Consider the following 144,179-nt stretch of genomic DNA (forward strand, 5'->3'; position numbering starts at 1 on the left):
ATCAATAGACCATAACGATACTTAATAAACAAAAACTTAACAAGTAGGTAATCATAGTTTAAAAAATGTGAAATGCCCATGTCCTTCTGACATGTTTCAGCACATTTTGGGACAAATGGTCTCACTTTTAACAATCAATAAAATATTTTCTCTAAAGTTTTGTCTCTTTTTTGCTCCAATTGTTTGCATCTCATAAAAAATAAAACTTGATGTAACATTATGCATGCAAATTGTGTTTTATGTGCGACCATGACCTATTCTAGAAGCACAGGGTCAGAATTATACTGGTGCATGGAGACAAACTGAAAATGTAAAAATTCAATGGCAAAATTGCTGTCTTTTTCTACTCATTCACAAATAGTTAATGAATGTTATTAAATATGTACAGCAAAATGGAAGGCGTTTCAAATAGAAATCATGCTTCAAAAAACAGTCAAATGAAAAATTATAATATATCCCTCCAGGTGTGACACTTGACATTTGCAGAGTGTCAAACCCCCCAGAAAATGTATAGATATGGCCGAAATAGCTCAGTTGGGAGAGCGTTAGACTGAAGATCTAATGGTCCCGGGTTTCGGCAAAATGCTTTTTCTTCACCGTTTACATTTTAAGGAGATATTAAACAAAGCACATTGGCTGATCATGATCAAAAGGCCTAAAAATCTTAACTATCTACAGAAAACAAAATGTTAAAAATTTGAGAAACGGTAACTTTTTCCTTTTGAACACATGAATGTTTTTTAGTAATTTTTCCTCTATTTTGTTTTATTTCAGATTGACTTAGCTGTAAGAGGATTAAAAGGTAACCTGATAGCTGAAACAGACAGCACTTATCAGACACTAGCTGAATGATTATAGTCAGCTTGTTTGACTTTGAAACACTGAGGCATTACTGAGACAAATGTCCTTAAAAAATATGCTGTGGACAAAGTCAAAAAGGCAAAAAACACAAGCTCCACACAGGTCCGTCATCTTTAATTTGAAATATAGGAGGTTTCTACTTTAATGGTGAGACAAAGCATCTACATATTTGACATTGCTCCAGTGAGTAGAGCCCACTTAAAAATGTATGGGTTGCTTGTCTCTGCAAGCAAAAGCTGGGCACTAAACTGGCATACTTGCAATGCTGGATGGTTCAGAGTGAAAACACCTATAGGCTGACAATAGTAATTGCAGGTGTTGATTAACTCATTGTGCAAAATAATTTCTAAAATGTGGTCACTTTGGGAGGTTTTCTGCTGTTTTGGTACTATGCAAATTTCATCTGCAAGGTATTCCTGCAAAATCCTGCATAAAATGTTGGGAGAGCGTTAGACTGAAGATCTAAAGGTCCCTGGTCCAATCCCGGGTTTCGGCAAAATGCTTTTTCTTCACCGTTTACATTTTAAGGAGATATTAAACAAAGCACATGGATTGATCATGATCAAAAGGCCTAAAAATCTTAACTATCTACAGAAAACAAAATGTTAAAAATTTGAGAAACGGTAACTTTTTCCTTTTGAACACATGAATGTTTTTTAGTAATTTTTCCTCTATTTTGTCGCAGTCTCAGGTCGCAGTCTCCCCTGGAGGCGTGGGTTCAAATCCCACTTCTGACATCAACATTTAATTTCAAGAAACTTTATCTTCATTTATTGATTAGATGAGGTCAAACAAAACTTAGTAATGTGGTTTTGAAAAATTTCCTGAGAGTCTTTGGAGTGAATCTGAATTTGTCCTCTCAAAAAAGAACTCTAGGAACATCAAACAGATTTTTTGTGCATATGTCTGTTGTTCTTTTGGCACTAGAAAAATCCTTTGGACAGTCAATGAGGAGGGACTATTTCACCTCTTTGTGTTCTCTGTCCCTATTAGGGTAGGGAATCAACCTTCTACAGTGCTGTCATGAAATATATCTAGAAACGGATTTGCTGGTAAGTCTACTTTCATAGTTTTCACCTCATACATCAATAGACCATAACGATACTTAATAAACAAAAACTTAACAAGTAGGTAATCATAGTTTAAAAAATGTGAAATGCCCATGTCATTCTGACATGTTTCAGCACATTTTGGGACAAATGGTCTCACTTTTAACAATCAATAATATATTTTCTCTAAATTTTTGTCTCTTTTTTGCTCCAATTGTTTGCATCTCATAAAAAATAAAACTTGATGTAACATTATGCATGCAAATTGTGTTTTATGTGCGACCATGACCTATTCTAGAAGCACAGGGTCAGAATTATACTGGTGCATGGAGACAAACTGAAAATGTAAAAATTCAATGGCAAAATTGCTGTCTTTTTCTACTCATTCACAAATAGTTAATGAATGTTATTAAATATGTACAGCAAAATGGAAGGCGTTTCAAATAGAAATCATGCTTCAAAAAACAGTCAAATGAAAAATTATAATATATCCCTCCAGGTGTGACACTTGACATTTGCAGAGTGTCAAACCCCCATAAAATGTTGGGAGAGCGTTAGACTGAAGATCTAAAGGTCCCTGGTCCAATCCCGGGTTTCGGCAAAATGCTTTTTCTTCACCGTTTACATTTTAAGGAGATATTAAACAAAGCACATGGATTGATCATGATCAAAAGGCCTAAAAATCTTAACTATCTACAGGAAACAAAATGTTAAAAATTTGAGAAACGGTAACTTTTTCCTTTTGAACACATGAATGTTTTTTAGTAATTTTTCCTCTATTTTGTCGCAGTCGCAGGTCGCAGTCTCCCCTGGAGGCGTGGGTTCAAATCCCACTTCTGACATCAACATTTAATTTCAAGAAACTTTATCTTCATTTGTTGATTAGATGAGGTCAAACAAGACTTAGTAATGTGGTTTTGAAAAATTTCCTGAGAGTCTTTGGAGTGAATCTGAATTTGTCCTCTCAAAAAAGAACTCTAGGAACATCAAACAGATTTTTTGTGCATATGTCTGTTGTTCTTTTGGCACTAGAAAAATCCTTTGGACAGTCAATGAGGAGGGACTATTTCACCTCTTTGTGTTCTCTGTCCCTATTAGGGTAGGGAATCAACCTTCTACAGTGCTGTCATGAAATATATCTAGAAACGGATTTGCTGGTAAGTCTACTTTCATAGTTTTCACCTCATACATCAATAGACCATAACGATACTTAATAAACAAAAACTTAACAAGTAGGTAATCATAGTTTAAAAAATGTGAAATGCCCATGTCCTTCTGACATGTTTCAGCACATTTTGGGACAAATGGTCTCACTTTTAACAGTCAATAAAATATTTTCTCTAAATTTTTGTCTCTTTTTTGCTCCAATTGTTTGCATCTCATAAAAAATAAAACTTGATGTAACATTATGCATGCAAATTGTGTTTTATGTGCGACCATGACCTATTCTAGAAGCACAGGGTCAGAATTATACTGGTGCATGGAGACAAACTGAAAATGTAAAAATTCAATGGCAAAATTGCTGTCTTTTTCTACTCATTCACAAATAGTTAATGAATGTTATTAAATATGTACAGCAAAATGGAAGGCGTTTCAAATAGAAATCATGCTTCAAAAAACAGTCAAATGAAAAATTATAATATATCCCTCCAGGTGTAACACTTGACATTTGCAGAGTGTCAAACCCCCCAGAAAATGTTGGGAGAGCGTTAGACTGAAGATCTAAAGGTCCCTGGTCCAATCCCGGGTTTCGGCAAAATGCGTTTTCTTCACCGTGTACATTTTAAGGAGATATTAACCAAAGCACATGGATTGATCATGATCAAAAGGCCTAAAAATCTTAACTATCTACAGAAAACAAAATGTTAAAAATTTGAGAAACGGTAACTTTTTCCTTTTGAACACATGAATGTTTTTTAGTAATTTTTCCTCTATTTTGTCGCAGTCGCAGGTCGCAGTCTCCCCTGGAGGCGTGGGTTCAAATCCCACTTCTGACATCAACATTTAATTTCAAGAAACTTTATCTTCATTTATTGATTAGATGAGGTCAAACAAAACTTAGTAATGTGGTTTTGAAAAATTTCCTGAGAGTCTTTGGAGTGAATCTGAATTTGTCCTCTCAAAAAAGAACTCTAGGAACATCAAACAGATTTTTTGTGCATATGTCTGTTGTTCTTTTGGCACTAGAAAAATCCTTTGGACAGTCAATGAGGAGGGACTATTTCACCTCTTTGTGTTCTCTGTCCCTATTAGGGTAGGGAATCAACCTTCTACAGTGCTGTCATGAAATATATCTAGAAACGGATTTGCTGGTAAGTCTACTTTCATAGTTTTCACCTCATACATCAATAGACCATAACGATACTTAATAAACAAAAACTTAACAAGTAGGTAATCATAGTTTAAAAAATGTGAAAAGCCCATGTCCTTCTGACATGTTTCAGCACATTTTGGGACAAATGGTCTCACTTTTAACATTAACAATCAATAAAATATTTTCTCTAAATTTTTGTCTCTTTTTTGCTCCAATTGTTTGCATCTCATAAAAAATAAAACTTGATGTAACATTATGCATGCAAATTGTGTTTTATGTGCGACCATGACCTATTCTAGAAGCACAGGGTCAGAATTATACTGGTGCATGGAGACAAACTGAAAATGTAAAAATTCAATGGCAAAATTGCTGTCTTTTTCTACTCATTCACAAATAGTTAATGAATGTTATTAAATATGTACAGCAAAATGGAAGGCGTTTCAAATAGAAATCATGCTTCAAAAAACAGTCAAATGAAAAATTATAATATATCCCTCCAGGTGTAACACTTGACATTTGCAGAGTGTCAAACCCCCCAGAAAATGTTGGGAGAGCGTTAGACTGAAGATCTAAAGGTCCCTGGTCCAATCCCGGGTTTCGGCAAAATGCTTTTTCTTCACCGTTTACATTTTAAGGAGATATTAAACAAAGCACATGGATTGATCATGATCAAAAGGCCTAAAAATCTTAACTATCTACAGAAAACAAAATGTTAAAAATTTGAGAAACGGTAACTTTTTCCTTTTGAACACATGAATGTTTTTTAGTAATTTTTCCTCTATTTTGTCGCAGTCGCAGGTCGCAGTCTCCCCTGGAGGCGTGGGTTCAAATCCCACTTCTGACATCAACATTTAATTTCAAGAAACTTTATCTTCATTTATTGATTAGATGAGGTCAAACAAGACTTAGTAATGTGGTTTTGAAAAATTTCCTGAGAGTCTTTGGAGTGAATCTGAATTTGTCCTCTCAAAAAAGAACTCTAGGAACATCAAACAGATTTTTTGTGCATATGTCTGTTGTTCTTTTGGCAATAGAAAAATCCTTTGGACAGTCAATGAGGAGGGACTATTTCACCTCTTTGTGTTCTCTGTCCCTATTAGGGTAGGGAATCAACCTTCTACAGTGCTGTCATGAAATATATCTAGAAACGGATTTGCTGGTAAGTCTACTTTCATAGTTTTCACCTCATACATCAATAGACCATAACGATACTTAATAAACAAAAACTTAACAAGTAGGTAATCATAGTTTAAAAAATGTGAAATGCCCATGTCCTTCTGACATGTTTCAGCACATTTTGGGACAAATGGTCTCACTTTTAACAGTCAATAAAATATTTTCTCTAAATTTTTGTCTCTTTTTTGCTCCAATTGTTTGCATCTCATAAAAAATAAAACTTGATGTAACATTATGCATGCAAATTGTGTTTTATGTGCGACCATGACCTATTCTAGAAGCACAGGGTCAGAATTATACTGGTGCATGGAGACAAACTGAAAATGTAAAAATTCAATGGCAAAATTGCTGTCTTTTTCTACTCATTCACAAATAGTTAATGAATGTTATTAAATATGTACAGCAAAATGGAAGGCGTTTCAAATAGAAATCATGCTTCAAAAAACAGTCAAATGAAAAATTATAATATATCCCTCCAGGTGTGACACTTGACATTTGCAGAGTGTCAAACCCCCCATAAAATGTTGGGAGAGCGTTAGACTGAAGATCTAAAGGTCCCTGGTCCAATCCCGGGTTTCGGCAAAATGCTTTTTCTTCACCGTTTACATTTCAAGGAGATATTAAACAAAGCACATGGATTGATCATGATCAAAAGGCCTAAAAATCTTAACTATCTACAGAAAACAAAATGTTAAAAATTTGAGAAACGGTAACTTTTTCCTTTTGAACACATGAATGTTTCTTAGTAATTTTTCCTCTATTTTGTCGCAGTCGCAGGTCGCAGTCTCCCCTGGAGGCGTGGGTTCAAATCCCACTTCTGACATCAACATTTAATTTCAAGAAACTTTATCTTCATTTATTGATTAGATGAGGTCAAACAAAACTTAGTAATGTGGTTTTGAAAAATTTCCTGAGAGTCTTTGGAGTGAATCTGAATTTGTCCTCTCAAAAAAGAACTCTAGGAACATCAAACAGATTTTTTGTGCATATGTCTGTTGTTCTTTTGGCACTAGAAAAATCCTTTGGACAGTCAATGAGGAGGGACTATTTCACCTCTTTGTGTTCTCTGTCCCTATTAGGGTAGGGAATCAACCTTCTACAGTGCTGTCATGAAATATATCTAGAAACGGATTTGCTGGTAAGTCTACTTTCATAGTTTTCACCTCATACATCAATAGACCATAACGATACTTAATAAACAAAAACTTAACAAGTAGGTAATCATAGTTTAAAAAATGTGAAATGCCCATGTCCTTCTGACATGTTTCAGCACATTTTGGGACAAATGGTCTCACTTTTAACAATCAATAAAATATTTTCTCTAAATTTTTGTCTCTTTTTTGCTCCAATTGTTTGCATCTCATAAAAAATAAAACTTGATGTAACATTATGCATGCAAATTGTGTTTTATGTGCGACCATGACCTATTCTAGAAGCACAGGGTCAGAATTATACTGGTGCATGGAGACAAACTGAAAATGTAAAAATTCAATGGCAAAATTGCTGTCTTTTTCTACTCATTCACAAATAGTTAATGAATGTTATTAAATATGTACAGCAAAATGGAAGGCGTTTCAAATAGAAATCATGCTTCAAAAAACAGTCAAATGAAAAATTATAATATATCCCTCCAGGTGTGACACTTGACATTTGCAGAGTGTCAAACCCCCCAGAAAACGTATAGATATGGCCGAAATAGCTCAGTTGGGAGAGCGTTAGACTGAAGATCTAAAGGTCCCGGGTTTCGGCAAAATGCTTTTTCTTCACCGTTTACATTTTAAGGAGATATTAAACAAAGCACATGGGCTGATCATGATCAAAAGGCCTAAAAATCTTAACTATCTACAGAAAACAAAATGTTAAAAATTTGAGAAACGGTAACTTTTTCCTTTTGAACACATGAATGTTTTTTAGTAATTTTTCCTCTATTTTGTTTTATTTCAGATTGACTTAGCTGTAAGAGGATTAAAAGGTAACCTGATAGCTGAAACAGACAGCACTTATCAGACACTAGCTGAATGATTATAGTCAGCTTGTTTGACTTTGAAACACTGAGGCATTACTGAGACAAATGTCCTTAAAAAATATGCTGTGGACAAAGTCAAAAAGGCAAAAAACACAAGCTCCACACAGGTCCGTCATCTTTAATTTGAAATATAGGAGGTTTCTACTTTAATGGTGAGACAAAGCATCTACATATTTGACATTGCTCCAGTGAGTAGAGCCCACTTAAAAATGTATGGGTTGCTTGTCTCTGCAAGCAAAAGCTGGGCACTAAACTGGCACACTTGCAATGCTGGATGGTTCAGAGTGAAAACACCTATAGGCTGACAATAGTAATTGCAGGTGTTGATTAACTCATTGTGCAAAATAATTTCTAAAATGTGGTCACTTTGGGAGGTTTTCTGCTGTTTTGGTACTCTGCAAATTTCATCTGCAAGGTATTCCTGCAAAATCTGCATTGCAAAACCCAAATAGGGCTCTTCCTTTCAAAGCCCTGCTGTGTGGCCAAACAGTAGTTTCTGAAGAAATGTGGTGCATCACCGCATTTGTGAGAAATCTAACATTTCTAATATCCAAACAAAATAAATGGAGGTTTAAAAATTAATGCAGACGAAAAGTACGCATATAAAAAATGTTATTTATTGACTTTTTTGGGGTGGTGTGACAAGTTTTTAATCACAAGGAATGGTAACATTTCTGCTGACTAGCATGGAAGGAGTTAAGTTCCAATTGCATATCGAAGTCAGGATGGCCGAGCGGTCTAAGGCGCTGTGTTCAGGTCGCAGTCTCCCCTGGAGGTGTGGGTGCAAATCCCACTTCTGACATCAACATTTATTTTCAAGAAACTTTATCTTCATTTATTGATTAGATGAGGTCAAACAAAACTTAGTAATGTGGTTTTGAAAAATTTCCTGAGAGTCTTTGGAGTGAATCTGAATTTGTCCTCTCAAAAAAGAACTCTAGGAACATCAAACAGATTTTTTGTGCATATGTCTGTTGTTCTTTTGGCACTAGAAAAATCCTTTGGACAGTCAATGAGGAGGGACTATTTCACCTCTTTGTGTTCTCTGTCCCTATTAGGGTAGGGAATCAACCTTCTACAGTGCTGTCATGAAATATATCTAGAAACGGATTTGCTGGTAAGTCTACTTTCATAGTTTTCACCTCATGCATCAATAGACCATAACGATACTTAATAAACAAAAACTTAACAAGTAGGTAATCATAGTTTAAAAAATGTGAAATGCCCATGTCCTTCTGACATGTTTCAGCACATTTTGGGACAAATGGTCTCACTTTTAACAATCAATAAAATATTTTCTCTAAATTTTTGTCTCTTTTTTGCTCCAATTGTTTGCATCTCATAAAAAATAAAACTTGATGTAACATTATGCATGCAAATTGTGTTTTATGTGCGACCATGACCTATTCTAGAAGCACAGGGTCAGAATTATACTGGTGCATGGAGACAAACTGAAAATGTAAAAATTCAATGGCAAAATTGCTGTCTTTTTCTACTCATTCACAAATAGTTAATGAATGTTATTAAATATGTACAGCAAAATGGAAGGCGTTTCAAATAGAAATCATGCTTCAAAAAACAGTCAAATGAAAAATTATAATATATCCCTCCAGGTGTGACACTTGACATTTGCAGAGTGTCAAACCCCCCAGAAAATGTATAGATATGGCCGAAATAGCTCAGTTGGGAGAGCGTTAGACTGAAGATCTAAAGGTCCCGGGTTTCGGCAAAATGCTTTTTCTTCACCGTTTACATTTTAAGGAGATATTAAACAAAGCACATGGGCTGATCATGATCAAAAGGCCTAAAAATCTTAACTATCTACAGAAAACAAAATGTTAAAAATTTGAGAAACGGTAACTTTTTCCTTTTGAACACATGAATGTTTTTTAGTAATTTTTCCTCTATTTTGTTTTATTTCAGATTGACTTAGCTGTAAGAGGATTAAAAGGTAACCTGATAGCTGAAACAGACAGCACTTATCAGACACTAGCTGAATGATTATAGTCAGCTTGTTTGACTTTGAAACACTGAGGCATTACTGAGACAAATGTCCTTAAAAAATATGCTGTGGACAAAGTCAAAAAGGCAAAAAACACAAGCTCCACACAGGTCCGTCATCTTTAATTTGAAATATAGGAGGTTTCTACTTTAATGGTGAGACAAAGCATCTACATATTTGACATTGCTCCAGTGAGTAGAGCCCACTTAAAAATGTATGGGTTGCTTGTCTCTGCAAGCAAAAGCTGGGCACTAAACTGGCACACTTGCAATGCTGGATGGTTCAGAGTGAAAACACCTATAGGCTGACAATAGTAATTGCAGGTGTTGATTAACTCATTGTGCAAAATAATTTCTAAAATGTGGTCACTTTGGGAGGTTTTCTGCTGTTTTGGTACTCTGCAAATTTCATCTGCAAGGTATTCCTGCAAAATCTGCATTGCAAAACCCAAATAGGGCTCTTCCTTTCAAAGCCCTGCTGTGTGGCCAAACAGTAGTTTCTGAAGAAATGTGGTGCATCACCGCATTTGTGAGAAATCTAACATTTCTAATATCCAAACAAAATAAATGGAGGTTTAAAAATTAATGCAGACGAAAAGTACGCATATAAAAAATGTTATTTATTGACTTTTTTGGGGTGGTGTGACAAGTTTTTAATCACAAGGAATGGTAACATTTCTGCTGACTAGCATGGAAGGAGTTAAGTTCCAATTGCATATCGAAGTCAGGATGGCCGAGCGGTCTAAGGCGCTGTGTTCAGGTCGCAGTCTCCCCTGGAGGTGTGGGTGCAAATCCCACTTCTGACATCAACATTTATTTTCAAGAAACTTTATCTTCATTTATTGATTAGATGAGGTCAAACAAAACTTAGTAATGTGGTTTTGAAAAATTTCCTGAGAGTCTTTGGAGTGAATCTGAATTTGTCCTCTCAAAAAAGAACTCTAGGAACATCAAACAGATTTTTTGTGCATATGTCTGTTGTTCTTTTGGCACTAGAAAAATCCTTTGGACAGTCAATGAGGAGGGACTATTTCACCTCTTTGTGTTCTCTGTCCCTATTAGGGTAGGGAATCAACCTTCTACAGTGCTGTCATGAAATATATCTAGAAACGGATTTGCTGGTAAGTCTACTTTCATAGTTTTCACCTCATGCATCAATAGACCATAACGATACTTAATAAACAAAAACTTAACAAGTAGGTAATCATAGTTTAAAAAATGTGAAATGCCCATGTCCTTCTGACATGTTTCAGCACATTTTGGGACAAATGGTCTCACTTTTAACAATCAATAAAATATTTTCTCTAAATTTTTGTCTCTTTTTTGCTCCAATTGTTTGCATCTCATAAAAAATAAAACTTGATGTAACATTATGCATGCAAATTGTGTTTTATGTGCGACCATGACCTATTCTAGAAGCACAGGGTCAGAATTATACTGGTGCATGGAGACAAACTGAAAATGTAAAAATTCAATGGCAAAATTGCTGTCTTTTTCTACTCATTCACAAATAGTTAATGAATGTTATTAAATATGTACAGCAAAATGGAAGGCGTTTCAAATAGAAATCATGCTTCAAAAAACAGTCAAATGAAAAATTATAATATATCCCTCCAGGTGTGACACTTGACATTTGCAGAGTGTCAAACCCCCCAGAAAATGTATAGATATGGCCGAAATAGCTCAGTTGGGAGAGCGTTAGACTGAAGATCTAATGGTCCCGGGTTTCGGCAAAATGCTTTTTATTCACCGTTTACATTTTAAGGAGATATTAAACAAAGCACATGGGCTGATCATGATCAAAAGGCCTAAAAATCTTAACTATCTACAGAAAACAAAATGTTAAAAATTTGAGAAACGGTAACTTTTTCCTTTTGAACACATGAATGTTTTTTAGTAATTTTTCCTCTATTTTGTTTTATTTCAGATTGACTTAGCTGTAAGAGGATTAAAAGGTAACCTGATAGCTGAAACAGACAGCACTTATCAGACACTAGCTGAATGATTATAGTCAGCTTGTTTGACTTTGAAACACTGAGGCATTACTGAGACAAATGTCCTTAAAAAATATGCTGTGGACAAAGTCAAAAAGGCAAAAAACACAAGCTCCACACAGGTCCGTCATCTTTAATTTGAAATATAGGAGGTTTCTACTTTAATGGTGAGACAAAGCATCTACATATTTGACATTGCTCCAGTGAGTAGAGCCCACTTAAAAATGTATGGGTTGCTTGTCTCTGCAAGCAAAAGCTGGGCACTAAACTGGCACACTTGCAATGCTGGATGGTTCAGAGTGAAAACACCTATAGGCTGACAATAGTAATTGCAGGTGTTGATTAACTCATTGTGCAAAATAATTTCTAAAATGTGGTCACTTTGGGAGGTTTTCTGCTGTTTTGGTACTCTGCAAATTTCATCTGCAAGGTATTCCTGCAAAATCTGCATTGCAAAACCCAAATAGGGCTCTTCCTTTCAAAGCCCTGCTGTGTGGCCAAACAGTAGTTTCTGAAGAAATGTGGTGCATCACCGCATTTGTGAGAAATCTAACATTTCTAATATCCAAACAAAATAAATGGAGGTTTAAAAATTAATGCAGACGAAAAGTACGCATATAAAAAATGTTATTTATTGACTTTTTTGGGGTGGTGTGACAAGTTTTTAATCACAAGGAATGGTAACATTTCTGCTGACTAGCATGGAAGGAGTTAAGTTCCAATTGCATATCGAAGTCAGGATGGCCGAGCGGTCTAAGGCGCTGTGTTCAGGTCGCAGTCTCCCCTGGAGGTGTGGGTGCAAATCCCACTTCTGACATCAACATTTATTTTCAAGAAACTTTATCTTCATTTATTGATTAGATGAGGTCAAACAAAACTTAGTAATGTGGTTTTGAAAAATTTCCTGAGAGTCTTTGGAGTGAATCTGAATTTGTCCTCTCAAAAAAGAACTCTAGGAACATCAAACAGATTTTTTGTGCATATGTCTGTTGTTCTTTTGGCACTAGAAAAATCCTTTGGACAGTCAATGAGGAGGGACTATTTCACCTCTTTGTGTTCTCTGTCCCTATTAGGGTAGGGAATCAACCTTCTACAGTGCTGTCATGAAATATATCTAGAAACGGATTTGCTGGTAAGTCTACTTTCATAGTTTTCACCTCATGCATCAATAGACCATAACGATACTTAATAAACAAAAACTTAACAAGTAGGTAATCATAGTTTAAAAAATGTGAAATGCCCATGTCCTTCTGACATGTTTCAGCACATTTTGGGACAAATGGTCTCACTTTTAACAATCAATAAAATATTTTCTCTAAATTTTTGTCTCTTTTTTGCTCCAATTGTTTGCATCTCATAAAAAATAAAACTTGATGTAACATTATGCATGCAAATTGTGTTTTATGTGCGACCATGACCTATTCTAGAAGCACAGGGTCAGAATTATACTGGTGCATGGAGACAAACTGAAAATGTAAAAATTCAATGGCAAAATTGCTGTCTTTTTCTACTCATTCACAAATAGTTAATGAATGTTATTAAATATGTACAGCAAAATGGAAGGCGTTTCAAATAGAAATCATGCTTCAAAAAACAGTCAAATGAAAAATTATAATATATCCCTCCAGGTGTGACACTTGACATTTGCAGAGTGTCAAACCCCCCAGAAAATGTATAGATATGGCCGAAATAGCTCAGTTGGGAGAGCGTTAGACTGAAGATCTAATGGTCCCGGGTTTCGGCAAAATGCTTTTTATTCACCGTTTACATTTTAAGGAGATATTAAACAAAGCACATGGGCTGATCATGATCAAAAGGCCTAAAAATCTTAACTATCTACAGAAAACAAAATGTTAAAAATTTGAGAAACGGTAACTTTTTCCTTTTGAACACATGAATGTTTTTTAGTAATTTTTCCTCTATTTTGTTTTATTTCAGATTGACTTAGCTGTAAGAGGATTAAAAGGTAACCTGATAGCTGAAACAGACAGCACTTATCAGACACTAGCTGAATGATTATAGTCAGCTTGTTTGACTTTGAAACACTGAGGCATTACTGAGACAAATGTCCTTAAAAATATGCTGTGGACAAAGTCAAAAAGGCAAAAAACACAAGCTCCACACAGGTCCGTCATCTTTAATTTGAAATATAGGAGGTTTCTACTTTAATGGTGAGACAAAGCATCTACATATTTGACATTGCTCCAGTGAGTAGAGCCCACTTAAAAATGTATGGGTTGCTTGTCTCTGCAAGCAAAAGCTGGGCACTAAACTGGCATACTTGCAATGCTGGATGGTTCAGAGTGAAAACACCTATAGGCTGACAATAGTAATTGCAGGTGTTGATTAACTCATTGTGCAAAATAATTTCTAAAATGTGGTCACTTTGGGAGGTTTTCTGCTGTTTTGGTACTCTGCAAATTTCATCTGCAAGGTATTCCTGCAAAATCTGCATTGCAAAACCCAAATAGGGCTCTTCCTTTCAAAGCCCTGCTGTGTGGCCAAACAGTAGTTTCTGAAGAAATGTGGTGCATCACCCCATTTGTGAGAAATCTAACATTTCTAATATCCAAACAAAATAAATGGAGGTTTAAAAATTAATGCAGACGAAAAGTACGCATATAAAAAATGTTATTTATTGACTTTTTTGGGGTGGTGTGACAAGTTTTTAATCACAAGGAATGGTAACATTTCTGCTGACTAGCATGGAAGGAGTTAAGTTCCAATTGCATATCGAAGTCAGGATGGCCGAGCGGTCTAAGGCGCTGTGTTCAGGTCGCAGTCTCCCCTGGAGGTGTGGGTGCAAATCCCATTTCTGACATCAACATTTATTTTCAAGAAACTTTATCTTCATTTATTGATTAGATGAGGTCAAACAAAACTTAGTAATGTGGTTTTGAAAAATTTCCTGAGAGTCTTTGGAGTGAATCTGAATTTGTCCTCTCAAAAAAGAACTCTAGGAAAATCAAACAGATTTTTTGTGCATATGTCTGTTGTTCTTTTGGCACTAGAAAAATCCTTTGGACAGTCAATGAGGAGGGACTATTTCACCTCTTTGTGTTCTCTGTCCCTATTAGGGTAGGGAATCAACCTTCTACAGTGCTGTCATGAAATATATCTAGAAACGGATTTGCTGGTAAGTCTACTTTCATAGTTTTCACCTCATGCATCAATAGACCATAACGATACTTAATAAACAAAAACTTAACAAGTAGGTAATCATAGTTTAAAAAATGTGAAATGCCCATGTCCTTCTGACATGTTTCAGCACATTTTGGGACAAATGGTCTCACTTTTAACAATCAATAAAATATTTTCTCTAAATTTTTGTCTCTTTTTTGCTCCAATTGTTTGCATCTCATAAAAAATAAAACTTGATGTAACATTATGCATGCAAATTGTGTTTTATGTGCGACCATGACCTATTCTAGAAGCACAGGGTCAGAATTATACTGGTGCATGGAGACAAACTGAAAATGTAAAAATTCAATGGCAAAATTGCTGTCTTTTTCTACTCATTCACAAATAGTTAATGAATGTTATTAAATATGTACAGCAAAATGGAAGGCGTTTCAAATAGAAATCATGCTTCAAAAAACAGTCAAATGAAAAATTATAATATATCCCTCCAGGTGTGACACTTGACATTTGCAGAGTGTCAAACCCCCCAGAAAATGTATAGATATGGCCGAAATAGCTCAGTTGGGAGAGCGTTAGACTGAAGATCTAATGGTCCCGGGTTTCGGCAAAATGCTTTTTCTTCACCGTTTACATTTTAAGGAGATATTAAACAAAGCACATGGGCTGATCATGATCAAAAGGCCTAAAAATCTTAACTATCTACAGAAAACAAAATGTTAAAAATTTGAGAAACGGTAACTTTTTCCTTTTGAACACATGAATGTTTTTTAGTAATTTTTCCTCTATTTTGTTTTATTTCAGTTTGACTTAGCTGTAAGAGGATTAAAAGGTAACCTGATAGCTGAAACAGACAGCACTTATCAGACACTAGCTGAATGATTATAGTCAGCTTGTTTGACTTTGAAACACTGAGGCATTACTGAGACAAATGTCCTTAAAAAATATGCTGTGGACAAAGTCAAAAAGGCAAAAAACACAAGCTCCACACAGGTCCGTCATCTTTAATTTGAAATATAGGAGGTTTCTACTTTAATGGTGAGACAAAGCATCTACATATTTGACATTGCTCCAGTGAGTAGAGCCCACTTAAAAATGTATGGGTTGCTTGTCTCTGCAAGCAAAAGCTGGGCACTAAACTGGCATACTTGCAATGCTGGATGGTTCAGAGTGAAAACACCTATAGGCTGACAATAGTAATTGCAGGTGTTGATTAACTCATTGTGCAAAATAATTTCTAAAATGTGGTCACTTTGGGAGGTTTTCTGCTGTTTTGGTACTATGCAAATTTCATCTGCAAGGTATTCCTGCAAAATCCTGCATAAAATATTGGGAGAGCGTTAGACTGAAGATCTAAAGGTCCCTGGTCCAATCCCGGGTTTCGGCAAAATGCTTTTTCTTCACCGTTTACATTTTAAGGAGATATTAAACAAAGCACATGGATTGATCATGATCAAAAGGCCTAAAAATCTTAACTATCTACAGAAAACAAAATGTTAAAAATTTGAGAAACGGTAACTTTTTCCTTTTGAACACATGAATGTTTTTTAGTAATTTTTCCTCTATTTTGTCGCAGTCGCAGGTCGCAGTCTCCCCTGGAGGCGAGGGTTCAAATCCCACTTCTGACATCAACATTTAATTTCAAGAAACTTTATCTTCATTTATTGATTAGATGAGGTCAAACAAAACTTAGTAATGTGGTTTTGAAAAATTTCCTGAGAGTCTTTGGAGTGAATCTGAATTTGTCCTCTCAAAAAAGAACTCTAGGAACATCAAACAGATTTTTTGTGCATATGTCTCTTGTTCTTTTGGCACTAGAAAAATCCTTTGGACAGTCAATGAGGAGGGACTATTTCACCTCTTTGTGTTCTCTGTCCCTATTAGGGTAGGGAATCAACCTTCTACAGTGCTGTCATGAAATATATCTAGAAACGGATTTGCTGGTAAGTCTACTTTCATAGTTTTCACCTCATACATCAATAGACCATAACGATACTTAATAAACAAAAACTTAACAAGTAGGTAATCATAGTTTAAAAAATGTGAAATGCCCATGTCATTCTGACATGTTTCAGCACATTTTGGGACAAATGGTCTCACTTTTAACAATCAATAAAATATTTTCTCTAAATTTTTGTCTCTTTTTTGCTCCAATTGTTTGCATCTCATAAAAAATAAAACTTGATGTAACATTATGCATGCAAATTGTGTTTTATGTGCGACCATGACCTATTCTAGAAGCACAGGGTCAGAATTATACTGGTGCATGGAGACAAACTGAAAATGTAAAAATTCAATGGCAAAATTGCTGTCTTTTTCTACTCATTCACAAATAGTTAATGAATGTTATTAAATATGTACAGCAAAATGGAAGGCGTTTCAAATAGAAATCATGCTTCAAAAAACAGTCAAATGAAAAATTATAATATATCCCTCCAGGTGTGACACTTGACATTTGCAGAGTGTCAAACCCCCATAAAATGTTGGGAGAGCGTTAGACTGAAGATCTAAAGGTCCCTGGTCCAATCCTGGGTTTCGGCAAATTCTTTTTCTTCACCGTTTACATTTTAAGGAGATATTAAACAAAGCACATGGATTGATCATGATCAAAAGGCCTAAAAATCTTAACTATCTACAGAAAACAAAATGTTAAAAATTTGAGAAACGGTAACTTTTTCCTTTTGAACACATGAATGTTTTTTAGTAATTTTTCCTCTATTTTGTCGCAGTCGCAGGTCGCAGTCTCCCCTGGAGGCGTGGGTTCAAATCCCACTTCTGACATCAACATTTAATTTCAAGAAACTTTATCTTCATTTATTGATTAGATGAGGTCAAACAAAACTTAGTAATGTGGTTTTGAAAAATTTCCTGAGAGTCTTTGGAGTGAATCTGAATATGTCCTCTCAAAAAAGAACTCTAGGAACATCAAACAGATTTTTTGTGCATATGTCTGTTGTTCTTTTGGCACTAGAAAAATCCTTTGGACAGTCAATGAGGAGGGACTATTTCACCTCTTTGTGTTCTCTGTCCCTATTAGGGTAGGGAATCAACCTTCTACAGTGCTGTCATGAAATATATCTAGAAACGGATTTGCTTGTAAGTCTACTTTCATAGTTTTCACCTCATACATCAATAGACCATAACGATACTTAATAAACAAAAACTTAACAAGTAGGTAATCATAGTTTAAAAAATGTGAAATGCCCATGTCATGCTGACATGTTTCAGCACATTTTGGGACAACTGGTCTCACTTTTAACAATCAATAAAATATTTTCTCTAAATTTTTGTTTCTTTTTTGCTCCAATTGTTTGCATCTCATAAAAAATAAAACTTGATGTAACATTATGCATGCAAATTGTGTTTTATGTGCGACCATGACCTATTCTAGAAGCACAGGGTCAGAATTATTCTGGTGCATGGAGACAAACTGAAAATGTAAAAATTCAATGGCAAAATTGCTGTCTTTTTCTACTCATTCACAAATAGTTAATGAATGTTATTAAATATGTACAGCAAAATGGAAGGCGTTTCAAATAGAAATCATGCTTCAAAAAACAGTCAAATGAAAAATTATAATATATCCCTCCAGGTGTGACACTTGACATTTGCAGAGTGTCAAACCCCCCATAAAATGTTGGGAGAGCGTTAGACTGAAGATCTAAAGGTCCCTGGTCCAATCCCGGGTTTCGGCAAAATGCTTTTTCTTCACCGTTTACATTTTAAGGAGATATTAAACAAAGCACATGGGCTGATCATGATCAAAAGGCCTAAAAATCTTAACTATCTACAGAAAACAAAATGTTAAAAATTTGAGAAACGGTAACTTTTTCCTTTTGAACACATGAATGTTTTTTAGTAATTTTTCCTCTATTTTGTTTTATTTCAGATTGACTTAGCTGTAAGAGGATTAAAAGGTAACCTGATAGCTGAAACAGACAGCACTTATCAGACACTAGCTGAATGATTATAGTCAGCTTGTTTGACTTTGAAACACTGAGGCATTACTGAGACAAATGTCCTTAAAAAATATGCTGTGGACAAAGTCAAAAAGGCAAAAAACACAAGCTCCACACAGGTCCGTCATCTTCAATTTGAAATATAGGAGGTTTCTACTTTAATGGTGAGACAAAGCATCTACATATTTGACATTGCTCCAGTGAGTAGAGCCCACTTAAAAATGTATGGGTTGCTTGTCTCTGCAAGCAAAAGCTGGGCACTAAACTGGCATACTTGCAATGCTGGATGGTTCAGAGTGAAAACACCTATAGGCTGACAATAGTAATTGCAGGTGTTGATTAACTCATTGTGCAAAATAATTTCTAAAATGTGGTCACTTTGGGAGGTTTTCTGCTGTTTTGGTACTATGCAAATTTCATCTGCAAGGTATTCCTGCAAAATCTGCATTGCAAAACCCAAATAGGGCTCTTCCTTTCAAAGCCCTGCTGTGTGGCCAAACAGTAGTTTCTGAAGTAATGTGGTGCATCACCGCATTTGTGAGAAATCTAACATTTCTAATATCCAAACAAAATAAATGGAGGTTTAAAAATTAATGCAGACGAAAAGTACGCTTCTAAAAAATGTTATTTATTGACTTTTTTGGGGTGGTGTGACAAGTTTTTAATCACAAGGAATGGTAACATTTCTGCTGACTAGCATGGAAGGAGTTAAGTTCCAATTGCATATTGAAATCAGGATGGCCGAGCGGTCTAAGGCGCTGCGTTCAGGTCGCAGACTACCCTGGAGGCGTGGGTTCAAATCCCACTTCTGACATCAACATTTAATTTCAAGAAACTTTATCTTCATTTATTGATTAGATGAGGTCAAACAAAACTTAGTAATGTGGTTTTGAAAAATTTCCTGAGAGTCTTTGGAGTGAATCTGAATTTGTCCTCTCAAAAAAGAACTCTAGGAACATCAAACAGATTTTTTGTGCATATGTCTGTTGTTCTTTTGGCACTAGAAAAATCCTTTGGACAGTCAATGAGGAGGGACTATTTCACCTCTTTGTGTTCTCTGTCCCTATTAGGGTAGGGAATCAACCTTCTACAGTGCTGTCATGAAATATATCTAGAAACGGATTTGCTGGTAAGTCTACTTTCATAGTTTTCACCTCATACATCAATAGACCATAACGATACTTAATAAACAAAAACTTAACAAGTAGGTAATCATAGTTTAAAAAATGTGAAATGCCCATGTCATTCTGACATGTTTCAGCACATTTTGGGACAAATGGTCTCACTTTTAACAATCAATAAAATATTTTCTCTAAATTTTTGTCTCTTTTTTGCTCCAATTGTTTGCTTCTCATAAAAAATAAAACTTGATGTAACATTATGCATGCAAATTGTGTTTTATGTGCGACCATGACGTATTCTAGAAGCACAGGGTCAGAATTATACTGGTGCATGGAGACAAACTGAAAATGTAAAAATTCAATGGCAAAATTGCTGTCTTTTTCTACTCATTCACAAATAGTTAATGAATGTTATTAAATATGTACAGCAAAATGGAAGGCGTTTCAAATAGAAATCATGCTTCAAAAAACAGTCAAATGAAAAATTATAATATATCCCTCCAGGTGTGACACTTGACATTTGCAGAGTGTCAAACCCCCATAAAATGTTGGGAGAGCGTTAGACTGAAGATCTAAAGGTCCCTGGTCCAATCCCGGGTTTCGGCAAATTCTTTTTCTTCACCGTTTACATTTTAAGGAGATATTAAACAAAGCACATGGATTGATCATGATCAAAAGGCCTAAAAATCTTAACTATCTACAGAAAACAAAATGTTAAAAATTTGAGAAACGGTAACTTTTTCCTTTTGAACACATGAATGTTTTTTAGTAATTTTTCCTCTATTTTGTCGCAGTCGCAGGTCGCAGTCTCCCCTGGAGGCGTGGGTTCAAATCCCACTTCTGACATCAACATTTAATTTCAAGAAACTTTATCTTCATTTATTGATTAGATGAGGTCAAACAAAACTTAGTAATGTGGTTTTGAAAAATTTCCTGAGAGTCTTTGGAGTGAATCTGAATTTGTCCTCTCAAAAAAGAACTCTAGGAACATCAAACAGATTTTTTGTGCATATGTCTGTTGTTCTTTTGGCACTAGAAAAATCCTTTGGACAGTCAATGAGGAGGGACTATTTCACCTCTTTGTGTTCTCTGTCCCTATTAGGGTAGGGAATCAACCTTCTACAGTGCTGTCATGAAATATATCTAGAAACGGATTTGCTGGTAAGTCTACTTTCATAGTTTTCACCTCATACATCAATAGACCATAACGATACTTAATAAACAAAAACTTAACAAGTAGGTAATCATAGTTTAAAAAATGTGAAATGCCCATGTCATTCTGACATGTTTCAGCACATTTTGGGACAAATGGTCTCACTTTTAACAATCAATAAAATATTTTCTCTAAATTTTTGTCTCTTTTTTGCTCCAATTGTTTGCATCTCATAAAAAATAAAACTTGATGTAACATTATGCATGCAAATTGTGTTTTATGTGCGACCATGACCTATTCTAGAAGCACAGGGTCAGAATTATACTGGTGCATGGAGACAAACTGAAAATGTAAAAATTCAATGGCAAAATTGCTGTCTTTTTATACTCATTCACAAATAGTTAATGAATGTTATTAAATATGTACAGCAAAATGGAAGGCGTTTCAAATAGAAATCATGCTTCAAAAAACAGTCAAATGAAAAATTATAATATATCCCTCCAGGTGTGACACTTGACATTTGCAGAGTGTCAAACCCCCCAGAAAATGTTGGGAGAGCGTTAGACTGAAGATCTAAAGGTCCCTGGTCCAATCCCGGGTTTTGGCAAAATGCTTTTTCTTCACCGTTTACATTTTAAGGAGATATTAAACAAAGCACATGGATTGATCATGATCAAAAGGCCTAAAAATCTTAACTATCTACAGAAAACAAAATGTTAAAAATTTGAGAAACGGTAACTTTTTCCTTTTGAACACATGAATGTTTTTTAGTAATTTTTCCTCTATTTTGTCGCAGTCGCAGGTCGCAGTCTCCCCTGGAGGCGTGGGTTCAAATCCCACTTCTGACATCAACATTTAATTTCAAGAAACTGTATCTTCATTTATTGATTAGATGAGGTCAAACAAAACTTAGTAATGTGGGTTTGAAAAATTTCCTGAGAGTCTTTGGAGTGAATCTGAATTTGTCCTCTCAAAAAAGAACTCTAGGAACATCAAACAGATTTTTTGTGCATATGTCTGTTGTTCTTTTGGCACTAGAAAAATCCTTTGGACAGTCAATGAGGAGGGACTATTTCACCTCTTTGTGTTCTCTGTCCCTATTAGGGTAGGGAATCAACCTTCTACAGTGCTGTCATGAAATATATCTAGAAACGGATTTGCTGGTAAGTCTACTTTCATAGTTTTCACCTCATACATCAATAGACCATAACGATACTTAATAAACAAAAACTTAACAAGTAGGTAATCATAGTTTAAAAAATGTGAAATGCCCATGTCATTCTGACATGTATCAGCACATTTTGGGACAAATGGTCTCACTTTTAACAATCAATAAAATATTTTCTCTAAATTTTTGTCTCTTTTTTGCTCCAATTGTTTGCATCTCATAAAAAATAAAACTTGATGTAACATTATGCATGCAAATTGTGTTTTATGTGCGACCATGACCTATTCTAGAAGCACAGGGTCAGAATTATACTGGTGCATGGAGACAAACTGAAAATGTAAAAATTCAATGGCAAAATTGCTGTCTTTTTCTACTCATTCACAAATAGTTAATGAATGTTATTAAATATGTACAGCAAAATGGAAGGTGTTTCAAATAGAAATCATGCTTCAAAAAACAGTCAAATGAAAAATTATAATATATCCCTCCAGGTGTGACACTTGACATTTGCAGAGTGTCAAACCCCCCAGAAAATGTATAGATATGGCCGAAATAGCTCAGTTGGGAGAGCGTTAGACTGAAGATCTAAAGGTCCCTTGTCCAATCCCGGGTTTCGGCAAAATGCTTTTTCTTCACCGTTTACATTTTAAGGAGATATTAAACAAAGCACATGGACTGATCATGATCAAAAGGCGTAAAAATTTTAACTATCTACAGAAAACAAAATGTTAAAAATTTGAGAAACGGTAACTTTTTCCTTTTGAACACATGAATGTTTTTTAGTAATTTTTCCTCTATTTTGTTTTATTTCAGATTGACTTAGCTGTAAGAGGATTAAAAGGTAACCTGATAGCTGAAACAGACAGCACTTATCAGACACTAGCTGAATGATTATAGTCAGCTTGTTTGACTTTGAAACACTGAGGCATTACTGAGACAAATGTCCTTAAAAAATATGCTGTGGACAAAGTCAAAAAGGCAAAAAACACAAGCTCCACACAGGTCCGTCATCTTTAATTTGAAATATAGGAGGTTTCTACTTTAATGGTGAGACAAAGCATCTACATATTTGACATTGCTCCAGTGAGTAGAGCCCACTTAAAAATGTATGGGTTGCTTGTCTCTGCAAGCAAAAGCTGGGCACTAAACTGGCATACTTGCAATGCTGGATGGTTCAGAGTGAAAACACCTATAGGCTGACAATAGTAATTGCAGGTGTTGATTAACTCATTGTGCAAAATAATTTCTAAAATGTGGTCACTTTGGGAGGTTTTCTGCTGTTTTGGTACTCTGCAAATTTCATCTGCAAGGTATTCCTGCAAAATCTGCATTGCAAAACCCAAATAGGGCTCTTCCTTTCAAAGCCCTGCTGTGTGGCCAAACAGTAGTTTCTGAAGAAATGTGGTGCATCACCGCATTTGTGAGAAATCTAACATTTCTAATATCCAAACAAAATAAATGGAGGTTTAAAAATTTATGCAGACGAAAAGTACGCATATAAAAAATGTTACTTATTGACTTTTTTTGGGTGGTGTGACAAGTTTTTAATCACAAGGAATGGTAACATTTCTGCTGACTAGCATGGAAGGAGTTAAGTTCCAATTGCATATCGAAGTCAAGATGGCCGAGCGGTCTAAGGCGCTGTGTTCAGGTGGCAGTCTCTGTTAAAAATTTGAGAAACGGTAACTTTTTCCTTTTGAACACATGAATGTTTTTTAGTAATTTTTCCTCTATTTTGTCGCAGTCGCAGGTCGCAGTCTCCCCTGGAGGCGTGGGTTCAAATCCCACTTCTGATATCAACATTTAATTTCAAGAAACTTTATCTTCATTTATTGATTAGATGAGGTCAAACAAAACTTAGTAATGTGGTTTTGAAAAATTTCCTGAGAGTCTTTGGAGTGAATCTGAATTTGTCCTCTCAAAAAAGAACTCTAGGAACATCAAACAGATTTTTTGTGCATATGTCTGTTGTTCTTTTGGCACTAGAAAAATCCTTTGGACAGTCAATGAGGAGGGACTATTTCACCTCTTTGTGTTCTCTGTCCCTATTAGGGTAGGGAATCAACCTTCTACAGTGCTGTCATGAAATATATCTAGAAACGGATTTGCTGGTAAGTCTACTTTCATAGTTTTCACCTCATACATCAATAGACCATAACGATACTTAATAAACAAAAACTTAACAAGTAGGTAATCATAGTTTAAAAAATGTGAAATGCCCATGTCCTTCTGACATGTTTCAGCACATTTTGGGACAAATGGTCTCACTTTTAACAATCAATAAAATATTTTCTCTAAATTTTTGTCTCTTTTTTGCTCCAATTGTTTTCATCTCATAAAAAATAAAACTTGATGTAACATTATGCATGCAAATTGTGTTTTATGTGCGACCATGACCTATTCTAGAAGCACAGGGTCAGAATTATACTGGTGCATGGAGACAAACTGAAAATGTAAAAATTCAATGGCAAAATTGCTGTCTTTTTCTACTCATTCACAAATAGTTAATGAATGTTATTAAATATGTACAGCAAAATGGAAGGCGTTTCAAATAGAAATCATGCTTCAAAAAACAGTCAAATGAAAAATTATAATATATCCCTCCAGGTGTGACACTTGACATTTGCAGAGTGTCAAACCCCCCAGAAAATGTACAGATATGGCCGAAATAGCTCAGTTGGGAGAGCGTTAGACTGAAGATCTAAAGGTCCCGGGATTCGGCAAAATGCTTTTTCTTCACCGTTTACATTTTAAGGAGATATTAAACAAAGCACATGGACTGATCATGATCAAAAGGCCTAAAAATCTTAACTATCTACAGAAAACAAAATGTTAAAAATTTGAGAAACGGTAACTTTTTCCTTTTGAGCACATGAATGTTTTTTAGTAATTTTTCCTCTATTTTGTTTTATTTCAGATTGACTTAGCTGTAAGAGGATTAAAAGGTAACCTGATAGCTGAAACAGACAGCACTTATCAGACACTAGCTGAATGATTATAGTCAGCTTGTTTGACTTTGAAACACTGAGGCATTACTGAGACAAATGTCCTTAAAAAATATGCTGTGGACAAAGTCAAAAAGGCAAAAAACACAAGCTCCACACAGGTCCGTCATCTTTAATTTGAAATATAGGAGGTTTCTGCTTTAATGGTGAGACAAAGCATCTACATATTTGACATTGCTCCAGTGAGTAGAGCCCACTTAAAAATGTATGGGTTGCTTGTCTCTGCAAGCAAAAGCTGGGCACTAAACTGGCATACTTGCAATGCTGGATGGTTCAGAGTGAAAACACCTATAGGCTGACAATAGTAATTGCAGGTGTTGATTAACTCATTGTGCAAAATAATTTCTAAAATGTGGTCACTTTGGGAGGTTTTCTGCTGTTTTGGTACTCTGCAAATTTCATCTGCAAGGTATTCCTGCAAAATCTGCATTGCAAAACCCAAATAGGGCTCTTCCTTTCAAAGCCCTGCTGTGTGGCCAAACAGTAGTTTCTGAAGAAATGTGGTGCATCACCGCATTTGTGAGAAATCTAACATTTCTAATATCCAAACAAAATAAATGGAGGTTTAAAAATTAATGCAGACGAAAAGTACGCATATAAAAAATGTTATTTATTGACTTTTTTGGGGTGGTGTGACAAGTTTTTAATCACAAGGAATGGTAACATTTCTGCTGACTAGCATGGAAGGAGTTAAGTTCCATTCGCATATTGAAGTCAGGATGGCCGAGCGGTCTAAGGCGCTGCGTTCAGGTCGCAGACTACCCTGGAGGCGTGGGTTCAAATCCCACTTCTGACATCAACATTTAATTTCAAGAAACTTTATCTTCATTTATTGATTAGATGAGGTCAAACAAAACTTAGTAATGTGGTTTTGAAAAATTTCCTGAGAGTCTTTGGAGTGAATCTGAATTTGTCCTCTCAAAAAAGAACTCTAGGAACATCAAACAGATTTTTTGTGCATATGTCTGTTGTTCTTTTGGCACTAGAAAAATCCTTTGGACAGTCAATGAGGAGGGACTATTTCACCTCTTTGTGTTCTCTGTCCCTATTAGGGTAGGGAATCAACCTTCTACAGTGCTGTCATGAAATATATCTAGAAACGGATTTGCTGGTAAGTCTACTTTCATAGTTTTCACCTCATACATCAAAAGACCATAATGATACTTAATAAACAAAAACTTAACAAGTAGGTAATCATAGTTTAAAAAATGTGAAATGCCCATGTCCTTCTGACATGTTTCAGCACATTTTGGGACAAATGGTCTCACTTTTAACAATCAATAAAATATTTTCTCAAAATTTTTGTCTCTTTTTTGCTCCAATTGTTTGCATCTCATAAAAAATAAAACTTGATGTAACATTATGCATGCAAATTGTGTTTTATGTGCGACCATGACCTATTCTAGAAGCACAGGGTCAGAATTATACTGGTGCATGGAGACAAACTGAAAATGTAAAAATTCAATGGCAAAATTGCTGTCTTTTTCTACTCATTCACAAATAGTTAATGAATGTTATTAAATATGTACAGCAAAATGGAAGGCGTTTCAAATAGAAATCATGCTTCAAAAAACAGTCAAATGAAAAATTATAATATATCCCTCCAGGTGTGACACTTGACATTTGCAGAGTGTCAAACCCCCCAGAAAATGTACAGATATGGCCGAAATAGCTCAGTTGGGAGAGCGTTAGACTGAAGATCTAAAGGTCCCGGGATTCGGCAAAATGCTTTTTCTTCACCGTTTACATTTTAAGGAGATATTAAACAAAGCACATGGACTGATCATGATCAAAAGGCCTAAAAATCTTAACTATCTACAGAAAACAAAATGTTAAAAATTTGAGAAACGGTAACTTTTTCCTTTTGAACACATGAATGTTTTTTAGTAATTTTTCCTCTATTTTGTTTTATTTCAGATTGACTTAGCTGTAAGAGGATTAAAAGGTAACCTGATAGCTGAAACAGACAGCACTTATCAGACACTAGCTGAATGATTATAGTCAGCTTGTTTGACTTTGAAACACTGAGGCATTACTGAGACAAATGTCCTTAAAAAATATGCTGTGGACAAAGTCAAAAAGGCAAAAAACACAAGCTCCACACAGGTCCGTCATCTTTAATTTGAAATATAGGAGGTTTCTGCTTTAATGGTGAGACAAAGCATCTACATATTTGACATTGCTCCAGTGAGTAGAGCCCACTTAAAAATGTATGGGTTGCTTGTCTCTGCAAGCAAAAGCTGGGCACTAAACTGGCATACTTGCAATGCTGGATGGTTCAGAGTGAAAACACCTATAGGCTGACAATAGTAATTGCAGGTGTTGATTAACTCATTGTGCAAAATAATTTCTAAAATGTGGTCACTTTGGGAGGTTTTCTGCTGTTTTGGTACTCTGCAAATTTCATCTGCAAGGTATTCCTGCAAAATCTGCATTGCAAAACCCAAATAGGGCTCTTCCTTTCAAAGCCCTGCTGTGTGGCCAAACAGTAGTTTCTGAAGAAATGTGGTGCATCACCGCATTTGTGAGAAATCTAACATTTCTAATATCCAAACAAAATAAATGGAGGTTTAAAAATTAATGCAGACGAAAAGTACGCATATAAAAAATGTTATTTATTGACTTTTTTGGGGTGGTGTGACAAGTTTTTAATCACAAGGAATGGTAACATTTCTGCTGACTAGCATGGAAGGAGTTAAGTTCCAATCGCATATTGAAGTCAGGATGGCCGAGCGGTCTAAGGCGCTGCGTTCAGGTCGCAATCTCCCCTGGAGACGTGGGTTCAAATCCCACTTCTGACATCAACATTTAATTTCAAGAAACTTTATCTTCATTGATTAGATGAGGTCAAACAAAACTTAGTAATGTGGTTTTGAAAAATTTCCTGAGAGTCTTTGGAGTGAATCTGAATTTGTCCTCTCAAAAAAGAACATCAAACAGATTTTTTGTGCATATGTCTGTTGTTCTTTTGGCACTAGAAAAATCCTTTGGACAGTCAATGAGGAGGGACTATTTCACCTCTTTGTGTTCTCTGTCCCTATTAGGGTAGGGAATCAACCTTCTACAGTGCTGTCATGAAATATATCTAGAAACGGATTTGCTGGTAAGTCTACTTTCATAGTTTTCACCTCATACATCAATAGACCATAACGATACTTAATAAACAAAAACTTAACAAGTAGGTAATCATAGTTTAAAAAATGTGAAATGCCCATGTCCTTCTGACATGTTTCAGCACATTTTGGGACAAATGGTCTCACTTTTAACATTAACAATCAATAAAATATTTTCTCTAAATTTTTGTCTCTTTTTTGCTCCAATTGTTTGCATCTCATAAAAAATAAAACTTGATGTAACATTATGCATGCAAATTGTGTTTTATGTGCGACCATGACCTATTCTAGAAGCACAGGGTCAGAATTATACTGGTGCATGGAGACAAACTGAAAATGTAAAAATTCAATGGCAAAATTGCTGTCTTTTTCTACTCATTCACAAATAGTTAATGAATGTTATTAAATATGTACAGCAAAATGGAAGGCGTTTCAAATAGAAATCATGCTTCAAAAAACAGTCAAATGAAAAATTATAATATATCCCTCCAGGTGTGACACTTGACATTTGCAGAGTGTCAAACCCCCCAGAAAATGTATAGATATGGCCGAAATAGCTCAGTTGGGAGAGCGTTAGACTGAAAATCTAAAGGTCCCGGGTTTCGGCAAAATGCTTTTTCTTCACCGTTTACATTTTAAGGAGATATTAAACAAAGCACATGGACTGATCATGATCAAAAGGCCTAAAAATCTTAACTATCTACAGAAAACAAAATGTTAAAAATTTGAGAAACGGTAACTTTTTCCTTTTGAACACATGAATGTTTTTTAGTAATTTTTCCTCTATTTTGTTTTATTTCAGATTGACTTAGCTGTAAGAGGATTAAAAGGTAACCTGATAGCTGAAACAGACAGCACTTATCAGACACTAGCTGAATGATTATAGTCAGCTTGTTTGACTTTGAAACACTGAGGCATTACTGAGACAAATGTCCTTAAAAAATATGCTGTGGACAAAGTCAAAAAGGCAACAAACACAAGCTCCACACAGGTCCGTCATCTTTAATTTGAAATATAGGAGGTTTCTACTTTAATGGTGAGACAAAGCATCTACATATTTGACATTGCTCCAGTGAGTAGAGCCCACTTAAAAATGTATGGGTTGCTTGTCTCTGCAAGCAAAAGCTGGGCACTAAACTGGCATACTTGCAATGCTGGATGGTTCAGAGTGAAAACACCTATAGGCTGACAATAGTAATTGCAGGTGTTGATTAACTCATTGTGCAAAATAATTTCTAAAATGTGGTCACTTTGGGAGGTTTTCTGCTGTTTTGGTACTCTGCAAATTTCATCTGCAAGGTATTCCTGCAAAATCTGCATTGCAAAACCCAAATAGGGCTCTTCCTTTCAAAGCCCTGCTGTGTGGCCAAACAGTAGTTTCTGAAGAAATGTGGTGCATCACCGCATTTGTGAGAAATCTAACATTTCTAATATCCAAACAAAATAAATGGAGGTTTAAAAATTAATGCAGACGAAAAGTACGCATATAAAAAATGTTATTTATTGACTTTTTTGGGGTGGTGTGACAAGTTTTTAATCACAAGGAATGGTAACATTTCTGCTGACTAGCATGGAAGGAGTTAAGTTCCAATTGCATATTGAAGTCAGGATGGCCGAGCGGTCTAAGGTGCTGCGTTCAGGTCGCAGTCTCCCCTGGAGGCGTGGGTTCAAATCCCACTTCTGACATCAACATTTAATTTCAAGAAACTTTATCTTCATGTAATGTGGTTTTGAAAAATTTCCTGAGAGTCTTTGGAGTGAATCTGAATTTGTCCTCTCAAAAAAGAACTCTAGGAACATCAAACAGATTTTTTGTGCATATGTCTGTTGTTCTTTTGGCACTAGAAAAATCCTTTGGACAGTCAATGAGGAGGGACTATTTCACCTCTTTGTGTTCTCTGTCCCTATTAGGATAGGGAATCAACCTTCTACGGTGCTGTCATGAAATATATCTATAAACGGATTTGCTGGTAAGTCTACTTTCATAGTTTTCACCTCATACATCAATAGACCATAACGATACTTAATAAACAAAAACTTAACAAGTAGGTAATCATAGTTTAAAAAATGTGAAATGCCCATGTCATTCTGACATGTTTCAGCACATTTTGGGACAAATGGTCTCACTTTTAACAATCAATAAAATATTTTCTCTAAATTTTTGTCTCTTTTTTGCTCCAATTGTTTGCATCTCATAAAAAATAAAACTTGATGTAACATTATGCATGCAAATTGTGTTTTATGTGCGACCATGACCTATTCTAGAAGCACAGGGTCAGAATTATACTGGTGCATGGAGACAAACTGAAAATGTAAAAATTCAATGGCAAAATTGCTGTCTTTTTCTACTCATTCACAAATAGTTAATGAATGTTATTAAATATGTACAGCAAAATGGAAGGCGTTTCAAATAGAAATCATGCTTCAAAAAACAGTCAAATGAAAAATTATAATATATCCCTCCAGGTGTGACACTTGACATTTGCAGAGTGTCAAACCCCCCAGAAAATGTATAGATATGGCCGAAATAGCTCAGTTGAGAGAGCGTTAGACTGAAGATCTAAAGGTCCTGGGTTTCGGCAAAATGCTTTTTCTTCACCGTTTACATTTTAAGGAGATATTAAACAAAGCACATGGACTGATCATGATCAAAAGGCCTAAAAATCTTAACTATCTACAGAAAACAAAATGTTAAAAATTTGAGAAACGGTAACTTTTTCCTTTTGAACACATGAATGTTTTTTAGTAATTTTTCCTCTATTTTGTTTTATTTCAGATTGACTTAGCTGTAAGAGGATTAAAAGGTAACCTGATAGCTGAAACAGACAGCACTTATCAGACACTAGCTGAATGATTATAGTCAGCTTGTTTGACTTTGAAACACTGAGGCATTACTGAGACAAATGTCCTTAAAAAATATGCTGTGGACAAAGTCAAAAAGGCAAAAAACACAAGCTCCACACAGGTCCGTCATCTTTAATTTGAAATATAGTAGGTTTCTACTTTAATGGTGAGACAAAGCATCTACATATTTGACATTGCTCCAGTGAGTAGATCCCACTTAAAAATGTATGGGTTGCTTGTCTCTGCAAGCAAAAGCTGGGCACTAAACTGGCATACTTGCAATGCTGGATGGTTCAGAGTGAAAACACCTATAGGCTGACAATAGTAATTGCAGGTGTTGATTAACTCATTATGCAAAATAATTTCTAAAATGTGGTCACTTTGGGAGGTTTTCTGCTGTTTTGGTACTCTGCAAATTTCATCTGCAAGGTATTCCTGCAAAATCTGCATTGCAAAACCCAAATAGGGCTCTTCCTTTCAAAGCCCTGCTGTGTGGCCAAACAGTAGTTTCTGAAGAAATGTGGTGCATCACCGCATTTGTGAGAAATCTAACATTTCTAATATCCAAACAAAATAAATGGAGGTTTAAAAATTAATGCAGACGAAAAGTACGCATATAAAAAATGTTATTTATTGACTTTTTTGGGGTGGTGTGACAAGTTTTTAATCACAAGGAATGGTAACATTTCTGCTGACTAGCATGGAAGGAGTTAAGTTCCAATTGCATATCGAAGTCAGGATGGCCGAGCGGTCTAAGGCGCTGCGTTCAGGTTGCAGTCTCCCCTGGAGGTGTGGGTTCAAATCCCACTTCTGACATCAACATTTATTTTCAAGAAACTTTATCTTCATTTATTGATGAGATGAGGTCAAACAAAACTTAGTAATGTGGTTTTGAAAAATTTCCTGAGAGTCTTTGGAGTGAATCTGAATTTGTCCTCTCAAAAAAGAACATCAAACAGATTTTTTGTGCATATGTCTGTTGTTCTTTTGGCACTAGAAAAATCCTTTGGACAGTCAATGAGGAGGGACTATTTCACCTCTTTGTGTTCTCTGTCCCTATTAGGGTAGGGAATCAACCTTCTACAGTGCTGTCATGAAATATATCTAGAAACGGATTTGCTGGTAAGTCTACTTTCATAGTTTTCACCTCATACATCAATAGACCATAACGATACTTAATAAACAAAAACTTAACAAGTAGGTAATCATAGTTTAAAAAATGTGAAATGCCCATGTCCTTCTGACATGTTTCAGCACATTTTGGGACAAATGGTCTCACTTTTAACATTAACAATCAATAAAATATTTTCTCTAAATTTTTGTCTCTTTTTTGCTCCAATTGTTTGCATCTCATAAAAAATAAAACTTGATGTAACATTATGCATGCAAATTGTGTTTTATGTGCGACCATGACCTATTCTAGAAGCACAGGGTCAGAATTTTACTGGTGCATGGAGACAAACTGAAAATGTAAAAATTCAATGGCAAAATTGCTGTCTTTTTCTACTCATTCACAAATAGTTAATGAATGTTATTAAATATGTACAGCAAAATGGAAGGCGTTTCAAATAGAAATCATGCTTCAAAAAACAGTCAAATGAAAAATTATAATATATCCCTCCAGGTGTGACACTTGACATTTGCAGAGTGTCAAACCCCCCAGAAAATGTATAGATATGGCCGAAATAGCTCAGTTGGGAGAGCGTTAGACTGAAGATCTAAAGGTCCTGGGTTTCGGCAAAATGCTTTTTCTTCACCGTTTACATTTTAAGGAGATATTAAACAAAGCACATGGACTGATCATGATCAAAAGGCCTAAAAATCTTAACTATCTACAGAAAACAAAATGTTAAAAATTTGAGAAACGGTAACTTTTTCCTTTTGAACACATGAATGTTTTTTAGTAATTTTTCCTCTATTTTGTTTTATTTCAGATTGACTTAGCTGTAAGAGGATTAAAAGGTAACCTGATAGCTGAAACAGACAGCACTTATCAGACACTAGCTGAATGATTATAGTCAGCTTGTTTGACTTTGAAACACTGAGGCATTACTGAGACAAATGTCCTTAAAAAATATGCTGTGGACAAAGTCAAAAAGGCAAAAAACACAAGCTCCACACAGGTCCGTCATCTTTAATTTGAAATATAGGAGGTTTCTACTTTAATGGTGAGACAAAGCATCTACATATTTGACATTGCTCCAGTGAGTAGAGCCCACTTAAAAATGTATGGGTTGCTTGTCTCTGCAAGCAAAAGCTGGGCACTAAACTGGCATACTTGCAATGCTGGATGGTTCAGAGTGAAAACACCTATAGGCTGACAATAGTAATTGCAGGTGTTGATTAACTCATTATGCAAAATAATTTCTAAAATGTGGTCACTTTGGGAGGTTTTCTGCTGTTTTGGTACTCTGCAAATTTCATCTGCAAGGTATTCCTGCAAAATCTGCATTGCAAAACCCAAATAGGGCTCTTCCTTTCAAAGCCCTGCTGTGTGGCCAAACAGTAGTTTCTGAAGAAATGTGGTGCATCACCGCATTTGTGAGAAATCTAACATTTCTAATATCCAAACAAAATAAATGGAGGTTTAAAAATTAATGCAGACGAAAAGTACGCATATAAAAAATGTTATTTATTGACTTTTTTGGGGTGGTGTGACAAGTTTTTAATCACAAGGAATGGTAACATTTCTGCTGACTAGCATGGAAGGAGTTAAGTTCCAATTGCATATCGAAGTCAGGATGGCCGAGCGGTCTAAGGCGCTGCGTTCAGGTTGCAGTCTCCCCTGGAGGTGTGGGTTCAAATCCCACTTCTGACATCAACATTTAATTTCAAGAAACTTTATCTTCATTTATTGATGAGATGAGGTCAAACAAAACTTAGTAATGTGGTTTTGAAAAATTTCCTGAGAGTCTTTGGAGTGAATCTGAATTTGTCCTCTCAAAAAAGAACATCAAACAGATTTTTTGTGCATATGTCTGTTGTTCTTTTGGCACTAGAAAAATCCTTTGGACAGTCAATGAGGAGGGACTATTTCACCTCTTTGTGTTCTCTGTCCCTATTAGGGTAGGGAATCAACCTTCTACAGTGCTGTCATGAAATATATCTAGAAACGGATTTGCTGGTAAGTCTACTTTCATAGTTTTCACCTCATACATCAATAGACCATAACGATACTTAATAAACAAAAACTTAACAAGTAGGTAATCATAGTTTAAAAAATGTGAAATGCCCATGTCCTTCTGACATGTTTCAGCACATTTTGGGACAAATGGTCTCACTTTTAACATTAACAATCAATAAAATATTTTCTCTAAATTTTTGTCTCTTTTTTGCTCCAATTGTTTGCATCTCATAAAAAATAAAACTTGATGTAACATTATGCATGCAAATTGTGTTTTATGTGCGACCATGACCTATTCTAGAAGCACAGGGTCAGAATTATACTGGTGCATGGAGACAAACTGAAAATGTAAAAATTCAATGGCAAAATTGCTGTCTTTTTCTACTCATTCACAAATAGTTAATGAATGTTATTAAATATGTACAGCAAAATGGAAGGCGTTTCAAATAGAAATCATGCTTCAAAAAACAGTCAAATGAAAAATTATATTATATCCCTCCAGGTGTGACACTTGACATTTGCAGAGTGTCAAACCCCCCAGAAAATGTATAGATATGGCCGAAATAGCTCAGTTGGGAGAGCGTTAGACTGAAGATCTAAAGGTCCCGTGTTTCGGCAAAATGCTTTTTCTTCACCGTTTACATTTTAAGGAGATATTAAACAAAGCACATGGACTGATCATGATCAAAAGGCCTAAAAATCTTAACTATCTACAGAAAACAAAATGTTAAAAATTTGAGAAACGGTAACTTTTTCCTTTTGAACACATGAATGTTTTTTAGTAATTTTTCCTCTATTTTGTTTTATTTCAGATTGACTTAGCTGTAAGAGGATTAAAAGGTAACCTGATAGCTGAAACAGACAGCACTTATCAGACACTAGCTGAATGATTATAGTCAGCTTGTTTGACTTTGAAACACTGAGGCATTACTGAGACAAATGTCCTTAAAAAATATGCTGTGGACAAAGTCAAAAAGGCAAAAAACACAAGCTCCACACAGGTCCGTCATCTTTAATTTGAAATATAGGAGGTTTCTACTTTAATGGTGAGACAAAGCATCTACATATTTGACATTGCTCCAGTGAGTAGAGCCCACTTAAAAATGTATGGGTTGCTTGTCTTTGCAAGCAAAAGCTGGGCACTAAACTGGCATACTTGCAATGCTGGATGGTTCAGAGTGAAAACACCTATAGGCTGACAATAGTAATTGCAGGTGTTGATTAACTCATTGTGCAAAATAATTTCTAAAATGTGGTCACTTTGGGAGGTTTTCTGCTGTTTTGGTACTCTGCAAATTTCACCTGCAAGGTATTCCTGCAAAATCTGCATTGCAAAACCCAAATAGGGCTCTTCCTTTCAAAGCCCTGCTGTGTGGCCAAACAGTAGTTTCTGAAGAAATGTGGTGCATCACCGCATTTGTGAGAAATCTAACATTTCTAATATCCAAACAAAATAAATGGAGGTTTAAAAATTAATGCAGACGAAAAGTACGCATATAAAAAATGTTATTTATTGACTTTTTTGGGGTGGTGTGACAAGTTTTTAATCACAAGGAATGGTAACATTTCTGCTGACTAGCATGGAAGGAGTTAAGTTCCAATTGCATATTGAAGTCAGGATGGCCGAGCGGTCTAAGGTGCTGTGTTCAGGTCGCAGTCTCCCCTGGAGGTGTGGGTTCAAATCCCACTTCTGACATCAACATTTAATTTCAAGAAACTTTATCTTCATGTAATGTGGTTTTGAAAAATTTCCTGACAGTCTTTGGAGTGAATCTGAATTTGTCCTCTCAAAAAAGAACTCTAGGAACATCAAACAGATTTTTTGTGCATATGTCTGTTGTTCTTTTGGCACTAGAAAAATCCTTTGGACAGTCAATGAGGAGGGACTATTTCACCTCTTTGTGTTCTCTGTCCCTATTAGGGTAGGGAATCAACCTTCTACAGTGCTGTCATGAAATATATCTAGAAACGGATTTGCTGGTAAGTCTACTTTCATAGTTTTCACCTCATACATCAATAGACCATAACGATACTTAATAAACAAAAACTTAACAAGTAGGTAATCATAGTTTAAAAAATGTGAAATGCCCATGTCCTTCTGACATGTTTCAGCACATTTTGGGACAAATGGTCTCACTTTTAACATTAACAATCAATAAAATATTTTCTCTAAATTTTTGTCTCTTTTTTGCTCCAATTGTTTGCATCTCATAAAAAATAAAACTTGATGTAACATTATGCATGCAAATTGTGTTTTATGTGCGACCATGACCTATTCTAGAAGCACAGGGTCAGAATTATACTGGTGCATGGAGACAAACTGAAAATGTAAAAATTCAATGGCAAAATTGCTGTCTTTTTCTACTCATTCACAAATAGTTAATGAATGTTATTAAATATGTACAGCAAAATGGAAGGCGTTTCAAATAGAAATCATGCTTCAAAAAACAGTCAAATGAAAAATTATATTATATCCCTCCAGGTGTGACACTTGACATTTGCAGAGTGTCAAACCCCCCAGAAAATGTATAGATATGGCCGAAATAGCTCAGTTGGGAGAGCGTTAGACTGAAGATCTAAAGGTCCCGTGTTTCGGCAAAATGCTTTTTCTTCACCGTTTACATTTTAAGGAGATATTAAACAAAGCACATGGACTGATCATGATCAAAAGGCCTAAAAATCTTAACTATCTACAGAAAACAAAATGTTAAAAATTTGAGAAACGGTAACTTTTTCCTTTTGAACACATGAATGTTTTTTAGTAATTTTTCCTCTATTTTGTTTTATTTCAGATTGACTTAGCTGTAAGAGGATTAAAAGGTAACCTGATAGCTGAAACAGACAGCACTTATCAGACACTAGCTGAATGATTATAGTCAGCTTGTTTGACTTTGAAACACTGAGGCATTACTGAGACAAATGTCCTTAAAAAATATGCTGTGGACAAAGTCAAAAAGGCAAAAAACACAAGCTCCACACAGGTCCGTCATCTTTAATTTGAAATATAGGAGGTTTCTACTTTAATGGTGAGACAAAGCATCTACATATTTGACATTGCTCCAGTGAGTAGAGCCCACTTAAAAATGTATGGGTTGCTTGTCTTTGCAAGCAAAAGCTGGGCACTAAACTGGCATACTTGCAATGCTGGATGGTTCAGAGTGAAAACACCTATAGGCTGACAATAGTAATTGCAGGTGTTGATTAACTCATTGTGCAAAATAATTTCTAAAATGTGGTCACTTTGGGAGGTTTTCTGCTGTTTTGGTACTCTGCAAATTTCACCTGCAAGGTATTCCTGCAAAATCTGCATTGCAAAACCCAAATAGGGCTCTTCCTTTCAAAGCCCTGCTGTGTGGCCAAACAGTAGTTTCTGAAGAAATGTGGTGCATCACCGCATTTGTGAGAAATCTAACATTTCTAATATCCAAACAAAATAAATGGAGGTTTAAAAATTAATGCAGACGAAAAGTACGCATATAAAAAATGTTATTTATTGACTTTTTTGGGGTGGTGTGACAAGTTTTTAATCACAAGGAATGGTAACATTTCTGCTGACTAGCATGGAAGGAGTTAAGTTCCAATTGCATATTGAAGTCAGGATGGCCGAGCGGTCTAAGGTGCTGTGTTCAGGTCGCAGTCTCCCCTGGAGGTGTGGGTTCAAATCCCACTTCTGACATCAACATTTAATTTCAAGAAACTTTATCTTCATGTAATGTGGTTTTGAAAAATTTCCTGACAGTCTTTGGAGTGAATCTGAATTTGTCCTCTCAAAAAAGAACTCTAGGAACATCAAACAGATTTTTTGTGCATATGTCTGTTGTTCTTTTGGCACTAGAAAAATCCTTTGGACAGTCAATGAGGAGGGACTATTTCACCTCTTTGTGTTCTCTGTCCCTATTAGGGTAGGGAATCAACCTTCTACAGTGCTGTCATGAAATATATCTAGAAACGGATTTGCTGGTAAGTCTACTTTCATAGTTTTCACCTCATACATCAATAGACCATAACGATACTTAATAAACAAAAACTTAACAAGTAGGTAATCATAGTTTAAAAAATGTGAAATGCCCATGTCCTTCTGACATGTTTCAGCACATTTTGGGACAAATGGTCTCACTTTTAACATTAACAATCAATAAAATATTTTCTCTAAATTTTTGTCTCTTTTTTGCTCCAATTGTTTGCATCTCATAAAAAATAAAACTTGATGTAACATTATGCATGCAAATTGTGTTTTATGTGCGACCATGACCTATTCTAGAAGCACAGGGTCAGAATTATACTGGTGCATGGAGACAAACTGAAAATGTAAAAATTCAATGGCAAAATTGCTGTCTTTTTCTACTCATTCACAAATAGTTAATGAATGTTATTAAATATGTACAGCAAAATGGAAGGCGTTTCAAATAGAAATCATGCTTCAAAAAACAGTCAAATGAAAAATTATAATATATCCCTCCAGGTGTGACACTTGACATTTGCAGAGTGTCAAACCCCCCAGAAAATGTATAGATATGGCCGAAATAGCTCAGTTGGGAGAGCGTTAGACTGAAGATCTAAAGGTCCTGGGTTTCGGCAAAATGCTTTTTCTTCACCGTTTACATTTTAAGGAGATATTAAACAAAGCACATGGACTGATCATGATCAAAAGGCCTAAAAATCTTAACTATCTACAGAAAAGAAAATGTTAAAAATTTGAGAAACGGTGACTTTTTCCTTTTGAACACATGAATGTTTTTTAGTAATTTTTCCTCTATTTTGTTTTATTTCAGATTGACTTAGCTGTAAGAGGATTAAAAGGTAACCTGATAGCTGAAACAGACAGCACTTATCAGACACTAGCTGAATGATTATAGTCAGCTTGTTTGACTTTGAAACACTGAGGCATTACTGAGACAAATGTCCTTAAAAAATATGCTGTGGACAAAGTCAAAAAGGCAAAAAACACAAGCTCCACACAGGTCCGTCATCTTTAATTTGAAATATAGGAGGTTTCTACTTTAATGGTGAGACAAAGCATCTACATATTTGACATTGCTCCAGTGAGTAGAGCCCACTTAAAAATGTATAGGTTGCTTGTCTCTGCAAGCAAAAGCTGGGCACTAAACTGGCATACTTGCAATGCTGGATGGTTCAGAGTGAAAACACCTATAGGCTGACAATAGTAATTGCAGGTGTTGATTAACTCATTGTGCAAAATAATTTCTAAAATGTGGTCACTTTGGGAGGTTTTCTGCTGTTTTGGTACTCTGCAAATTTCATCTGCAAGGTATTCCTGCAAAATCTGCATTGCAAAACCCAAATAGGGCTCTTCCTTTCAAAGCCCTGCTGTGTGGCCAAACAGTAGTTTCTGAAGAAATGTGGTGCATCACCGCATTTGTGAGAACTCTAACATTTCTAATATCCAAACAAAATAAATGGAGGTTTAAAAATTAATGCAGATGAAAAGTACGCATATAAAAAATGTTATTTATTGACTTTTTTGGGGTGGTGTGACAAGTTTTTAATCACAAGGAATGGTAACATTTCTGCTGACTAGCATGGAAGGAGTTAAGTTCCAATTGCATTTTGAAGTCAGGATGGCCGAGCGGTCTAAGGCGCTGTGTTCAGGTTGCAGTCTCCCCTGGAGGCGTGGGTTCAAATCCCACTTCTGACATCAACATTTAATTTCAAGAAACTTTATCTTCATTTATTGATTAGATGAGGTCAAACAAAACTTAGTAATGTGGTTTTGAAAAATTTCCTGAGAGTCTTTGGAGTGAATCTGAATTTGTCCTCTCAAAAAAGAACTCTAGTAACATCAAACAGATTTTTTGTGCATATGTCTGTTGTTCTTTTGGCACTAGAAAAATCCTTTGGACAGTCAATGAGGAGGGACTATTTCACCTCTTTGTGTTCTCTGTCCCTATTAGGGTAGGGAATCAACCTTCTACAGTGCTGTCATGAAATATATCTAGAAACGGATTTGCTGGTAAGTCTACTTTCATAGTTTTCACCTCATACATCAATAGACCATAACGATACTTAATAAACAAAAACTTAACAAGTAGGTAATCATAGTTTAAAAAATGTGAAATGCCCATGTCCTTCTGACATGTTTCAGCACATTTTGGGACAAATGGTCTCACTTTTAACATTAACAATCAATAAAATATTTTCTCTAAATTTTTGTCTCTTTTTTGCTCCAATTGTTTGCATCTCATAAAAAATAAAACTTGATGTAACATTATGCATGCAAATTGTGTTTTATGTGCGACCATGACCTATTCTAGAAGCACAGGGTCAGGATTATACTGGTGCATGGAGACAAACTGAAAATGTAAAAATTCAATGGCAAAATTGCTGTCTTTTTCTACTCATTCACAAATAGTTAATGAATGTTATTAAATATGTACAGCAAAATGGAAGGCGTTTCAAATAGAAATCATGCTTCAAAAAACAGTCAAATGAAAAATTATAATATATCCCTCCAGGTGTGACACTTGACATTTGCAGAGTGTCAAACCTCCAAGAAAATGTATAGATATGGCCGAAATAGCTCAGTTGGGAGAGCGTTACACTGAAGATCTAAAGGTCCCGGGTTTCGGCAAAATGCTTTTTCTTCACCGTTTACATTTTAAGGAGATATTAAACAAAGCACATGGACTGATCATGATCAAAAGGCCTAAAAATCTTAACTATCTACAGAAAAGAAAATGTTAAAAATTTGAGAAACGGTAACTTTTTCCTTTTGAACACATGAATGTTTTTTAGTAATTTTTCCTCTATTTTGTTTTATTTCAGATTGACTTAGCTGTAAGAGGATTAAAAGGTAACCTGATAGCTGAAACAGACAGCACTTATCAGACACTAGCTGAATGATTATAGTCAGATTGTTTGACTTTGAAACACTGAGGCATTACTGAGACAAATGTCCTTAAAAAATATGCTGTGGACAAAGTCAAAAAGGCAAAAAACACAAGCTCCACACAGGTCCGTCATCTTTAATTTGAAATATAGGAGGTTTCTACTTTAATGGTGAGACAAAGCATCTACATATTTGACATTGCTCCAGTGAGTAGAGCCCACTTAAAAATGTATAGGTTGCTTGTCTCTGCAAGCAAAAGCTGGGCACTAAACTGGCATACTTGCAATGCTGGATGGTTCAGAGTGAAAACACCTATAGGCTGACAATAGTAATTGCAGGTGTTGATTAACTCATTGTGCAAAATAATTTCTAAAATGTGGTCACTTTGGGAGGTTTTCTGCTGTTTTGGTACTCTGCAAATTTCATCTGCAAGGTATTCCTGCAAAATCTGCATTGCAAAACCCAAATAGGGCTCTTCCTTTCAAAGCCCTGCTGTGTGGCCAAACAGTAGTTTCTGAAGAAATGTGGTGCATCACCGCATTTGTGAGAACTCTAACATTTCTAATATCCAAACAAAATAAATGGAGGTTTAAAAATTAATGCAGACGAAAAGTACGCATATAAAAAATGTTATTTATTGACTTTTTTGGGGTGGTGTGACAAGTTTTTAATCACAAGGAATGGTAACATTTCTGCTGACTAGCATGGAAGGAGTTAAGTTCCAATTGCATTTCGAAGTCAGGATGGCCGAGCGGTCTAAGGCGCTGTGTTCAGGTTGCAGTCTTCCCTGGAGGCGTGGGTTCAAATCCCACTTCTGACATCAACATTTAATTTTTAAGAAACTTTATCTTCATTTATTGATGAGATGAGGTCAAACAAAACTTAGTAATGTGGTTTTGAAAAATTTCCTGAGAGTCTTTGGAGTGAATCTGAATTTGTCCTCTCAAAAAAGAACATCAAACAGATTTTTTGTGCATATGTCTGTTGTTCTTTTGGCACTAGAAAAATCCTTTGGACAGTCAATGAGGAGGGACTATTTCACCTCTTTGTGTTCTCTGTCCCTATTAGGGTAGGGAATCAACCTTCTACAGTGCTGTCATGAAATATATCTAGAAACGGATTTGCTGGTAAGTCTACTTTCATAGTTTTCACCTCATACATCAATAGACCATAACGATACTTAATAAACAAAAACTTAACAAGTAGGTAGTCATAGTTTAAAAAATGTGAAATGCCCATGTCCTTCTGACATGTTTCAGCACATTTTGGGACAAATGGTCTCACTTTTAACATTAACAATCAATAAAATATTTTCTCTAAATTTTTGTCTCTTTTTTGCTCCAATTGTTTGCATCTCATAAAAAATAAAACTTGATGTAACATTATGCATGCAAATTGTGTTTTATGTGCGACCATGACCTATTCTAGAAGCACAGGGTCAGAATTTTACTGGTGCATGGAGACAAACTGAAAATGTAAAAATTCAATGGCAAAATTGCTGTCTTTTTCTACTCATTCACAAATAGTTAATGAATGTTATTAAATATGTACAGCAAAATGGAAGGCGTTTCAAATAGAAATCATGCTTCAAAAAACAGTCAAATGAAAAATTATAATATATCCCTCCAGGTGTGACACTTGACATTTGCAGAGTGTCAAACCCCCCAGAAAATGTATAGATATGGCCGAAATAGCTCAGTTGGGAGAGCGTTAGACTGAAGATCTAAAGGTCCTGGGTTTCGGCAAAATGCTTTTTCTTCACCGTTTACATTTTAAGGAGATATTAAACAAAGCACATGGACTGATCATGATCAAAAGGCCTAAAAATCTTAACTATCTACAGAAAACAAAATGTTAAAAATTTGAGAAACGGTAACTTTTTCCTTTTGAACACATGAATGTTTTTTAGTAATTTTTCCTCTATTTTGTTTTATTTCAGATTGACTTAGCTGTAAGAGGATTAAAAGGTAACCTGATAGCTGAAACAGACAGCACTTATCAGACACTAGCTGAATGATTATAGTCAGCTTGTTTGACTTTGAAACACTGAGGCATTACTGAGACAAATGTCCTTAAAAAATATGCTGTGGACAAAGTCAAAAAGGCAAAAAACACAAGCTCCACACAGGTCCGTCATCTTTAATTTGAAATATAGGAGGTTTCTACTTTAATGGTGAGACAAAGCATCTACATATTTGACATTGCTCCAGTGAGTAGAGCCCACTTAAAAATGTATGGGTTGCTTGTCTCTGCAAGCAAAAGCTGGGCACTAAACTGGCATACTTGCAATGCTGGATGGTTCAGAGTGAAAACACCTATAGGCTGACAATAGTAATTGCAGGTGTTGATTAACTCATTATGCAAAATAATTTCTAAAATGTGGTCACTTTGGGAGGTTTTCTGCTGTTTTGGTACTCTGCAAATTTCATCTGCAAGGTATTCCTGCAAAATCTGCATTGCAAAACCCAAATAGGGCTCTTCCTTTCAAAGCCCTGCTGTGTGGCCAAACAGTAGTTTCTGAAGAAATGTGGTGCATCACCGCATTTGTGAGAAATCTAACATTTCTAATATCCAAACAAAATAAATGGAGGTTTAAAAATTAATGCAGACGAAAAGTACGCATATAAAAAATGTTATTTATTGACTTTTTTGGGGTGGTGTGACAAGTTTTTAATCACAAGGAATGGTAACATTTCTGCTGACTAGCATGGAAGGAGTTAAGTTCCAATTGCATATCGAAGTCAGGATGGCCGAGCGGTCTAAGGCGCTGCGTTCAGGTTGCAGTCTCCCCTGGAGGTGTGGGTTCAAATCCCACTTCTGACATCAACATTTAATTTCAAGAAACTTTATCTTCATTTATTGATGAGATGAGGTCAAACAAAACTTAGTAATGTGGTTTTGAAAAATTTCCTGAGAGTCTTTGGAGTGAATCTGAATTTGTCCTCTCAAAAAAGAACATCAAACAGATTTTTTGTGCATATGTCTGTTGTTCTTTTGGCACTAGAAAAATCCTTTGGACAGTCAATGAGGAGGGACTATTTCACCTCTTTGTGTTCTCTGTCCCTATTAGGGTAGGGAATCAACCTTCTACAGTGCTGTCATGAAATATATCTAGAAACGGATTTGCTGGTAAGTCTACTTTCATAGTTTTCACCTCATACATCAATAGACCATAACGATACTTAATAAACAAAAACTTAACAAGTAGGTAATCATAGTTTAAAAAATGTGAAATGCCCATGTCCTTCTGACATGTTTCAGCACATTTTGGGACAAATGGTCTCACTTTTAACATTAACAATCAATAAAATATTTTCTCTAAATTTTTGTCTCTTTTTTGCTCCAATTGTTTGCATCTCATAAAAAATAAAACTTGATGTAACATTATGCATGCAAATTGTGTTTTATGTGCGACCATGACCTATTCTAGAAGCACAGGGTCAGAATTATACTGGTGCATGGAGACAAACTGAAAATGTAAAAATTCAATGGCAAAATTGCTGTCTTTTTCTACTCATTCACAAATAGTTAATGAATGTTATTAAATATGTACAGCAAAATGGAAGGCGTTTCAAATAGAAATCATGCTTCAAAAAACAGTCAAATGAAAAATTATAATATATCCCTCCAGGTGTGACACTTGACATTTGCAGAGTGTCAAACCCCCCAGAAAATGTATAGATATGGCCGAAATAGCTCAGTTGGGAGAGCGTTAGACTGAAGATCTAAAGGTCCCGGGTTTCAGCAAAATGCTTTTTCTTCACCGTTTACATTTTAAGGAGATATTAAACAAAGCACATGGACTGATCATGATCAAAAGGCCTAAAAATCTTAACTATCTACAGAAAACAAAATGTTAAAAATTTGAGAAACGGTAACTTTTTCCTTTTGAACACATGAATGTTTTTTAGTAATTTTTCCTCTATTTTGTTTTATTTCAGATTGACTTAGCTGTAAGAGGATTAAAAGGTAACCTGATAGCTGAAACAGACAGCACTTATCAGACACTAGCTGAATGATTATAGTCAGCTTGTTTGACTTTGAAACACTGAGGCATTACTGAGACAAATGTCCTTAAAAAATATGCTGTGGACAAAGTCAAAAAGGCAAAAAACACAAGCTCCACACAGGTCCGTCATCTTTAATTTGAAATATAGGAGGTTTCTACTTTAATGGTGAGACAAAGCATCTACATATTTGACATTGCTCCAGTGAGTAGAGCCCACTTAAAAATGTATGGGTTGCTTGTCTTTGCAAGCAAAAGCTGGGCACTAAACTGGCATACTTGCAATGCTGGATGGTTCAGAGTGAAAACACCTATAGGCTGACAATAGTAATTGCAGGTGTTGATTAACTCATTGTGCAAAATAATTTCTAAAATGTGGTCACTTTGGGAGGTTTTCTGCTGTTTTGGTACTCTGCAAATTTCACCTGCAAGGTATTCCTGCAAAATCTGCATTGCAAAACCCAAATAGGGCTCTTCCTTTCAAAGCCCTGCTGTGTGGCCAAACAGTAGTTTCTGAAGAAATGTGGTGCATCACCGCATTTGTGAGAAATCTAACATTTCTAATATCCAAACAAAATAAATGGAGGTTTAAAAATTAATGCAGACGAAAAGTACGCATATAAAAAATGTTATTTATTGACTTTTTTGGGGTGGTGTGACAAGTTTTTAATCACAAGGAATGGTAACATTTCTGCTGACTAGCATGGAAGGAGTTAAGTTCCAATGGCATATTGAAGTCAGGATGGCCGAGCGGTCTAAGGTGCTGCGTTCAGGTCCCAGTCTCCCCTGGAGGTGTGGGTTCAAATCCCACTTCTGACATCAACATTTAATTTCAAGAAACTTTATCTTCATGTAATGTGGTATTGAAAAATTTCCTGAGAGTCTTTGGAGTGAATCTGAATTTGTCCTCTCAAAAAAGAACTCTAGGAACATCAAACAGATTTTTTGTGCATATGTCTGTTGTTCTTTTGGCACTAGAAAAATCCTTTGGACAGTCAATGAGGAGGGACTATTTCACCTCTTTGTGTTCTCTGTCCCTATTAGGGTAGGGAATCAACCTTCTACAGTGCTGTCATGAAATATATCTAGAAACGGATTTGCTGGTAAGTCTACTTTCATAGTTTTCACCTCATACATCAATAGACCATAACGATACTTAATAAACAAAAACTTAACAAGTAGGTAATCATAGTTTAAAAAATGTGAAATGCCCATGTCCTTCTGACATGTTTCAGCACATTTTGGGACAAATGGTCTCACTTTTAACATTAACAATCAATAAAATATTTTCTCTAAATTTTTGTCTCTTTTTTGCTCCAATTGTTTGCATCTCATAAAAAATAAAACTTGATGTAACATTATGCATGCAAATTGTGTTTTATGTGCGACCATGACCTATTCTAGAAGCACAGGGTCAGAATTATACTGGTGCATGGAGACAAACTGAAAATGTAAAAATTCAATGGCAAAATTGCTGTCTTTTTCTACTCATTCACAAATAGTTAATGAATGTTATTAAATATGTACAGCAAAATGGAAGGCGTTTCAAATAGAAATCATGCTTCAAAAAACAGTCAAATGAAAAATTATATTATATCCCTCCAGGTGTGACACTTGACATTTGCAGAGTGTCAAACCCCCCAGAAAATGTATAGATATGGCCGAAATAGCTCAGTTGGGAGAGCGTTAGACTGAAGATCTAAAGGTCCCGTGTTTCGGCAAAATGCTTTTTCTTCACCGTTTACATTTTAAGGAGATATTAAACAAAGCACATGGACTGATCATGATCAAAAGGCCTAAAAATCTTAACTATCTACAGAAAACAAAATGTTAAAAATTTGAGAAACGGTAACTTTTTCCTTTTGAACACATGAATGTTTTTTAGTAATTTTTCCTCTATTTTGTTTTATTTCAGATTGACTTAGCTGTAAGAGGATTAAAAGGTAACCTGATAGCTGAAACAGACAGCACTTATCAGACACTAGCTGAATGATTATAGTCAGCTTGTTTGACTTTGAAACACTGAGGCATTACTGAGACAAATGTCCTTAAAAAATATGCTGTGGACAAAGTCAAAAAGGCAAAAAACACAAGCTCCACACAGGTCCGTCATCTTTAATTTGAAATATAGGAGGTTTCTACTTTAATGGTGAGACAAAGCATCTACATATTTGACATTGCTCCAGTGAGTAGAGCCCACTTAAAAATGTATGGGTTGCTTGTCTTTGCAAGCAAAAGCTGGGCACTAAACTGGCATACTTGCAATGCTGGATGGTTCAGAGTGAAAACACCTATAGGCTGACAATAGTAATTGCAGGTGTTGATTAACTCATTGTGCAAAATAATTTCTAAAATGTGGTCACTTTGGGAGGTTTTCTGCTGTTTTGGTACTCTGCAAATTTCACCTGCAAGGTATTCCTGCAAAATCTGCATTGCAAAACCCAAATAGGGCTCTTCCTTTCAAAGCCCTGCTGTGTGGCCAAACAGTAGTTTCTGAAGAAATGTGGTGCATCACCGCATTTGTGAGAAATCTAACATTTCTAATATCCAAACAAAATAAATGGAGGTTTAAAAATTAATGCAGACGAAAAGTACGCATATAAAAAATGTTATTTATTGACTTTTTTGGGGTGGTGTGACAAGTTTTTAATCACAAGGAATGGTAACATTTCTGCTGACTAGCATGGAAGGAGTTAAGTTCCAATTGCATATTGAAGTCAGGATGGCCGAGCGGTCTAAGGTGCTGCGTTCAGGTCGCAGTCTCCCCTGGAGGTGTGGGTTCAAATCCCACTTCTGACATCAACATTTAATTTCAAGAAACTTTATCTTCATGTAATGTGGTTTTGAAAAATTTCCTGACAGTCTTTGGAGTGAATCTGAATTTGTCCTCTCAAAAAAGAACTCTAGGAACATCAAACAGATTTTTTGTGCATATGTCTGTTGTTCTTTTGGCACTAGAAAAATCCTTTGGACAGTCAATGAGGAGGGACTATTTCACCTCTTTGTGTTCTCTGTCCCTATTAGGGTAGGGAATCAACCTTCTACAGTGCTGTCATGAAATATATCTAGAAACGGATTTGCTGGTAAGTCTACTTTCATAGTTTTCACCTCATACATCAATAGACCATAACGATACTTAATAAACAAAAACTTAACAAGTAGGTAATCATAGTTTAAAAAATGTGAAATGCCCATGTCCTTCTGACATGTTTCAGCACATTTTGGGACAAATGGTCTCACTTTTAACAATCAATAAAATATTTTCTCTAAATTTTTGTCTCTTTTTTGCTCCAATTGTTTGCATCTCATAAAAAATAAAACTTGATGTAACATTATGCATGCAAATTGTGTTTTATGTGCGACCATGACCTATTCTAGAAGCACAGGGTCAGAATTATACTGGTGCATGGAGACAAACTGAAAATGTAAAAATTCAATGGCAAAATTGCTGTCTTTTTCTACTCATTCACAAATAGTTAATGAATGTTATTAAATATGTACAGCAAAATGGAAGGCGTTTCAAATAGAAATCATGCTTCAAAAAACAGTCAAATGAAAAATTATAATATATCCCTCCAGGTGTGACACTTGACATTTGCAGAGTGTCAAACCCCCCAGAAAATGTATAGATATGGCCGAAATAGCTCAGTTGGGAGAGCGTTAGACTGAATATCTAAAGGTCCCTGGTCCAATCCCAGGTTTCGGCAAAATGCTTTTTCTTCACCGTTTACATTTTAAGGAGATATTAAACAAAGCACATGGACTGATCATGATCAAAAGGCCTAAAAATCTTAACTATCTACAGAAAACAAAATGTTAAAAATTTGAGAAACGGTAACTTTTTCCTTTTGAACACATGAATGTTTTTTAGTAATTTTTCCTCTATTTTGTTTTATTTCAGATTGACTTAGCTGTAAGAGGATTAAAAGGTAACCTGATAGCTGAAACAGACAGCACTTATCAGACACTAGCTGAATGATTATAGTCAGCTTGTTTGACTTTGAAACACTGAGGCATTACTGAGACAAATGTCCTTAAAAAATATGCTGTGGACAAAGTCAAAAAGGCAAAAAACACAAGCTCCACACAGGTCCGTCATCTTTAATTTGAAATATAGGAGGTTTCTACTTTAATGGTGAGACAAAGCATCTACATATTTGACATTGCTCCAGTGAGTAGAGCCCACTTAAAAATGTATGGGTTGCTTGTCTCTGCAAGCAAAAGCTGGGCACTAAACTGGCATACTTGCAATGCTGGATGGTTCAGAGTGAAAACACCTATAGGCTGACAATAGTAATTGCAGGTGTTGATTAACTCATTGTGCAAAATAATTTCTAAAATGTGGTCACTTTGGGAGGTTTTCTGCTGTTTTGGTACTCTGCAAATTTCATCTGCAAGGTATTCCTGCAAAATCTGCATTGCAAAACCCAAATAGGGCTCTTCCTTTCACAGCCCTGCTGTGTGGCCAAACAGTAGTTTCTGAAGAAATGTGGTGCATCACCCCATTTGTGAGAAATCTAACATTTCTAATATCCAAACAAAATAAATGGAGGTTTAAAAATTAATGCAGACGAAAAGTACGCATATAAAAAATGTTATTTATTGACTTTTTTGGGGTGGTGTGACAAGTTTTTAATCACAAGGAATGGTAAAGCATATATAGAATGGGAGGAATAGGGCTAAGTGACAGCACATGTGAAAAAGACTTGGGTATACTAATAGATCACAGACTGAATATGAGTCAACAGTGTGATGCAGCAGCAAAAAAGGCAAATGCAATTCTAGGGTGTATTAACAGAAGCATACAGTCTAGATCACGTGAAGTCATTATTTCCCTCTACTCCTCTTTGGTCAGACCTCATCTGGAATATTGTGTCCAGTTTTGGGCACCACATTTTAAAAAAGACATCAACAAACTGGAGCAAGTTCAGAAAAGAGCGACCAGAATGGTGACCGGTCTGCAAACCCTGTCTTATGAGGAAAGGTTGCAGGATTTGGGAATGTTTAGTTTGCAAAAGAGAAGACTGAGAGGAGACTTAATAGCTGTCTACAAATATCTAAAGGGCTGTCACATTGCAGAAGGATCAACTTTATTCTCATTTGCACAAGGAAAGACTAGAAGCAATGGGATGAAACTGAATGGGAGGAGACACAGATTAGATATTAGAAAAAACTTTTTGACAGTTAGAGTGATCAATGAGTGGAACAGGCTGCCACGAGAAGTGGTGAGTTCTCCTTCAATGGAAGTCTTCAAACAGAGGCTGGACAGACATCTGACTGGGATGATTTAGCGAATCCTGCTTTGAGCAGGGGGTTGGACCAGATGGCCCAGGAGGTCCCTTCCAACTCTACGATTCTATGATTCTATGATTCTATGGTAACATTTCTGCTGACTAGCATGGAAGGAGTTAAGTTCCAATTGCATTTCGAAGTCAGGATGGCAGAGCGGTCTAAGGCGCTGTGTTCAGGTCGCAGTCTCCCCTGGAGGTGTGGGTGCAAATCCCACTTCTGACATCAACATTTATTTTCAAGAAACTTTATCTTCATTTATTGATTAGATGAGGTCAAACAAAACTTAGTAATGTGGTTTTGAAAAATTTCCTGAGAGTCTTTGGAGTGAATCTGAATTTGTCCTCTCAAAAAAGAACTCTAGGAACATCAAACAGATTTTTTGTGCATATGTCTGTTGTTCTTTTGGCACTAGAAAAATCCTTTGGACAGTCAATGAGGAGGGACTATTTCACCTCTTTGTGTTCTCTGTCCCTATTAGGGTAGGGAATCAACCTTCTACAGTGCTGTCATGAAATATATCTAGAAACGGATTTGCTGGTAAGTCTACTTTCATAGTTTTCACCTCATACATCAATAGACCATAACGATACTTAATTAACAAAAACTTAACAAGTAGGTAATCATAGTTTAAAAAATGTGAAATGCCCATGTCCTTCTGACATGTTTCAGCACATTTTGGGACAAATGGTCTCACTTTTAACAATCAATAAAATATTTTCTCTAAATTTTTGTCTCTTTTTTGCTCCAATTGTTTGCATCTCATAAAAAATAAAACTTGATGTAACATTATGCATGCAAATTGTGTTTTATGTGCGACCATGACCTATTCTAGAAGCACAGGGTCAGAATTATACTGGTGCATGGAGACAAACTGAAAATGTAAAAATTCAATGGCAAAATTGCTGTCTTTTTCTACTCATTCACAAATAGTTAATGAATGTTATTAAATATGTACAGCAAAATGGAAGGCGTTTCAAATAGAAATCATGCTTCAAAAAACAGTCAAATGAAAAATTATAATATATCCCTCCAGGTGTGACACTTGACATTTGCAGAGTGTCAAACCCCCCAGAAAATGTATAGATATGGCCGAAATAGCTCAGTTGGGAGAGCGTTAGACTGAAGATCTAAAGGTCCCTGGTCCAATCCCGGGTTTCGGCAAAATGCTTTTTCTTCACCGTTTACATTTTAAGGAGATATTAAACAAAGCACATGGACTGATCATGATCAAAAGGCCTAAAAATCTTAACTATCTACAGAAAACAAAATGTTAAAAATTTGAGAAACGGTAACTTTTTCCTTTTGAACACATGAATGTTTTTTAGTAATTTTTCCTCTATTTTGTTTTATTTCAGATTGACTTAGCTGTAAGAGGATTAAAAGGTAACCTGATAGCTGAAACAGACAGCACTTATCAGACACTAGCTGAATGATTATAGTCAGCTTGTTTGACTTTGAAACACTGAGGCATTACTGAGACAAATGTCCTTAAAAAATATGCTGTGGACAAAGTCAAAAAGGCAAAAAACACAAGCTCCACACAGGTCCGTCATCTTTAATTTGAAATATAGGAGGTTTCTACTTTAATGGTGAGACAAAGCATCTACATATTTGACATTGCTCCAGTGAGTAGAGCCCACTTAAAAATGTATGGGTTGCTTGTCTCTGCAAGCAAAAGCTGGGCACTAAACTGGCATACTTGCAATGCTGGATGGTTCAGAGTGAAAACACCTATAGGCTGACAATAGTAATTGCAGGTGTTGATTAACTCATTGTGCAAAATAATTTCTAAAATGTGGTCACTTTGGGAGGTTTTCTGCTGTTTTGGTACTCTGCAAATTTCATCTGCAAGGTATTCCTGCAAAATCTGCATTGCAAAACCCAAATAGGGCTCTTCCTTTCAAAGCCCTGCTGTGTGGCCAAACAGTAGTTTCTGAAGAAATGTGGTGCATCACCGCATTTGTGAGAAATCTAACATTTCTAATATCCAAACAAAATAAATGGAGGTTTAAAAATTAATGCAGACGAAAAGTACGCATATAAAAAATGTTATTTATTGACTTTTTTGGGGTGGTGTGACAAGTTTTTAATCACAAGGGATGGTAACATTTCTGCTGACTAGCATGGAAGGAGTTAAGTTCCAATTGCATATCGAAGTCAGGATGGCCGAGTGGTCTAAGGCGCTGCGTTCAGGTCGCAGTCTTCCCTGGAGGAGTGGGTTCAAATCCAACTTCTGACGTCAACATTTAATTTCAAGAAACTTTATCTTCATTTATTGATTAGATGAGGTCAAACAAAACTTAGTAATGTGGTTTTGAAAAATTTCCTGAGAGTCTTTGGAGTGAATCTGAATTTGTCCTCTCAAAAAAGAACTCTAGGAACATCAAACAGGTTTTTTTGTGCATATGTCTGTTGTTCTTTTGGCACTAGAAAAATCCTTTGGACAGTCAATGAGGAGGGACTATTTCACCTCTTTGTGTTCTCTGTCCCTATTAGGGTAGGGAATCAACCTTCTAAAGTGCTGTCATGAAATATATCTAGAAACGGATTTGCTGGTAAGTCTACTTTCATAGTTTTCACCTCATACATCAATAGACCATAACGATACTTAATTAACAAAAACTTAACAAGTAGGTAATCATAGTTTAAAAAATGTGAAATGCCCATGTCCTTCTGACATGTTTCAGCACATTTTGGGACAAATGGTCTCACTTTTAACAATCAATAAAATATTTTCTCTAAATTTTTGTCTCTTTTTTGCTCCAATTGTTTGCATCTCATAAAAAATAAAACTTGATGTAACATTATGCATGCAAATTGTGTTTTATGTGCGACCATGACCTATTCTAGAAGCACAGGGTCAGAATTATACTGGTGCATGGAGACAAACTGAAAATGTAAAAATTCAATGGCAAAATTGCTGTCTTTTTCTACTCATTCACAAATAGTTAATGAATGTTATTAAATATGTACAGCAAAATGGAAGTCGTTTCAAATAGAAATCATGCTTCAAAAAACAGTCAAATGAAAAATTATAATATATCCCTCCAGGTGTGACACTTGACATTTGCAGAGTGTCAAACCCCCCAGAAAATGTATAGATATGGCCGAAATAGCTCAGTTGGGAGATCGTTAGACTGAAGATCTAAAGGTCCCTGGTCCAATCCCGGGTTTCGGCAAAATACTTTTTCTTCACCGTTTACATTTTAAGGAGATATTAAACAAAGCACATGGACTGATCATGATCAAAAGGCCTAAAAATCTTAACTATCTACAGAAAACAAAATGTTAAAAATTTGAGAAACGGTAACTTTTTCCTTTTGAACACATGAATGTTTTTTAGTAATTTTTCCTCTATTTTGTTTTATTTCAGATTGACTTAGCTGTAAGAGGATTAAAAGGTAACCTGATAGCTGAAACAGACAGCACTTATCAGACACTAGCTGAATGATTATAGTCAGCTTGTTTGACTTTGAAACACTGAGGCATTACTGAGACAAATGTCCTTAAAAAATATGCTGTGGACAAAGTCAAAAAGGCAAAAAACACAAGCTCCACACAGGTCCGTCATCTTTAATTTGAAATATAGGAGGTTTCTACTTTAATGGTGAGACAAAGCATCTACATATTTGACATTGCTCCAGTGAGTAGAGCCCACTTAAAAATGTATGGGTTGCTTGTCTCTGCAAGCAAAAGCTGGGCACTAAACTGGCATACTTGCAATGCTGGATGGTTCAGAGTGAAAACACCTATAGGCTGACAATAGTAATTGCAGGTGTTGATTAACTCATTGTGCAAAATAATTTCTAAAATGTGGTCACTTTGGGAGGTTTTCTGCTGTTTTGGTACTCTGCAAATTTCATCTGCAAGGTATTCCTGCAAAATCTGCATTGCAAAACCCAAATAGGGCTCTTCCTTTCAAAGCCCTGCTGTGTGGCCAAACAGTAGTTTCTGAAGAAATGTGGTGCATCACCGCATTTGTGAGAAATCTAACATTTCTAATATCCAAACAAAATAAATGGAGGTTTAAAAATTAATGCAGACGAAAAGTACGCATATAAAAAATGTTATTTATTGACTTTTTTGGGGTGGTGTGACAAGTTTTTAATCACAAGGGATGGTAACATTTCTGCTGACTAGCATGGAAGGAGTTAAGTTCCAATTGCATATCGAAGTCAGGATGGCCGAGTGGTCTAAGGCGCTGCGTTCAGGTCGCAGTCTTCCCTGGAGGAGTGGGTTCAAATCCAACTTCTGACATCAACATTTAATTTCAAGAAACTTTATCTTCATTTATTGATTAGATGAGGTCAAACAAAACTTAGTAATGTGGTTTTGAAAAATTTCCTGAGAGTCTTTGGAGTGAATCTGAATTTGTCCTCTCAAAAAAGAACTCTAGGAACATCAAACAGGTTTTTTTGTGCATATGTCTGTTGTTCTTTTGGCACTAGAAAAATCCTTTGGACAGTCAATGAGGAGGGACTATTTCACCTCTTTGTGTTCTCTGTCCCTATTAGGGTAGGGAATCAACCTTCTAAAGTGCTGTCATGAAATATATCTAGAAACGGATTTGCTGGTAAGTCTACTTTCATAGTTTTCACCTCATACATCAATAGACCATAACGATACTTAATTAACAAAAACTTAACAAGTAGGTAATCATAGTTTAAAAAATGTGAAATGCCCATGTCCTTCTGACATGTTTCAGCACATTTTGGGACAAATGGTCTCACTTTTAACAATCAATAAAATGTTTTCTCTAAATTTTTGTCTCTTTTTTGCTCCAATTGTTTGCATCTCATAAAAAATAAAACTTGATGTAACATTATGCATGCAAATTGTGTTTTATGTGCGACCATGACCTATTCTAGAAGCACAGGGTCAGAATTATACTGGTGCATGGAGACAAACTGAAAATGTAAAAATTCAATGGCAAAATTGCTGTCTTTTTCTACTCATTCACAAATAGTTAATGAATGTTATTAAATATGTACAGCAAAATGGAAGGCGTTTCAAATAGAAATCATGCTTCAAAAAACAGTCAAATGAAAAATTATAATATATCCCTCCAGGTGTGACACTTGACATTTGCAGAGTGTCAAACCCCCCAGAAAATGTATAGATATGGCCGAAATAGCTCAGTTGGGAGAGCGTTAGACTGAAGATCTAAAGGTCCTTGGTCCAATCCCAGGTTTCGGCAAAATGCTTTTTCTTCACCGTTTACATTTTAAGGAGATATTAAACAAAGCACATGGACTGATCATGATCAAAAGGCCTAAAAATCTTAACTATCTACAGAAAACAAAATGTTAAAAATTTGAGAAACGGTAACTTTTTCCTTTTGAACACATGAATGTTTTTTAGTAATTTTTCCTCTATTTTGTTTTATTTCAGATTGACTTAGCTGTAAGAGGATTAAAAGGTAACCTGATAGCTGAAACAGACAGCACTTATCAGACACTAGCTGAATGATTATAGTCAGCTTGTTTGACTTTGAAACACTGAGGCATTACTGAGACAAATGTCCTTAAAAAATATGCTGTGGACAAAGTCAAAAAGGCAAAAAACACAAGCTCCACACAGGTCCGTCATCTTTAATTTGAAATATAGGAGGTTTCTACTTTAATGGTGAGACAAAGCATCTACATATTTGACATTGCTCCAGTGAGTAGAGCCCACTTAAAAATGTATGGGTTGCTTGTCTCTGCAAGCAAAAGCTGGGCACTAAACTGGCATACTTGCAATGCTGGATGGTTCAGAGTGAAAACACCTATAGGCTGACAATAGTAATTGCAGGTGTTGATTAACTCATTGTGCAAAATAATTTCTAAAATGTGGTCACTTTGGGAGGTTTTCTGCTGTTTTGGTACTCTGCAAATTTCATCTGCAAGGTATTCCTGCAAAATCTGCATTGCAAAACCCAAATAGGGCTCTTCCTTTCACAGCCCTGCTGTGTGGCCAAACAGTAGTTTCTGAAGAAATGTGGTGCATCACCCCATTTGTGAGAAATCTAACATTTCTAATATCCAAACAAAATAAATGGAGGTTTAAAAATTAATGCAGACGAAAAGTACGCATATAAAAAATGTTATTTATTGACTTTTTTGGGGTGGTGTGACAAGTTTTTAATCACAAGGAATGGTAACATTTCTGCTGACTAGCATGGAAGGAGTTAAGTTCCAATTGCATTTCGAAGTCAGGATGGCAGAGCGGTCTAAGGCGCTGTGTTCAGGTCGCAGTCTCCCCTGGAGGTGTGGGTGCAAATCCCACTTCTGACATCAACATTTATTTTCAAGAAACTTTATCTTCATTTATTGATTAGATGAGGTCAAACAAAACTTAGTAATGTGGTTTTGAAAAATTTCCTGAGAGTCTTTGGAGTGAATCTGAATTTGTCCTCTCAAAAAAGAACTCTAGGAACATCAAACAGATTTTTTGTGCATATGTCTGTTGTTCTTTTGGCACTAGAAAAATCCTTTGGACAGTCAATGAGGAGGGACTATTTCACCTCTTTGTGTTCTCTGTCCCTATTAGGGTAGGGAATCAACCTTCTACAGTGCTGTCATGAAATATATCTAGAAACGGATTTGCTGGTAAGTCTACTTTCATAGTTTTCACCTCATACATCAATAGACCATAACGATACTTAATTAACAAAAACTTAACAAGTAGGTAATCATAGTTTAAAAAATGTGAAATGCCCATGTCCTTCTGACATGTTTCAGCACATTTTGGGACAAATGGTCTCACTTTTAACAATCAATAAAATATTTTCTCTAAATTTTTGTCTCTTTTTTGCTCCAATTGTTTGCATCTCATAAAAAATAAAACTTGATGTAACATTATGCATGCAAATTGTGTTTTATGTGCGACCATGACCTATTCTAGAAGCACAGGGTCAGAATTATACTGGTGCATGGAGACAAACTGAAAATGTAAAAATTCAATGGCAAAATTGCTGTCTTTTTCTACTCATTCACAAATAGTTAATGAATGTTATTAAATATGTACAGCAAAATGGAAGGCGTTTCAAATAGAAATCATGCTTCAAAAAACAGTCAAATGAAAAATTATAATATATCCCTCCAGGTGTGACACTTGACATTTGCAGAGTGTCAAACCCCCCAGAAAATGTATAGATATGGCCGAAATAGCTCAGTTGGGAGAGCGTTAGACTGAAGATCTAAAGGTCCCTGGTCCAATCCCGGGTTTCGGCAAAATGCTTTTTCTTCACCGTTTACATTTTAAGGAGATATTAAACAAAGCACATGGACTGATCATGATCAAAAGGCCTAAAAATCTTAACTATCTACAGAAAACAAAATGTTAAAAATTTGAGAAACGGTAACTTTTTCCTTTTGAACACATGAATGTTTTTTAGTAATTTTTCCTCTATTTTGTTTTATTTCAGATTGACTTAGCTGTAAGAGGATTAAAAGGTAACCTGATAGCTGAAACAGACAGCACTTATCAGACACTAGCTGAATGATTATAGTCAGCTTGTTTGACTTTGAAACACTGAGGCATTACTGAGACAAATGTCCTTAAAAAATATGCTGTGGACAAAGTCAAAAAGGCAAAAAACACAAGCTCCACACAGGTCCGTCATCTTTAATTTGAAATATAGGAGGTTTCTACTTTAATGGTGAGACAAAGCATCTACATATTTGACATTGCTCCAGTGAGTAGAGCCCACTTAAAAATGTATGGGTTGCTTGTCTCTGCAAGCAAAAGCTGGGCACTAAACTGGCATACTTGCAATGCTGGATGGTTCAGAGTGAAAACACCTATAGGCTGACAATAGTAATTGCAGGTGTTGATTAACTCATTGTGCAAAATAATTTCTAAAATGTGGTCACTTTGGGAGGTTTTCTGCTGTTTTGGTACTCTGCAAATTTCATCTGCAAGGTATTCCTGCAAAATCTGCATTGCAAAACCCAAATAGGGCTCTTCATTTCAAAGCCCTGCTGTGTGGCCAAACAGTAGTTTCTGAAGAAATGTGGTGCATCACCGCATTTGTGAGAAATCTAACATTTCTAATATCCAAACAAAATAAATGGAGGTTTAAAAATTAATGCAGACGAAAAGTACGCATATAAAAAATGTTATTTATTGACTTTTTTGGGGTGGTGTGACAAGTTTTTAATCACAAGGGATGGTAACATTTCTGCTGACTAGCATGGAAGGAGTTAAGTTCCAATTGCATATCGAAGTCAGGATGGCCGAGTGGTCTAAGGCGCTGCGTTCAGGTCGCAGTCTTCCCTGGAGGAGTGGGTTCAAATCCAACTTCTGACATCAACATTTAATTTCAAGAAACTTTATCTTCATTTATTGATTAGATGAGGTCAAACAAAACTTAGTAATGTGGTTTTGAAAAATTTCCTGAGAGTCTTTGGAGTGAATCTGAATTTGTCCTCTCAAAAAAGAACTCTAGGAACATCAAACAGGTTTTTTTGTGCATATGTCTGTTGTTCTTTTGGCACTAGAAAAATCCTTTGGACAGTCAATGAGGAGGGACTATTTCACCTCTTTGTGTTCTCTGTCCCTATTAGGGTAGGGAATCAACCTTCTAAAGTGCTGTCATGAAATATATCTAGAAACGGATTTGCTGGTAAGTCTACTTTCATAGTTTTCACCTCATACATCAATAGACCATAACGATACTTAATTAACAAAAACTTAACAAGTAGGTAATCATAGTTTAAAAAATGTGAAATGCCCATGTCCTTCTGACATGTTTCAGCACATTTTGGGACAAATGGTCTCACTTTTAACAATCAATAAAATATTTTCTCTAAATTTTTGTCTCTTTTTTGCTCCAATTGTTTGCATCTCATAAAAAATAAAACTTGATGTAACATTATGCATGCAAATTGTGTTTTATGTGCGACCATGACCTATTCTAGAAGCACAGGGTCAGAATTATACTGGTGCATGGAGACAAACTGAAAATGTAAAAATTCAATGGCAAAATTGCTGTCTTTTTCTACTCATTCACAAATAGTTAATGAATGTTATTAAATATGTACAGCAAAATGGAAGTCGTTTCAAATAGAAATCATGCTTCAAAAAACAGTCAAATGAAAAATTATAATATATCCCTCCAGGTGTGACACTTGACATTTGCAGAGTGTCAAACCCCCCAGAAAATGTATAGATATGGCTGAAATAGCTCAGTTGGGAGATCGTTAGACTGAAGATCTAAAGGTCCCTGGTCCAATCCCGGGTTTCGGCAAAATACTTTTTCTTCACCGTTTACATTTTAAGGAGATATTAAACAAAGCACATGGACTGATCATGATCAAAAGGCCTAAAAATCTTAACTATCTACAGAAAACAAAATGTTAAAAATTTGAGAAACGGTAACTTTTTCCTTTTGAACACATGAATGTTTTTTAGTAATTTTTCCTCTATTTTGTTTTATTTCAGATTGACTTAGCTGTAAGAGGATTAAAAGGTAACCTGATAGCTGAAACAGACAGCACTTATCAGACACTAGCTGAATGATTATAGTCAGCTTGTTTGACTTTGAAACACTGAGGCATTACTGAGACAAATGTCCTTAAAAAATATGCTGTGGACAAAGTCAAAAAGGCAAAAAACACAAGCTCCACACAGGTCCGTCATCTTTAATTTGAAATATAGGAGGTTTCTACTTTAATGGTGAGACAAAGCATCTACATATTTGACATTGCTCCAGTGAGTAGAGCCCACTTAAAAATGTATGGGTTGCTTGTCTCTGCAAGCAAAAGCTGGGCACTAAACTGGCATACTTGCAATGCTGGATGGTTCAGAGTGAAAACACCTATAGGCTGACAATAGTAATTGCAGGTGTTGATTAACTCATTGTGCAAAATAATTTCTAAAATGTGGTCACTTTGGGAGGTTTTCTGCTGTTTTGGTACTCTGCAAATTTCATCTGCAAGGTATTCCTGCAAAATCTGCATTGCAAAACCCAAATAGGGCTCTTCCTTTCAAAGCCCTGCTGTGTGGCCAAACAGTAGTTTCTGAAGAAATGTGGTGCATCACCGCATTTGTGAGAAATCTAACATTTCTAATATCCAAACAAAATAAATGGAGGTTTAAAAATTAATGCAGACGAAAAGTACGCATATAAAAAATGTTATTTATTGACTTTTTTGGGGTGGTGTGACAAGTTTTTAATCACAAGGGATGGTAACATTTCTGCTGACTAGCATGGAAGGAGTTAAGTTCCAATTGCATATCGAAGTCAGGATGGCCGAGTGGTCTAAGGCGCTGCGTTCAGGTCGCAGTCTTCCCTGGAGGAGTGGGTTCAAATCCAACTTCTGACATCAACATTTAATTTCAAGAAACTTTATCTTCATTTATTGATTAGATGAGGTCAAACAAAACTTAGTAATGTGGTTTTGAAAAATTTCCTGAGAGTCTTTGGAGTGAATCTGAATTTGTCCTCTCAAAAAAGAACTCTAGGAACATCAAACAGGTTTTTTTGTGCATATGTCTGTTGTTCTTTTGGCACTAGAAAAATCCTTTGGACAGTCAATGAGGAGGGACTATTTCACCTCTTTGTGTTCTCTGTCCCTATTAGGGTAGGGAATCAACCTTCTAAAGTGCTGTCATGAAATATATCTAGAAACGGATTTGCTGGTAAGTCTACTTTCATAGTTTTCACCTCATACATCAATAGACCATAACGATACTTAATTAACAAAAACTTAACAAGTAGGTAATCATAGTTTAAAAAATGTGAAATGCCCATGTCCTTCTGACATGTTTCAGCACATTTTGGGACAAATGGTCTCACTTTTAACAATCAATAAAATGTTTTCTCTAAATTTTTGTCTCTTTTTTGCTCCAATTGTTTGCATCTCATAAAAAATAAAACTTGATGTAACATTATGCATGCAAATTGTGTTTTATGTGCGACCATGACCTATTCTAGAAGCACAGGGTCAGAATTATACTGGTGCATGGAGACAAACTGAAAATGTAAAAATTCAATGGCAAAATTGCTGTCTTTTTCTACTCATTCACAAATAGTTAATGAATGTTATTAAATATGTACAGCAAAATGGAAGTCGTTTCAAATAGAAATCATGCTTCAAAAAACAGTCAAATGAAAAATTATAATATATCCCTCCAGGTGTGACACTTGACATTTGCAGAGTGTCAAACCCCCCAGAAAATGTATAGATATGGCCGAAATAGCTCAGTTGGGAGAGTGTTAGACTGAAGATCTAAAGGTCCCTGGTCCAATCCCGGGTTTCGGCAAAATGCTTTTTCTTCACCGTTTACATTTTAAGGAGATATTAAACAAAGCACATGGACTGATCATGATCAAAAGGCCTAAAAATCTTAACTATCTACAGAAAACAAAATGTTAAAAATTTGAGAAACGGTAACTTTTTCCTTTTGAACACATGAATGTTTTTTAGTAATTTTTCCTCTATTTTGTTTTATTTCAGATTGACTTAGCTGTAAGAGGATTAAAAGGTAACCTGATAGCTGAAACAGACAGCACTTATCAGACACTAGCTGAATGATTATAGTCAGCTTGTTTGACTTTGAAACACTGAGGCATTACTGAGACAAATGTCCTTAAAAAATATGCTGTGGACAAAGTCAAAAAGGCAAAAAACACAAGCTCCACACAGGTCCGTCATCTTTAATTTGAAATATAGGAGGTTTCTACTTTAATGGTGAGACAAAGCATCTACATATTTGACATTGCTCCAGTGAGTAGAGCCCACTTAAAAATGTATGGGTTGCTTGTCTCTGCAAGCAAAAGCTGGGCACTAAACTGGCATACTTGCAATGCTGGATGGTTCAGAGTGAAAACACCTATAGGCTGACAATAGTAATTGCAGGTGTTGATTAACTCATTGTGCAAAATAATTTCTAAAATGTGGTCACTTTGGGAGGTTTTCTGCTGTTTTGGTACTCTGCAAATTTCATCTGCAAGGTATTCCTGCAAAATCTGCATTGCAAAACCCAAATAGGGCTCTTCCTTTCAAAGCCCTGCTGTGTGGCCAAACAGTAGTTTCTGAAGAAATGTGGTGCATCACCGCATTTGTGAGAAATCTAACATTTCTAATATCCAAACAAAATAAATGGAGGTTTAAAAATTAATGCAGACGAAAAGTACGCATATAAAAAATGTTATTTATTGACTTTTTTGGGGTGGTGTGACAAGTTTTTAATCACAAGGGATGGTAACATTTCTGCTGACTAGCATGGAAGGAGTTAAGTTCCAATTGCATATCGAAGTCAGGATGGCCGAGTGGTCTAAGGCGCTGCGTTCAGGTCGCAGTCTTCCCTGGAGGAGTGGGTTCAAATCCAACTTCTGACATCAACATTTAATTTCAAGAAACTTTATCTTCATTTATTGATTAGATGAGGTCAAACAAAACTTAGTAATGTGGTTTTGAAAAATTTCCTGAGAGTCTTTGGAGTGAATCTGAATTTGTCCTCTCAAAAAAGAACTCTAGGAACATCAAACAGGTTTTTTTGTGCATATGTCTGTTGTTCTTTTGGCACTAGAAAAATCCTTTGGACAGTCAATGAGGAGGGACTATTTCACCTCTTTGTGTTCTCTGTCCCTATTAGGGTAGGGAATCAACCTTCTAAAGTGCTGTCATGAAATATATCTAGAAACGGATTTGCTGGTAAGTCTACTTTCATAGTTTTCACCTCATACATCAATAGACCATAACGATACTTAATTAACAAAAACTTAACAAGTAGGTAATCATAGTTTAAAAAATGTGAAATGCCCATGTCCTTCTGACATGTTTCAGCACATTTTGGGACAAATGGTCTCACTTTTAACAATCAATAAAATATTTTCTCTAAATTTTTGTCTCTTTTTTGCTCCAATTGTTTGCATCTCATAAAAAATAAAACTTGATGTAACATTATGCATGCAAATTGTGTTTTATGTGCGACCATGACCTATTCTAGAAGCACAGGGTCAGAATTATACTGGTGCATGGAGACAAACTGAAAATGTAAAAATTCAATGGCAAAATTGCTGTCTTTTTCTACTCATTCACAAATAGTTAATGAATGTTATTAAATATGTACAGCAAAATGGAAGTCGTTTCAAATAGAAATCATGCTTCAAAAAACAGTCAAATGAAAAATTATAATATATCCCTCCAGGTGTGACACTTGACATTTGCAGAGTGTCAAACCCCCCAGAAAATGTATAGATATGGCCGAAATAGCTCAGTTGGGAGAGCGTTAGACTGAAGATCTAAAGGTCCCTGGTCCAATCCCGGGTTTCGACAAAATGCTTTTTCTTCACCGTTTACATTTTAAGGAGATATTAAACAAAGCACATGGACTGATCATGATCAAAAGGCCTAAAAATCTTAACTATCTACAGAAAACAAAATGTTAAAAATTTGAGAAACGGTAACTTTTTCCTTTTGAACACATGAATGTTTTTTAGTAATTTTTCCTCTATTTTGTTTTATTTCAGATTGACTTAGCTGTAAGAGGATTAAAAGGTAACCTGATAGCTGAAACAGACAGCACTTATCAGACACTAGCTGAATGATTATAGTCAGCTTGTTTGACTTTGAAACACTGAGGCATTACTGAGACAAATGTCCTTAAAAAATATGCTGTGGACAAAGTCAAAAAGGCAAAAAACACAAGCTCCACACAGGTCCGTCATCTTTAATTTGAAATATAGGAGGTTTCTACTTTAATGGTGAGACAAAGCATCTACATATTTGACATTGCTCCAGTGAGTAGAGCCCACTTAAAAATGTATGGGTTGCTTGTCTCTGCAAGCAAAAGCTGGGCACTAAACTGGCATACTTGCAATGCTGGATGGTTCAGAGTGAAAACACCTATAGGCTGACAATAGTAATTGCAGGTGTTGATTAACTCATTGTGCAAAATAATTTCTAAAATGTGGTCACTTTGGGAGGTTTTCTGCTGTTTTGGTACTCTGCAAATTTCATCTGCAAGGTATTCCTGCAAAATCTGCATTGCAAAACCCAAATAGGGCTCTTCCTTTCAAATCCCTGCTGTGTGGCCAAACAGTAGTTTCTGAAGAAATGTGGTGCATCACCGCATTTGTGAGAAATCTAACATTTCTAATATCCAAACAAAATAAATGGAGGTTTAAAAATTAATGCAGACGAAAAGTACGCATATAAAAAATGTTATTTATTGACTTTTTTGGGGTGGTGTGACAAGTTTTTAATCACAAGGGATGGTAACATTTCTGCTGACTAGCATGGAAGGAGTTAAGTTCCAATTGCATATCGAAGTCAGGATGGCCGAGCGGTCTAAGGCGCTGCGTTCAGGTCGCAGTCTTCCCTGGAGGAGTGGGTTCAAATCCAACTTCTGACATCAACATTTAATTTCAAGAAACTTTATCTTCATTTATTGATTAGATGAGGTCAAACAAAACTTAGTAATGTGGTTTTGAAAAATTTCCTGAGAGTCTTTGGAGTGAATCTGAATTTGTCCTCTCAAAAAAGAACTCTAGGAACATCAAACAGGTTTTTTTGTGCATATGTCTGTTGTTCTTTTGGCACTAGAAAAATCCTTTGGACAGTCAATGAGGAGGGACTATTTCACCTCTTTGTGTTCTCTGTCCCTATTAGGGTAGGGAATCAACCTTCTAAAGTGCTGTCATGAAATATATCTAGAAACGGATTTGCTGGTAAGTCTACTTTCATAGTTTTCACCTCATACATCAATAGACCATAACGATACTTAATTAACAAAAACTTAACAAGTAGGTAATCATAGTTTAAAAAATGTGAAATGCCCATGTCCTTCTGACATGTTTCAGCACATTTTGGGACAAATGGTCTCACTTTTAACAATCAATAAAATATTTTCTCTAAATTTTTGTCTCTTTTTTGCTCCAATTGTTTGCATCTCATAAAAAATAAAACTTGATGTAACATTATGCATGCAAATTGTGTTTTATGTGCGACCATGACCTATTCTAGAAGCACAGGGTCAGAATTATACTGGTGCATGGAGACAAACTGAAAATGTAAAAATTCAATGGCAAAATTGCTGTCTTTTTCTACTCATTCACAAATAGTTAATGAATGTTATTAAATATGTACAGCAAAATGGAAGTCGTTTCAAATAGAAATCATGCTTCAAAAAACAGTCAAATGAAAAATTATAATATATCCCTCCAGGTGTGACACTTGACATTTGCAGAGTGTCAAACCCCCCAGAAAATGTATAGATATGGCCGAAATAGCTCAGTTGGGAGAGCGTTAGACTGAAGATCTAAAGGTCCCTGGTCCAATCCCGGGTTTCGACAAAATGCTTTTTCTTCACCGTTTACATTTTAAGGAGATATTAAACAAAGCACATGGACTGATCATGATCAAAAGGCCTAAAAATCTTAACTATCTACAGAAAACAAAATGTTAAAAATTTGAGAAACGGTAACTTTTTCCTTTTGAACACATGAATGTTTTTTAGTAATTTTTCCTCTATTTTGTTTTATTTCAGATTGACTTAGCTGTAAGAGGATTAAAAGGTAACCTGATAGCTGAAACAGACAGCACTTATCAGACACTAGCTGAATGATTATAGTCAGCTTGTTTGACTTTGAAACACTGAGGCATTACTGAGACAAATGTCCTTAAAAAATATGCTGTGGACAAAGTCAAAAAGGCAAAAAACACAAGCTCCACACAGGTCCGTCATCTTTAATTTGAAATATAGGAGGTTTCTACTTTAATGGTGAGACAAAGCATCTACATATTTGACATTGCTCCAGTGAGTAGAGCCCACTTAAAAATGTATGGGTTGCTTGTCTCTGCAAGCAAAAGCTGGGCACTAAACTGGCATACTTGCAATGCTGGATGGTTCAGAGTGAAAACACCTATAGGCTGACAATAGTAATTGCAGGTGTTGATTAACTCATTGTGCAAAATAATTTCTAAAATGTGGTCACTTTGGGAGGTTTTCTGCTGTTTTGGTACTCTGCAAATTTCATCTGCAAGGTATTCCTGCAAAATCTGCATTGCAAAACCCAAATAGGGCTCTTCCTTTCAAATCCCTGCTGTGTGGCCAAACAGTAGTTTCTGAAGAAATGTGGTGCATCACCGCATTTGTGAGAAATCTAACATTTCTAATATCCAAACAAAATAAATGGAGGTTTAAAAATTAATGCAGACGAAAAGTACGCATATAAAAAATGTTATTTATTGACTTTTTTGGGGTGGTGTGACAAGTTTTTAATCACAAGGGATGGTAACATTTCTGCTGACTAGCATGGAAGGAGTTAAGTTCCAATTGCATATCGAAGTCAGGATGGCCGAGCGGTCTAAGGCGCTGCGTTCAGGTCGCAGTCTTCCCTGGAGGAGTGGGTTCAAATCCAACTTCTGACATCAACATTTAATTTCAAGAAACTTTATCTTCATTTATTGATTAGATGAGGTCAAACAAAACTTAGTAATGTGGTTTTGAAAAATTTCCTGAGAGTCTTTGGAGTGAATCTGAATTTGTCCTCTCAAAAAAGAACTCTAGGAACATCAAACAGGTTTTTTTGTGCATATGTCTGTTGTTCTTTTGGCACTAGAAAAATCCTTTGGACAGTCAATGAGGAGGGACTATTTCACCTCTTTGTGTTCTCTGTCCCTATTAGGGTAGGGAATCAACCTTCTAAAGTGCTGTCATGAAATATATCTAGAAACGGATTTGCTGGTAAGTCTACTTTCATAGTTTTCACCTCATACATCAATAGACCATAACGATACTTAATTAACAAAAACTTAACAAGTAGGTAATCATAGTTTAAAAAATGTGAAATGCCCATGTCCTTCTGACATGTTTCAGCACATTTTGGGACAAATGGTCTCACTTTTCACAATCAATAAAATATTTTCTCTAAATTTTTGTCTCTTTTTTGCTCCAATTGTTTGCATCTCATAAAAAATAAAACTTGATGTAACATTATGCATGCAAATTGTGTTTTATGTGTGACCATGACCTATTCTAGAAGCACAGGGTCAGAATTATACTGGTGCATGGAGACAAACTGAAAATGTAAAAATTCAATGGCAAAATTGCTGTCTTTTTCTACTCATTCACAAATAGTTAATGAATGTTATTAAATATGTACAGCAAAATGGAAGTCGTTTCAAATAGAAATCATGCTTCAAAAAACAGTCAAATGAAAAATTATAATATATCCCTCCAGGTGTGACACTTGACATTTGCAGAGTGTCAAACCCCCCAGAAAATGTATAGATATGGCCGAAATAGCTCAGTTGGGAGAGCGTTAGACTGAAGATCTAAAGGTCCCGGGTTTCGGCAAAATGCTTTTTCTTCACCGTTTACATTTTAAGGAGATATTAAACAAAGCACATGGACTGATCATGATCAAAAGGCCTAAAAATCTTAACTATCTACAGAAAACAAAATGTTAAAAATTTGAGAAACGGTAACTTTTTCCTTTTGAACACATGAATGTTTTTTAGTAATTTTTCCTCTATTTTGTTTTATTTCAGATTGACTTAGCTGTAAGAGGATTAAAAGGTAACCTGATAGCTGAAACAGACAGCACTTATCAGACACTAGCTGAATGATTATAGTCAGCTTGTTTGACTTTGAAACACTGAGGCATTACTGAGACAAATGTCCTTAAAAAATATGCTGTGGACAAAGTCAAAAAGGCAAAAAACACAAGCTCCACACAGGTCCGTCATCTTTAATTTGAAATATAGGAGGTTTCTACTTTAATGGTGAGACAAAGCATCTACATATTTGACATTGCTCCAGTGAGTAGAGCCCACTTAAAAATGTATGGGTTGCTTGTCTCTGCAAGCAAAAGCTGGGCACTAAACTGGCATACTTGCAATGCTGGATGGTTCAGAGTGAAAACACCTATAGGCTGACAATAGTAATTGCAGGTGTTGATTAACTCATTGTGCAAAATAATTTCTAAAATGTGGTCACTTTGGGAGGTTTTCTGCTGTTTTGGTACTCTGCAAATTTCATCTGCAAGGTATTCCTGCAAAATCTGCATTGCAAAACCCAAATAGCGCTCTTCCTTTCAAAGCCCTGCTGTGTGGCCAAACAGTAGTTTCTGAAGAAATGTGGTGCATCACCGCATTTGTGAGAAATCTAACATTTCTAATATCCAAACAAAATAAATGGAGGTTTAAAAATTAATGCAGACGAAAAGTACGCATATAAAAAATGTTATTTATTGACTTTTTTGGGGTGGTGTGACAAGTTTTTAATCACAAGGGATGGTAACATTTCTGCTGACTAGCATGGAAGGAGTTAAGTTCCAATTGCATATCGAAGTCAGGATGGCCGAGCGGTCTAAGGCGCTGCGTTCAGGTCGCAGTCTTCCCTGGAGGCGTGGGTTCAAATCCCACTTCTGACATTTATTTTCAAGAAACTTTATCTTCATTTATTGATTAGATGAGGTCAAACAAAACTTAGTAATGTGGTTTTGAAAAATTTCCTGAGAGTCTTTGGAGTGAATCTGAATTTGTCCTCTCAAAAAAGAACTCTAGGAACATCAAACAGGTTTTTTTGTGCATATGTCTGTTGTTCTTTTGGCACTAGAAAAATCCTTTGGACAGTCAATGAGGAGGGACTATTTCACCTCTTTGTGTTCTCTGTCCCTATTAGGGTAGGGAATCAACCTTCTACAGTGCTGTCATGAAATATATCTAGAAACGGATTTGCTGGTAAGTCTACTTTCATAGTTTTCACCTCATACATCAATAGACCATAACGATACTTAATTAACAAAAACTTAACAAGTAGGTAATCATAGTTTAAAAAATGTGAAATGCCCATGTCCTTCTGACATGTTTCAGCACATTTTGGGACAAATGGTCTCACTTTTAACAATCAATAAAATATTTTCTCTAAATTTTTGTCTCTTTTTTGCTCCAATTGTTTGCATCTCATAAAAAATAAAACTTGATGTAACATTATGCATGCAAATTGTGTTTTATGTGCGACCATGACCTATTCTAGAAGCACAGGGTCAGAATTATACTGGTGCATGGAGACAAACTGAAAATGTAAAAATTCAATGGCAAAATTGCTGTCTTTTTCTACTCATTCACAAATAGTTAATGAATGTTATTAAATATGTACAGCAAAATGGAAGGCGTTTCAAATAGAAATCATGCTTCAAAAAACAGTCAAATGAAAAATTATAATATATCCCTCTAGGTGTGACACTTGACATTTGTAGAGTGTCAAACCCCCCAGAAAATGTATAGATATGGCCGAAATATCTCAGTTGGGAGAGCGTTAGACTGAAGATCTAAAGGTCCCTGGTCCAATCCCGGGTTTCGGCAAAATGCTTTTTCTTCACCGTTTACATTTTAAGGAGATATTAAACAAAGCACATGGACTGATCATGATCAAAAGGCCTAAAAATCTTAACTATCTACAGAAAACAAAATGTTAAAAATTTGAGAAACGGTAACTTTTTCCTTTTGAACACATGAATGTTTTTTAGTAATTTTTCCTCTATTTTGTTTTATTTCAGATTGACTTAGCTGTAAGAGGATTAAAAGGTAACCTGATAGCTGAAACAGACAGCACTTATCAGACACTAGCTGAATGATTATAGTCAGCTTGTTTGACTTTGAAACACTGAGGCATTACTGAGACAAATGTCCTTAAAAAATATGCTGTGGACAAAGTCAAAAAGGCAAAAAACACAAGCTCCACACAGGTCCGTCATCTTTAATTTGAAATATAGGAGGTTTCTACTTTAATGGTGAGACAAAGCATCTACATATTTGACATTGCTCCAGTGAGTAGAGCCCACTTAAAAATGTATGGGTTGCTTGTCTCTGCAAGCAAAAGCTGGGCACTAAACTGGCATACATGCAATGCTGGATGGTTCAGAGTGAAAACACCTATAGGCTGACAATAGTAATTGCAGGTGTTGATTAACTCATTGTGCAAAATAATTTCTAAAATGTGGTCACTTTGGGAGGTTTTCTGCTGTTTTGGTACTCTGCAAATTTCATCTGCAAGGTATTCCTGCAAAATCTGCATTGCAAAACCCAAATAGGGCTCTTCCTTTCAAAGCCCTGCTGTGTGGCCAAACAGTAGTTTCTGAAGAAATGTGGTGCATCACCGCATTTGTGAGAAATCTAACATTTCTAATATCCATACAAAATAAATGAAGGTTTAAAATTAATGCAGACGAAAAGTACGCATATAAAAAATGTTATTTATTGACTTTTTTGGGGTGGTGTGACAAGTTTTTAATCACAAGGGATGGTAACATTTCTGCTGACTAGCATGGAAGGAGTTAAGTTCCAATTGCATATCGAAGTCAGGATGGCCCAGTGGTCTAAGGCGCTGCGTTCAGGTTGCAGTCTTCCCTGGAGGCGTGGGTTCAAATCCCACTTCTGACATCAACATTTAATTTCAAGAAACTTTATCTTCATTTATTGATTAGATGAGGTCAAACAAAACTTAGTAATGTGGTTTTGAAAAATTTCCTGAGAGTCTTTGGAGTGAATCTGAATTTGTCCTCTCAAAAAAGAACTCTAGGAACATCAAACAGATTTTTTGTGCATATGTCTGTTGTTCTTTTGGCACTAGAAAAATCCTTTGGACAGTCAATGAGGAGGGACTATTTCACCTCTTTGTGTTCTCTGTCCCTATTAGGGTAGGGAATCAACCTTCTACAGTGCTGTCATGAAATATATCTAGAAACGGATTTGCTGGTAAGTCTACTTTCATAGTTTTCACCTCATACATCAATAGACCATAACGATACTTAATAAACAAAAACTTAACAAGTAGGTAATCATAGTTTAAAAAATGTGAAATGCCCATGTCCTTCTGACATGTTTCAGCACATTTTGGGACAAATGGTCTCACTTTTAACAATCAATAAAATATTTTCTCTAAATTTTTGTCTCTTTTTTGCTCCAATTGTTTGCATCTCATAAAAAATAAAACTTGATGTAACATTATGCATGCAAATTGTGTTTTATGTGCGACCATGACCTATTCTAGAAGCACAGGGTCAGAATTATACTGGTGCATGGAGACAAACTGAAAATGTAAAAATTCAATGGCAAAATTGCTGTCTTTTTCTACTCATTCACAAATAGTTAATGAATGTTATTAAATATGTACAGCAAAATGGAAGTCGTTTCAAATAGAAATCATGCTTCAAAAAACAGTCAAATGAAAAATTATAATATATCCCTCCAGGTGTGACACTTGACATTTGCAGAGTGTCAAACCCCCCAGAAAATGTATAGATATGGCCGAAATAGCTCAGTTGGGAGAGCGTTAGACTGAAGATCTAAAGGTCCCTGGTCCAATCCCGGGTTTCGGCAAAATGCTTTTTCTTCACCGTTTACATTTTAAGGAGATATTAAACAAAGCACATGGACTGATCATGATCAAAAGGCCTAAAAATCTTAACTATCTACAGAAAACAAAATGTTAAAAATTTGAGAAACGGTAACTTTTTCCTTTTGAACACATGAATGTTTTTTAGTAATTTTTCCTCTATTTTGTTTTATTTCAGATTGACTTAGCTGTAAGAGGATTAAAAGGTAACCTGATAGCTGAAACAGACAGCACTTATCAGACACTAGCTGAATGATTATAGTCAGCTTGTTTGACTTTGAAACACTGAGGCATTACTGAGACAAATGTCCTTAAAAAATATGCTGTGGACAAAGTCAAAAAGGCAAAAAACACAAGCTCCACACAGGTCCGTCATCTTTAATTTGAAATATAGGAGGTTTCTACTTTAATGGTGAGACAAAGCATCTACATATTTGACATTGCTCCAGTGAGTAGAGCCCACTTAAAAATGTATGGGTTGCTTGTCTCTGCAAGCAAAAGCTGGGCACTAAACTGGCATACTTGCAATGCTGGATGGTTCAGAGTGAAAACACCTATAGGCTGACAATAGTAATTGCAGGTGTTGATTAACTCATTGTGCAAAATAATTTCTAAAATGTGGTCACTTTGGGAGGTTTTCTGCTGTTTTGGTACTCTGCAAATTTCATCTGCAAGGTATTCCTGCAAAATCTGCATTGCAAAACCCAAATAGCGCTCTTCCTTTCAAAGCCCTGCTGTGTGGCCAAACAGTAGTTTCTGAAGAAATGTGGTGCATCACCGCATTTGTGAGAAATCTAACATTTCTAATATCCAAACAAAATAAATGGAGGTTTAAAAATTAATGCAGACGAAAAGTACGCATATAAAAAATGTTATTTATTGACTTTTTTGGGGTGGTGTGACAAGTTTTTAATCACAAGGGATGGTAATATTTCTGCTGACTAGCATGGAAGGAGTTAAGTTCCAATTGCATATCGAAGTCAGGATGGCCGAGCGGTCTAAGGCGCTGCGTTCAGGTCGCAGTCTTCCCTGGAGGCGTGGGTTCAAATCCCACTTCTGACATCAACATTTAATTTCAAGAAACTTTATCTTCATTTATTGATTAGATGAGGTCAAACAAAACTTAGTAATGTGGTTTTGAAAAATTTCCTGAGAGTCTTTGGAGTGAATCTGAATTTGTCCTCTCAAAAAAGAACTCTAGGAACATCAAACAGGTTTTTTTGTGCATATGTCTGTTGTTCTTTTGGCACTAGAAAAATCCTTTGGACAGTCAATGAGGAGGGACTATTTCACCTCTTTGTGTTCTCTGTCCCTATTAGGGTAGGGAATCAACCTTCTAAAGTGCTGTCATGAAATATATCTAGAAACGGATTTGCTGGTAAGTCTACTTTCATAGTTTTCACCTCATACATCAATAGACCATAACGATACTTAATTAACAAAAACTTAACAAGTAGGTAATCATAGTTTAAAAAATGTGAAATGCCCATGTCCTTCTGACATGTTTCAGCACATTTTGGGACAAATGGTCTCACTTTTAACAATCAATAAAATATTTTCTCTAAATTTTTGTCTCTTTTTTGCTCCAATTGTTTGCATCTCATAAAAAATAAAACTTGATGTAACATTATGCATGCAAATTGTGTTTTATGTGCGACCATGACCTATTCTAGAAGCACAGGGTCAGAATTATACTGGTGCATGGAGACAAACTGAAAATGTAAAAATTCAATGGCAAAATTGCTGTCTTTTTCTACTCATTCACAAATAGTTAATGAATGTTATTAAATATGTACAGCAAAATGGAAGTCGTTTCAAATAGAAATCATGCTTCAAAAAACAGTCAAATGAAAAATTATAATATATCCCTCCAGGTGTGACACTTGACATTTGCAGAGTGTCAAACCCCCCAGAAAATGTATAGATATGGCCGAAATAGCTCAGTTGGGAGAGCGTTAGACTGAAGATCTAAAGGTCCCGGGTTTCGGCAAAATGCTTTTTCTTCACCGTTTACATTTTAAGGAGATATTAAACAAAGCACATGGACTGATCATGATCAAAAGGCCTAAAAATCTTAACTATCTACAGAAAACAAAATGTTAAAAATTTGAGAAACGGTAACTTTTTCCTTTTGAACACATGAATGTTTTTTAGTAATTTATCCTCTATTTTGTTTTATTTCAGATTGACTTAGCTGTAAGAGGATTAAAAGGTAACCTGATAGCTGAAACAGACAGCACTTATCAGACACTAGCTGAATGATTATAGTCAGCTTGTTTGACTTTGAAACACTGAGGCATTACTGAGACAAATGTCCTTAAAAAATATGCTGTGGACAAAGTCAAAAAGGCAAAAAACACAAGCTCCACACAGGTCCGTCATCTTTAATTTGAAATATAGGAGGTTTCTACTTTAATGGTGAGACAAAGCATCTACATATTTGACATTGCTCCAGTGAGTAGAGCCCACTTAAAAATGTATGGGTTGCTTGTCTCTGCAAGCAAAAGCTGGGCACTAAACTGGCATACTTGCAATGCTGGATGGTTCAGAGTGAAAACACCTATAGGCTGACAATAGTAATTGCAGGTGTTGATTAACTCATTGTGCAAAATAATTTCTAAAATGTGGTCACTTTGGGAGGTTTTCTGCTGTTTTGGTACTCTGCAAATTTCATCTGCAAGGTATTCCTGCAAAATCTGCATTGCAAAACCCAAATAGGGCTCTTCCTTTCAAAGCCCTGCTGTGTGGCCAAACAGTAGTTTCTGAAGAAATGTGGTGCATCACCGCATTTGTGAGAAATCTAACATTTCTAATATCCAAACAAAATAAATGGAGGTTTAAAAATTAATGCAGACGAAAAGTATGCATATAAAAAATGTTATTTATTGACTTTTTTGGGGTGGTGTGACAAGTTTTTAATCACAAGGGATGGTAACATTTCTGCTGACTAGCATGGAAGGAGTTAAGTTCCAATTGCATATCGAAGTCATGATGGCCGAGCGGTCTAAGGCGCTGCGTTCAGGTGGCAGTCTCTGTTAAAAATTTGAGAAACGGTAACTTTTTCCTTTTGAACACATGAATGTTTTTTAGTAATTTTTCCTCTATTTTGTCGCAGTCGCAGGTCGCAGTCTTCCCTGGAGGCGTGGGTTCAAATCCCACTTCTGACATCAACATTTAATTTCAAGAAACTTTATCTTCATTTATTGATTAGATGAGGTCAAACAAAACTTAGTAATGTGGTTTTGAAAAATTTCCTGAGAGTCTTTGGAGTGAATCTGAATTTGTCCTCTCAAAAAAGAACTCTAGGAACATCAAACAGGTTTTTTTGTGCATATGTCTGTTGTTCTTTTGGCACTAGAAAAATCCTTTGGACAGTCAATGAGGAGGGACTATTTCACCTCTTTGTGTTCTCTGTCCCTATTAGGGTAGGGAATCAACCTTCTACAGTGCTGTCATGAAATATATCTAGAAACGGATTTGCTGGTAAGTCTACTTTCATAGTTTTCACCTCATACATCAATAGACCATAACGATACTTAATTAACAAAAACTTAACAAGTAGGTAATCATAGTTTAAAAAATGTGAAATGCCCATGTCCTTCTGACATGTTTCAGCACATTTTGGGACAAATGGTCTCACTTTTAACAATCAATAAAATATTTTCTCTAAATTTTTGTCTCTTTTTTGCTCCAATTGTTTGCATCTCATAAAAAATAAAACTTGATGTAACATTATGCATGCAAATTGTGTTTTATGTGCGACCATGACCTATTCTAGAAGCACAGGGTCAGAATTATACTGGTGCATGGAGACAAACTGAAAATGTAAAAATTCAATGGCAAAATTGCTGTCTTTTTCTACTCATTCACAAATAGTTAATGAATGTTATTAAATATGTACAGCAAAATGGAAGGCGTTTCAAATAGAAATCATGCTTCAAAAAACAGTCAAATGAAAAATTATAATATATCCCTCCAGGTGTGACACTTGACATTTGCAGAGTGTCAAACCCCCCAGAAAATGTATAGATATGGCCGAAATAGCTCAGTTGGGAGAGCGTTAGACTGAAGATCTAAAGGTCCCTGGTCCAATCCCGGGTTTCGGCAAAATGCTTTTTCTTCACCGTTTACATTTTAAGGAGATATTAAACAAAGCACATGGACTGATCATGATCAAAAGGCCTAAAAATCTTAACTATCTACAGAAAACAAAATGTTAAAAATTTGAGAAACAGTAACTTTTTCCTTTTGAACACATGAATGTTTTTTAGTAATTTTTCCTCTATTTTGTTTTATTTCAGATTGACTTAGCTGTAAGAGGATTAAAAGGTAACCTGATAGCTGAAACAGACAGCACTTATCAGACACTAGCTGAATGATTATAGTCAGCTTGTTTGACTTTGAAACACTGAGGCATTACTGAGACAAATGTCCTTAAAAAATATGCTGTGGACAAAGTCAAAAAGGCAAAAAACACAAGCTCCACACAGGTCCGTCATCTTTAATTTGAAATATAGGAGGTTTCTACTTTAATGGTGAGACAAAGCATCTACATATTTGACATTGCTCCAGTGAGTAGAGCCCACTTAAAAATGTATGGGTTGCTTGTCTCTGCAAGCAAAAGCTGGGCACTAAACTGGCATACTTGCAATGCTGGATGGTTCAGAGTGAAAACACCTATAGGCTGACAATAGTAATTGCAGGTGTTGATTAACTCATTGTGCAAAATAATTTCTAAAATGTGGTCACTTTGGGAGGTTTTCTGCTGTTTTGGTACTCTGCAAATTTCATCTGCAAGGTATTCCTGCAAAATCTGCATTGCAAAACCCAAATAGGGCTCTTCCTTTCAAAGCCCTGCTGTGTGGCCAAACAGTAGTTTCTGAAGAAATGTGGTGCATCACCGCATTTGTGAGAAATCTAACATTTCTAATATCCAAACAAAATAAATGGAGGTTTAAAAATTAATGCAGACGAAAAGTACGCATATAAAAAATGTTATTTATTGACTTTTTTGGGGTGGTGTGACAAGTTTTTAATCACAAGGGATGGTAACATTTCTGCTGACTAGCATGGAAGGAGTTAAGTTCCAATTGCATATCGAAGTCAGGATGGCCGAGCGGTCTAAGGCGCTGCGTTCAGGTCGCAGTCTTCCCTGGAGGCGTGGGTTCAAATCCCACTTCTGACATTTATTTTCAAGAAACTTTATCTTCATTTATTGATTAGATGAGGTCAAACAAAACTTAGTAATGTGGTTTTGAAAAATTTCCTGAGAGTCTTTGGAGTGAATCTGAATTTGTCCTCTCAAAAAAGAACTCTAGGAACATCAAACAGGTTTTTTTGTGCATATGTCTGTTGTTCTTTTGGCACTAGAAAAATCCTTTGGACAGTCAATGAGGAGGGACTATTTCACCTCTTTGTGTTCTCTGTCCCTATTAGGGTAGGGAATCAACCTTCTACAGTGCTGTCATGAAATATATCTAGAAACGGATTTGCTGGTAAGTCTACTTTCATAGTTTTCACCTCATACATCAATAGACCATAACGATACTTAATTAACAAAAACTTAACAAGTAGGTAATCATAGTTTAAAAAATGTGAAATGCCCATGTCCTTCTGACATGTTTCAGCACATTTTGGGACAAATGGTCTCACTTTTAACAATCAATAAAATATTTTCTCTAAATTTTTGTCTCTTTTTTGCTCCAATTGTTTGCATCTCATAAAAAATAAAACTTGATGTAACATTATGCATGCAAATTGTGTTTTATGTGCGACCATGACCTATCCTAGAAGCACAGGGTCAGAATTATACTGGTGCATGGAGACAAACTGAAAATGTAAAAATTCAATGGCAAAATTACTGTCTTTTTCTACTCATTCACAAATAGTTAATGAATGTTATTAAATATGTACAGCAAAATGGAAGGCGTTTCAAATAGAAATCATGCTTCAAAAAACAGTCAAATGAAAAATTATAATATATCCCTCCAGGTGTGACACTTGACATTTGCAGAGTGTCAAACCCCCCAGAAAATGTATAGATATGGCCGAAATAGCTCAGTTGGGAGAGCGTTAGACTAAAGGTCCCTGGTCCAATCCCGGGTTTCGGCAAAATGCTTTTTCTTCACCGTTTCCATTTTAAGGAGATATTAAACAAAGCACATGGACTGATCATGATCAAAAGGCCTAAAAATCTTAACTATCTACAGAAAACAAAATGTTAAAAATTTGAGAAACGGTAACTTTTTCCTTTTGAACACATGAATGTTTTTTAGTTATTTTTCCTCTATTTTGTTTTATTTCAGATTGACTTAGGGTACCGTTACACCTAGCGACTCACCAGCGATCCCGACCAGCGATATGACGCGGTCAGGATCGCTGGTGAATCGCTAGGTGGTCGCTAGTGAGCTGCTACTCAGGCAGATCTCACCAGCGACATCGCTGGGGACAGGGATCACTACTTACCTGTCAGACGCGGCGATCCTGCGTCCTCCCACCCGGCTCCACGCGTCGCTTGTCGGCACCACAGGAAGCGCCGCAAGAAGTGACGGGCGAGGAATGGTCCAGGAGCTTCTTGCGCGATCAGCGATAACCAACGGGGGAGCCGGTCGGAGGTAAGTATCACATGCAGCGATATCGCTAGTAATATCGCTGTAACGTCACCAAATCTGTGACTTTTCAGCGATATTGCTCGTGATATCGCAGTGTGTAACGGGGGCTTTAGCTGTAAGAGGATTAAAAGGTAACCTGATAGCTGAAACAGACAGCACTTATCAGACACTAGCTGAGTGATTATAGTCAGCTTGTTTGACTTTGAAACACTGAGGCATTACTGAGACAAATGTCCTTAAAAAATATGCTGGGGACAAAGTCAAAAAGGCAAAAAACACAAGCTTCACACAGGTCCGTCATCTTTAATTTGAAATATAGGAGGTTTCTACTTTAATGGTAAGACAAAGCATCTACATATTTGACATTGCTCCAGTGAGTAGAGCCCACATAAAAATGTATGGGTTGCTTGTCTCTGCAAGCAAAAGCTGGGCACTAAACTGGCATACTTGCAATGCTGGATGGTTCAGAGTAAAAACACCTATAGGCTGACAATAGTAATTGCAGGTGTTGATTAGCTCATTGTGCAAAATAATTTCTAAAATGTGGTCACTTTGGGAGGTTTTCTGCTGTTTTGGTACTCTGCAAAGTTCATCTGCAAAGTATTCCTGCAAAATCTGCATTGCAAAACCCAAATAGGGCTCTTCCTTTCAAAGCCCTGCTGTGTGGCCAAACAGTAGTTTCTGAAGAAATGTGGTTCATCACCGCATTTGTGAGAAATCTAATATTTCTAATATCCAAACAAAATAAATGGAGGTTTAAAAATTAATGCAGACGAAAAGTACGCATATAAAAAATGTTATTTATTGACTTTTTTGGGGTGGTGTGACAAGTTTTTAATCACAAGAAATGGTAACTTTTCTGCTGACTAGCATGGAAGGAGTTAAGTTCCAATTGCATATCGATGTCAGGATGGCCGAGCGGTCTGAGGCGCTGCGTTCAGGTCGCAGTCTCCCCTGAAGGCATGACATCAACTTTTCATTTCAAGAAACTTTATCTTCATTTATTGATTAGATGAGGTCAAACAAAACTTAGTAATGTGGTTTTGAAAAATGTATTCCTGTGAGTCTTTGGAGTGAATCTGAATTTGTCCTCTCAAAAAAGAACTCTAGGAACATCAAACAGATTTTTTGTGCATATGTCTGTTGTTCTTTTGGCACTAGAAAAATCCTTTGGACAGTCAATGAGGATAGACTATTTCACCTCTTTGTGTTCTCTGTCCCTATTAGGGTAGGGAATCAACCTTCTACAGTGCTGTCATGAAATATATCTAGAAACGGATTTGCTGGTAAGTCTACTTTCATAGTTTTCACCTCATACATCAATAGACCATAACGATACTTAATAAACAAAAACTTAACAAGTAGTTAATCATAGTTTAAAAAATGTGAAATGCCCATGTCATTCTGACATGTTTCAGCACATTTTGGGACAAATGGTCTCACTTTTAACATTAACAATCAATAAAATATTTTCTCTAAATTTTTGTCTCTATTTTGCTCCAATTGTTTGCATCTCATAAAAAATAAATCTTGATGTAACATTATGCATGCAAATTGTGTTTTATGTGCGACCATGACCTATTCTAGAAGCACAGGGTCAGAATTATACTGGTGCATGGAGACAAACTGAAAATGTAAAACTTCAATGGCAAAATTGCTGTCTTTTTCTACTCATTCACAAATAGTTAATGAATGTTATTAAATATGTACAGCAAAATGGAAGGCGTTTCAAATAGAAATCATGCTTCAAAAAACAGTCAAATGAAAAATTATAATATATCCCTCCAGGTGTGACACTTGACATTTGCAGAGTGTCAAACCCCCCAGAAAATGTATCGATATGGCCGAAATAGCTCAGTTGGGAGAGCGTTAGACTGAAGATCTAAAGGTCCCTGGTCCAATCCCGGGTTTCGGCAAAATGCTTTTTCTTCACCGTTTACAAGTGGTTCAAATCCCACCTCTGACATCAACTTTTAATTTCAAGAAACTTTTTTCTTCATTTATTGATTAGATGAGGTCAAACAAAACTTAGTAATGTGGTTTTGAAAAATTTCCTGAGAGTCTTTGGAGTGAATCTGAATTTGTCCTCTCAAAAAAGAACTCTAGGAACATCAAACAGATTTTTTGTGCATATGTCTGTTGTTCTTTTGGCACTAGAAAAATCCTTTGGACAGTCAATGAGGAGGGACTATTTCACCTCTTTGTGTTCTCTGTCCCTATTAGGGTAGGGAATCAACCTTCTACAGTGCTGTCATGAAATATATCTAGAAACGGATTTGCTGGTAAGTCTACTTTCATAGTTTTCACCTCATACATCAATAGACCATAACGATACTTAATAAACAAAAACTTAACAAGTAGGTAATCATAGTTTAAAAAATGTGAAATGCCCATGTCATTCTGACATGTTTCAGCACATTTTGGGACAAATGGTCTCACTTTTAACATTAACAATCAATAAAATATTTTCTCTAAATTTTTGTCTCTATTTTGCTCCAATTGTTTGCATCTCATAAAAAATAAAACTTGATGTAACATTATGCATGCAAATTGTGTTTTATGTGCGACCATGACCTATTCTAGAAGCACAGGGTCAGAATTATACTGGTGCATGGAGACAAACTGAAAATGTAAAACTTCAATGGCAAAATTGCTGTCTTTTTCTACTCATTCACAAATAGTTAATGAATGTTATTAAATATGTACAGCAAAATGGAAGGCGTTTCAAATAGAAATCATGCTTCAAAAAACAGTCAAATGAAAAATTATAATATATCCCTCCAGGTGTCACACTTGACATTTGCAGAGTGTCAAACCCCCCAGAAATTGTATAGATTTGGCCGAAATAGCTCAGATAGGAGAGCGTTAGACTGAAGATCTAAAGGTCCCTGGTCCAATCCCGGGTTTCGGCAAAATGCTTTTTCTTCACCGTTTACAAGTGGTTCAAATCCCACCTCTGACATGAACTTTTAATTTCAAGAAACTTTTTTCTTCATTTATTGATTAGATGAGGTCAAACAAAACTTAGTAATGTGGTTTTGAAAAATTTCCTGAGAGTCTTTGGAGTGAATCTGAATTTGTCCTCTCAAAAAAGAACTCTAGGAACATCAAACAGATTTTTTGTGCATATGTCTGTTGTTCTTTTGGCACTAGAAAAATCCTTTGGACAGTCAATGAGGAGGGACTATTTCACCTCTTTGTGTTCTCTGTCCCTATTAGGGTAGGGAATCAACCTTCTACAGTGCTGTCATGAAATATATCTAGAAACGGATTTGCTGGTAAGTCTACTTTCATAGTTTTCACCTCATACATCAATAGACCATAACGATACTTAATAAACAAAAACGTAACAAGTAGGTAATCATAGTTTAAAAAATGTGAAATGCCCATGTCATTCTGACATGTTTCAGCACATTTTGGGAAAAATGGTCTCACTTTTAACATTAAAAATCAATAAAATATTTTCTCTAAATTTTTGTCTCTTTTTTGCTCCAATTGTTTGCATCTCATAAAAAATAAAACTTGATGTAACATTATGCATGCAAATTGTGTTTTATGTGCGACCATGACCTATTCTAGAAGCACAGGGTCAGAATTATACTGGTGCATGGAGACAATCTGAAAATGTAAAAATTCAATGGCAAAATTGCTGTCTTTTTCTACTCATTCACAAATAGTTAATGAATGTTATTAAATATGTACAGCAAAATGGAAGGTGTTTCAAATAGAAATCATGCTTCAAAAAACAGTCAAATGAAAAATTATAATATATCCCTCCAGGTGTGACACTTGACATTTGCAGAGTGTCAAACCCCCCAGAAAATGTATAGATATGGCCGAAATAGCTCAGTTGGGAGAGCGTTAGACAGAAGATTTAAAGGTCCCTGGTCCAATCCCGGGTTTCGGCAAAATGCTTTTTCTTCACCGTTTACAAGTGGTTCAAATCCCACCTCTGACATCAACTTTTAATTTCAAGAAACTTTTTTCTTCATTTATTGATTAGATGAGGTCAAACAAAACTTAGTAATGTGGTTTTGAAAAATTTCCTGAGAGTCTTTGGAGTGAATCTGAATTTGTCCTCTCAAAAAAGAACTCTAGGAACATCAAACAGATTTTTTGTGCATATGTCTGTTGTTCTTTTGGCAATAGAAAAATCCTTTGGACAGTCAATAAGGAGGGACTATTTCACCTCTTTGTGTTCTCTGTCCCTATTAGGGTAGGGAATCAACCTTCTACAGTGCTGTCATGAAATATATCTAGAAACGGATTTGCTGGTAAGTCTACTTTCATAGTTTTCACCTCATACATCAATAGACCATAACGATACTTAATAAACAAAAACTTAACAAGTAGGTAATCATAGTTTAAAAAATGTGAAATGCCCATGTCATTCTGACATGTTTCAGCACATTTTGGGACAAATGGTCTCACTTTTAACATTAACAATCAATAAAATATTTTCTCTAAATTTTTGTCTCTTTTTTGCTCCAATTGTTTGCATCTCATAAAAAATAAAACTTGATGTAACATTATGCATGCAAATTGTGTTTTATGTGCGACCATGAAATATTCTAGAAGCACGGGGTCAGAATTATACTGGTGCATGGAGACAAACTGAAAATGTAAAAATTCAATGGCAAAATTGCTGTCTTTTTCTACTCATTCACAAATAGTTAATGAATGTTATTAAATATGTGCAGCAAAATGGAAGGCGTTTCAAATAGAAATCATGCTTCAAAAAACAGTCAAATGAAAAATTATAATATATCCCTCCAGGTGTGACACTTGACATTTGCAGAGTGTCAAACCCACCAGAAAATGTATAGATATGGCCGAAATAGCTCAGTTGGGAGAGCGTTAGACTGAAGATCTAAAGGTCCCTGGTCCAATCCCGTGTTTCGGCAAAATGCTTTTTCTTCACCGTTTACATTTTAAGGAGATATTAAACAAAGCACATGGACTGATCATGATCAAAAGGCCTAAAAATCTTAACTATCTACAGAAAACAAAATGTTAAAAATTTGAGAAACGGTAACTTTTTCCTTTTGAACACATGAATGTTTTTTAGTAATTTTTCCTCTATTTTGTTTTATTTCAGATTGACTTAGCTGTAAGAGGATTAAAAGGTAACCTGATAGCTGAAACAGTCAGCACTTTTCAGACACTAGCTGAATGATTATAGTCAGCTTGTTTGACTTTGAAACACTGAGGCATTACTGAGACAAATGTCCTTAAAAAATATGCTGTGGACAAAGTCAAAAAGGCAAAAAACACAAGCTCCACAAAGGTCCGTCATCTTTAATTTGAAAAATAGGAGGTTTCTACTTTAATGGTGAGACAAAGCATCTACATATTTGACATTGCTCCAGTGAGTAGAGCCCACTTAAAAATGTATGGGTTGCTTGTCTCTGCAAGCAAAAGCTGGGCACTAAACTGGCATACTTGCAATGCTGGATGGTTCAGAGTGAAAACACCTATAGGCTGACAATAGTAATTGCAGGTGTTGATTAACTCATTGTGCAAAATAATTTCTAAAATGTGGTCACTTTGGGAGGTTTTCTGCTGTTTTGGTACTCTGCAAATTTCATCTGCAAGGTATTCCTGCAAAATCTGCATTGCAAAACCCAAATAGGGCTCTTCCTTTCAAAGCCCTGCTGTGTGGCCAAACAGTAGTTTCTGAAGAAATGTGGCGCATCACCGCATTTGTGAGAAATCTAACATTTCTAATATCCAAACAAAATAAATGGAGGTTTAAAAATTAATGCAGACGAAAAGTACGCATATAAAAAATGTTATTTATTGACTTTTTTGGGGTGGTGTGACAAGTTTTTAATCACAAGAAATGGTAACATTTCTGCTGACTAGCATGGAAGGAGTTAAGTTCCAATTGCATATCGAAGTCAGGATGGCCGAGCGGTCTAAGGCGCTGCGTTAAGGTCGCAGACTCCCACTTCTCCCACTTCTGACATCAACATTTAATTTCAAGAAACTTTATCTTCATTTATTGATTAGATGAGGTCAAACAAAACTTAGTAATGTGGTTTTGAAAAATTTCCTGAGAGTCTTTGGAGTGAATCTGAATTTGTCCTCTCAAAAAAGAACTCTAGCAACATCAAACAGATTTTTTGTGCATATGTCTGTTGTTCTTTTGGCAATAGAAAAATCCTTTGGACAGTCAATGAGGAGGGACTATTTCACCCCTTTGTGTTCTCTGTCCCTATTAGGGTAGGGAATCAACCTTCTACAGTGCTGTCATGAAATATATCTAGAAACGGATTTGCTGGTAAGTCTACTTTCATAGTTTTCACCTCATACATCAATAGACCATAACGATACTTAATAAACAAAAACTTAACAAGTAGTTAATCATAGTTTAAAAAATGTGAAATGCCCATGTCATTCTGACATGCTTCAGCACATTTTGGGACAAATGGTCTCACTTTTAACATTAACAATCAATAAAATATTTTCTCTAAATTTTTGTCTCTATTTTGCTCCAATTGTTTGCATCTCATAAAAAATAAATCTTGATGTAACATTATGCATGCAAATTGTGTTTTATGTGCGACCATGACCTATTCTAGAAGCACAGGGTCAGAATTATACTGGTGCATGGAGACAAACTGAAAATGTAAAACTTCAATGGCAAAATTGCTGTCTTTTTCTACTCATTCACAAATAGTTAATGAATGTTATTAAATATGTACAGCAAAATGGAAGGCGTTTCAAATAGAAATCATGCTTCAAAAAACAGTCAAATTAAAAATTATAATATATCCCTCCAGGTGTGACACTTGACATTTGCAGAGTGTCAAACCCCCCAGAAAATGCATAGATATGGCCAAAATAGCTCAGTTGGGAAAGCGTTAGACTGAAGATCTAAAGGTTCCTGGTCCAATCCCAGGTTTCAGCAAAATGCTTTTTCTTCACCGTTTCCATTTTAAGGAGATATTAAACAAAGCACATGGACTCATTATTTACAGCTAATGTAAAAGGCCTAAAAATCTTAACTATCTACAGAAAACAAAATGTTAAAAATTTGAGAAACGGTAACTTTTTCCTTTTGAACACATGAATGTTTTTTAGTAATTTTTCCTCTATTTTGTTTTATTTCAGATTGACTTAGCTGTAAGAGGATTAAAAGGTAACCTGATAGCTGAAACAGACAGCACTTATCAGACACTAGCTGAATGATTATAGTCAGCTTGTTTGACTTTGAAACACTGAGGCATTACTGAGACAAATGTCCTTAAAAAATATGCTGTGGACAAAGTCAAAAAGGCAAAAAACACAAGCTCCACACAGGTCCGTCATCTTTAATTTGAAATATAGGAGGTTTCTACTTTAATGGTGAGACAAAGCATCTACATATTTGACATTGCTCCAGTGAGTAGAGCCCACTTAAAAATGTATGGGTTGCTTGTCTCTGCAAGCAAAAGCTGGGCACTAAACTGGCATACTTGCAATGCTGGATGGTTCAGAGTGAAAACACCTATAGGCTGACAATAGTAATTGCAGGTGTTGATTAACTCATTGTGCAAAATAATTTCTAAAATGTGGTCACTTTGGGAGGTTTTCTGCTGTTTTGGTACTCTGCAAATTTCATCTGCAAGGTATTCCTGCAAAATATGCATTGCAAAACCCAAATAGGGCTCTTCCTTTCAAAGCCCTGCTGTGTGGCCAAACAGTAGTTTCTGAAGAAATGTGGTGCATCACCGCATTTGTGAGAAATCTAACATTTCTAATATCCAAACAAAATAAATGGAGGTTTAAAAATTAATGCAGACGAAAAGTACGCATATAAAAAATGTTATTTATTGACTTTTTTGGGGTGGTGTGACAAGTTTTTAATCACAAGGAATGGTAACATTTCTGCTGACTAGCATGGAAGGAGTTAAGTTCCAATTGCATATCGAAGTCAGGATGGCCGAGCGGTCTAAGGCGCTGCGTTCAGGTCGCAGTCTTCCCTGGAGGCGTGGGTTCAAATCCCACTTCTGACATCAACATTTATTTTCAAGAAACTTTATCTTCATTTATTGATTAGATGAGGTCAAACAAAACTTAGTAATGTGGTTTTGAAAAATTTCCTGAGAGTCTTTGGAGTGAATCTGAATTTGTCCTCTCAAAAAAGAACTCTAGGAACATCAAACAGGTTTTTTTGTGCATATGTCTGTTGTTCTTTTGGCACTAGAAAAATCCTTTGGACAGTCAATGAGGAGGGACTATTTCACCTCTTTGTGTTCTCTGTCCCTATTAGGGTAGGGAATCAACCTTCTACAGTGCTGTCATGAAATATATCTAGAAACGGATTTGCTGGTAAGTCTACTTTCATAGTTTTCACCTCATACATCAATAGACCATAACGATACTTAATTAACAAAAACTTAACAAGTAGGTAATCATAGTTTAAAAAATGTGAAATGCCCATGTCCTTCTGACATGTTTCAGCACATTTTGGGACAAATGGTCTCACTTTTAACAATCAATAAAATATTTTCTCTAAATTTTTGTCTCTTTTTTGCTCCAATTGTTTGCATCTCATAAAAAATAAAACTTGATGTAACATTATGCATGCAAATTGTGTTTTATGTGCGACCATGACCTATTCTAGAAGCACAGGGTCAGAATTATACTGGTGCATGGAGACAAACTGAAAATGTAAAAATTCAATGGCAAAATTGCTGTCTTTTTCTACTCATTCACAAATAGTTAATGAATGTTATTAAATATGTACAGCAAAATGGAAGGCGTTTCAAATAGAAATCATGCTTCAAAAAACAGTCAAATGAAAAATTATAATATATCCCTCCAGGTGTGACACTTGACATTTGCAGAGTGTCAAACCCCCCAGAAAATGTATAGATATGGCCGAAATAGCTCAGTTGGGAGAGCGTTAGACTGAAGATCTAAAGGTCCCTGGTCCAATCCCGGGTTTCGGCAAAATGCTTTTTCTTCACCGTTTACATTTTAAGGAGATATTAAACAAAGCACATGGACTGATCATGATCAAAAGGCCTAAAAATCTTAACTATCTACAGAAAACAAAATGTTAAAAATTTGAGAAACGGTAACTTTTTCCTTTTGAACACATGAATGTTTTTTAGTAATTTTTCCTCTATTTTGTTTTATTTCAGATTGACTTAGCTGTAAGAGGATTAAAAGGTAACCTGATAGCTGAAACAGACAGCACTTATCAGACACTAGCTGAATGATTATAGTCAGCTTGTTTGACTTTGAAACACTGAGGCATTACTGAGACAAATGTCCTTAAAAAATATGCTGTGGACAAAGTCAAAAAGGCAAAAAACACAAGCTCCACAAAGGTCCGTCATCTTTAATTTGAAAAATAGGAGGTTTCTACTTTAATGGTGAGACAAAGCATCTACATATTTGACATTGCTCCAGTGAGTAGAGCCCACTTAAAAATGTATGGGTTGCTTGTCTCTGCAAGCAAAAGCTGGGCACTAAACTGGCATACTTGCAATGCTGGATGGTTCAGAGTGAAAACACCTATAGGCTGACAATAGTAATTGCAGGTGTTGATTAACTCATTGTGCAAAATAATTTCTAAAATGTGGTCACTTTGGGAGGTTTTCTGCTGTTTTGGTACTCTGCAAATTTCATCTGCAAGGTATTCCTGCAAAATCTGCATTGCAAAACCCAAATAGGGCTCTTCCTTTCAAAGCCCTGCTGTGTGGCCAAACAGTAGTTTCTGAAGAAATGTGGTGCATCACCGCATTTGTGAGAAATCTAACATTTCTAATATCCAAACAAAATAAATGGAGGTTTAAAAATTAATGCAGACGAAAAGTACGCATATAAAAAATGTTATTTATTGACTTTTTTGGGGTGGTGTGACAAGTTTTTAATCACAAGGGATGGTAACATTTCTGCTGACTAGCATGGAAGGAGTTAAGTTCCAATTGCATATCGAAGTCAGGATGGCCGAGCGGTCTAAGGCGCTGCGTTCAGGTCGCAGTCTTCCCTGGAGGCGTGGGTTCAAATCCCACTTCTGACATCAACATTTATTTTCAAGAAACTTTATCTTCATTTATTGATTAGATGAGGTCAAACAAAACTTAGTAATGTGGTTTTGAAAAATTTCCTGAGAGTCTTTGGAGTGAATCTGAATTTGTCCTCTCAAAAAAGAACTCTAGGAACATCAAACAGGTTTTTTTGTGCATATGTCTGTTGTTCTTTTGGCACTAGAAAAATCCTTTGGACAGTCAATGAGGAGGGACTATTTCACCTCTTTGTGTTCTCTGTCCCTATTAGGGTAGGGAATCAACCTTCTACAGTGCTGTCATGAAATATATCTAGAAACGGATTTGCTGGTAAGTCTACTTTCATAGTTTTCACCTCATACATCAATAGACCATAACGATACTTAATTAACAAAAACTTAACAAGTAGGTAATCATAGTTTAAAAAATGTGAAATGCCCATGTCCTTCTGACATGTTTCAGCACATTTTGGGACAAATGGTCTCACTTTTAACAATCAATAAAATATTTTCTCTAAATTTTTGTCTCTTTTTTGCTCCAATTGTTTGCATCTCATAAAAAATAAAACTTGATGTAACATTATGCATGCAAATTGTGTTTTATGTGCGACCATGACCTATTCTAGAAGCACAGGGTCAGAATTATACTGGTGCATGGAGACAAACTGAAAATGTAAAAATTCAATGGCAAAATTGCTGTCTTTTTCTACTCATTCACAAATAGTTAATGAATGTTATTAAATATGTACAGCAAAATGGAAGGCGTTTCAAATAGAAATCATGCTTCAAAAAACAGTCAAATGAAAAATTATAATATATCCCTCCAGGTGTGACACTTGACATTTGCAGAGTGTCAAACCCCCCAGAAAATGTATAGATATGGCCGAAATAGCTCAGTTGGGAGAGCGTTAGACTGAAGATCTAAAGGTCCCTGGTCCAATCCCGGGTTTCGGCAAAATGCTTTTTCTTCACCGTTTACATTTTAAGGAGATATTAAACAAAGCACATGGACTGATCATGATCAAAAGGCCTAAAAATCTTAACTATCTACAGAAAACAAAATGTTAAAAATTTGAGAAACGGTAACTTTTTCCTTTTGAACACATGAATGTTTTTTAGTAATTTTTCCTCTATTTTGTTTTATTTCAGATTGACTTAGCTGTAAGAGGATTAAAAGGTAACCTGATAGCTGAAACAGACAGCACTTATCAGACACTAGCTGAATGATTATAGTCAGCTTGTTTGACTTTGAAACACTGAGGCATTACTGAGACAAATGTCCTTAAAAAATATGCTGTGGACAAAGTCAAAAAGGCAAAAAACACAAGCTCCACACAGGTCCGTCATCTTTAATTTGAAATATAGGAGGTTTCTACTTTAATGGTGAGACAAAGCATCTACATATTTGACATTGCTCCAGTGAGTAGAGCCCACTTAAAAATGTATGGGTTGCTTGTCTCTGCAAGCAAAAGCTGGGCACTAAACTGGCATACTTGCAATGCTGGATGGTTCAGAGTGAAAACACCTATAGGCTGACAATAGTAATTGCAGGTGTTGATTAACTCATTGTGCAAAATAATTTCTAAAATGTGGTCACTTTGGGAGGTTTTCTGCTGTTTTGGTACTCTGCAAAGTATTCCTGCAAAATCTGCATTGCAAAACCCAAATAGGGCTCTTCCTTTCAAAGCCCTGCTGTGTGGCCAAACAGTAGTTTCTGAAGAAATGTGGTGCATCACCGCATTTGTGAGAAATCTAACATTTCTAATATCCAAACAAAATAAATGGAGGTTTAAAAATTTATGCAGACGAAAAGTACGCATATAAAAATGTTATTTATTGACTTTTTTGGGGTGGTGTGACAAGTTTTTAATCACAAGGAATGGTAACATTTCTGCTGACTAGCATGGAAGGAGTTAAGTTCCAATTGCATGTCGAAGTCAGGATGGCCAAGTGGTCTAAGGCGCTGCGTTCACGTGGCAGTCTCTGTTAAAAATTTGAGAAACGGTAACTTTTTCCTTTTGAACACATGAATGTTTTTTAGTAATTTTTCCTCTATTTTGTCGCAGTCGCAGGTCGCAGTCTCCCCTGGAGGCGTGGGTTCAAATCCCACTTCTGACATCAACATTTAATTTCAAGAAACTTTATCTTCATTTATTGATTAGATGAGGTCAAACAAAACTTAGTAATGTGGTTTTGAAAAATTTCCTGAGAGTCTTTGGAGTGAATCTGAATTTGTCCTCTCAAAAAAGAACTCTAGGAACATCAAACAGATTTTTTGTGCATATGTCTGTTGTTCTTTTGGCACTAGAAAAATCCTTTGGACAGTCAATGAGGAGGGACTATTTCACCTCTTTGTGTTCTCTGTCCCTATTAGGGTAGGGAATCAACCTTCTACAGTGCTGTCATGAAATATATCTAGAAACGGATTTGCTGGTAAGTCTACTTTCATAGTTTTCACCTCATACATCAATAGACCATAACGATACTTAATTAACAAAAACTTAACAAGTAGGTAATCATAGTTTAAAAAATGTGAAATGCCCATGTCCTTCTGACATGTTTCAGCACATTTTGGGACAAATGGTCTCACTTTTAACAATCAATAAAATATTTTCTCTAAATTTTTGTCTCTTTTTTGCTCCAATTGTTTGCATCTCATAAAAAATAAAACTTGATGTAACTTTATGCATGCAAATTGTGTTTTATGTGCGACCATGACCTATTCTAGAAGCACAGGGTCAGAATTATACTGGTGCATGGAGACAAACTGAAAATGTAAAAATTCAATGGCAAAATTGCTGTCTTTTTCTACTCATTCACAAATAGTTAATGAATGTTATTATATATGTACAGCAAAATGGAAGGCGTTTCAAATAGAAATCATGCTTCAAAAAACAGTCAAATGAAAAATTATAATATATCCCTCCAGGTGTGACACTTGACATTTGCAGAGTGTCAAACCCCCCAGAAAATGTATAGATATGGCCGAAATATCTCAGTTGGGAGAGCGTTAGACTGAAGATCTAAAGGTCCCTGGTCCAATCCCGGGTTTCAGCAAATTGCTTTTTCTTCACCGTTTACATTTTAAGGAGATATTAAACAAAGCACATGGACTGATCAAGATCTAAAGGCCTAAAAATCTTAACTATCTACAGAAAACAAAATGTTAAAAATTTGAGAAACGGTAACTTTTTCCTTTTGAACACATGAATGTTTTTTAGTAATTTTTCCTCTCTTTTGTTTTATTTCAGATTGACTTAGCTGTAAGAGGATTAAAAGGTAACCTGATAGCTGAAACAGACAGCACTTATCAGACACTAGCTGAATGATTATAGTCAGCTTGTTTGACTTTGAAACACTGAGGCATTACTGAGAAAAATGTCCTTAAAAAATATGCTGTGGACAAAGTCAAAAAGGCAAAAAACACAAGCTCCACACAGGTCCGTCATCTTTAATTTGAAATATAGGAGGTTTCTACTTTAATGGTGAGACAAAGCATCTACATATTTGACATTGCTCCAGTGAGTAGAGCCCACTTAAAAATGTATGGGTTGCTTGTCTCTGCAAGCAAAAGCTGGGCACTAAACTGGCATACTTGCAATGCTGGATGGTTCAGAGTGAAAACACCTATAGGCTGACAATAGTAATTGCAGGTGTTGATTAACTCATTGTGCAAAATAATTTCTAAAATGTGGTCACTTTGGGAGGTTTTCTGCTGTTTTGGTACTCTGCAAATTTCATCTGCAAGGTATTCCTGCAAAATATGCATTGCAAAACCCAAATAGGGCTCTTCCTTTCAAAGCCCTGCTGTGTGGCCAAACAGTAGTTTCTGAAGAAATGTGGTGCATCACCGCATTTGTGAGAAATCTAACATTTCTAATATCCAAACAAAATAAATGGAGGTTTAAAAATTAATGCAGACGAAAAGTACGCATATAAAAAATGTTATTTATTGACTTTTTTGGGGTGGTGTGACAAGTTTTTAATCACAAGGGATGGTAACATTTCTGCTGACTAGCATGGAAGGAGTTAAGTTCCAATTGCATAAAGAAGTCAGGATGGCCGAGCGGTCTAAGGCGCTGCGTTCAGGTCGCAGTCTTCCCTGGAGGCGTGGGTTCAAATCCCACTTCAGACATCAACATTTAATTTCAAGAAACTTTATCTTCATTTATTGATTAGATGAGGTCAAACAAAACAAAACAAGTAATGTGGTTTTGAAAAATTTCCTGAGAGTCTTTGGAGTGAATCTGAATTTGTCCTCTCAAAAAAGAACTCTAGGAACATCAAACAGGTTTTTTTGTGCATATGTCTGTTGTTCTTTTGGCACTAGAAAAATCCTTTGGACAGTCAATGAGGAGGGACTATTTCACCTCTTTGTGTTCTCTGTCCCTATTAGGGTAGGGAATCAACCTTCTACAGTGCTGTCATGAAATATATCTAGAAACGGATTTGCTGGTAAGTCTACTTTCATAGTTTTCACCTCATACATCAATAGACCATAACGATACTTAATTAACAAAAACTTAACAAGTAGGTAATCATAGTTTAAAAAATGTGAAATGCCCATGTCCTTCTGACATGTTTCAGCACATTTTGGGACAAATGGTCTCACTTTTAACAATCAATAAAATATCTTCTCTAAATTTTTGTCTCTTTTTTGCTCCAATTGTTTGCATCTCATAAAAAATAAAACTTGATGTAACATTATGCATGCAAATTGTGTTTTATGTGCGACCATGACCTATTCTAGAAGCACAGGGTCAGAATTATACTGGTGCATGGAGACAAACTGAAAATGTAAAAATTCAATGGCAAAATTGCTGTCTTTTTCTACTCATTCACAAATAGTTAATGAATGTTATTAAATATGTACAGCAAAATGGAAGGCGTTTCAAATAGAAATCATGCTTCAAAAAACAGTCAAATGAAAAATTATAATATATCCCTCCAGGTGTGACACTTGACATTTGCAGAGTGTCAAACCCCCCAGAAAATGTATAGATATGGTCGAAATAGCTCAGTTGGGAGAGCGTTAGACTGAAGATCTAAAGGTCCCTGGTCCAATCCCGGGTTTCGGCAAAATGCTTTTTCTTCACCGCTTACATTTTAAGGAGATATTAAACAAAGCACATGGACTGATCATGATCAAAAGGCCTAAAAATCTTAACTATCTACAGAAAACAAAATGTTAAAAATTTGAGAAACGGTAACTTTTTCCTTTTGAACACATGAATGTTTTTTAGTAATTTTTCCTCTATTTTGTTTTATTTCAGATTGACTTAGCTGTAAGAGGATTAAAAGGTAACCTGATAGCTGAAACAGACAGCACTTATCAGACACTAGCTGAATGATTATAGTCAGCTTGTTTGACTTTGAAACACTGAGGCATTACTGAGACAAATGTCCTTAAAAAATATGCTGTGGACAAAGTCAAAAAGGCAAAAAACACAAGCTCCACACAGGTCCGTCATCTTTAATTTGAAATATAGGAGGTTTCTACTTTAATGGTGAGACAAAGCATCTACATATTTGACATTGCTCCAGTGAGTAGAGCCCACTTAAAAATGGATGGGTTGCTTGTCTCTGCAAGCAAAAGCTGGGCACTAAACTGGCATACTTGCAATGCTGGATGGTTCAGAGTGAAAACACCTATAGGCTGACAATAGAAATTGCAGGTGTTGATTAACTCATTGTGCAAAATAATTTCTAAAATGTGGTCACTTTGGGAGGTTTTCTGCTGTTTTGGTACTCTGCAAATTTCATCTGCAAGGTATTCCTGCAAAATCTGCATTGCAAAACCCAAATAGGGCTCTTCCTTTCAAAGCCCTGCTGTGTGGCCAAACAGTAGTTTCTGAAGAAATGTGGTGCATCACCGCATTTGTGAGAAATCTAACATTTCTAATATCCAAACAAAATAAATGGAGGTTTAAAAATTAATGCAGACGAAAAGTACGCATATAAAAAATGTTATTTATTGACTTTTTTGGGGTGGTGTGACAAGTTTTTAATCACAAGGGATGGTAACATTTCTGCTGACTAGCATGGAAGGAGTTAAGTTCCAATTGCATATCGAAGTCAGGATGGCCGAGCGGTCTAAGGCGCTGCGTGTCTCCCCTGGAGGAGTGGTTTCAAATCCCACTTCTGACATCAACATTTAATTTCAAGAAACTTTATCTTCATTTATTGATTAGATGAGGTCAAACAAAACTTAGTAATGTGGTTTTGAAAAATTTCCTGAGAGTCTTTGTAGTGAATCTGAATTTGTCCTCTCAAAAAAGAACTCTAGGAACATCAAACAGATTTTTTGTGCATATCTCTGTTGTTCTTTTGGCACTAGAAAAATCCTTTGGACAGTCATTGAGGAGGGACTATTTCACCTCTTTGTGTTCTCTGTCCCTATTAGGGTAGGGAATCAACCTTCTACAGTGCTGTCATGAAATATATCTAGAAACGGATTTGCTGGTAAGTCTACTTTCATAGTTTTCACCTCATACATCAATAGACCATAACGATACTTAATAAACAAAAACTTAACAAGTAGGTAATCATAGTTTAAAAAATGTGAAATGCCCATGTCCTTCTGACATGTTTCAGCACATTTTGGGACAAATGGTCTCACTTTTAACATTAACAATCAATAAAATATTTTCTCTAAATTTTTGTCTCTTTTTTGCTCCAATTGTTTGCATCTCATAAAAAATAAAACTTGATGTAACATTATGCATGCAAATTGTGTTTTATGTGCGACCATGACCTATTCTAGAAGCACAGGGTCAGAATTATACTGGTGCATGGAGACAAACTGAAAATGTAAAAATTCAATGGCAAAATTGCTGTCTTTTTCTACTCATTCACAAATAGTTAATGAATGTTATTAAATATGTACAGCAAAATGGAAGGCGTTTCAAATAGAAATCATGCTTCAAAAAACAGTCAAATGAAAAATTATAATATATCCCTCCAGGTGTGACACTTGACATTTGCAGAGTGTCAAACCCCCCAGAAAATGTATAGATATGGCCGAAATAGCTCAGTTGGGAGAGCGTTAGACTGAAGATCTAAAGATCCCGGGTTTCGGCAAAATGCTTTTTCTTCACCGTTTACATGTTAAGGAGATATTAAACAAAACACATGGACTGATCATGATCAAAAGGCCTAAAAATCTTAACTATCTACAGAAAACAAAATGTTAAAAATTTGAGAAACGGTAACTTTTTCCTTTTGAACACATGAATGTTTTTTAGTAATTATTCCTCTATTTTGTTTTATTTCAGATTGACTTAGCTGTAAGAGGATTAAAAGGTAACCTGATAGCTGAAACAGACAGCACTTATCAGACACTAGCTGAATGATTATAGTCAGCTTGTTTGACTTTGAAACACTGAGGCATTACTGAGACAAATGTCCTTAAAAAATATGCTGTGGACAAAGTCAAAAAGGCAAAAAACACAAGCTCCACACAGGTCCGTCATCTTTAATTTGAAATATAGGAGGTTTCTACTTTAATGGTGAGACAAAGCATCTACATATTTGATATTGCTCCAGTGAGTAGAGCCCACTTAAAAATGTATGGGTTGCTTGTCTCTGCAAGCAAAAGCTGGGCACTAAACTGGCATACTTGCAATGCTGGATGGTTCAGAGTGAAAACACCTATAGGCTGACAATAGTAATTGCAGGTGTTGATTAACTCATTGTGCAAAATAATTTCTAAAATGTGGTCACTTTGGGAGGTTTTCTGCTGTTTTGGTACTCTGCAAATTTCATCTGCAAGGTATTCCTGCAAAATCTGCATTGCAAAACCCAAATAGGGCTCTTCCTTTCAAAGCCCTGCTGTGTGGCCAAACAGTAGTTTCTGAAGAAATGTGGTGCATCACCGCATTTGTGAGAAATCTAACATTTCTAACATCCAAACAAAATAAATGGAGGTTTAAAAATTAATGCAGACGAAAAGTACGCATATAAAAAATGTTATTTATTGACTTTTTTGGGGTGGTGTGACAAGTTTTTAATCACAAGGAATGGTAACATTTCTGCTGACTAGCATGGAAGGAGTTAAGTTCCAATTGCATATCGAAGTCAGGATGGCCGAGCGGTCTAAGGCGCTGCATTCCGGTGGAGTTGTGTGTTCAAATCGCACTTCTGACATCAACATTTAATTTCAAGAAACTTTATCTTCATTTATTGATTAGATGAGGTCAAACAAAACTTAGTAATGTGGTTTTGAAAAATTTCCTGAGAGTCTTTGGAGTGAATCTGAATTTGTCCTCTCAAAAAAGAACTCTAGGAACATCAAACAGATTTTTTGTGCATATGTCTGTTGTTGTTTTGGCACTAGAAAAATCCTTTGGACAGTAAATGAGGAGGGACTATTTCACCTCTTTGTGTTCTCTGTCCCTATTAGGGTAGGGAATCAACCTTCTACAGTGCTGTCATGAAATATATCTAGAAACGGATTTGCTGGTAAGTCTACTTTCATAGTTTTCACCTCATACATCAATAGACCATAACGATACTTAATAAACAAAAACTTAACAAGTAGGTAATCATAGTTTAAAAAATGTGAAATGCCCATGTCATTCTGACATGTTTCAGCACATTTTGGGACAAATGGTCTCACTTTTAACAATCAAGAAAATATTTTATCTAAATTTTTGTCTCTTTTTTGCTCCAATTGTTTGCATCTCATAAAAAATAAAACTTGATGTAACATTATGCATGCAAATTGTGTTTTATGTGCGACCATGACCTATTCTAGAAGCACAGGGTCAGAATTTTACTGGTGCATGGAGACAAACTGAAAATGTAAAAATTCAATGGCAAAATTGCTGTCTTTTTCTACTCATTCACAAATAGTTAATGAATGTTATTAAATATGTACAGCAAAATGGAAGGCGTTTCAAATAGAAATCATGCTTCAAAAAACAGTCAAATGAAAAATTATAATATATCCCTCCAGGTGTGACACTTGACATTTGCAGAGTGTCAAACCCCCCAGAAAATGTATAGATATGGCCGAAATAGCTCAGTTGGGAGAGCGTTAGACTGAAGATCTAAAGGTCCCGGGTTTCGGCAAAATGCTTTTTCTTCACCGTTTACATTTTAAGGAGATATTAAACAAAGCACATGGACTGATCATGATCAAAAGGCCTAAAAATCTTAACTATCTACAAAAAACAAAATGTTAAAAATTTGAGAAACGGTAACTTTTTCCTTTTGAACACATTAATGTTTTTTAGTAATTTTTCCTCTATTTTGTTTTATTTCAGATTGACTTAGCTGTAAGAGGATTAAAAGGTAACCTGATAGCTGAAACAGACAGCACTTATCAGACACTAGCTGAATGATTATAATCAGCTTGTTTGACTTTGAAACACTGAGGCATTACTGAGACAAATGTCCTTAAAAAATATGCTGTGGACAAAGTCAAAAAGGCAAAAAACACAAGCTCCACACAGGTCCATCATCTTTAATTTGAAATATAGGAGGTTTCTACTTTAATGGTGAGACAAAGCATCTACATATTTGACATTGCTCCAGTGAGTAGAGCCCACTTAAAAATGTATGGTTTGCTTGTCTCTGCAAGCAAAAGCTGGGCACTAAACTGGCATACTTGCAATGCTGGATGGTTCAGAGTGAAAACACCTATAGGCTGACAATAGTAATTGCAGGTGTTGATTAACTCATTGTGCAAAATAATTTCAAAATGTGGTCACTTTGGGAGGTTTTCTGCTGTTTTGGTACTCTGCAAATTTCATCTGCAAGGTATTCCTGCAAAATCTGCATTGCAAAACCCAAATAGGGCTCTTCCTTTCAAAGCCCTGCTGTATGGCCAAACAGTAGTTTCTGAAGAAATGTGGTGCATCACCGCATTTGTGAGAAATCTAACATTTCTAATATCCAAACAAAATAAATGGAGGTTTAAAAATTAATGCAGACGAAAAGTACGCATATAAAAAATGTTATTTATTGACTTTTTTGGGGTGGTGTGACAAGTTTGTAATCACAAGGAATGTTAACATTTCTGCTGACTAGCATGGAAGGAGTTAAGTTCCAATTGCATATTGAAGTTAGGATGGCAGAGCGGTCTAAGGCGCTGCGTTCAGGTCGCAGTCTCCCTTGGAGGCGTGGGTTCAAATCCCACTTCTGACATCAACATTTAATTTCAAGAAACTTTATCTTCATTTATTGATGAGATGAGGTCAAACAAAACTTAGTAATGTGGTTTTGAAAAATTTCCTGAGAGTCTTTGGAGTGAATCTGAATTTGTCCTCTCAAAAAAGAACATCAAACAGATTTTTTGTGCATATGTCTGTTGTTCTAGAAAAATCCTTTGGACAGTCAATGAGGAGGGACTATTTCACCTCTTTGTGTTCTCTGTCCCTATTAGGGTAGGGAATCAACCTTCTACAGTGCTGTCATGAAATATATCTAGAAACGGATTTGCTGGTAAGTCTACTTTCAAAGTTTTCACCTCATACATCAATAGACCATAACGATACTTAATAAACAAAAACTTAACAAGTAGGTAATCATAGTTTAAAAAATGTGAATTGCCCATGTCCTTCTGACATGTTTCAGCACATTTTGGGACAAATGGTCTCACTTTTAACAATCAATAAAATATTTTCTCTAAATTTTTGTCTCTTTTTTGCTCCAATTGTTTGCATCTCATAAAAAATAAAACTTGATGTAACATTATGCATGCAAATTGTGTTTTATGTGCGACCATGACCTATCCTAGAAGCACAGGGTCAGAATTATACTGGTGCATGGAGACAAACTGAAAATGTAAAAATTCAATGGCAAAATTGCTGTCTTTTTCTACTCATTCACAAATAGTTAATGAATGTTATTAAATATGTACAGCAAAATGGAAGGCGTTTCAAATAGAAATCATGCTTCAAAAAACAGTCAAATGAAAAATTATAATATATCCCTCCAGGTGTGACACTTGACATTTGCAGAGTGTCAAACCCCCCAGAAAATGTATAGATATGGCCGAAATAGCTCAGTTGGGAGAGCGTTAGACTAAAGGTCCCTGGTCCAATCCCGGGTTTCGGCAAAATGCTTTTTCTTCACCGTTTACATTTTAAGGAGATATTAAACAAAGCACATGGACTGATTATTTACAGCTAATGTAAAAGGCCTAAAAATCTTAACTATCTACAGAAAACAAAATGTTAAAAATTTGAGAAACGGTAACTTTTTCCTTTTGAACACATGAATGTTTTTTAGTTATTTTTCCTCTATTTTGTTTTATTTCAGATTGACTTAGGGTACCGTTACACCTAGCGACTCACCAGCGATCCCGACCAGCGATATGAAGCGGTCAGGATCGCTGGTGAATCGCTAGGTGGTCGCTAGTGAGCTGCTACTCAGGCAGATCTCACCAGCGACATCGCTGGGGTCGGGGATCACTACTTACCTGTTAGACGCGGCGATCCTGCGTCCTCCCGCCCGGCTCCACGCGTCGCTTGTCGGCACCACAGGAAGCGCCGCAAGAAGTGACGGGCGAGGAATGGTCCAGGAGCTTCTCGCGCGATCAGCGATAACCAACGGGGGAGCCGGTCGGAGGTAAGTATCACATGCAGCGATATCGCTAGTAATATCGCTGTAACGTCACCAAATCGGTGACTTTACAGCGATATTGCTCGCGATATCGCAGTGTGTAACGGGAGCTTTAGCTGTAAGAGGATTAAAAGGTAACCTGATAGCTGAAACAGACAGCACTTATCAGACACTAGCTGAATGATTATAGTCAGCTTGTTTGACTTTGAAACACTGAGGCATTACTGAGACAAATGTCCTTAAAAAATATGCTGGGGACAAAGTCAAAAAGGCAAAAAACACAAGCTCCACACAGGTCTGTCATCTTTAATTTGAAATATAGGAGGTTTCTACTTTAATGGTAAGACAAAGCATCTACATATTTGACATTGCTCCAGTGAGTAGAGCCCACATAAAAATGTATGGGTTGCTTGTCTCTGCAAGCAAAAGCTGGGCACTAAACTGGCATACTTGCAATGCTGGATGGTTCAGAGTAAAAACACCTATAGGCTGACAATAGTAATTGCAGGTGTTGATTAGCTCATTGTGCAAAATAATTTCTAAAATGTGGTCACTTTGGGAGGTTTTCTGCTGTTTTGGTACTCTGCAAAGTTCATCTGCAAAGTATTCCTGCAAAATCTGCATTGCAAAACCCAAATAGGGCTCTTCCTTTCAAAGCCCTGCTGTGTGGCCAAACAGTAGTTTCTGAAGAAATGTGGTGCATCACCGCATTTGTGAGAAATCTAATATTTCTAATATCCAAACAAAATAAATGGAGGTTTAAAAATTAATGCAGACGAAAAGTACGCATATAAAAAATGTTATTTATTGACTTTTTTGGGGTGGTGTGACAAGTTTTTAATCACAAGAAATGGTAACTTTTCTGCTGACTAGCATGGAAGGAGTTAAGTTCCAATTGCATATCGATGTCAGGATGGCCGAGCGGTCTGAGGCGCTGCGTTCAGGTCGCAGTCTCCCCTGAAGGCGTGACATCAACTTTTCATTTCAAGAAACTTTATCTTAATTTATTGATTAGATGAGGTCAAACAAAACTTAGTAATGTGGTTTTGAAAAATGTATTCCTGTGAGTCTTTGGAGTGAATCTGAATTTGTCCTCTCCAAAAAGAACTCTAGGAACATCAAACAGATTTTTTGTGCATATGTCTGTTGTTCTTTTGGCACTAGAAAAATCCTTTGGACAGTCAATGAGGATAGACTATTTCACCTCTTTGTGTTCTCTGTCCCTATTAGGGTAGGGAATCAACCTTCTACAGTGCTGTCATGAAATATATCTAGAAACGGATTTGCTGGTAAGTCTACTTTCATAGTTTTCACCTCATACATCAGTAGACCATAACGATACTTAATAAACAAAAACTTAAAAAGTAGATAATCATAGTTTAAAAAGTGTGAAATGCGCATGTCATTCTGACATGTTTCAGCACATTTTGGGACAAATGTTATCACTTTTAACATTAACAATCAATAAAATATTTTCTCTACATTTTTGTCTCTTTTTTGCTCCAATTGTTTGCATCTCATAAAAAATAAAACTTGATGTAACATTATGCATGCAAATTGTGTTTTATGTGCGACCATGACCTATCCTAGAAGCACAGGGTCAGAATTATTCTGGTGCATGGAGACAAACTGAAAATGTAAAAATTCAATGGCAAAATTGCTGTCTTTTTCTACTCATTCACAAATAGTTAATGAATGTTAATAAATATGTACAGCAAAATGGAAGGCGTTTCAAATAGAAATCATGCTTCAAAAACAGTCAAATTAAAAATTATAATATATCCCTCCAGGTGTGACACTTGACATTTGCAGAGTGTCAAACCCCCCAGAAAATGCATAGATATGGCCAAAATAGCTCAGTTGGGAGAGCGTTAGACTGAAGATCTAAAGGTTCCTGGTCCAATCCCGGGTTTCAGCAAAATGCTTTTTCTTCACCGTTTCCATTTTAAGGAGATATTAAACAAAGCACATGGACTCATTATTTACAGCTAATGTAAAAGGCCTAAAAATCTTAACTATCTACAGAAAACAAAATGTTAAAAATTTGAGAAACGGTAACTTTTTCCTTTTGAACACATGAATGTTTTTTAGTAATTTGTCCTCTATTTTGTTTTATTTCAGATTGACTTAGCTGTAAGAGGATTAAAAGGTAACCTGATAGCTGAAACAGACAGCACTTATCAGACACTAGCTGAATGATTATAGTCAGCTTGTTTGACTTTGAAACACTGAGGCGTTACTGAGACAAATGTCCTTAAAAAATATGCTGTGGACAAAGTCAAAAAGGCAAAAAACACAAGCTCCACACAGGTCCGTCATCTTTAATTTGAAATATAGGAGGTTTCTACTTTAATGGTGAGACAAAGCATCTACATATTTGACATTGCTCCAGTGAGTAGAGCCCACTTAAAAATGTATGGGTTGCTTGTCTCTGCAAGCAAAAGCTGGGCACTAAACTGGCATACTTGCAATGCTGGATGGTTCAGAGTGAAAACACCTATAGGCTGACAATAGTAATTGCAGGTGTTGATTAACTCATTGTGCAAAATAATTTCTAAAATGTGGTCACTTTGGGAGGTTTTCTGCTGTTTTGGTACTCTGCAAATTTCATCTGCAAGGTATTCCTGCAAAATCTGCATTGCAAAACCCAAATAGGGCTCTTCCTTTCAAAGCCCTGCTGTGTGGCCAAACAGTAGTTTCTGAAGAAATGTGGCGCATCACCGCATTTGTGAGAAATCTAACATTTCTAATATCCAAACAAAATAAATGGAGGTTTAAAAATTAATGCAGACGAAAAGTACGCATATAAAAAATGTTATTTATTGACTTTTTTGGGGTGGTGTGACAAGTTTTTAATCACAAGAAATGGTAACATTTCTGCTGACTAGCATGGAAGGAGTTAAGTTCCAATTGCATATCGAAGTCAGGATGGCCGAGCGGTCTAAGGCGCTGCGTTCAGGTCGCAGACTCCCACTTCTCCCACTTCTGACATCAACATTTAATTTCAAGAAACTTTATCTTCATTTATTGATTAGATGAGGTCAAACAAAACTTAGTAATGTGGTTTTGAAAAATTTCCTGAGAGTCTTTGGAGTGAATCTGAATTTGTCCTCTCAAAAAAGAACTCTAGGAACATCAAACAGATTTTTTGTGCATATGTCTGTTGTTCTTTTGGCACTAGAAAAATCCTTTGGACAGTCAATGAGGAGGGACTATTTCACCTCTTTGTGTTCTCTGTCCCTATTAGGGTAGGGAATCAACCTTCTACAGTGCTGTCATGAAATATATCTAGAAACGGATTTGCTGGTAAGTCTACTTTCATAGTTTTCACCTCATACATCAATAGACCATAACGATACTTAATAAACAAAAACTTAACAAGTAGTTAATCATAGTTTAAAAAATGTGAAATGCCCATGTCATTCTGACATGTTTCAGCACATTTTGGGACAAATGGTCTCACTTTTAACATTAACAATCAATAAAATATTTTCTCTAAATTTTTGTCTCTATTTTGCTCCAATTGTTTGCATCTCATAAAAATAAATCTTGATGTAACATTATGCATGCAAATTGTATTTTATGTGCGACCATGACCTATTCTAGAAGCACAGGGTCAGAATTATACTGGTGCATGGATACAAACTGAAAATGTAAAACTTCAATGGCAAAATTGCTGTCTTTTTCTACTCATTCACAAATAGTTAATGAATGTTATTAAATATGTACAGCAAAATGGAAGGCGTTTCAAATAGAAATCATGCTTCAAAAAACAGTCAAATGAAAAATTATAATATATCCCTCCAGGTGTGACACTTGACATTTGCAGAGTGTCAAACCCCCCAGAAAATGTATAGATATGGCCGAAATAGCTCAGTTGGGAGAGCGTTAGACTGAAGATCTAAAGGTCCCTGGTCCAATCCCGGTTTTTGGCAAAATGCTTTTTCTTCACCGTTTACAAGTGTTTCAAATCCCACCTCTGACATCAACTTTTAATTTCAAGAAACTTTTTTCTTCATTTATTGATTAGATGAGGTCAAACAAAACTTAGTAATGTGGTTTTGAAAAATTTCCTGAGAGTCTTTGGAGTGAATCTGAATTTGTCCTCTCAAAAAAGAACTCTAGGAACATCAAACAGATTTTTTGTGCATATGTCTGTTGTTCTTTTGGCACTAGAAAAATCCTTTGGACAGTCAATGAGGAGGGACTATTTCACCTCTTTGTGTCCTCTGTCGCTATTAGGGTAGGGAATCAACCTTCTACAGTGCTGTCATGAAATATATCTAGAAACGGATTTGCTGGTAAGTCTACTTTCATAGTTTTCACCTCATACATCAATAGACCATAACGATACTTAATAAACAAAAACGTAACAAGTAGCTAATCATAGTTTAAAAAATGTGAAATGCCCATGTCATTCTGACATGTTTCAGCACATTTTGGGACAAATGGTCTCACTTTTAACATTAACAATCAATAAAATATTTTCTCTAAATTTTTGTCTCTTTTTTGCTCCAATTGTTTGCATCTCATAAAAAATAAAACTTGATGTAACATTATGCATGCAAATTGTGTTTTATGTGCGACCATGACCTATTCTAGAAGCAGGGGGTCAGAATTATACTGGTGCATGGAGACAAACTGAAAATGTAAAAATTCAATGGCAAAATTGCTGTCTTTTTCTACTCATTCACAAATAGTTAATGAATGTTATTAAATATGTGCAGCAAAATGGAAGGCGTTTCAAATAGAAATCATGCTTCAAAAAACAGTCAAATGAAAAATTATAATATATCCCTCCAGGTGTGACACTTGACATTTGCAGAGTGTCAAACCCCCCAGAAAATGTATAGATATGGCCGAAATAGCTCAGTTGGGAGAGCGTTAGACTGAAGATCTAAAGATCCCGGGTTTCGGCAAAATGCTTTTTCTTCATCGTTTACATTTTAAGGAGATATTAAACAAAGCACATGGACTGATCATGATCAAAAGGCCTAAAAATCTTAACTATCTACAGAAAACAAAATGTTAAAAATTTGAGAAACGGTAACTTTTTCCTTTTGAACACATGAATGTTTTTTAGTAATTTTTCCTCTATTTTGTTTTATTTCAGATTGACTTAGCTGTAAGAGGATTAAAAGGTAACCTGATAGCTGAAACAGTCAGCACTTATCAGACACTAGCTGAATGATTATAGTCAGCTTGTTTGACTTTGAAACACTGAGGCATTACTGAGACAAATGTCCTTAAAAAATATGCTGTGGACAAAGTCAAAAAGGCAAAAAACACAAGCTCCACAAAGGTCCGTCATCTTTAATTTGAAATATAGGAGGTTTCTACTTTAATGGTGAGACAAAGCATCTACATATTTGACATTGCTCCAGTGAGTAGAGCCCACTTAAAAATGTATGGGTTGCTTGTCTCTGCAAGCAAAAGCTGGGCACTAAACTGGCATACTTGCAATGCTGGATGGTTCAGAGTGAAAACACCTATAGGCTGACAATAGTAATTGCAGGTGTTGATTAACTCATTGTGCAAAATAATTTCTAAAATGTGGTCACTTTGGGAGGTTTTCTGCTGTTTTGGTACTCTGCAAATTTCATCTGCAAGGTATTCCTGCAAAATCTGCATTGCAAAACCCAAATAGGGCTCTTCCTTTCAAAGCCCTGCTGTGTGGCCAAACAGTAGTTTCTGAAGAAATGTGGCGCATCACCGCATTTGTGAGAAATCTAACATTTCTAATATCCAAACAAAATAAATGGAGGTTTAAAAATTAATGCAGACGAAAAGTACGCATATAAAAAATGTTATTTATTGACTTTTTTGGGGTGGTGTGACAAGTTTTTAATCACAAGAAATGGTAACATTTCTGCTGACTAGCATGGAAGGAGTTAAGTTCCAATTGCATATCGAAGTCAGGATGGCCGAGCGGTCTAAGGCGCTGCGTTCAGGTCGCAGACTCCCACTTCTCCCACTTCTGACATCAACATTTAATTTCAAGAAACTTTATCTTCATTTATTGATTAGATGAGGTCAAACAAAACTTAGTAATGTGGTTTTGAAAAATTTCCTGAGAGTCTTTGGAGTGAATCTGAATTTGTCCTCTCAAAAAAGAACTCTAGGAACATCAAACAGATTTTTTGTGCATATGTCTGTTGTTCTTTTGGCACTAGAAAAATCCTTTGGACAGTCAATGAGGAGGGACTATTTCACCTCTTTGTGTTCTCTGTCCCTATTAGGGTAGGGAATCAACCTTCTACAGTGCTGTCATGAAATATATCTAGAAACGGATTTGCTGGTAAGTCTACTTTCATAGTTTTCACCTCATACATCAATAGACCATAACGATACTTAATAAACAAAAACTTAACAAGTAGTTAATCATAGTTTAAAAAATGTGAAATGCCCATGTCATTCTGACATGTTTCAGCACATTTTGGGACAAATGGTCTCACTTTTAACATTAACAATCAATAAAATATTTTCTCTAAATTTTTGTCTCTATTTTGCTCCAATTGTTTGCATCTCATAAAAATAAATCTTGATGTAACATTATGCATGCAAATTGTGTTTTATGTGCGACCATGACCTATTCTAGAAGCACAGGGTCAGAATTATACTGGTGCATGGAGACAAACTGAAAATGTAAAACTTCAATGGCAAAATTGCTGTCTTTTTCTACTCATTCACAAATAGTTAATGAATGTTATTAAATATGTACAGCAAAATGGAAGGCGTTTCAAATAGAAATCATGCTTCAAAAAACAGTCAAATGAAAAATTATAATATATCCCTCCAGGTGTGACACTTGACATTTGCAGAGTGTCAAACCCCCCAGAAAATGTATAGATATGGCCGAAATAGCTCAGTTGGGAGAGCGTTAGACTGAAGATCTAAAGGTCCCTGGTCCAATCCCGGGTTTTGGCAAAATGCTTTTTCTTCACCGTTTACAAGTGGTTCAAATCCCACCTCTGACATCAACTTTTAATTTCAAGAAACTTTTTTCTTCATTTATTGATTAGATGAGGTCAAACAAAACTTAGTAATGTGGTTTTGAAAAATTTCCTGAGAGTCTTTGGAGTGAATCTGAATTTGTCCTCTCAAAAAAGAACTCTAGGAACATCAAACAGATTTTTTGTGCATATGTCTGTTGTTCTTTTGGCACTAGAAAAATCCTTTGGACAGTCAATGAGGAGGGACTATTTCACCTCTTTGTGTTCTCTGTCCCTATTAGGGTAGGGAATCAACCTTCTACAGTGCTGTCATGAAATATATCTAGAAACGGATTTGCTGGTAAGTCTACTTTCATAGTTTTCACCTCATACATCAATAGACCATAACGATACTTAATAAACAAAAACGTAACAAGTAGCTAATCATAGTTTAAAAAATGTGAAATGCCCATGTCATTCTGACATGTTTCAGCACATTTTGGGACAAATGGTCTCACTTTTAACATTAACAATCAATAAAATATTTTCTCTAAATTTTTGTCTCTTTTTTGCTCCAATTGTTTGCATCTCATAAAAAATAAAACTTGATGTAACATTATGCATGCAAATTGTGTTTTATGTGCGACCATGACCTATTCTAGAAGCAGGGGGTCAGAATTATACTGGTGCATGGAGACAAACTGAAAATGTAAAAATTCAATGGCAAAATTGCTGTCTTTTTCTACTCATTCACAAATAGTTAATGAATGTTATTAAATATGTGCAGCAAAATGGAAGGCGTTTCAAATAGAAATCATGCTTCAAAAAACAGTCAAATGAAAAATTATAATATATCCCTCCAGGTGTGACACTTGACATTTGCAGAGTGTCAAACCCACCAGAAAATGTATAGATATGGCCGAAATAACTCAGTTGGGAGAGCGTTAGACTGAAGATCTAAAGATCCCGGGTTTCGGCAAAATGCTTTTTCTTCATCGTTTACATTTTAAGGAGATATTAAACAAAGCACATGGACTGATCATGATCAAAAGGCCTAAAAATCTTAACTATCTACAGAAAACAAAATGTTAAAAATTTGAGAAACGGTAACTTTTTCCTTTTGAACACATGAATGTTTTTTAGTAATTTTTCCTCTATTTTGTTTTATTTCAGATTGACTTAGCTGTAAGAGGATTAAAAGGTAACCTGATAGCTGAAACAGTCAGCACTTATCAGACACTAGCTGAATGATTATAGTCAGCTTGTTTGACTTTGAAACACTGAGGCATTACTGAGACAAATGTCCTTAAAAAATATGCTGTGGACAAAGTCAAAAAGGCAAAAAACACAAGCTCCACACAGGTCCGTCATCTTTAATTTGAAATATAGGAGGTTTCTACTTTAATGGTGAGACAAAGCATCTACATATTTGACATTGCTCCAGTGAGTAGAGCCCACTTAAAAATGTATGGGTTGCTTGTCTCTGCAAGCAAAAGCTGGGCACTAAACTGGCATACTTGCAATGCTGGATGGTTCAGAGTGAAAACACCTATAGGCTGACAATAGTAATTGCAGGTGTTGATTAACTCATTGTGCAAAATAATTTCTAAAATGTGGTCACTTTGGGAGGTTTTCTGCTGTTTTGGTACTCTGCAAATTTCATCTGCAAGGTATTCCTGCAAAATCTGCATTGCAAAACCCAAATAGGGCTCTTCCTTTCAAAGCCCTGCTGTGTGGCCAAACAGTAGTTTCTGAAGAAATGTGGTGCATCACCGCATTTGTGAGAAATCTAACATTTCTAATATCCAAACAAAATAAATGGAGGTTTAAAAATTAATGCAGACGAAAAGTACGCATATAAAAAATGTTATTTATTGACTTTTTTGGGGTGGTGTGACAAGTTTTTAATCACAAGAAATGGTAACATTTCTGCTGACTAGCATGGAAGGAGTTAAGTTCCAATTGCATATCGAAGTCAGGATGGCCGAGCGGTCTAAGGCGCTGCGTTCAGGTCGCAGACTCCCACTTCTGACATCAACATTTAATTTCAAGAAACTTTTTTCTTCATTTATTGATTAGATGAGGTCAAACAAAACTTAGTAATGTGGTTTTGAAAAATTTCCTGAGAGTCTTTGGAGTGAATCTGAATTTGTCCTCTCAAAAAAGAACTCTAGGAACATCAAACAGATTTTTTGTGCATATGTCTGTTGTTCTTTTAGCACTAGAAAAATCCTTTGGACAGTCAATGAGGAGGGACTATTTCACCTCTTTGTGTTCTCTGTCCCTATTAGGGTAGGGAATCAACCTTCTACAGTGCTGTCATGAAATATATCTAGAAACGGATTTGCTGGTAAGTCTACTTTCATAGTTTTCACCTCATACATCAATAGACCATAACGATACTTAATAAACAAAAACTTAACAAGTAGGTAATCATAGTTTAAAAAATTTGAAATGCCCATGTCATTCTCACATGTTTCAGCACATTTTGGGACAAATGGTCTCACTTTTAACATTAACAATCAATAAAATATTTTCTCTAAATTTTTGTCTCTTTTTTGCTCCAATTGTTTGCATCTCATAAAAAATAAAACTTGATGTAACATTATGCATGCAAATTGTGTTTTATGTGCGACCATGACCTATTCTAGAAGCACAGGGTCAGAATTATACTGGTGCATGGAGACAAACTGAAAATGTAAAAATTCAATGGCAAAATTGCTGTCTTTTTCTACTCATTCACAAATAGTTAATGAATGTTATTAAATATGTACAGCAAAATGGAAGGCATTTCAAATAGAAATCATGCTTCAAAAAACAGTCAAATGAAAAATTATAATATATCCCTCCAGGTGTGACACTTGACATTTGCAGAGTGTCAAACCCCCCAGAAAATGTATAGATATGGCTGAAATAGCTCAGTTGGGAGAGCGTTAGACTGAATATCTAAAGGTCCCTGGTCCAATCCCGAGTTTTGGCAAAATGCTTTTTCTTCACCGTTTACATTTTAAGGAGATATTAAACAGAGCACATGGACTGATCATGATCAAAAGGCCTAAAAATCTTAACTATCTACAGAAAACAAAATGTTAAAAATTTGAGAAACGGTAACTTTTTCCTTTTGAACACATGAATGTTTTTTAGTAATTTTTCCTCTATTTTGTTTTATTTCAGATTGACTTAGCTGTAAGAGGATTAAAAGGTAACCTGATAGCTGAAACAGACAGCACTTATCAGACACTAGCTGAATGATTATAGTCAGCTTGTTTGACTTTGAAACACTGAGGCATTACTGAGACAAATGTCCTTAAAAAATATGCTGTGGACAAAGTCAAAAAGGCAAAAAACACAAGCTCCACACAGGTCCGTCATCTTTAATTTGAAATATAGGAGGTTTCTACTTTAATGGTGAGACAAAGCATCTACATATTTGACATTGCTCCAGTGAGTAGAGCCCACTTAAAACTGTATGGGTTGCTTGTCTCTGCAAGCAAAAGCTGGGCACTAAACTGGCATACTTGCAATGCTGGATGGTTCAGAGTGAAAACACCTATAGGCTGACAATAGTAATTGCAGGTGTTGATTAACTCATTGTGCAAAATAATTTCTAAAATGTGGTCACTTTGGGAGATTTTCCGCTGTTTTGGTACTCTGCAAATTTCATCTGCAAGGTATTCCTGCAAAATCTGCATTGCAAAACCCAAATAGGGCTCTTCCTTTCAAAGCCCTGCTGTGTGGCCAAACAGTAGTTTCTGAAGAAATGTGGTGCATCACCGCATTTGTGAGAAATCTAACATTTCTAATATCCAAACAAAATAAATGGAGGTTTAAAAATTAATGCAGACGAAAAGTACGCATATAAAAAATGTTATTTATTGACTTTTTGGGGTGGTGTGACAAGTTTTTAATCACAAGGAATGGTAACATTTCTGCTGACTAGCATGGAAGGAGTTAAGTTCCAATTGCATATCAAAGTCAGGATGGCCGAGCGGTCTAAGGCGCTGCATTCAGGAAGAGTTGTGTGTTCAAATCCCACTTCTGACATCAACATTTAATTTCAAGAAACTTTATCTTCATTTATTGATTAGATGAGGTCAAACAAAACTTAGTAATGTGGTTTTGAAAAATTTCCTGAGAGTCTTTGGAGTGAATCTGAATTTGTCCTCTCAAAAAAGAACTCTAGGAACATCAAACAGATTTTTTGTGCATATGTCTGTTGTTCTTTTGGCACTAGAAAAATCCTTTGGACAGTCAATGAGGAGGGACTATTTCACCTCTTTGTGTTCTCTGTCCCTATTAGAGTAGGGAATCAACCTTCTACAGTGCTGTCATGAAATATATCTAGAAACGGATTTGCTGGTAAGTCTACTTTCATAGTTTTCACCTCATACATCAATAGACCATAACGATACTTAATAAACAAAAACTTAACAAGTAGGTAATCATAGTTTAAAAAATGTGAAATGCCCATGTCATTCTGACATGTTTCAGCACATTTTGGGACAAATGGTCTCACTTTTAACATTAACAATCAATAAAATATTTTCTCTAAATTTTTGTCTCTTTTTTGCTCCAATTGTTTGCATCTCATAAAAAATAAAACTTGATGTAACATTATGCATGCAAATTGTGTTTTATGTGCGACCATGACCTATTCTAGAAGCTCAGGGTCAGAATTATACTGGTGCATGGAGACAAACTGAAAATGTAAAAATTCAATGGCAAAATTGCTGTCTTTTTCTACTCATTCACAAATAGTTAATGAATGTTATTAAATATGTACAGCAAAATGGAAGGCGTTTCAAATAGAAATCATGCTTCAAAAAACAGTCAAATGAAAAATTATGATATATCCCTCCAGGTGTGACACTTGACATTTGCAGAGTGTCAAACCCCCCAGAAAATGTATAGATATGGCCGAAATAGCTCAGTTTGGAGAGCGTTAGACTGAAGATCTAAAGGTCCCTGGTCCAATCCCGGGTTTTGGCAAAATGCTTTTTCTTCACCGTTTACATTTTAAGGAGATATTAAACAAAGCACATGGACTGATCATGATCAAAAGGCCTAAAAATCTTAACTATCTACAGAAAACAAAATGTTAAAAATTTGAGAAACGGTAACTTTTTCCTTTTGAACACATGAATGTTTTTTAGTAATTTTTCCTCTATTTTGTTTTATTTCAGATTGACTTAGCTGTAAGAGGATTAAAAGGTAACCTGATAGCTGAAACAGACAGCACTTATCAGACACTAGCTGAATGATTATAGTCAGCTTGTTTGACTTTGAAACACTGAGGCATTACTGAGACAAATGTCCTTAAAAAATATGCTGTGGACAAAGTCAAAAAGGCAAAAAACACAAGCTCCACACAGGTCCGTCATCTTTAATTTGAAATATAGGAGGTTTCTACTTTAATGGTGAGACAAATCATCTACATATTTGACATTGCTCCAGTGAGTAGAGCCCACTTAAAACTGTATGGGTTGCTTGTCTCTGCAAGCAAAAGCTGGGCACTAAACTGGCATACTTGCAATGCTGGATGGTTCAGAGTGAAAACACCTATAGGCTGACAATAGTAATTGCAGGTGTTGATTAACTCATTGTGCAAAATAATTTCTAAAATGTGGTCACTTTTGGGAGGTTTTCTGCTGTTTTGGTACTCTGCAAATTTCATCTGCAAGGTATTCCTGCAAAATCTGCATTGCAAAACCCAAATAGGGCTCTTCCTTTCAAAGCCCTGCTGTGTGGCCAAACAGTAGTTTCTGAAGAAATGTGGTGCATCACCGCATTTGTGAGAAATCTAACATTTCTAATATCCAAACAAAATAAATGGAGGTTTAAAAATTAATGCAGACGAAAAGTACGCATATAAAAAATGTTATTTATTAACTTTTTTAGGGTGGTGTGACAAGTTTTTAAACACAAGAAATGATAACATTTCTGCTGACTACCATGGAAGTAGTTAAGTTCCAATTGCATATCGAAGTCAGGATGGCCGAGCGGTCTAAGGCGCTGCCTTCAGGTCGCAGTCTTCCCTTCAAATCCCACTTCTGACATCAACATTTAATTTCAAGAAACTTTATCTTCATTTATTGATTAGATGAGGTCAAACAAAACTTAGTAATGTGGTTTTGAAAAATTTCCTGAGAGTCTTTGGAGTGAATCTGAATTTGTCCTCTCAAAAAAGAACTCTAGGAACATCAAACAGATTTTTTGTTCATATGTCTGTTGTTCTTTTGGCACTAGAAAAATCCTTTGGACAGTCAATGAGGAGGGACTATTTCACCTCTTTGTGTTCTCTGTCCCTATTAGGGTAGGGTATCAACCTTCTACAGTGCTGTCATGAAATATATCTAGAAACGGATTTGCTGGTAAGTCTACTTTCATAGTTTTCACCTCATACATCAATAGACCATAACGATACTTAATAAACAAAAATTTAACAAGTAGGTAATCATAGTTTAAAAAATGTGAAATGCCCATGTCATTCTGACATGTTTCAGCACATTTTGGGACAAATGGTCTCACTTTTAACATTAACAATCAATATAATATTTTCTCTAAATTTTTGTCTCTTTTTTGCTCCAATTGTTTGCATCTCATAAAAAATAAAACTTGATGTAACATTATGCATGCAAATTGTGTTTTATGTGCGACCATGACCTATTCTAGAAGCACAGGGTCAGAATTATACTGGTGCATGGAGACAAACTGAAAATGTAAAAATTCAATGGCAAAATTGCTGTCTTTTTCTACTCATTCACAAATAGTTAATGAATGTTATTAAATATGTACAGCAAAATGGAAGGCGTTTCAAATAGAAATCATGCTTCAAAAAACAGTCAAATGAAAAATTATAATATATCCCTCTCCAGGTGTGACACTTGACATTTGCAGAGTGTCAAACCCCCCAGAAAATGTATAGAAATGGCCGAAATAGCTCAGTTGGGAGAGCGTTAGACTGAAGATCTAAAGGTCCCGGGTTTCGGCAAAATGCTTTTACTTCACCGTTTACATTTTAAGGAGATATTAAACAAAGCACATGGACTGATCATGATCAAAAGGCCTAAAAATCTTAACTATCTACAGAAAACAAAATGTTAAAAATTTGAGAAACGGTAACTTTTTCCTTTTGAACACATGAATGTTTTTTAGTAATTTTTCCTCTATTTTGTTTTATTTCAGATTGACTTAGCTGTAAGAGGATTAAAAGGTAACCTGATAGCTGAAACAGACAGCACTTATCAGACACTAGCTGAATGATTATAGTCAGCTTGTTTGACTTTGAAACACTGAGGCATTACTGAGACAAATGTCCTTAAAAAATATGCTGTGGACAAAGTCAAAAAGGCAAAAAACACAAGCTCCACACAGGTCCGTCATCTTTAATTTGAAATATAGGAGGTTTCTACTTTAATGGTGAGACAAAGCATCTACATATTTGACATTGCTCCAGTGAGTAGAGCCCACTTAAAACTGTATGGGTTACTTGTCTCTGCAAGCAAAAGCTGGGCACTAAACTGGCATACTTGCAATGCTGGATGGTTCAGAGTGAAAACACCTATAGGCTGACAATAGTAATTGCAGGTGTTGATTAACTCATTGTGCAAAATAATTTCTAAAATGTGGTCACTTTGGGAGGTTTTCTGCTGTTTTGGTACTCTGCAAATTTCATCTGCAAGGTATTCCTGCAAAATCTGCATTGCAAAACCCAAATAGGGCTCTTCCTTTCAAAGCCCTGCTGTGTGGCCAAACAGTAGTTTCTGAAGAAATGTGGTGCATCACCGCATTTGTGAGAAATCTAACATTTCTAATATCCAAACAAAATAAATGGAGGTTTAAAAATTAATGCAGACGAAAAGTACGCATATAAAAAATGTTATTTATTGACTTTTTTGGGGTGGTGTGACAAGTTCTTAATCACAAGGAATGGTAACATTTCTGCTGACTAGCATGGAAGGAGTTAAGTTCCAATTGCATATCGAAGTCAGGATGGCCGAGCGGTCTAAGGCGCTGCGTTCAGGTCACAGTCTCCCCTGGAGGCGTGGGCTCAAATCCCACTTCTGACATCAACATTTAATTTCAAGAAACTTTATCTTCATGTAATGTTGTTTTGAAAAATTTCCTGAGAGTCTTTGGAGTGAATCTGAATTTGTCCTCTCAAAAAAGAACTCTAGGAACATCAAACATATTTTTTGTGCATATGTCTGTTGTTCTTTTGGCACTAGAAAAATCCTTTGGACAGTCAATGAGGAGGGACTATTTCACCTCTTTGTGTTCTCTGTCCCTATTAGGATAGGGAATCAACCTTCTACAGTGCTGTCATGAAATATATCTAGAAAAGGATTTGCTGGTAAGTCTACTTTCATAGTTTTCACCTCATACATCAATAGACCATAACGATACTTAATAAACAAAAACTTAACAAGTAGGTAATCATAGTTTAAAAAATGTGAAATGCCCATGTCCTTCTGACATGTTTCAGCACATTTTGGGACAAATGGTCTCACTTTTAACATTAACAATCAATAAAATATTTTCTCTAAATTTTTGTCTCTTTTTTGCTCCAATTGTTTGCATCTCATAAAAAATAAAACTTGATGTAACATTATGCATGCAAATTGTGTTTTATGTGCGACCATGACCTATTCTAGAAGCACAGGGTCAGAATTATACTGGTGCATGGAGACAAACTGAAAATGTAAAAATTCAATGGCAAAATTGCTGTCTTTTTCTACTCATTCACAAATAGTTAATGAATGTTATTAAATATGTACAGCAAAATGGAAGGCGTTTCAAATAGAAATCATGCTTCAAAAAACAGTCAAATGAAAAATTATAATATATCCCTCCAGGTGTGACACTTGACATTTGCAGAGTGTCAAACCCCCCAGAAAATGTATAGATATGGCTGAAATAGCTCAGTTGGGAGAGCGTTAGACTGAATATCTAAAGGTCCATGGTCCAATCCCGTGTTTCGGCAAAATGCTTTTTCTTCACCGTTTACATTTTAAGGAGATATTAAACAAAGCACATGGACTGATCATGATCAAAAGGCCTAAAAATCTTAACTATCTACAGAAAACAAAATGTTAAAAATTTGAGAAACGGTAACTTTTTCCTTTTGAACACATGAATGTTTTTTAGTAATTTTTCCTCTATTTTGTTTTATTTCAGATTGACTTAGCTGTAAGAGGATTAAAAGGTAACCTGATAGCTGAAACAGACAGCACTTATCAGACACTAGCTGAATGATTATAGTCAGCTTGTTTGACTTTGAAACACTGAGGCATTACTGAGACAAATGTCCTTAAAAAATATGCTGTGGACAAAGTCAAAAAGGCAAAAAACACAAGCTCCACACAGGTCCGTCATCTTTAATTTGAAATATAGGAGGTTTCTACTTTAATGGTGAGACAAATCATCTACATATTTGACATTGCTCCAGTGAGTAGAGCCCACTTAAAACTGTATGGGTTGCTTGTCTCTGCAAGCAAAAGCTGGGCACTAAACTGGCATACTTGCAATGCTGGATGGTTCAGAGTGAAAACACCTATAGGCTGACAATAGTAATTGCAGGTGTTGATTAACTCATTGTGCAAAATAATTTCTAAAATGTGGTCACTTTGGGAGGTTTTCTGCTGTTTTGGTACTCTGCAAATTTCATCTGCAAGGTATTCCTGCAAAATCTGCATTGCAAAACCCAAATAGGGCTCTTCCTTTCAAAGCCCTGCTGTGTGGCCAAACAGTAGTTTCTGAAGAAATGTGGTGCATCACCGCATTTGTGAGAAATCTAACATTTCTAATATCCAAACAAAATAAATGGAGGTTTAAAAATTAATGCAGACGAAAAGTACGCATATAAAAAATGTTATTTATTGACTTTTTTGGGGTGGTGTGACAAGTTCTTAATCACAAGGAATGGTAACATTTCTGCTGACTAGCATGGAAGGAGTTAAGTTCCAATTGCATATCGAAGTCAGGATGGCCGAGCGGTCTAAGGCGCTGCGTTCAGGTCGCAGTCTCCCCTGGAGGCGTGGGTTCAAATCCCACTTCTGACATCAACATTTTATTTCAAGAAACTTTATCTTCATCTATTGATTAGATGAGGTCAAACAAAACTTAGTAATGTGGTTTTGAAAAATTTCCTGAGAGTCTTTGGAGTGAATCTGAATTTGTCATCTCAAAAAAGAACTCTAGGAACATCAAACAGATTTTTTGTGCATATGTCTGTTGTTCTTTTGGCACTAGAAAAATCCTTTGGACAGTCAATGAGGAGGGACTATTTCACCTCTTTGTGTTCTCTGTCCCTATTAGGATAGGGAATCAACCTTCTACAGTGCTGTCATGAAATATATCTAGAAAAGGATTTGCTGGTAAGTCTACTTTCATAGTTTTCACCTCATACATCAATAGACCATAACGATACTTAATAAACAAAAACTTAACAAGTAGGTAATCATAGTTTAAAAAATGTGAAATGCCCATGTCCTTCTGACATGTTTCAGCACATTTTGGGACAAATGGTCTCACTTTTAACATTAACAATCAATAAAATATTTTCTCTAAATTTTTGTCTCTTTTTTGCTCCAATTGTTTGCATCTCATAAAAAATAAAACTTGATGTAACATTATGCATGCAAATTGTGTTTTATGTGCGACCATGACCTATTCTAGAAGCACAGGGTCAGAATTATACTGGTGCATGGAGACAAACTGAAAATGTAAAAATTCAATGGCAAAATTGCTGTCTTTTTCTACTCATTCACAAATAGTTAATGAATGTTATTAAATATGTACAGCAAAATGGAAGGCGTTTCAAATAGAAATCATGCTTCAAAAAACAGTCAAATGAAAAATTATAATATATCCCTCCAGGTGTGACACTTGACATTTGCAGAGTGTCAAACCCCCCAGAAAATGTATAGATATGGCCGAAATAGCTCAGTTGGGAGAGCGTTAGACTGAATATCTAAAGGTCCCTGGTCCAATCCCGGGTTTCGGCAAAATGCTTTTTCTTCACCGTTTACATTTTAAGGAGATATTAAACAAAGCACATGGACTGATCATGATCAAAAGGCCTAAAAATCTTAACTATCTACAGAAAACAAAATGTTAAAAATTTGAGAAACGGTAACTTTTTCCTTTTGAACACATGAATGTTTTTTAGTAATTTTTCCTCTATTTTGTTTTATTTCAGATTGACTTAGCTGTAAGAGGATTAAAAGGTAACCTGATAGCTGAAACAGACAGCACTTATCAGACACTAGCTGAATGATTATAGTCAGCTTGTTTGACTTTGAAACACTAAGGCATTACTGAGACAAATGTCCTTAAAAAATATGCTGTGGACAAAGTCAAAAAGGCAAAAAACACAAGCTCCACACAGGTCCGTCATCTTTAATTTGAAATATAGGAGGTTTCTACTTTAATGGTGAGACAAAGCATCTACATATTTGACATTGCTCCAGTGAGTAGAGACCACTTAAAAATGTATGGGTTTCTTGTCTCTGCAAGCAAAAGCTGGGCACTAAACTGGCATACTTGCAATGCTGGATGGTTCAGAGTGAAAACACCTATAGGCTGACAATAGTAATTGCAGGTGTAGATTAACTCATTGTGCAAAATAATTTCTAAAATGTGGTCACTTTGGGAGGTTTTCTGCTGTTTTGGTACTCTGCAAATTTCATCTGCAAGGTATTCCTGCAAAATCTGCATTGCAAAACCCAAATAGGGCTCTTCCTTTCAAAGCCCTGCTGTGTGGCCAAACAGTAGTTTCTGAAGAAATGTGGTGCTTCACCGCATTTGTGAGAAATCTAACATTTCTAATATCCAAACAAAATAAATGGAGGTTTAAAAATTAATGCAGATGAAAAGTACGCATATAAAAAATGTTATTTATTGACTTTTTTGGGGTGGTGTGACAAGTTTTTAATCACAAGGAATGGTAACATTTCTGCTGACTAGCATGGAAGGAGTTAAGTTCCAATTGCATATCGAAGTCGGGATGGCCGAGCGGTCTAAGGCGCTGCGTTCAGGTCCCACTTCTGACATCAACATTTAATTTCAAGAAACTTTATCTTCATTTATTGATTAGATGAGGTCAAACAAAACTTAGTAATGTGGTTTTGAAAAATTTCCTGAGAGTCTTTGGAGTGAATCTGAATTTTTCCTCTCAAAAAAGAACTCTAGGAACATCAAACAGATTTTTTGTGCATATGTCTGTTGTTCTTTTGGCACTAGAAAAATCCTTTGGACAGTCAATGAGGAGGGACTATTTCACCTCTTTGTGTTCTCTGTCCCTATTAGGGTAGGGAATCAACCTTCTACAGTGCTGTCATGAAATATATCTAGAAACGGATTTGCTGGTAAGTCTACTTTCATAGTTTTCACCTCATACATCAATAGACCATACCGATACTTAATAAACAAAAACTTAACAAGTAGGTAATCATAGTTTAAAAAATGTGAATTGCCCATGTCATTCTGACATGTTTCAGCACATTTTGGGACAAATGGTCTCACTTTTAACAATCAATAAAATATTTTCTCTAAATTTTTGTCTCTTTTTTGCTCCAATTGTTTGCATCTCATAAAAAATAAAACTTGATGTAACATTATGCATGCAAATTGTGTTTTATGTGCGACCATGACCTATTCTAGAAGCACAGGGTCAGAATTATACTGGTGCATGGAGACAAACTGAAAATGTAAAAATTCAATGGCAAAATTGCTGTCTTTTTCTACTCATTCACAAATAGTTAATGAATGTTATTAAATATGTACAGCAAAATGGAAGGCGTTTCAAATAGAAATCATGCTTCAAAAAACAGTCAAATGAAAAATTATAATATATCCCTCCAGGTGTGACAATTGACATTTGCAGAGTGTCAAACCCCCAAGAAAATGTATAGATATGGCAGAAATAGCTCAGTTGGGAGAGCGTTAGACTGAAGATCTAAAGGTCCCGGGTTTCGGCAAAATTCTTTTTCACCATTTACATTTTAAGGAGATATTAAACAAAGCACATGGACTGATCATGATCAAAAGGCCTAAAAATCTTAACTATCTACAGAAAACAAAATGTTAAAAATTTGAGAAACGGTAACTTTTTCCTTTTGAACACATGAATGTTTTTTAGTAATTTTTCCTCTATTTTGTTTTATTTCAGATTGACTTAGCTGTAAGAGGATTAAAAGGTAACCTGATAGCTGAAACAGACAGCACTTATCAGACACTAGCTGAATGATTATAGTCAGCTTGTTTGACTTTGAAACACTGAGGCATTACTGAGACAAATGTCCTTAAAAAATATGCTGTGGACAAAGTCAAAAAGGCAAAAAACACAAGCTCCACACAGGTCCGTCATCTTTAATTTGAAATATAGGAGGTTTCTACTTTAATGGTGAGACAAAGCATCTACATATTTGACATTGCTCCAGTGAGTAGAGCCCACTTAAAACTGTATGGGTTGCTTGTCTCTGCAAGCAAAAGCTGGGCACTAAACTGACATACTTGCAATGCTGGATGGTTCAGAGTGAAAACACCTATAGGCTGACAATAGTAATTGCAGGTGTTGATTAACTCATTGTGCAAAATAATTTCTAAAATGTGGTCACTTTGGGAGGTTTTCTGCTGTTTTGGTACTCTGCAAATTTCATCTGCAAGGTATTCCTGCAAAATCTGCATTGCAAAACCCAAATAGGGCTCTTCCTTTCAAAGCCCTGCTGTGTGGCCAAACAGTAGTTTCTGAAGAAATGTGGTGCATCACCGCATTTGTGAGAAATCTAACATTTCTAATATCCAAACAAAATAAATGGAGGTTTAAAAATTAATGCAGACGAAAAGTACGCATATAAAAAATGTTATTTATTGACTTTTTTGGGGTGGTGTGACAAGTTCTTAATCACAAGGAATGGTAACATTTCTGCTGACTAGCATGGAAGGAGTTAAGTTCCAATTGCATATCGAAGTCAGGATGGCCGAACGGTCTAAGGCGCTGCGTTCAGGTCGCAGTCTCCCCTGGAGGCGTGGGTTCAAATCCCACTTCTGACATCAACATTTAATTTCAAGAAACTTTATCGTCATTTATTGATTAGATGAGGTCAAACAAAACTTAGTAATGTGGTTTTGAAAAATTTCCTGAGAGTCTTTGGAGTGAATCTGAATTTGTCCTCTCAAAAAAGAACTCTAGGAACATCAAACAGATTTTTTGTGCATATGTCTGTTGTTCTTTTGGCATTAGAAAAATCCTTTGGACAGTCAATGAGGAGGGACTATTTCACCTCTTTGTGTTCTCTGTCCCCATTAGGATAGGGAATCAACCTTCTACAGTGCTGTCATGAAATATATCTAGAAACGGATTTGCTGGTAAGTCTACTTTCATAGTTTTCACCTCATACATCAATAGACCATAACGATACTTAATAAACAAAAACTTAACAAGTAGGTAATCATAGTTTAAAAATGTGAAATGCCCATGTCCTTCTGACATGTTTCAGCACATTTTGGGACAAATGGTCTCACTTTTAACATTAACAATCAATAAAATATTTTCTCTAAATTTTTGTCTCTTTTTTGCTCCAATTGTTTGCATCTCATAAAAAATAAAACTTGATGTAACATTATGCATGCAAATTGTGTTTTATGTGCGACCATGACCTATTCTAGAAGCACAGGGTCAGAATTATACTGGTGCATGGAGACAAACTGAAAATGTAAAAATTCAATGGCAAAATTGCTGTCTTTTTCTACTCATTCACAAATAGTTAATGAATGTTATTAAATATGTACAGCAAAATGGAAGGCGTTTCAAATAGAAATCATGCTTCAAAAAACAGTCAAATGAAAAATTATAATATATCCCTCCAGGTGTGACACTTGACATTTGCAGAGTGTCAAACCCCCCAGAAAATGTATAGATATGGCCGAAATAGCTCAGTTGGGAGAGCGTAAGACTGAAGATCTAAAGGTCCCTGGTCCAATCCCGGGTTTCGGCAAAATGCTTTTTCTTCACCGTTTACATTTTAAGGAGATATTAAACAAAGCACATTGACTGATCATGATCAAAAGGCCTAAAAATCTTAACTATCTACAGAAAACAAAATGTTAAAAATTTGAGAAACGGTAACTTTTTCCTTTTGAACACATGAATGTTTTTTAGTAATTTTTCCTCTATTTTGTTTTATTTCAGATTGACTTAGCTGTAAGAGGATTAAAAGGTAACCTGATAGCTGAAACAGACAGCACTTATCAGACACTAGCTGAATGATTATAGTCAGCTTGTTTGACTTTGAAACACTGAGGCATTACTGAGACAAATGTCCTTAAAAAATATGCTGTGGACAAAGTCAAAAAGGCAAAAAACACAAGCTCCACACAGGTCCGTCATCTTTAATTTGAAATATAGGAGGTTTCTACTTTAATGGTGAGACAAAGCATCTACATATTTGACATTGCTCCAGTGAGTAGAGCCCACTTAAAAATGTATGGGTTGCTTGTCTCTGCAAGCAAAAGCTGGGCACTAAACTGGCATACTTGCAATGCTGGATGGTTCAGAGTGAAAACACCTATAGGCTGACAATAGTAATTGCAGGTGTTGATTAACTCATTGTGCAAAATAATTTCTAAAATGTGGTCACTTTGGGAGGTTTTCTGCTGTTTTGGTACTCTGCAAATTTCATCTGCAAGGTATTCCTGCAAAATCTGCATTGCAAAACCCAAATAGGGCTCTTCCTTTCAAAGCCCTGCTGTGTGGCCAAACAGTAGTTTCTGAAGAAATGTGGTGCATCACCGCATTTGTGAGAAATCTAACATTTCTAATATCCAAACAAAATAAATGGAGGTTTAAAAATTAATGCAGACGAAAAGTACGCATATAAAAAATGTTATTTATTGACTTTTTTGGGGTGGTGTGACAAGTTCTTAATCACAAGGAATGGTAACATTTCTGCTGACTAGCATGGAAGGAGTTAAGTTCCAAATGCATATTGAAGTCAGGATGGCCGAGCGGTCTAAGGCGCTGCGTTCAGGTTGCAGTCTCCCCTGGAGGCGTGGGTTCAAATCCCACTTCTGACATCAACATTTAATTTCAAGAAACTTTATCGTCATTTATTGATTAGATGAGGTCAAACAAAACTTAGTAATGTGGTTTTGAAAAATTTCCTGAGAGTCTTTGGAGTGAATCTGAATTTGTCCTCTCAAAAAAGAACTCTAGGAACATCAAACAGATTTTTTGTGCATATGTCTGTTGTTCTTTTGGCATTAGAAAAATCCTTTGGACAGTCAATGAGGAGGGACTATTTCACCTCTTTGTGTTCTCTGTCCCCATTAGGATAGGGAATCAACCTTCTACAGTGCTGTCATGAAATATATCTAGAAACGGATTTGCTGGTAAGTCTACTTTCATAGTTTTCACCTCATACATCAATAGACCATAACGATACTTAATAAACAAAAACTTAACAAGTAGGTAATCATAGTTTAAAAATGTGAAATGCCCATGTCCTTCTGACATGTTTCAGCACATTTTGGGACAAATGGTCTCACTTTTAACATTAACAATCAATAAAATATTTTCTCTAAATTTTTGTCTCTTTTTTGCTCCAATTGTTTGCATCTCATAAAAAATAAAACTTGATGTAACATTATGCATGCAAATTGTGTTTTATGTGCGACCATGACCTATTCTAGAAGCACAGGGTCAGAATTATACTGGTGCATGGAGACAAACTGAAAATGTAAAAATTCAATGGCAAAATTGCTGTCTTTTTCTACTCATTCACAAATAGTTAATGAATGTTATTAAATATGTACAGCAAAATGGAAGGCGTTTCAAATAGAAATCATGCTTCAAAAAACAGTCAAATGAAAAATTATAATATATCCCTCCAGGTGTGACACTTGACATTTGCAGAGTGTCAAACCCCCCAGAAAATGTATAGATATGGCCGAAATAGCTCAGTTGGGAGAGCGTAAGACTGAAGATCTAAAGGTCCCTGGTCCAATCCCGGGTTTCGGCAAAATGCTTTTTCTTCACCGTTTACATTTTAAGGAGATATTAAACAAAGCACATGGACTGATCATGATCAAAAGGCCTAAAAATCTTAACTATCTACAGAAAACAAAATGTTAAAAATTTGAGAAACGGTAACTTTTTCCTTTTGAACACATGAATGTTTTTTAGTAATTTTTCCTCTATTTTGTTTTATTTCAGATTGACTTAGCTGTAAGAGGATTAAAAGGTAACCTGATAGCTGAAACAGACAGCACTTATCAGACACTAGCTGAATGATTATAGTCAGCTTGTTTGACTTTGAAACACTGAGGCATTACTGAGACAAATGTCCTTAAAAAATATGCTGTGGACAAAGTCAAAAAGGCAAAAAACACAAGCTCCACACAGGTCCGTCATCTTTAATTTGAAATATAGGAGGTTTCTACTTTAATGGTGAGACAAAGCATCTACATATTTGACATTGCTCCAGTGAGTAGAGCCCACTTAAAAATGTATGGGTTGCTTGTCTCTGCAAGCAAAAGCTGGGCACTAAACTGGCATACTTGCAATGCTGGATGGTTCAGAGTGAAAACACCTATAGGCTGACAATAGTAATTGCAGGTGTTGATTAACTCATTGTGCAAAATAATTTCTAAAATGTGGTCACTTTGGGAGGTTTTCTGCTGTTTTGGTACTCTGCAAATTTCATCTGCAAGGTATTCCTGCAAAATCTGCATTGCAAAACCCAAATAGGGCTCTTCCTTTCAAAGCCCTGCTGTGTGGCCAAACAGTAGTTTCTGAAGAAATGTGGTGCATCACCGCATTTGTGAGAAATCTAACATTTCTAATATCCAAACAAAATAAATGGAGGTTTAAAAATTAATGCAGACGAAAAGTACGCATATAAAAAATGTTATTTATTGACTTTTTTGGGGTGGTGTGACAAGTTCTTAATCACAAGGAATGGTAACATTTCTGCTGACTAGCATGGAAGGAGTTAAGTTCCAAATGCATATTGAAGTCAGGATGGCCGAGCGGTCTAAGGCGCTGCGTTCAGGTTGCAGTCTGCCCTGGAGGCGTGGGTTCAAATCCCACTTCTGACATCAACATTTCATTTCAATAAAATTTATCGTCATTTATTGATTAGATGAGGTCAAACAAAACTTAGTAATGTGGTTTTGAAAAATTTCCTGAGAGTCTTTGGAGTGAATCTGAATTTGTCCTCTCAAAAAAGAGCTCTAGGAACATCAAACAGATTTTTTTGTGCATATGTCTGTTGTTCTTTTGGCACTAGAAAAATCCTTTGGACAGTCAATGAGGAGGGACTATTTCACCTCTTTGTGTTCTCTGTCCCTATTAGGGTAGGGAATCAACCTTCTACAGTGCTGTCATGAAATATATCTAGAAACGGATTTGCTGGTAAGTCTACTTTCATAGTTTTCACCTCATACATCAATAGACCATAACGATACTTAATAAACAAAAACTTAACAAGTAGGTAATCATAGTTTAAAAAATGTGAAATGCCCATGTCCTTCTGACATGTTTCAGCACATTTTGGGACAAATGGTCTCACTTTTAACATTAACAATCAATAAAATATTTTCTCTAAATTTTTGTCTCTTTTTTGCTCCTATTGTTTGCATCTCATAAAAAATAAAACTTGATGTAACATTATGCATGCAAATTGTGTTTTATGTGCGACCATGACCTATTCTAGAAGCACAGGGTCAGAATTATACTGGTGCATGGAGACAAACTGAAAATGAAAAAATTAAATGGCAAAATTGCTGTCTTTTTCTACTCATTCACAAATAGTTAATGAATGTTATTAAATATGTACAGCAAAATGGAAGGCGTTTCAAATAGAAATCATGCTTCAAAAAACAGTCAAATGAAAAATTATAATATATCCCTCCAGGTGTGACACTTGACATTTGCAGAGTGTCAAACCCCCCAGAAAATGTATAGAAATGGCTGAAATAGCTCTGTTGGGAGAGCGTTAGACTGAAGATCTAAAGGTCCCGGGTTTCGGCAAAATGCTTTTTCTTCACCGTTTACATTTTAAGGAGATATTAAACAAAGCACATGGACTGATCATGATCAAAAGGCCTAAAAATCTTAACTATCTACAGAAAACAAAATGTTAAAAATTTGAGAAACGGTAACTTTTTCCTTTTGAACACATGAATGTTTTTTAGTAATTTTTCCTCTATTTTGTTTTATTTCAGATTGACTTAGCTGTAAGAGGATTAAAAGGTAACCTGATAGCTGAAACAGACAGCACTTATCAGACACTAGCTGAATGATTATAGTCAGCTTGTTTGACTTTGAAACACTGAGGCATTACTGAGACAAATGTCCTTAAAAAATATGCTGTGGACAAAGTCAAAAAGGCAAAAAACACAAGCTCCACACAGGTCCGTCATCTTTAATTTGAAATATAGGAGGTTTCTACTTTAATGGTGAGACAAAGCATCTACATATTTGACATTGCTCCAGTGAGTAGAGCCCACTTAAAACTGTATGGGTTGCTTGTCTCTGCAAGCAAAAGCTGGGAACTAAACTGGCATACTTGCAATGCTGGATGGTTCAGAGTGAAAACACCTATAGGCTGACAATAGTAATTGCAGGTGTTGATTAACTCATTGTGCAAAATAATTTCTAAAATGTGGTCACTTTGGGAGGTTTTCTGCTGTTTTGGTACTCTGCAAATTTCATCTGCAAGGTATTCCTGCAAAATCTGCATTGCAAAACCCAAATAGGGCTCTTCCTTTCAAAGCCCTGCTGTGTGGCCAAACAGTAGTTTCTGAAGAAATGTGGTGCTTCACCGCATTTGTGAGAAATCTAACATTTCTAATATCCAAACAAAATAAATGGAGGTTTAAAAATTAATGCAGACGAAAAGTACGCATATAAAAAATGTTATTTATTGACTTTTTTGGGGTGGTGTGACAAGTTTTTAATCACAAGGAATGGTAACATTTCTGCTGACTAGCATGGAAGGAGTTAAGTTCCAATTGCATATAGAAGTCGGGATGGCCGAGCGGTCTAAGACGCTGCGTTCAGGTCCCACTTCTGACATCAACATTTAATTTCAAGAAACTTTATCTTCATTTATTGATTAGATGAGGTCAAACAAAACTTAGTAATGTGGTTTTGAAAAATTTCCTGAGAGTCTTTGGAGTGAATCTGAATTTTTCCTCTCAAAAAAGAACTCTAGGAACATCAAACATATTTTTTGTGCATATGTCTGTTGTTCTTTTGGCACTAGAAAAATCCTTTGGACAGTCAATGAGGAGGGACTATTTCACCTCTTTGTGTTCTCTGTCCCTATTAGGGTAGGGAATCAACCTTCTACAGTGCTGTCATGAAATATATCTAGAAACGGATTTGCTGGTAAGTCTACTTTCATAGTTTTCACCTCATACATCAATAGACCATAACGATACTTAATAAACAAAAACTTAACAAGTAGGTAATCATAGTTTAAAAAATGTGAAATGCCCATGTCATTCTGACATGTTTCAGCACATTTTGGGACAAATGGTCTCACTTTTAACAATCAATAAAATATTTTCTCTAAATTTTTGTCTCTTTTTTGCTCCAATTGTTTGCATCTCATAAAAAATAAAACTTGATGTAACATTATGCATGCAAATTGTGTTTTATGTGCGACCATGACCTATTCTAGAAGCACAGGGTCAGAATTATACTGGTGCATGGAGACAAACTGAAAATGTAAAAATTCAATGGCAAAATTGCTGTCTTTTTCTACTCATTCACAAATAGTTAATGAATGTTATTAAATATGTACAGCAAAATGGAAGGCGTTTCAAATAGAAATCATGCTTCAAAAAACAGTCAAATGAAAAATTATAATATATCCCTCCAGGTGTGACACTTGACATTTGCAGAGTGTCAAACCCCCAAGAAAATGTATAGATATGGCCGAAATAGCTCAGTTGGGAGAGCGTTAGACTGAAGATCTAAAGGTCCCTGGTCCAATCCCGGGTTTCGGCAAAATGCTTTTTCTTCACCGTTTACATTTTAAGGAGATATTAAACAAAGCACATGGACTGATCATGATCAAAAGGCCTAAAAATCTTAACTATCTACAGAAAACAAAATGTTAAAAATTTGAGAAACGGTAACTTTTTCCTTTTGAACACATGAATGTTTTTTAGTAATTTTTCCTCTATTTTGTTTTATTTCAGATTGACTTAGCTGTAAGAGGATTAAAAGGTAACCTGATAGCTGAAACAGACAGCACTTATCAGACACTAGCTGAATGATTATAGTCAGCTTGTTTGACTTTGAAACACTGAGGCATTACTGAGACAAATGTCCTTAAAAAATATGCTGTGGACAAAGTCAAAAAGGCAAAAAACACAAGCTCCACACAGGTCCGTCATCTTTAATTTGAAATATAGGAGGTTTCTACTTTAATGGTGAGACAAAGCATCTACATATTTGACATTGCTCCAGTGAGTAGAGCCCACTTAAAACTGTATGGGTTGCTTGTCTCTGCAAGCAAAAGCTGGGCACTAAACTGGCATACTTGCAATGCTGGATGGTTCAGAGTGAAAACACCTATAGGCTGACAATAGTAATTGCAGGTGTTGATTAACTCATTGTGCAAAATAATTTCTAAAATGTGGTCACTTTGGGAGGTTTTCTGCTGTTTTGGTACTCTGCAAATTTCATCTGCAAGGTATTCCTGCAAAATCTGCATTGCAAAACCCAAATAGGGCTCTTCCTTTCAAAGCCCTGCTGTGTGGCCAAACAGTAGTTTCTGAAGAAATGTGGTGCTTCACCGCATTTGTGAGAAATCTAACATTTCTAATATCCAAACAAAATAAATGGAGGTTTAAAAATTAATGCAGACGAAAAGTACGCATATAAAAAATGTTATTTATTGACTTTTTTGGGGTGGTGTGACAAGTTTTTAATCACAAGGAATGGTAACATTTCTGCTGACTAGCATGGAAGGAGTTAAGTTCCAATTGCATATAGAAGTCGGGATGGCCGAGCGGTCTAAGTCGCTGCGTTCAGGTCCCACTTCTGACATCAACATTTAATTTCAAGAAACTTTATCTTCATTTATTGATTAGATGAGGTCAAACAAAACTTAGTAATGTGGTTTTGAAAAATTTCCTGAGAGTCTTTGGAGTGAATCTGAATTTTTCCTCTCAAAAAAGAACTCTAGGAACATCAAACAGATTTTTTGTGCATATGTCTGTTGTTCTTTTGGCACTAGAAAAATCCTTTGGACAGTCAATGAGGAGGGACTATTTCACCTCTTTGTGTTCTCTGTCCCTATTAGGGTAGGGAATCAACCTTCTACAGTGCTGTCATGAAATATATCTAGAAACGGATTTGCTGGTAAGTCTACTTTCATAGTTTTCACCTCATACATCAATAGACCATAACGATACTTAATAAACAAAAACTTAACAAGTAGGTAATCATAGTTTAAAAAATGTGAAATGCCCATGTCATTCTGACATGTTTCAGCACATTTTGGGACAAATGGTCTCACTTTTAACAATCAATAAAATATTTTCTCTAAATTTTTGTCTCTTTTTTGCTCCAATTGTTTGCATCTCATAAAAAATAAAACTTGATGTAACATTATGCATGCAAATTGTGTTTTATGTGCGACCATGACCTATTCTAGAAGCACAGGGTCAGAATTATACTGGTGCATGGAGACAAACTGAAAATGTAAAAATTCAATGGCAAAATTGCTGTCTTTTTCTACTCATTCACAAATAGTTAATGAATGTTATTAAATATGTACAGCAAAATGGAAGGCGTTTCAAATAGAAATCATGCTTCAAAAAACAGTCAAATGAAAAATTATAATATATCCCTCCAGGTGTGACACTTGACATTTGCAGAGTGTCAAACCCCCAAGAAAATGTAAAGATATGGCCGAAATAGCTCAGTTGGGAGAGCGTTAGACTGAAGATCTAAAGGTCCCTGGTCCAATCCCGGGTTTCAGCAAAATGCTTTTTCTTCACCGTTTACATTTTAAGGAGATATTAAACAAAGCACATGGACTGATCATGATCAAAAGGCCTAAAAATCTTAACTATCTACAGAAAATAAAATGTTAAAAATTTGAGAAACGGTAACTTTTTCCTTTTGAACACATGAATGTTTTTTAGTAATTTTTCCTCTATTTTGTTTTATTTCAGATTGACTTAGCTGTAAGAGGATTAAAAGGTAACCTGATAGCTGAAACAGACAGCACTTATCAGACACTAGCTGAATGATTATAGTCAGCTTGTTTGACTTTGAAACACTGAGGCATTACTGAGACAAATGTCCTTAAAAAATATGCTGTGGACAAAGTCAAAAAGGCAAAAAACACAAGCTCCACACAGGTCCGTCATCTTTAATTTGAAATATAGGAGGTTTCTACTTTAATGGTGAGACAAAGCATCTACATATTTGACATTGCTCCAGTGAGTAGAGCCCACTTAAAACTGTATGGGTTGCTTGTCTCTGCAAGCAAAAGCTGGGCACTAAACTGGCATACTTGCAATGCTGGATGGTTCAGAGTGAAAACACCTATAGGCTGACAATAGTAATTGCAGGTGTTGATTAACTCATTGTGCAAAATAATTTCTAAAATGTGGTCACTTTGGGAGGTTTTCTGCTGTTTTGGTACTCTGCAAATTTCATCTGCAAGGTATTCCTGCAAAATCTGCATTGCAAAACCCAAATAGGGCTCTTCCTTTCAAAGCCCTGCTGTGTGGCCAAACAGTAGTTTCTGAAGAAATGTGGTGCTTCACCGCATTTGTGAGAAATCTAACATTTCTAATATCCAAACAAAATAAATGGAGGTTTAAAAATTAATGCAGACGAAAAGTACGCATATAAAAAATGTTATTTATTGACTTTTTTGGGGTGGTGTGACAAGTTTTTAATCACAAGGAATGGTAACATTTCTGCTGACTAGCATGGAAGGAGTTAAGTTCCAATTGCATATAGAAGTCGGGATGGCCGAGCGGTCTAAGTCGCTGCGTTCAGGTCCCACTTCTGACATCAACATTTAATTTCAAGAAACTTTATCTTCATTTATTGATTAGATGAGGTCAAACAAAACTTAGTAATGTGGTTTTGAAAAATTTCCTGAGAGTCTTTGGAGTGAATCTGAATTTGTCCTCTCAAAAAAGAACTCTAGGAACATCAAACAGATTTTTTGTGCATATGTCTGTTGTTCTTTTGGCACTAGAAAAATCCTTTGGACAGTCAATGAGGAGTGACTATTTCACCTCTTTGTGTTCTCTGTCCCTATTAGGGTAGGGAATCAACCTTCTACAGTGCTGTCATGAAATATATCTAGAAACGGATTTGCTGGTAAGTCTACTTTCATAGTTTTCACCTCATACATCAATAGACCATAACGATACTTAATAAACAAAAACTTAACAAGTAGGTAATCATAGTTTAAAAAATGTGAAATGCCCATGTCATTCTGACATGTTTCAGCACATTTTGGGACAAATGGTCTCACTTTTAACAATCAATAAAATATTTTCTCTAAATTTTTGTCTCTTTTTTGCTCCAATTGTTTGCATCTCATAAAAAATAAAACTTGATGTAACATTATGCATGCAAATTGTGTTTTATGTGCGACCATGACCTATTCTAGAAGCACAGGGTCAGAATTATACTGGTGCATGGAGACAAACTGAAAATGTAAAAATTCAATGGCAAAATTGCTGTCTTTTTCTACTCATTCACAAATAGTTAATGAATGTTATTAAATATGTACAGCAAAATGGAAGGCGTTTCAAATAGAAATCATGCTTCAAAAAACAGTCAAATGAAAAATTATAATATATCCCTCCAGGTGTGACACTTGACATTTGCAGAGTGTCAAACCCCCCAGAAAATGTATAGATATGGCCGAAATAGCTCAGTTGGGAGAGCGTTAGACTGAAGATCTAAAGGTCCCGGGTTTCGGCAAAATGCTTTTTCTTCACCATTTACATTTTAAGGAGATATTAAACAAAGCACATGGACTGATCATGATCAAAAGGCCTAAAAATCTTAACTATCTACAGAAAACAAAATGTTAAAAATTTGAGAAACGGTAACTTTTTCCTTTTGAACACATGAATGTTTTTTAGTAATTTTTCCTCTATTTTGTTTTATTTCAGATTGACTTAGCTGTAAGAGGATTAAAAGGTAACCTGATAGCTGAAACAAACAGCACTTATCAGACACTAGATGAATGATTATAGTCAGCTTGTTTGACTTTGAAACACTGAGGCATTACTGAGACAAATGTCCTTAAAAAATATGCTGTGGACAAAGTCAAAAAGGCAAAAAAACACAAGCTCCACACAGGTCCGTCATCTTTAATTTGAAATATAGGAGGTTTCTACTTTAATGGTGAGACAAAGCATCTACATATTTGACATTGCTCCAGTGAGTAGAGCCCACTTAAAAATGTATGGGTTGCTTGTCTCTGCAAGCAAAAGCTGGGCACTAAACTGGCATACTTGCAATGCTGGATGGTTCAGAGTGAAAACACCTATAGGCTGACAATAGTAATTGCAGGTGTTGATTAACTCATTGTGCAAAATAATTTCTAAAATGTGGTCACTTTGGGAGGTTTTCTGCTGTTTTGGTACTCTGCAAATTTCATCTGCAAGGTATTCCTGCAAAATCTGCATTGCAAAACCCAAATAGGGCTCTTCCTTTCAAAGCCCTGCTGTGTGGCCAAACAGTAGTTTCTGAAGAAATGTGGTGCATCACCGCATTTGTGAGAAATCTAACATTTCTAATATCCAAACAAAATAAATGGAGGTTTAAAAATTAATGCAGACGAAAAGTACGCATATAAAAAATGTTATTTATTGACTTTTTTGGGGTGGTGTGACAAGTTTTTAATCACAAGAAATGGTAACATTTCTGCTGACTAGCATGGAAGGAGTTAAGTTCCAATTGCATATCGAAGTCAGGATGGCCGAGCGGTCTAAGGCGCAGCGTTGAGGGCGCAGCGTTGAGGGCGCAGTCTCCCCTGGAGGCGTGGGTTCAAATCCCACTTCTAACATCAACATTTAATTTCAAGAAACTTTATCTTCATGTAATGTTGTTTTGAAAAATTTCCTGAGAGTCTTTGGAGTGAATCTGAATTTGTCCTCTCAAAAAAGAACTCTAGGAACATCAAACAGATTTTTTGTGCATATGTCTGTTGTTCTTTTGGCACTAGAAAAATCCTTTGGACAGTCAATGAGGAGGGACTATTTCACCTCTTTGTGTTCTCTGTCCCTATTAGGGTAGGGAATCAACCTTCTACAGTGCTGTCATGAAATATATCTAGATACGGTTTTGCTGGTAAGTCTACTTTCATAGTTTTCACCTCATACATCAATAGACCATAACGATACTTAATAAACAAAAACTTAACAAGTAGGTAATCATAGTTTAAAAAATGTGAAATGCCCATGTCATTCTGACATGTTTCAGCACATTTTGGGACAAATGGTCTCACTTTTAACAATCAATAAAATATTTTCTCTAAATTTTTGTCTCTTTTTTGCTCCAATTGTTTGCATCTCATAAAAAATAAAACTTGATGTAACATTATGCATGCAAATTGTGTTTTATGTGCGACCATGACCTATTCTAGAAGCACAGGGTCAGAATTATACTGGTGCATGGAGACAAACTGAAAATGTAAAAATTCAATGGCAAAATTGCTGTCTTTTTCTACTCATTCACAAATAGTTAATGAATGTTATTAAATATGTACAGCAAAATGGAAGGCGTTTCAAATAGAAATCATGCTTCAAAAAACAGTCAAATGAAAAATTATAATATATCCCTCCAGGTGTGACACTTGACATTTGCAGAGTGTCAAACCCCCCAGAAAATGTATAGATATGGCCGAAATATCTCAGTTGGGAGAGCGTTAGACTGAAGATCTAAAGGTCCCGGGTTTCGGCAAAATGCTTTTTCTTCACCTTTTACATTTTAAGGAAATATTAAACAAAGCACATGGACTGATCATGATCAAAAGGCCTAAAAATCTTAACTATCTACAGAAAACAAAATGTTAAAAATTTGAGAAACGGTAACTTTTTCCTTTTGAACACATGAATGTTTTTTAGTAATTTTTCCTCTATTTTGTTTTATTTCAGATTGACTTAGCTGTAAGAGGATTAAAAGGTAACCTGATAGCTGAAACAGACAGCACTTATCAGACACTAGCTGAATGATTATAGTCAGCTTGTTTGACTTTGAAACACTGAGGCATTACTGAGACAAATGTCCTTAAAAAATATGCTGTGGACAAAGTCAAAAAGGCAAAAAACACAAGCTCCACACAGGTCCGTCATCTTTAATTTGAAATATAGGAGGTTTCTACTTTAATGGTGAGACAAAGCATCTACATATTTGACATTGCTCCAGTGAGTAGAGCCCACTTAAAAATGTATGGGTTGCTTGCCTCTGCAAGCAAAAGCTGGGCACTAAACTGGCATACTTGCAATGCTGGATGGTTCAGAGTGAAAACACCTATAGGCTGACAATAGTAATTGCATGTGTTGATTAACTCATTGTGCAAAATAATTTCTAAAATGTGGTCACTTTGGGAGGTTTTCTGCTGTTTTGGTACTCTGCAAATTTCATCTGCAAGGTATTCCTGCAAAATCTGCATTGCAAAACCCAAATAGGGCTCTTCCTTTCAAAGCCCTGCTGTGTGGCCAAACAGTAGTTTCTGAAGAAATGTGGTGCATCACCGCATTTGTGAGAAATCTAACATTTCTAATATCCAAACAAAATAAATGGAGGTTTAAAAATTAATGCAGACGAAAAGTACGCATATAAAAAATGTTATTTATTGACTTTTTTGGGGTGGTGTGACAAGTTTGTAATCACAAGGAATGGTAACATTTCTGCTGACTAGCATGGAAGGAGTTAAGTTCCAATTGCATATTGAAGTCAGGATGGCTGAGCGGTCTAAGGCGCAGCGTTCAGGTCGCAGTCTCCCCTGGAGGCGTGCGTTCAAATCCCACTTCTGACATCAACATTTAATTTCAAGAAACTTTATCTTCATTTATTGATTAGATGAGGTCAAACAAAACTTAGTAATGTGGTTTTGAAAAATTTCCTGAGAGTCTTTGGAGTGAATCTGAATTTGTCCTCTCAAAAAAGAACTCTAGGAACATCAAACAGATTTTTTGTGCATATGTCTGTTGTTCTTTTGGCACTAGAAAAATCCTTTGGACAGTCAATGAGGAGGGACTATTTCACCTCTTTGTGTTCTCTGTCCCTATTAGGGTAGGGAATCAACCTTCTACAGTGCTGTCATGAAATATATCTAGAAACGGATTTGCTGGTAAGTCTACTTTCATAGTTTTCACCTCATACATCAATAGACCATAACGATACTTAATAAACAAAAACTTAACAAGTAGGTAATCATAGTTTAAAAAATGTGAAATGCCCATGTCATTCTGACATGTTTCAGCACATTTTGGGACAAATGGTCTCACTTTTAACAATCAATAAAATATTTTCTCTAAATTTTTGTCTCTTTTTTGCTCCAATTGTTTGCATCTCATAAAAAATAAAACTTGATGTAACATTATGCATGCAAATTATGTTTTATGTGCGACCATGACCTATTCTAGAAGCACAGGGTCAGAATTATACTGGTGCATGGAGACAAACTGAAAATGTAAAAATTCAATGGCAAAATTGCTGTCTTTTTCTACTCACTCACAAATAGTTAATGAATGTTATTAAATATGTACAGCAAAATGGAAGGCGTTTCAAATAGAAATCATGCTTCAAAAAACAGTCAAATGAAAAATTATAATATATCCCTCCAGGTGTGACACTTGACATTTGCAGAGTGTCAAACCCCCCAGAAAATGTATAGATATGGCCGAAATAGCTCAGTTGGGAGAGCGTTAGACTGAATATCTAAAGGTCCCTGAAACAATCCTGGGTTTCGGCAAAATGCTTTTTCTTCACCGTTTACATTTTAAGGAGATATTAAACAAAGCACATGGACTGATCATGATCAAAAGGCCTAAAAATCTTAACTATCTACAGAAAACAAAATGTTAAAAATTTGAGAAACGGTAACTTTTTCCTTTTGAACACATGAATGTTTTTTAGTAATTTTTCCTCTATTTTGTTTTATTTCAGATTGACTTAGCTGTAAGAGGATTAAAAGGTAACCTGATAGCTGAAACAGACAGCACTTATCAGACACTAGCTGAATGATTATAGTCAGATTGTTTGACTTTGAAACACTGAGGCATTACTGAGACAAATGTCCTTAAAAAATATGCTGTGGACAAAGTCAAAAAGGCAAAAAACACAAGCTCCACACAGGTCCGTCATCTTTAATTTGAAATATAGGAGGTTTCTACTTTAATGGTGAGACAAAGCATCTACATATTTGACATTGCTCCAGTGAGTAGAGCCCACTTAAAAATGTATGGGTTGCTTGTCTCTGCAAGCAAAAGCTGGGCACTAAACTGGCATACTTGCAATGCTGGATGGTTCAGAGTGAAAACACCTATAGGCTGACAATAGTAATTGCAGGTGTTGATTAACTCATTGTGCAAAATAATTTCTAAAATGTGGTCACTTTGGGAGGTTTTCTGCTGTTTTGGTACTCTGCAAATTTCATCTGCAAGGTATTCCTGCAAAATCTGCATTGCAAAACCCAAATAGGGCTCTTCCTTTCAAAGCCCTGCTGTGTGGCCAAACAGTAGTTTCTGAAGAAATGTGGTGCATCACCGCATTTGTGAGAAATCTAACATTTCTAATATCCAAACAAAATAAATGGAGGTTTAAAAATTAATGCATACGAAAAGTACGCATATAAAAAATGTTATTTATTGACTTTTTTGGGGTGGTGTGACAAGTTTGTAATCACAAGGAATGGTAACATTTCTGCTGACTAGCATGGAAGGAGTTAAGTTCCAATTGCATATTGAAGTCATGATGGCAGAGCGGTCTAAGGCGCAGCGTTCAGGTCGCAGTCTCCCCTGGAGGCGTGGTGTCAGATCCCACTTCTGACATCAACATTTAATTTCAAGAAACTTTATCGTCATTTATTGATTAGATGAGGTCAAACAAAACTTAGTAATGTGGTTTTGAAAAATTTCCTGAGAGTCTTTGGAGTGAATCTGAATTTGTCCTCTCAAAAAAGAACTCTAGGAACATCAAACAGATTTTTTGTGCATATGTCTGTTGTTCTTTTGGCACTAGAAAAATCCTTTGGACAGTCAATGAGGAGGGACTATTTCACCTCTTTGTGTTCTCTGTCCCTATTAGGGTAGGGAATCAACCTTCTACAGTGCTGTCATGAAATATATCTAGAAACGGATTTGCTGGTAAGTCTACTTTCATAGTTTTCACCTCATACATCAATAGACCATAACGATACTTAATAAACAAAAACTTAACAAGTAAGTAATCATAGTTTAAAAAATGTGAAATGCCCATGTCATTCTGACATGTTTCAGCACATTTTGGGACAAATGGTCTCACTTTTAACAATCAATAAAATATTTTCTCTAAATTTTTGTCTCTTTTTTGCTCCAATTGTTTGCATCTCATAAAAAATAAAACTTGATGTAACATTATGCATGCAAATTGTGTTTTATGTGCGACCATGACCTATTCTAGAAGCACAGGGTCAGAATTATACTGGTGCATGGAGACAAACTGAAAATGTAAAAATTCAATGGCAAAATTGCTGTCTTTTTCTACTCATTCACAAATAGTTAATGAATGTTATTAAATATGTACAGCAAAATGGAAGGCGTTTCAAATAGAAATCATGCTTCAAAAAACAGTCAAATGAAAAATTATAATATATCCCTCCAGGTGTGACACTTGACATTTGCAGAGTGTCAAACCCCCCAGAAAATGTATAGATATGGCCGAAATAGCTCAGTTGGGAGAGCGTTAGACTGAAGATCTAAAGGTCCCGGGTTTTGGCAAAATGCTTTTTCTTCACCGTTTACATTTTAAGGAGATATTAAACAAAGCACATGGACTGATCATGATCAAAAGGCCTAAAAATCTTAACTATCTACAGAAAACAAAATGTTAAAAATTTGAGAAACGGTAACTTTTTCCTTTTGAACACATGAATGTTTTTTAGTAATTTTTCCTCTATTTTGTTTTATTTCAGATTGACTTAGCTGTAAGAGGATTAAAAGGTAACCTGATAGCTGAAACAGACAGCACTTATCAGACACTAGCTGAATGATTATAGTCAGCTTGTTTGACTTTGAAACACTGAGGCATTACTGAGACAAATGTCCTTAAAAAATATGCTGTGGACAAAGTCAAAAAGGCAAAAAACACAAGCTCCACACAGGTCCGTCATCTTTAATTTGAAATATAGGAGGTTTCTACTTTAATGGTGAGACAAAGCATCTACATATTTGACATTGCTCCAGTGAGTAGAGCCCACTTAAAAATGTATGGGTTGCTTGCCTCTGCAAGCAAAAGCTGGGCACTAAACTGGCATACTTGCAATGCTGGATGGTTCAGAGTGAAAACACCTATAGGCTGACAATAGTAATTGCAGGTGTTGATTAACTCATTGTGCAAAATAATTTCTAAAATGTGGTCACTTTGGGAGGTTTTCTGCTGTTTTGGTACTCTGCAAATTTCATCTGCAAGGTATTCCTGCAAAATCTGCATTGCAAAACCCAAATAGGGCTCTTCCTTTCAAAGCCCTGCTGTGTGGCCAAACAGTAGTTTCTGAAGAAATGTGGTGCATCACCGCATTTGTGAGAAATCTAACATTTCTAATATCCAAACAAAATAAATGGAGGTTTAAAAATTAATGCAGACGAAAAGTACGCATATAAAAAATGTTATTTATTGACTTTTTTGGGGTGGTGTGACAAGTTTGTAATCACAAGGAATGGTAACATTTCTGCTGACTAGCATGGAAGGAGTTAAGTTCCAATTGCATATTGAAGTCAGGATGGCTGAGCGGTCTAAGGCGCAGCGTTCAGGTCGCAGTCTCCCCTGGAGGCGTGCGTTCAAATCCCCCTTCTGACATCAACATTTAATTTCAAGAAACTTTATCCTCATTTATTGATTAGATGAGGTCAAACAAAACTTAGTAATGTGGTTTTGAAAAATTTCCTGAGAGTCTTTGGAGTGAATCTGAATTTGTCCTCTCAAAAAAGAACTCTAGGAACATCAAACAGATTTTTTGTGCATATGTCTGTTGTTCTTTTGACACTAGAAAAATCCTTTGGACAGTCAATGAGGAGGGACTATTTCACCTCTTTGTGTTCTCTGTCCCTATTAGGGTAGGGAATCTACCTTCTACAGTGCTGTCATGAAATATATCTAGAAACGGATTTGCTGGTAAGTCTACTTTCATAGTTTTCACCTCATACATCAATAGACCATAACGATACTTAATAAACAAAAACTTAACAAGTAGGTAATCATAGTTTAAAAAATGTGAAATGCCCATGTCATTCTGACATGTTTCAGCACATTTTGGGACAAATGGTCTCACTTTTAACAATCAATAAAATATTTTCTCTAAATTTTTGTCTCTTTTTTGCTCCAATTGTTTGCATCTCATAAAAAATAAAACTTGATGTAACATTATGCATGCAAATTGTGTTTTATGTGCGACCATGACCTATTCTAGAAGCACAGGGTCAGAATTATACTGGTGCATGGAGACAAACTGAAAATGTAAAAATTCAATGGCAAAATTGCTGTCTTTTTCTACTCATTCACAAATAGTTAATGAATGTTATTAAATATGTACAGCAAAATGGAAGGCGTTTCAAATAGAAATCATGCTTCAAAAAACAGTCAAATGAAAAATTATAATATATCCCTCCAGGTGTGACACTTGACATTTGCAGAGTGTCAAACCCCCCAGAAAATGTATAGATATGGCCGAAATAGCTCAGTTGGGAGAGCGTTAGACTGAATATCTAAAGGTCCCTGGAACAATCCTGGGTTTCGGCAAAATGCTTTTTCTTCACCGTTTACATTTTAAGGAGATATTAAACAAAGCACATGGACTGATCATGATCAAAAGGCCTAAAAATCTTAACTATCTACAGAAAACAAAATGTTAAAAATTTGAGAAACGGTAACTTTTTCCTTTTGAACACATGAATGTTTTTTAGTAATTTTTCCTCTATTTTGTTTTATTTCAGATTGACTTAGCTGTAAGAGGATTAAAAGGTAACCTGATAGCTGAAACAGACAGCACTTATCAGACACTAGCTGAATGATTATAGTCAGCTTGTTTGACTTTGAAACACTGAGGCATTACTGAGACAAATGTCCTTAAAAAATATGCTGTGGACAAAGTCAAAAAGGCAAAAAACACAAGCTCCACACAGGTCCGTCATCTTTAATTTGAAATATAGGAGGTTTCTACTTTAATGGTGAGACAAAGCATCTACATATTTGACATTGCTCCAGTGAGTAGAGCCCACTTAAAAATGTATGGGTTGCTTGTCTCTGCAAGCAAAAGCTGGGCACTAAACTGGCATACTTGCAATGCTGGATGGTTCAGAGTGAAAACACCTATAGGCTGACAATAGTAATTGCAGGTGTTGATTAACTCATTGTGCAAAATAATTTCTAAAATGTGGTCACTTTGGGAGGTTTTCTGCTGTTTTGGTACTCTGCAAATTTCATCTGCAAGGTATTCCTGCAAAATCTGCATTGCAAAACCCAAATAGGGCTCTTCCTTTCAAAGCCCTGCTGTGTGGCCAAACAGTAGTTTCTGAAGAAATGTGGTGCATCACCGCATTTGTGAGAAATCTAACATTTCTAATATCCAAACAAAATAAATGGAGGTTTAAAAATTAATGCAGACGAAAAGTACGCATATAAAAAATGTTATTTATTGACTTTTTTGGGGTGGTGTGACAAGTTTGTAATCACAAGGAATGGTAACATTTCTGCTGACTAGCATGGAAGGAGTTAAGTTCCAATTGCATATCGAAGTCAGGATGGCAGAGCGGTCTAAGGCGCAGCGTTCAGGTCGCAGTCTCCCCTGGAGGCGTGGGGTCAGATCCCACTTCTGACATCAACATTTAATTTCAAGAAACTTTATCGTCATTTATTGATTAGATGAGGTCAAACAAAACTTAGTAATGTGGTTTTGAAAAATTTCCTGAGAGTCTTTGGAGTGAATCTGAATTTGTCCTCTCAAAAAAGAACTCTAGGAACATCAAACAGATTTTTTGTGCATATGTCTGTTGTTCTTTTGGCACTAGAAAAATCCTTTGGACAGTCAATGAGGAGGGACTATTTCACCTCTTTGTGTTCTCTGTCCCTATTAGGGTAGGGAATCAACCTTCTACAGTGCTGTCATGAAATATATCTAGAAACGGATTTGCTGGTAAGTCTACTTTCATAGTTTTCACCTCATACATCAATAGACCATAACGATACTTAATAAACAAAAACTTAACAAGTAGGTAATCATAGTTTAAAAAATGTGAAATGCCCATGTCATTCTGACATGTTTCAGCACATTTTGGGACAAATGGTCTCACTTTTAACAATCAATAAAATATTTTCTCTAAATTTTTGTCTCTTTTTTGCTCCAATTGTTTGCATCTCATAAAAAATAAAACTTGATGTAACATTATGCATGCAAATTGTGTTTTATGTGCGACCATGACCTATTCTAGAAGCACAGGGTCAGAATTATACTGGTGCATGGAGACAAACTGAAAATGTAAAAATTCAATGGCAAAATTGCTGTCTTTTTCTACTCATTCACAAATAGTTAATGAATGTTATTAAATATGTACAGCAAAATGGAAGGCGTTTCAAATAGAAATCATGCTTCAAAAAACAGTCAAATGAAAAATTATAATATATCCCTCCAGGTGTGACACTTGACATTTTCAGAGTGTCAAACCCCCCAGAAAATGTATAGATATGGCCGAAATAGCTCAGTTGGGAGAGCGTTAGACTGAATATCTAAAGGTCCCTGGAACAATCCTGGGTTTCGGCAAAATGCTTTTTCTTCACCGTTTACATTTTAAGGAGATATTAAACAAAGCACATGGACTGATCATGATCAAAAGGCCTAAAAATCTTAACTATCTACAGAAAACAAAATGTTAAAAATTTGAGAAACGGTAACTTTTTCCTTTTGAACACATGAATGTTTTTTAGTAATTTTTCCTCTATTTTGTTTTATTTCAGATTGACTTAGCTGTAAGAGGATTAAAAGGTAACCTGATAGCTGAAACAGACAGCACTTATCAGACACTAGCTAAATGATTATAGTCAGCTTGTTTGACTTTGAAACACTGAGGCATTACTGAGACAAATGTCCTTAAAAAATATGCTGTGGACAAAGTCAAAAAGGCAAAAAACACAAGCTCCACACAGGTCCGTCATCTTTAATTTGAAATATAGGAGGTTTCTACTTTAATGGTGAGACAAAGCATCTACATATTTGACATTGCTCCAGTGAGTAGAGCCCACTTAAAAATGTATGGGTTGCTTGTCTCTGCAAGCAAAAGCTGGGCACTAAACTGGCATACTTGCAATGCTGGATGGTTCAGAGTGAAAACACCTATAGGCTGACAATAGTAATTGCAGGTGTTGATTAACTCATTGTGCAAAATAATTTCTAAAATGTGGTCACTTTGGGAGGTTTTCTGCTGTTTTGGTACTCTGCAAATTTCATCTGCAAGGTATTCCTGCAAAATCTGCATTGCAAAACCCAAATAGGGCTCTTCCTTTCAAAGCCCTGCTGTGTGGCCAAACAGTAGTTTCTGAAGAAATGTGGTGCATCACCGCATTTGTGAGAAATCTAACATTTCTAATATCCAAACAAAATAAATGGAGGTTTAAAAATTAATGCATACGAAAAGTACGCATATAAAAAATGTTATTTATTGACTTTTTTGGGGTGGTGTGACAAGTTTGTAATCACAAGGAATGGTAACATTTCTGCTGACTAGCATGGAAGGAGTTAAGTTCCAATTGCATATCGAAGTCAGGATGGCAGAGCGGTCTAAGGCGCAGCGTTCAGGTCGCAGTCTCCCCTGGAGGCGTGGGGTCAGATCCCACTTCTGACATCAACATTTAATTTCAAGAAACTTTATCGTCATTTATTGATTAGATGAGGTCAAACAAAACTTAGTAATGTGGTTTTGAAAAATTTCCTGAGAGTCTTTGGAGTGAATCTGAATTTGTCCTCTCAAAAAAGAACTCTAGGAACATCAAACAGATTTTTTGTGCATATGTCTGTTGTTCTTTTGACACTAGAAAAATCCTTTGGACAGTCAATGAGGAGGGACTATTTCACCTCTTTGTGTTCTCTGTCCCTATTAGGGTAGGGAATCTACCTTCTACAGTGCTGTCATGAAATATATCTAGAAACGGATTTGCTGGTAAGTCTACTTTCATAGTTTTCACCTCATACATCAATAGACCATAACGATACTTAATAAACAAAAACTTAACAAGTAGGTAATCATAGTTTAAAAAATGTGAAATGCCCATGTCATTCTGACATGTTTCAGCACATTTTGGGACAAATGGTCTCACTTTTAACAATCAATAAAATATTTTCTCTAAATTTTTGTCTCTTTTTTGCTCCAATTGTTTGCATCTCATAAAAAATAAAACTTGATGTAACATTATGCATGCAAATTGTGTTTTATGTGCGACCATGACCTATTCTAGAAGCACAGGGTCAGAATTATACTGGTGCATGGAGACAAACTGAAAATGTAAAAATTCAATGGCAAAATTGCTGTCTTTTTCTACTCATTCACAAATAGTTAATGAATGTTATTAAATATGTACAGCAAAATGGAAGGCGTTTCAAATAGAAATCATGCTTCAAAAAACAGTCAAATGAAAAATTATAATATATCCCTCCAGGTGTGACACTTGACATTTGCAGAGTGTCAAACCCCCCAGAAAATGTATAGATATGGCCGAAATAGCTCAGTTGGGAGAGCGTTAGACTGAATATCTAAAGGTCCCTGGAACAATCCTGGGTTTCGGCAAAATGCTTTTTCTTCACCGTTTACACTTTAAGGAGATATTAAACAAAGCACATGGACTGATCATGATCAAAAGGCCTAAAAATCTTTACTATCTACAGAAAACAAAATGTTAAAAATTTGAGAAACGGTAACTTTTTCCTTTTGAACACATGAATGTTTTTTAGTAATTTTTCCTCTATTTTGTTTTATTTCAGATTGACTTAGCTGTAAGAGGATTAAAAGGTAACCTGATAGCTGAAACAGACAGCACTTATCAGACACTAGCTGAATGATTATAGTCAGCTTGTTTGACTTTGAAACACTGAGGCATTACTGAGACAAATGTCCTTAAAAAATATGCTGTGGACAAAGTCAAAAAGGCAAAAAACACAAGCTCCACACAGGTCCGTCATCTTTAATTTGAAATATAGGAGGTTTCTACTTTAATGGTGAGACAAAGCATCTACATATTTGACATTGCTCCAGTGAGTAGAGCCCACTTAAAAATGTATGGGTTG

The 144,179-nt window shown here is 35.8% G+C and overlaps 29 non-coding genes across 29 annotated transcripts; all 29 read left to right on the forward strand.

The window, feature by feature from the left end:
* Positions 1-29,681: 29,681 nt before the first annotated feature.
* TRNAL-CAG (transfer RNA leucine (anticodon CAG)) lies at positions 29,682-29,764 on the forward strand. Its single transcript has one exon. It is a non-coding gene; the product is annotated as a tRNA-Leu (tRNA).
* Positions 29,765-31,655: 1,891 nt separating this feature from the next.
* TRNAL-CAG (transfer RNA leucine (anticodon CAG)) lies at positions 31,656-31,738 on the forward strand. Its single transcript has one exon. It is a non-coding gene; the product is annotated as a tRNA-Leu (tRNA).
* A 1,919-nt stretch (positions 31,739-33,657) lies between these two features.
* On the forward strand, positions 33,658-33,740 carry TRNAL-CAG (transfer RNA leucine (anticodon CAG)). The gene has a single exon. It is a non-coding gene; the product is annotated as a tRNA-Leu (tRNA).
* Positions 33,741-35,659: 1,919 nt separating this feature from the next.
* Positions 35,660-35,742, forward strand: TRNAL-CAG (transfer RNA leucine (anticodon CAG)). Its single transcript has one exon. It is a non-coding gene; the product is annotated as a tRNA-Leu (tRNA).
* A 1,897-nt stretch (positions 35,743-37,639) lies between these two features.
* On the forward strand, positions 37,640-37,722 carry TRNAL-CAG (transfer RNA leucine (anticodon CAG)). Its single transcript has one exon. It is a non-coding gene; the product is annotated as a tRNA-Leu (tRNA).
* A 1,897-nt stretch (positions 37,723-39,619) lies between these two features.
* Positions 39,620-39,702, forward strand: TRNAL-CAG (transfer RNA leucine (anticodon CAG)). The gene has a single exon. It is a non-coding gene; the product is annotated as a tRNA-Leu (tRNA).
* Positions 39,703-41,630: 1,928 nt separating this feature from the next.
* On the forward strand, positions 41,631-41,713 carry TRNAL-CAG (transfer RNA leucine (anticodon CAG)). Its single transcript has one exon. It is a non-coding gene; the product is annotated as a tRNA-Leu (tRNA).
* A 1,920-nt stretch (positions 41,714-43,633) lies between these two features.
* Positions 43,634-43,716, forward strand: TRNAL-CAG (transfer RNA leucine (anticodon CAG)). The gene has a single exon. It is a non-coding gene; the product is annotated as a tRNA-Leu (tRNA).
* Positions 43,717-47,615: 3,899 nt separating this feature from the next.
* On the forward strand, positions 47,616-47,698 carry TRNAL-CAG (transfer RNA leucine (anticodon CAG)). The gene has a single exon. It is a non-coding gene; the product is annotated as a tRNA-Leu (tRNA).
* A 3,581-nt stretch (positions 47,699-51,279) lies between these two features.
* Positions 51,280-51,352, forward strand: TRNAF-GAA (transfer RNA phenylalanine (anticodon GAA)). The gene has a single exon. It is a non-coding gene; the product is annotated as a tRNA-Phe (tRNA).
* Positions 51,353-57,332: 5,980 nt separating this feature from the next.
* On the forward strand, positions 57,333-57,405 carry TRNAF-GAA (transfer RNA phenylalanine (anticodon GAA)). Its single transcript has one exon. It is a non-coding gene; the product is annotated as a tRNA-Phe (tRNA).
* A 3,963-nt stretch (positions 57,406-61,368) lies between these two features.
* TRNAF-GAA (transfer RNA phenylalanine (anticodon GAA)) lies at positions 61,369-61,441 on the forward strand. Its single transcript has one exon. It is a non-coding gene; the product is annotated as a tRNA-Phe (tRNA).
* A 7,037-nt stretch (positions 61,442-68,478) lies between these two features.
* On the forward strand, positions 68,479-68,561 carry TRNAL-CAG (transfer RNA leucine (anticodon CAG)). The gene has a single exon. It is a non-coding gene; the product is annotated as a tRNA-Leu (tRNA).
* A 1,928-nt stretch (positions 68,562-70,489) lies between these two features.
* Positions 70,490-70,572, forward strand: TRNAL-CAG (transfer RNA leucine (anticodon CAG)). Its single transcript has one exon. It is a non-coding gene; the product is annotated as a tRNA-Leu (tRNA).
* An 866-nt stretch (positions 70,573-71,438) lies between these two features.
* Positions 71,439-71,511, forward strand: TRNAF-GAA (transfer RNA phenylalanine (anticodon GAA)). Its single transcript has one exon. It is a non-coding gene; the product is annotated as a tRNA-Phe (tRNA).
* Positions 71,512-72,506: 995 nt separating this feature from the next.
* On the forward strand, positions 72,507-72,589 carry TRNAL-CAG (transfer RNA leucine (anticodon CAG)). The gene has a single exon. It is a non-coding gene; the product is annotated as a tRNA-Leu (tRNA).
* Positions 72,590-75,561: 2,972 nt separating this feature from the next.
* On the forward strand, positions 75,562-75,634 carry TRNAF-GAA (transfer RNA phenylalanine (anticodon GAA)). Its single transcript has one exon. It is a non-coding gene; the product is annotated as a tRNA-Phe (tRNA).
* A 995-nt stretch (positions 75,635-76,629) lies between these two features.
* TRNAL-CAG (transfer RNA leucine (anticodon CAG)) lies at positions 76,630-76,712 on the forward strand. The gene has a single exon. It is a non-coding gene; the product is annotated as a tRNA-Leu (tRNA).
* A 3,269-nt stretch (positions 76,713-79,981) lies between these two features.
* Positions 79,982-80,054, forward strand: TRNAF-GAA (transfer RNA phenylalanine (anticodon GAA)). The gene has a single exon. It is a non-coding gene; the product is annotated as a tRNA-Phe (tRNA).
* A 6,001-nt stretch (positions 80,055-86,055) lies between these two features.
* On the forward strand, positions 86,056-86,138 carry TRNAL-CAG (transfer RNA leucine (anticodon CAG)). Its single transcript has one exon. It is a non-coding gene; the product is annotated as a tRNA-Leu (tRNA).
* An 867-nt stretch (positions 86,139-87,005) lies between these two features.
* TRNAF-GAA (transfer RNA phenylalanine (anticodon GAA)) lies at positions 87,006-87,078 on the forward strand. Its single transcript has one exon. It is a non-coding gene; the product is annotated as a tRNA-Phe (tRNA).
* Positions 87,079-88,073: 995 nt separating this feature from the next.
* TRNAL-CAG (transfer RNA leucine (anticodon CAG)) lies at positions 88,074-88,156 on the forward strand. Its single transcript has one exon. It is a non-coding gene; the product is annotated as a tRNA-Leu (tRNA).
* Positions 88,157-89,023: 867 nt separating this feature from the next.
* Positions 89,024-89,096, forward strand: TRNAF-GAA (transfer RNA phenylalanine (anticodon GAA)). The gene has a single exon. It is a non-coding gene; the product is annotated as a tRNA-Phe (tRNA).
* Positions 89,097-90,077: 981 nt separating this feature from the next.
* Positions 90,078-90,259, forward strand: TRNAV-CAC (transfer RNA valine (anticodon CAC)). The gene is made up of 2 exons: positions 90,078-90,115; positions 90,215-90,259. It is a non-coding gene; the product is annotated as a tRNA-Val (tRNA).
* Positions 90,260-106,563: 16,304 nt separating this feature from the next.
* On the forward strand, positions 106,564-106,636 carry TRNAF-GAA (transfer RNA phenylalanine (anticodon GAA)). The gene has a single exon. It is a non-coding gene; the product is annotated as a tRNA-Phe (tRNA).
* Positions 106,637-116,619: 9,983 nt separating this feature from the next.
* TRNAL-CAG (transfer RNA leucine (anticodon CAG)) lies at positions 116,620-116,702 on the forward strand. Its single transcript has one exon. It is a non-coding gene; the product is annotated as a tRNA-Leu (tRNA).
* A 3,911-nt stretch (positions 116,703-120,613) lies between these two features.
* On the forward strand, positions 120,614-120,696 carry TRNAL-CAG (transfer RNA leucine (anticodon CAG)). The gene has a single exon. It is a non-coding gene; the product is annotated as a tRNA-Leu (tRNA).
* Positions 120,697-122,635: 1,939 nt separating this feature from the next.
* On the forward strand, positions 122,636-122,718 carry TRNAL-CAG (transfer RNA leucine (anticodon CAG)). Its single transcript has one exon. It is a non-coding gene; the product is annotated as a tRNA-Leu (tRNA).
* Positions 122,719-127,587: 4,869 nt separating this feature from the next.
* TRNAF-GAA (transfer RNA phenylalanine (anticodon GAA)) lies at positions 127,588-127,660 on the forward strand. Its single transcript has one exon. It is a non-coding gene; the product is annotated as a tRNA-Phe (tRNA).
* Positions 127,661-144,179: the final 16,519 nt, after the last annotated feature.

The sequence above is a fragment of the Dendrobates tinctorius genome, unplaced genomic scaffold, assembly GCF_039654945.1.
Source record: "Dendrobates tinctorius isolate UK_male_01 unplaced genomic scaffold, ASM3965494v1 ptg000350l, whole genome shotgun sequence".
Classification (NCBI taxonomy): Eukaryota; Metazoa; Chordata; class Amphibia; order Anura; family Dendrobatidae; genus Dendrobates; species Dendrobates tinctorius.